This window comes from Dermacentor silvarum, chromosome 10 (assembly GCF_013339745.2).
Source record: "Dermacentor silvarum isolate Dsil-2018 chromosome 10, BIME_Dsil_1.4, whole genome shotgun sequence".
Classification (NCBI taxonomy): Eukaryota; Metazoa; Arthropoda; class Arachnida; order Ixodida; family Ixodidae; genus Dermacentor; species Dermacentor silvarum.
The window spans coordinates 153,972,278-154,116,456 of NC_051163.1; the positions used below are offsets into that span (position 1 = coordinate 153,972,278).

The window sequence follows — 144,179 nt, forward strand, 5'->3', positions numbered from 1 at the left end:
GAGAGTAGCGAAAGTCGCACTTAAGGTTGGTAATGGCTGTACTTAACTTTCCGGCACTCAAGTGTCGATAAAGTTTACCTAAGTACAAGATTTGCCTATGAAACGCGTTAAGCATCGACCAGCTGCTTAAGTCATAAGTTAAAGGTAAGTTCCGTTTGTGAATACGGGCCTATGTTGGCGGTGACCTTACGGTAACCTTGCAGTGACCGTGGCGAAACTGTGCGTGACGAAAAATGGCCGAAGCCGCAAAGAGTAATAACGCGTCTAAAAATGCTCGGAGTGACGTCGCATTTATCAGGGAGGTTCCTGTAAACAAAGTATAATATTGGCTTTGAAGAAATAAATTTTATTTAAAGAGCCGGCACATTGCTTTTCGGCCTGTGTGGGAATCGAACCAGCGCCTCCGCGGTGCGTGAAGAGCACGCTTCCCTGAAGCCACGGCTGTTCCACGGTTGTAGCTTACTAAGGATAGTTCCGTGCAGCAGAGCCAGGGCTACGTAACCATCGAGCGCAGATTCCTGCGAAGCGAGATGTAGTGCCAGTGTTCGGAACCCGTTGCTTGTTTTAATGGCCTTAACAAGTGGTCTAGTCGGAACATGTTTACTTGAAGGCTTCTCTGCATGTTAGAGCTGCGATTTTTTTAGATGATTTTGCTTCGTTTTAGAGCGATAGCTCTACTACGCCATGCCTTGCAAGGTCACTCATCGCGTCGCGATGGGCTTGAGCCGCCGAAGCGCGAGCCGCCGAGCGCGAGCCACCGGAGCGCAGGTGCGGCAAGTATGCGCACTGCGATTCTGTAAGCCCAGCGAGAACACGGCGTCCGTAACTTATAAAATAATAATAAAGGCTAATAATTTCACTTGGACGTGATGAGTCGCCAAATGCGACTAACGTAGCGTTGCACCACGTCGAGAGAGATTGATAAGGGGAACAGTCTTCGGAGATGCTTTCACGCTGCATGCGCTCGCTGCTAGCAGACGACAGGGAGCAGAAGAACAAGTTTAAGATGTGTTCGCGCTCCTGATTGGTCGAAGAGACCTGTACCTTCCCCAATGCTGCACGGAACTACTGAAACAAAGTATAGTGCGTGCCTGACTGCGCGTGTCACGTGGTCACAGAGACGTGCTCGTGCCACTGGTTCCGCATTCGTCGTCTTCTTCCGCAGCTGACAGGCTTTCGCCTTCACCTTTTACAAACGTGTAATACTTGCTTAATTTTTACAGTGCAGTGGTATGTAGCTACCCGGTTCGTCCTTCTGTCGCCTGTACCCCGAAAACTATCATCATCAGCAAAGGTTCGAGCGTCGTCGTCTTCTTCCACAGCTGGCTCGTTGGCGCCCCTCGGCGCAACGCGCAGACGCGCTCGTGCCACTGCTCCAGCGTTCGTCGCCGAGGTCGTCTTCCCCCACAGCTGACTCCGTTGCCGCTCATCATTCCACCGTAGAATTTCACTTCTCTTCTGTCGTCGTAATGGGGAGGCCGAGTTTACGGGGTTATGAGCCATTGCTCAAGCGGGTATGAGTCATTCATTGTCTTAAGTAACTGAGAGATTTAATTTTGAAGCAATTCAATTTAGAAGAATCGCTAGCGGCAATGGTGGGCGAATGCTGCTAACCACGCCACCGAACAAACTCGAGACCTTGAACGCAAGCGAAAACGGCGGACTGCGGGCATACCGTCAGTGACGTCGTTCTCTCCGTCGCAGCCGAACCTGCGTGTGTAACCTGATAATTAAGAAATACTGTAATGAACCCTAAGGATTAACCCAGTGATGAACACCGGGGCCGCGCGTTTCAGCTTCGCTGGTTAACCATCTTCACGCAGTGGGAGGGCCGACGAATTTTTTAGGTGCGAAGCACGTTATGCGCCTGGGCTGTCGGCGTCTCCTGTCGTATAGTCACGGTACAGTAGTCACGGTAAGCAAGCGGCTCGTGCTCGGCACGCGCTCGTGCCACGCTAACTCTTCTCATACTCCACTCCTCCGTTGACCTACTTTTTTCGTACACCGCCATTGGTTGGCGCGCCTCACGGTCTCCTCCTCCAACTCGAGTATTGGACTGCGCGACTTACGTCAACTCACCTCCCCATTCTCCTTTTCATCTGCACCCTCTCACATCATTCTCTCAGGGTTGAGCTCTCATTTTCCTCTCCTCTTCCGCTAGGTCACGTGGCTTTTCTACACGCGGACATGATCTCCTGGAACCTAGCCCTTAACAGCCGCGCTGTAAAAAGTCACAGGCCTGCGCGGCACACGCAGCACAGGCACAGCGGAAGCTGGTAGAGCGGCGGCTCAAGAATTGCTCCAGCGCCAGAAATAAAGAAGGCGAACTCATCGAACTCTTTGATAGCTTTGATTTTCGTTTTCATGCTATCATGACAACTGAAAGCTGGTATTTAGATAAAGGCGAAGTACTCAAACTTTCAGACTACACTTCCCATTTGTTAAACCGTTAAAAAAGAGAGGCAGCGATACCGTGATACTGCTTAGTAATGCTTTGACAAGCGAAAATGTTGATGCTTTTTCTGAGATAAACGACGATTATGAAATATTGACTATAAAAAGCGAATGCTGGATTTTCTGTTATGTGTACCGGCCACCTACCGGCCACGTGTCGGATTTTCTTTTGTTCTTAGGTACGTTTTTTTTTTGTATGGGTTACTGAAACCACCTACAAATTAATATTGGGCGATGATATTGTCACGAGCAATGGTAAAGACAAAGACATTGTAGTGGGGCTGGGTCTGAGGCTCTCTTGTCGGACTGAAACTTGCTGGAACCTGTGCGCTCTGTGCAGTCTTGACTAGGCAAGCGCTAGCCGTTCACGGTTAATTAAATACTCCCCGTAACAATATGAACATTGATTTATCGAGTCAGTCTCCTTACTGGGCCCACTTATATGAGAAACTTGAAGCACTTGCTCTGAAAAATGTGATAAAAGAACCAACCCGCACACAGCTTATTACATCAATGCTAATCGATATATTTATTGCTAACAATACGAATGAGCCGTAATAATCTGGTACTTTAGCGACGCATATAAGCGACGCCCTGCCTATACACGTAGCTATTGGAATACGCATCACAGTCACAGGCACACGCAGCACAGACACAGCGTAAGCTGGTAGGGCGGCTCAAGAATAGCTCCAATTTCGGCACCACGCACGTACACCAGGGTTTTCGCGACAAATTCTCTTCGCCTCGTTTTGACGAGAACGATCTGAACTGTCCGCCCGGCGTCGACGGCGAGCTGCGGCTTGTAATGCTCTCGGCACAGCAGTCTGCTGAGCCCGACCAAGCCTTACAACTGCAACTTACATGTCGGACCGCTGCTGCATCAACAAAAATATTACTGGCGGCAACTCTACTGGACTGTTAACACTGTGCACTTGGTTATCGTCGCGTAGAATGGCCTTTCTTTTTAAATAGCACGATGCATGATAGCTGAGACACCATGTATAATTAGACACAGACAGATAGACAGACAGACAGACAGACAGATGACAGATACTCGTAGATGGATAGATAGATTGAGATAGATAGATAGACAGACAGACGCTTTTCTCCGCTCTCCCTTCCCCTCTCTACCACGTGACCGGCTTCCCACACTTCACACACACTTTTTTCACTTTGACACTCCTAATGCTAACACATAAATAAAAATTATAACTAACTTATTATAACCACGAAAATATGTACGTAGCGACTCTAAAGACGTTATTTGGCCAAATAACTGTAATGGCTCACTTCCATGCGTGTTTTCTTCCGTTCTCGCTTCATCGTTTCATATGAGGCTGCACGTAAGCGGTGCCTTATCAGTACACTGTCTACTCTGGTAATCTGACGAGCATTTTATCAATGAGGCAGGAAACCTGGCCGCTGTCTTCACCTCCGGCTTTAAAACGGCTTCAGGTACAGTCGTCAGCTGACCACCCGCATCATTCCACACCTGTAGACGGTCCCCACCGGGTTTCTCTCAAGACCTCAGAACAAAAAAGGGACTGTTAAAGCGAGCAACAAATGCCAGGACATTTAGTGGCATTATATAGCAAAGCAGGTAGATTGGTTCCATAGCAGGAATCTGGAGTTCGGCTTGAACTGGCGGTTTCTGGATTCTAAATATAAATATGGAAGTCATAAGGCGTGCTTTGTCGTCTTCTTTTTCTGTCCGTACACCCTGTCACGCTAAGTATTACCGACTTACTTAATTGCACACTGAATATCAACCAACTTGGCCAACTCGCCATTCTGCCTAAATGGACACTAAATGAACTAGTCGAGCTAGATTGAAAGATTTGTCTTCCCTAAAAACAAATTCTTCCGTCGTAGCGAAAAAGGAGCTGTTGTCAGCTAGAAAAAGACGAAAATGGAAATCGATGTGGTGGCACCTGTTGTTGACTATGGTACTTCTCATGTGGCGTCACCACTGGCCGGTTCCCAGATAGCGGCTGCTATGTCCCGCCGCATCGCTTGCAGTGGCGAGCCGCATCAGATGATGCTTTAGCATGATGCTTTAGATGATGCTCTGATGTCGCATATTCAAATACATGTAAAACGCAGAAATGCATGCATTTTTGAGATAATCCCTAGGCCGATTTCAACGAAATATATTGCGTTTGAGAGAAACAGTTAAATTCTAGCGACAGTTGGAAGTGGAATTTTGATTTAGGACGGGACTTTGTTTTTATACAAATTGTCGAAAACCGGTAAGTATGAAAAAAAAAAAATAGAAGCGTGAAGCTTACAAATCCGTAACTCTGCGCCAAGAACAGATATCGTACTTCTGTAAACTGCATCCGTCAGAACATCCAAAGCCTGCAAGTTTGATTTATGCAATAATTCAAACCTTACGTGAATTTGTTACAATGTTAAAGGGTCTCGTAAAATTCCTACTCACATATTAGTGGTCTACTTAAGAGCCATGTATAATACATCAATTTTGTCTGTTTTAGATGCACTATTAGATGCAATTTACAGAGCTGTGATACCATTTTTCATTGCCGAGTTACAGAGTCGTCAACTTGATAGTTTCGTTTCTTGAAAATTTGCAGTTTTAAACAGCTCTTATTAAAAAAAGTTCGCGGCCTAAATAAAAAAAAGCCGCTTCCGAACAGTAACTAGATTTTAACTTTTAACAGCGAAGCTGTTTAAGGCAGCCGTAATTGTGCGTGTGCTACGAAATTATCATCATCAGCATTGGCTCGAGCATCGTCTTCTTCCGCAGTTTAAGCCAGCCGTAATTTGTGCGTGTGCCACGAAACTATCATCATCAGCATTGGCTCGAGCGTCGTCGTCTTCTTCCGCAGTTTAAGTAGTTTAAGCCAGCCGTAACTTGTGCGTGCGGCACGAAACTGCCGCGCCGTAGCCATGGCAACCAGTCGACGCCACACAGACACGGACACGCCGAGCTCCCGCCAGCTGCGCGCTACTGCGCATCCGCCGTGACGTCATCCTGGTGCGTCTGCGCTCGCCACCCGAGAGAAACAAATAAGAAAACAAAATGAACGTTCTTGGCAAGGCAGGATTCGAACTGGAGTACCCACGGTCTGAAGGCGAGTGTCATAACCACTGCGCCATACGCTTTTTTTTTTTTTCTTTATCGTCTCATGTGCAAAATTCACTCATTTATCGACAGCCCAGTTCAACGAAGTAGCACGTAAAATCATATGTAACATTTACCAACCAGCTTGATTGCAATCGCATCAAAATTCTCTTAATGTTGCCAAGGGTTCTAACCTCGACAACCACTCCGGGGCGCATTCATGCGCTTTCTGCACCTCCAGAAAGGCATTTATACTCTCTCGGAAGTACATACGCGCAGGTCGTGCGTCTGGGTCACAGTAATAGCCAGCCATTCTGGCGCGCCAGATGCTGTGAAGGCCAACGAGCATTACCAGATCAAAAGGAACCCCATCGTCGTTTCCAATCGCTAGATATCTGATACCGTGGGGATCTAGAGGGAATTCTTTTTTAACTGTCCTTTGTAAAACATCCCACAAGAACGCTCCCTCCCAACAATGTAGAAAAACGTGGTCAATTGTCTCGGGTTGATTACAGATTAAGCAATGTGTTCCCCACGGTACAAAAAAAAAAAAAAAAAAAAAAAAACCTTTTCTTTCAAAACTGTCTTGACTGAAAGCGTTCCTGTATGAACCCTGAAAAAAAAAAAGCTCTTTACCCCTGGTGGAATTTGCATACTCTTTACCCTCTTTAGTACAGTTTGGCCCTGGCTACCTCTGTAAAGGGATCTATATAAAGGAACCGGAAATTCAGTGTCGCACAGATCCCTGTACAGCTTTTTTCTTTGGACAGAACTCAGGTCCAAAACGTACTTTGAAAGTACTTTGAAAAACGTACGCTTAGGAAGCGCACAGTGGAGACAACCTCCTTAAAAAACCCCGTAAGCGTTCCGGGAATACTGCTTGTGGCAACAATAAAATCTGGTAGCGCTTTGCTTATTCTCATCTGACACACAGTGCGCAAGAAAGGGTCCCTGACGTCTCGAAAAAATATAAATCTGTTGTGGCACAGTGGTGACCTCTTGGTGCGTCACCACTGCGCCACACGCTCACTTTTTTTTTTTTTCTTTATTGACTGCGCATACACCCACGCTTGCAGAACGTGCATTTATCGGAGCCATATGGTTGCATTGTACTGACGATTGCAACACAACTTTCTTTGGAAGAGAGAAAGAGAAAATGAGAGCAAGAGAGAGAGTGAAAGAAAGAGAAAGGAAGGAGAGAGAGATAAAGAGAAAGAAAGAGAGAGATAACCTCAATCAATCGGCCAGCTTCGCTGTGTCTTGAGCTTTGCGCGGTCTAGTGCCAGATTTCGCGTTTTTTTTTTTTTTTTTTCTTAAATACAGCAAACCTCATCAAATTTGGTGCGGTGGTTGCCGAGCCCACTTGCGCTTACGGAGGTAGCACAGCATTTCGTGAGGCGTCTCCAAGGAGGTTTAAAAGAAAATTCTGGAGTGGCGGCGCCCGTTTACCAGCAGGGGTGCAGCCAGCGCTTGCCCCGACTTCACCTCCGAAAGAGCGCCACGCAGGCTGCAGTCCGCGCACACCTTAAGTGCTTTTGTTTTGCGAATGTAAACGCTAGGGTAATTGTGAAATAAAAAGTCGTTGTTTCAAGCCAAAATAATATATTTGGCGGAGTGTTGATATCAAGATCTTTCAAAAAATCTACCACGGCATTCAGGTTTCCTCCTAAAACCCGTGAAACAAAGGTGTACATTCAATAGGATCTTTACAGTGAAATTAGTTTTAGCCCTATCAGACGCTATTTTGTTCTCTTCGTAATCTGCCCTTTTGATTGTATGTACCAGTGTTGGTAGCATTTGAATGTTTTCTCGTACTTGAAGCGAAGTTCACATTTACTTTCACATGTCTTTGTCGAAATAGACTTCTCTGAAAACTTACTTTCACCACATTTCTTGCGTCTTCAGAATTATAGAAAGTCTGCAGCTGCAGAAAAGATTAAGAATTTTCAATTCTTTAGTGAGTTTTGTCGTTTACAGAATGTGGACTCCATGCTCAAATTACTACAGGAACATCAAATATGAGAACATCAACGATTTCGTGTATTGAAAAGCTTGAAAAGTACTTATCCAGCAGCTTGAAAATTATGGCTATTGCATGACATTGTGTAAAACAACGAAAAAAGTGAACCCGCTACATACAACAGCATGCTGACACCAAGCAAAAACACCCAACCGTCTACCTTCCCACTCATTTTACTCATTTTGCGCATGTTATCCAAAATTGCCGCACAATTCCAATCGTGTTTCAAGATATATATGCGACACATTTTAAATATCGTTACTTTCATCAGTGCTTTTGCTGTTGTTAAACTATCTTGGCTTACACATCTGTGTACGTACATAGCGTCTTAAAGGGTTAAACATGAAGGAGACGAAAAGAAGGCGTTTCCTATATTCCACTATTCCCTGATGTCTCTTCATGCCCTGAGTAAGATGGCGGTGGCCTGGCTTCACTTCCGAAGCAGCATTGCCGCTCCAGAAATTGGACGTCTCCCAAACGTGTGAGGGGCTGTGCGGTCATTATGGACACCTCCTAGACAAACTTAAAATTTGTGGCTAGCTGCTCGTTCTGTGGGAATATATACCTTATTTTGCAGGTTCGCCGTAAAGACCACAAAAATATTTTGCCAAAGACGTCCTTTATGTGTGTTTTTGTTTGTGTCGTTGTTTGGTGGCGCAATGTGCGTTCGGAGCAAATAAATTAAGCTTGTATATCTGATGTGGAATTCACTTCATAGTTCACCGCGCATTTATTCGCACTCTTACTTTTTTGCCTCTTATGAGGCTTTATGGCGAAACACTGCCTATAACCGCAAAAGTGTTCTAAATGTACTATCGACAAAAAAAGTTCACGGACCAAGGGATCTGACAAAAAGCTAAATATCTCCGCATCCTCAAAACGCAGCTTGGTATTCCCATTTCCAGCGAACAACATTGTGATGTACGGTTTTACTGGCTACTTTTAAAGGCTGCTCGAATATTGAGCGTTTTCTGAGATCCCGTGGTCCATAAAATTTTTTGGTCGATAGTACACATTACAAAAGCAATCTATTTCAATTTCAACTCTTATATCGGTGCAAACACTCATCACGAAGTGCAGCCACTCAGTGTGTCTAACGAAACCGAAACTGTTCTGTTGCACCTCACTAGATTGTTCTCATTTATAACTGCAATGATACGTGTTAATTAAATTTGAAGACATAATACGTTTGGTTGATTTATATTTTTTCACTAAACGCTTGTTGAACTTCTATACTTGCGGCAGTTTCGGTTTTCTGTTTGTAAACTCTAGCCACACGAGCGTTCTCTGTCGCTGTCATCGCAAAGATGTAAAGATGGCTGAGGGCACGTAAGTCTCTGCTGAATAAAAACCACGTTAAGCATATTTACAGCGTCTGTAACGCGTAATAACTATCATATTTCGTTGTTGCGACATCGTTTGTCCCGAATGCCGCTCCAGTTGATCTTGCACTGCGCGTTAACGTGTTGTCGACCACGATTTTTTCCGTGCGCAGGAACCCCGACGAAGGAACGCCGTGGTGGAATACTTGGTTGCAGACAGCGAAAGACAAGGTAAGATATCAGAAATACGACTCTTCGTAGCTTTGTCAGGCGTCTTAAACTGTTACACTGTAATAAACTTGCGTTCACAAATGGCGCTGTTCGATTAGCGTTGACGAAGTAGCCCTGCGCTCGGCGTGCACGCTGTTGAGGCGCGGCGCTTTGGCGTCCGGGTTGCATAACGTTTGACGACTGTTGTTAGTACTTCGCCTTTGCGTGTCTCCGTAGTTTTTCTTGTTCGTAGCCCGCATATTATATCTGGCGCCTTATCTCGTAATGACAGCCCGGCGATTCTTAGCAAGCATCGTACATAAAGGGTTCATTTAACCTCGCTTTGAGGAGTTTCGGCATGCTTATTGCTCGGGACGTCTTTTTGTAGCTTACGAAACGAACGAGCGTCGACGAGTGGTGTTCGAAGCTGGCGTCTTGTACGGCACCTCATGTTGACTACGTTTCATATTGCTCGTCCTGTGATCATTAACGCAGCAGCTGAAATTCCTACGCGAGCTCTCGTTGGCAACAAACCGCATCGCGACGGCATGTCTGGCTTGCACAGCTGCGCTCAGCGTTGCAGAAACGTGTGGCGGCGCGCAGTTTAGAAGCAGTCTCGATATAGTGCAAAATATTCTGTCCCGTTATCATAATGAAGTTGTGGCTGCGTCAGTGACCCTTGTCACTGCTTGGCCGTCATCGCGAAACAAGTTGGACAGGCTACATGGACGTGAAAGGTTAGCGGTGAGAAGTTGGGAGGCATAGTTTCGAGTCTGGTGTTTCGAATCGCTTGTGGCCTGCATCAACGCTTTCGATTTTATATGCAGCCGAAGCGGTGCGGTAAACAGCACGATTTCGTCACGCGTGATATCGACCTCACCTCCCTGTAAACTTCGTCTCTTTCCTAAAGAAAATATTTGTTGTTGTTGTGGAGCTGCGCAGCTATTGAATCGTGAGCCCCAGAACAATTTTGTGTCTAATGCATTGTTGTAGTGACCGCATAGTGATTGCTCATTCGAGTGTCTGGATAGCCTGGCACGGCGGCTGTGTAGCGAACCGTAAGCGCTTAGCCCGTGTCGCTTTTACGCGCCTAACCACCTGTGCCGACGGTCGGCTCGTTTTTTCTTTCTTTCTTTTTTTTTGGTGATTGGATTCTTCCTTTTTCTTTCACCGATCACATTGGTTCTTGGATATCGCACGAGTCGGGATCGTAAAGTTGCGCGACCGGATTATGGTGTTTGCGACTGAGTCTTGTAGATATGGTGTCTGCGTGCAAGGCTGCAATTCGTGTTTGCTGACTTTCCTTTGATACTCTAGCTTTGATAAGCAGGCCACAGTCGGGACTGGTACACGTCAAGTGCTCGACTGCAGGCTTCGCTATAGCAAGTGCTAGGTCTGCTTATCAATACTGTTGTACAAGGGCTTTGGACATTACATAGTCCGTAGAGAAAGTCGGCAATCTAGTGAATGCTCCCGTCTTCCAAGGATATGAGGAATGACGTGTTTTTGCTAAACTTCGGATAATTGGAAAAGGTACAACCTATTAGTATTCGTATATTGAGAACATTACATTTGTTTTGTATATACATACCGTTCAGATTCTTTAGTTTAAAGCAACGCATGCAAGTAAGTGCTTGTCGATTAGTATTTAATACTACGGCATAAACTGAAGGGTGCATGAAAGGTGCACTCATCTTGAAATCAGGAACAGATAGCCCCAACCGTAGCTGATGTGGGCTGAGGCATAATATTATCAGTGCAACAAAAAGTAAAAAACAACAAAAATAAAAAAAAGACAGCCAGAGAAGTTGTAAGTGCTGGCACTAAGAATGCTCGCTGATTATAGTCTTGAATGTATGGTCACTTAAGCCAACACTCGCACATCCAGCACTAGCTTAGAGCGGAGCATGTCATAGCTGCAGTTTATGAATTGGAAACAGTGGTGATGGGGGTGGTCCTGCCCTTTGCATCGGGTTGCCGTAGTTGGCCCTGTCCAAACCGGCGTGACCACATAAAAAAAGAAAAAAAAAATCACGGAAACATCCTTTCGTGAACTTCAGAAAACGAAAATATAAATTCGCACAGTTCGATCTACACATGGTTGTGTACTGTTGAGAGAGAAAGTCTAGAGACCACAGAAACGTTGACCAGACTGAATTACAGTACTCTGAAAATGGGCGCGGTTGTCTTTGAGACACCACGTGTATACTGCGCACATGCATCCTTTTTTATCTGCTGGCGAGGGCAGTTCAACTGCACGCACACGAGGAGAGCAAATGGTTAGAGCACAAGGCACTGGTTCAGCAATTGCTGTGCACACACGCTCAGTGCTATCAAGGACATAAAAAGACATCATTTGCATTTTAATTGTATTCTTTTGTTTTTCATTTCTTCCAACCAGCTTCCTTTTTGTCTTTCATGCATGTTTACGGATGTATGATGTTAGGAATGATAGTTGTGAGTTATCTTTTAACACTTATATTTGCATACTTAAAATGAACCACATTGGCTTGGTACATTACCAAAGTCATTGTAAGGGAGTTGGTACATTACCAAGGTCATTGTAAGGGAGTTGTAAGAAATGTAAAGCTATATCTTTGCATGCCGGCATTGTCTATCAAAAATTCATAAAAACAGCAGTGACTTTGAACTCCACATTTAGTCACAGCGACATCTCAAGCGGCACCTTTCACTTACGCCATAATTTTAGTGCACGTGCACTTGAATCATGCAAACGAGCACGTTGGCACGTGAAAAAGGATGCCCACGTGCACTGCACAGTTAGGAAGCGTGGTGATGAGCACGTTTGCCTTTTCTGTGGTCTATAGATTTTGCTCTCAACGGTGCACTTGCGCACAAAAGTATATGAACCAGAGATATTGCACAAAAACTGAAATGTATTTAAGAAAATGCTGTGTTATGCACTGAAGCACAATATTAACTGGAAAGCCAATGTATTACATTGGACACTTTGAAGATTAATATTTTGAAACAGGTGTAGTGCTGAGAATTCGTTCCAAGTAGATATGCCATGAATACTCACTAGCTACAATTCGTAGATTGAAGTATGTGTCATAAAGTAATTAATTAGGAAGTTAATTAGCATGATTATGTTAATTACCTGATTAAGCATTTCAATTTCTCGTAGAAGTCATGGCTGCCTCATTGAGTAATTAACATGAAGGGTTAAAATTCAGCTAGCTAAAAAAAATTCACACCGACAATTCCGATACTCTCTAATGTAAAATTTCAGTGCAGCTCTATACCCGTTTTCATTTCACAGTATAGTGGCTGGCGCGACTGCCTCGCTAAACTGTAGATCGTGAAAGCCGACGCATGGAGCCAGTGCGTGGGTGACGCATGGGCGCAATTCAGAGCAGCCACCGCCGAGACCTCCCAGACTAAGTTGAAGCCAGAAATGCTTTAATTGCAGAAAGTAGGCAAAATGAATGCAGGCAAAGACTGAGTTATGTTCAATATTGAGCGTAGGTGTTGGTAACTGCATGTTGTAATTTTTCTTAATTAAACTTGGAAAATCTTGGGTAAACATCTCAATCCAGACATGGACAAGAGCTAAGGAAGTGACAAGACCGGTGCCGACCCATCACTTCCTTAGCTCGTGTCCATGTCTGTGTTGCGCTGTTTACCCAAGAGGAAGCTTAACCAACTCCCCCAAATGTCAGTTTTGTTAAACATTGAAAAACTGAATTCCGAGACACATACCGTATAAGCTCGTGTAAGGGCCGCACGCAGCGAAAGTATGCAGCGGCGAATTTTCCCGTACTGCGTACTTTTGTGTGCCACTACTAAATGGTGAGAGCTGTGCGTTGACCTCTGATACAGTGGTACATCCGGGGTGTGCTCAAGTAAAAAAAGTAAGTGGCCCTTACAGAAGTCTATACGGTAATGCTAAGATTGAACTGTATGGGCATTTTCTAGGGTAACTAAAACACGATGCTGCTGCACAGTTGAAGTGGGTGCTTATTGACCTTCCTGCGTGCACGCTTTGACATTTGAGAAGCTGAATCTGCATTTTTCTGAAATCTGCTAGTAATTAATAATTACACTGCTGTCTTAGGCATTTCTTTTCATGATGCTATGGCCAACTGCTTTCAGGTCAAACGCCTAGCCATTCAAAAGAATGTGTGAGTTCAATATTGGCTTTCGTTCTCATAGCTTTCTGGCATTGGCTTTATTAAAAGCTTTAAAGAAACACAAAAGGCGCCACATCGACTCAGCCTACACTGCTATATTACCCGTTAAGAAACCTTGCAGTGTTTGTTTTGCACCAAAGGTTGTTTAATCATGGGAGAAATCATGGCTTGAGGTCACAGTAAGGAAAACAGAATGATAGAAGTAACTCAAAACATGAAATGCCACAACCAACATTTGTAGTCAGAGGTACGTGGGAATAGGGGTTGTTGCTAGGAAGGCTGGGTAGTGGCGTAAGGCGTGGACAGAAATGTGGTATGAGAATATTTGTCTGCAGAAGCCGTGGGGTGTCCATGAAGATGAAAGAAAACAGTTGAGCAGAGTCAGAACATGAATTTAAGGGTTGGAGAGGGGACGCAGTACTACCTCATTTTGATCATCAAACACTTGAATCGTTTGTGGTTATAAGAAAGCACATCTTGAAAAGCTTCTTGAGTTGCAATTTTTTTTTTCTCCATGGTACGTCATTTGACCAAACCAGCCTAATAGGCGTTATTGTTTTATTTAATGCGCTCTGATGCAGTCATCAACAGCGTACGAGTTCTTCAAGCGAGACCTGACAGAGTTCTCGAGCACAGTCCAGCAAGACACAGCGCAGGCAGTCTCGTCGACAGCAGCCTTCGTACGAGACAAGCTCAAGGTCAGGAAATGGAAGTCTTCTTCAGGTTGAGCGTAGCTGAAATGTTGCACTGCATAGATTTGCTAAATGCGCAACAATATAGCTGACATTCACATGTAATCGCTTCAAGCAGCTGATTTAAATTCTGAAGTTGGAATGGTTTATACATCTCTGCCATGGAAATGTTCATTTTTTAGTTGGAGACAACAGATACGCTTTAAGTGAAGTTATACTTCACAGTGTGCTCCACAGGAAAAAAAAAACAAAAAAACATTCGTTTGGAATACTAGTGGTGATATATCAAAGAATAAAACGCACGAAAAAAAGGACTCCCTCTGTATGCTAGTCCGTCATAGATTTTTTATTTTTTTTATTTTCATAAAGTGATGCTTTAGATTTTTACAGTAATCAGTGAAAACATTTAGGACCCTATTCTAGACAGGACTTCAACCAAGTACCGTATTTTCCTGTGTATAAGATGCGTTTCTTCTTCTGAATTTTTCGTCGGTGCGCGTTATAGAACGGCGTGACTTATGTACGTTTTTTTTTTTTTTTTACTGAGGAACTACTTTCAAAGATTCGATGCTATGGCCATGTGAAGCGTGCTGGCACCGTATACTGAAAAATGTCACTTTGGCCATAGTTCGCCTTCAACCGCGCTCTGATTGGCTGTTTTAGCAAAATTGGATAAGCTGATTGGCGGGTTGAGCCCACATCATTCAGTTTTGCTCGACCAGCCAATCAGCGTGTGCCTGAAGGCGAACTATCGCCCAAGTGGAACGTTTCAGAATATGGCACCTGGTTGACTTAATTGCTACACCTTCTGTGCGCGCTATTGAGGTGCCGGGTTCTTCTCGTGCTTGAGTTCCCGAGCGCCGTGCGAGAAGGATGGAGCAACAACTGGAGTGGCGGCAGGCTGACCGCGAGTCGACTGACCCCGAAGTCGTTGCTTATGCAGATTGTTGTCAAGAAGCAGCGCGCGCCGCTGCGCAAAGTACGCAGTAGCTACCAGAGTACAAGTCCGCCCCCTTTCACACGCTTTCACTCACACATGCAGCATGCGGCGCGCGGGGACGATGTTTATGAATATACTGCGGTCTAGTTAGACCATAGCAGAGTGGTACATTTTATAGGAAACATACATCTGGGCAAAAAAAGAACAGACAATAGCAAGTCAGTATTAGAAGGACACGGCACATTTAAAATAAACGCTCTTCAAAGGACACCAAAGATTTTTGGGTTACAGCTTCGTTGGAGAGGTTATCCCAATCGTTCATTGTACGAGGAAAAAAAGAATATTTGAAAGAATTGACTCTTTGTTTTAAAGGCATAATTGCTTGCGAATGTCGGTTTCTAGTTGGGTATCCTGTAGATGGAGTCAGTATATGTGATGTATTAATTCTGTAATAACCATTTACCAATTGATAAAGGAACTTGAGTCTACAGGCCCTGTTTCTGTCAGTAACTGGTGGGAAAATATCCTTTTTTAATAATTCACTACTAGAGCTGCGACCATATGAGTTGTAAAGGAATCTTAGAGCCTTTTTCTGTATTCTTTCTAATTTTTCAATGTTAGATTTAGTGAAAGGGTCCCAAATTACTACGGCATACTCTAACATAGGATGGATAATGGATTTGTAGGCAAGAATGCGCACTTGAGGGGTAGCTAACTTGAGCGTACGCCTTAAGAAGAACAATTTCCTTAAGGCATTGGCTGCAGCATTATCTATGTGTGTATTCCAGGAAAGTTTGTTAGTAACCAGCAATCCTAAGTATTTATATTGCTCAACCTCAGAAAGTACTTGATCAGAAGTAGAATAATTAAAGAGCAAGGGTCTCTTATTGTGAGTAATTCGCATGAAAACAGTTTTTTCAAAATTGATGGGCATTTGCCACTGCTCACACCACAAAATAATCTTTGCAAAATCGTCATTTAACTCCCCCTGATCACGCACAGAACTTACTAATTTATACAGAACGCAATCATCAGCGTACAACCTAATATTCGTAGAAATGTCTTTAACAATGTCATTTATGAATACAAGAAAAAGCAAAGGCCCGAGAACAGACCCCTGGGGAACGCCAGAATCGATTGTCACCCCCTCGGAGGAAACCCTATTGAATGCCACATATTGGCATCGATTTGAAAGATAAGCTCTGATCCAATTTAATATCTCGTTGTTTTTGATTATGTAGCTTAATTTGTACATTAATTTTTTATGCGACACTTTATCAAAAGCTTTTTTAAAATCCATGAAGATTACGTCCACCTGCTTCCCTTTATTTAAAGCCTCTGCAAAATCATGTATAATGCTAACTAATTGGGTAGTGGTAGAATGTCCCTGCCGAAAACCATGTTGAGCGTTTGTCAATAGGTTATGCTCATCAAAAAAATTGGCTATGTGTTTATGTACTATATGTTCTAGAATTTTGCAAGCTGTTGATGTTAAGGATATTGGACAGTAATTTGTAATACATTTTTTATCTCCAGATTTATGAATGGGCTTGATTCTGGCTGTTCTCCAGTCGTCCGGTATGACACCCTCCCTCAATGACCTCGTGTTACCGACCTTGCACTTTATACGAAACATGCGGCAACCATGACGGCAGAAATGTGCCTGGAGTGGAAATATATGGCACCTATACATTTGCGCGTGACCCACGTTCACAGAGTGAAATGCTACTGTAATTAATTTTTAATCGCTTACTAAACAAACAGGTGCATCTTATACGCCGGTGTGACTTATATACATTTTTTTTCCGGCAGAACGGCCATTTTGAGGGGGGCGTGTGTCCTATGCAAAGGTGTGACCTATAGACATGAAAATACGGTGAGCCAAAGGTTGTCGACAAACATGGGTGACATGGTGGACCAGAGTGAATGTGTGACGATGCTGTTTGTCGCTGGCTACCTAAAATGTGTAGTAGCTTTATATTCCACAAAATATACTGCTTAAATTAAAGTTGAACAATCATATTTTGTATGTTCTGTTGTTTTTTGTTGTTCCGGTGTATACACTTGTGCCTCAGCTGTGACTGTGTGCGCAGCACCACGAGTTTGCAGGCGCGGAAGCCAACATGGCGGGTGCAAGCAGTGCTTTTGTGTGCAAATATCATCAACTTTGGAATACGGTATACAATATTGCCCTATTAGATTTGGTCTTAAAACTGAATAGTCATTATTCGTAGATACGAATGTTCTTGTGGATCGTTTTAGACTACACTCGAACCTTGTTATCAACGAAACGGGATGTAACGAAATAATGGATATAACGAAGTAAATGAAATTCTCCTTGAAATCTCTATGAAGATTCATGTACTTAAGGGGAGATGCTCCTCAGAAACATTTCTTTTTAAATAATAATGCTGGGCGAATGAAAATTTTACCACTTATAGAGCTTGATCTCTTCATTCGAAATCTACTTTTAGTTTTAGGATATCTCGATGCTTTCATGTCCTAAGTACCATGCATAAGTGAGAAACAGTGCATGTTTGTGCATCTGCTGGACTTAGCAGTTAGCATGATAGAGCAGTGCAAAATTATTTTTCTTGTCCTTAACACTCCACTGAGTGCTAATAAGCAAGATAATGTGATTCCCTTTACAGGCAACATTTTAAGAGAATTTCGTATCTGGTGCTTCATATTCAGTGGCTGGTGCCCGAGTACATTAAAAATTTTCACCCTTAAAAAAATTACTTGATTGCATTAAATCCTAGATAAGTGCATTCTACATATCATAAAAATTATGCCCATCAAGTGTGGTCTTGATTGGACACCAATAAGTACATAAAATGTTGTGCACAAACGCCTTCTTTTGCCCAAAATATGAAGTTGAGAAAAATGCGATTGAAAGTTTTAAAAGTTGTTTACTTCTGTTAATTATCATTATTACTTCTCAGGGAGATTGTGATGTGGTAAAGCTAACCTTGGAGAGGAAAAGCTTTGGCCTACCACCTTGCACGACCCCAATGGCGTGTGAAACCGCGATTTGACGCATCGCGCGCTTAGAAATGTGTCTTATCTGTGCCTTTTCTTGCCACCTCGAGGGCTTTAATCGAGTTTGTTATACTTTTCCCGATCATTTCTGGCTCTGATTTCTTCATATGTGAAATAGGAGAGATAAATGTTGCTGAAAGAACTAAAAACACAAAACCTGTTTTTTTAATGAAAATCGCCGTTTTTTGACCCTCCTCTCCCCTTAAAACCTTGTTTTAATGAAGTAAAATTGTTCTGGCAATGGATATAAAGAACTAAATTCATCTCCGAAATCAAAAAAATAAATACCTGTTGTGCGCCGGGTACTTCATTTTCCGCGGGGTTCGGCACTCGTTCGCCATGGCAGTTCAAAACTCCAGCGTCCCCATGTCGAGCAACACTGGTCTTCCTCACCGCTGTGATGCGTAGCTGCGCACAAGCCGCAGCTTACTATTGCATTTCTCCACTGATCTCTCTCTCTCTCTCTTGATCGTGCTTGGCTGCGCGAGCCACGCCACGCTACGTAGCTTCGCGCGACAGTGCGAAAGATTAGTGTACATATTCATTTCTGCGCGGCACGCCTCGCAGGCAGCCGTGGCTGGGCGTGGCCTTCAAGATCTTCCTGGCGCAATCTCGGGGGGGGGGGGGGGGGGGTCACGGGCAAGCCTGCACAAGTCGCACCATGTTGTGTGGCTACACGCGGTGGTGTGAAGGATTAGTGCACTAACTTCTTTCTCTACAGTGTGCCACGCAAGACCTTCCCGGCGCAGTCTCGTGGGTCACACCCAGGCCGTGCATTTGCTTCGTCTCCCTGTGGTGCGCTGTGCTGGCTGGAAGCTGCGCGTGGCTTTTGAAACTGCATTTGCATCGGTGTGATCGGTTTCGAACAAGCCAGCTGAGCCAAGTCGGTGCGAAGAAGTTCACTTGCCTCCTCGACTACACAACGGAGCGCTGTGTTGTGTGCCACGTATTACTCGACTGCGACGAGCCAAGTGAAAAGTGGATGCAAAAGACCTTCACAGTGGAACAGAAGGCAGCTCTCTAAAGGCTGTCGCATCAGACGCCAAATCGCGTGTGGCACATGCTGAAGATGCTTCTGTTGTTTCATTCAAATTTAATCGCATGCATGGCCATGTAGTGGTTCTGCGGGCTGCAAAGCCGTCTTCTAGTTTACCTGTTTACAATTGTTCACCCCATTAGCCATATAATGCTGTAAATGGCAATAATGGATATAATGAAGTAACGGATATAACGAAGTAACTTGAGCATCCCCTTCAACTTTGTTATAACGAGGTTCGAGTGTATTTGAAATTGGCAGCTGTGCATATTTGTACATTTCAGAAAGCCATATATTGCATGCAGCAGGGACAAAGATGCAGATTTGTAACGCTTTCACTTGTCGCGATATCGGCGCTCTGCCTCGGGACAACTGACGCCGCGGTCCGCGCACGACTGCCCATACACCGCGATCCCCGCTACAAGCTCAAGAAAACTTTTTTGACCTTCTGGTAACGCTTTTTGTCGAATAAATTTGTAGCACAGCCGCATTAAATTTCCTTCCGGCAGCCATAAGAGACAACACGAGAAGCTATGTGGAGTGTGCTTTGTCACTCAAGGAGCCAGACGTTTCCGGGTAAACTACCATCGTTCAGACACGCCAATGAATTAGAAGTTTGAAAAATAAGCTGCTTGTTTTTAACCCACTTCTCCAAATGTGCTTTTAATAAACAACACTCTATAGTGTGCACTATAAGTACAGAAACTTGCTAACATAGTGAATGTACTAGAATGTGAAAGTCAATTTATATTAATGGTGAGAGTGGTTGTTCATTATTCGAAAACTAGTCAAAACATACTTGATTCAACTCTGCCGCTATTCGATTTGTTCGTCATTTGGTCTCCAGAATTAATATGCCCACACCCCAAGAAAAAAGTTTGGTGAAAGTGGTAGTCTTGGGACACATCACTAGTGAAGTAACGCCCACCTTCCGATCGGTGCATGTATCAAAGTTGTTTGTCCTCACAGTTGGATGGGGAGAACTCGGTGACAACCAAGGCAAAGGAGGGTCTGACCAGCCTGATCGGGAGCATCAGTGAGGCCCTGTCACCCACCTGGGACCCTGCCGATGACGAGCTGTCCGTCATCCACGACAATGAGGTGCATCCCGTCGATCGCTGGCAGGTGAGGGTGCAGAGACGATGTTGCCCGTGCAGTCATGGGACTGCATGCTGCTCCTACGCCAGTGCTTAACCGATACTAGGCTATGATTTTGCAGCAATGCCTTTTCAGTGCTATTCCTTTTTACGCTTCATCAGTGGTCAGAACGACTCCCCGCTTACGTCATCGATGAGATCAGCCGGCCATGATCAGCGGACGATAAAGAATGGTACAGAATCGAATAGGAGGCATCGCTACAAAATCGCACTCCATACATGTCTGAAAAGTGAACTCTTCAAAACATTTAGTGTATGATTGTGCCAGGCTAAATGTCTTTTTGCCTAAGCTCGTATGTGTTCCTCTTCTTGTCCCACTTCCATTCCTTACTTGAGGCACCACTTATGCATTCGTAATAAGAGGTGTCCTTGCAAGGTCATGAAAAATTTACACCTTCCTCTTCCCTTCAGAAAAGAGCTCCTCGGAAGGTACCAGGGCACATGCTACATCTTTTCTTGATGTTGCTTTGCTTGTGAAATGTTTACCACTTCTGCTTTATATTTATTTATCTCTACCATTAATACCTGTGACATCGTAAACAGAAATTACCATATAAATCATATGAACACCCCTTTCACATGGGCAATTTCAAGCATGGTGGAGTCTGGGAAGATCATCCTCGGTGCAGATTGAACTGTGCCAAACTTATTTTTGAAGCTTGCTTGACGTCGAACAAGCTCCACTTTCCTGTACTTTCTACTCCAAGTCTTAAAACGGTGATAGCCTTCAATGAGAATTGAAACTGCCCATGTAACAGGGCAATAAACGGTGAGGCCGTGCTATCAGCCAAAGTACACGTAGCATTCCACGAGTTGTACAATCTGTGCCATTGTGAAAGAGAACACCAGATTTTGTGTTCAAACGATGATTCTTACAAACGTGCGAGACAGAACCTCGCTCACTGGGATTTATAATCCTGCTTCTTCTTTCTGGGGTTTTACGTGCCAAAATCAGTTCTGATTATAAGGCACACCGTAGTGGAGGGCTCCGGATTAATTTGGACCACCTGGGGTTCTTTAACGTGCACTGCAACGCAAGCACACAGGCTTTTTTGCATTTCGCCACTGTATCTTGAAAGCGATCTGCGTTTGAGGCAGAGTCTAGGCAGTGTAGCTGCGTTGTCGGCTCGTAGCTTTGTGCATGCTGTGTGTTCTCGGCGCTCAGTTCGCGTTGAAGCGATAGACCGCATGAAGGTCACTTCGCTCGCTGCTGCCCCCACGCGTCCTCAGACCAGTGTTTTGACAGCGAGTGTCCGTGTTCATTGAGTGTGATGTGTTCATGTTTGCCTCTGTGCGCTGACACCATGCTTATTAATATAGTTAATAAGCGAATGTTTACAAGTTCATACGAATGATAAAACTACTGTCCTTACTTTGTTAGCTGTCTACTAATTTGCTATTGCAATTGATGCTTTGGCTTTTGGGTGAAACTTTGACTTTTTTTAAAACCTAAGAATTAAAATAAAATTGTGTGCAGTTCACTTCTCTCATCTCTAACTTTTTCCTGTTTCTCGGCTCTTGCGTTTCCCATCTCCTACGTTTTTTTTTTCGTTTTTTTTTACGGTCCTGTGAAAAATGTATCAGTGGGGTCCTACTGTGCTTTGTAGGGATAAGAGAATGCGAATGGTGCTACGCTCCGGCACACCACACCGCGGTTGGTGCACACTTGCCCGTAAACCACGGTCCAGTACAAGCTCAAGGAAACTATGGAAGGCAACCACATGTACACTCGGAGAGCACTTCTAACTAACACTTCAAGCAGGCCAGCTTGCTATAGTTAACATCACTAAGAGTTTCCTTGAAGAGAATAATTGGCGAGGTAAAGAAGGGCTTTTGAATTATCATTTGGGGATACGGGCGGCCGCGGCGACTGTCACAGCAAAAACGTGCTTGACTAACCACGTGCGGGAAAATGCGAGCGGTGCCAGTGCCTTCTGCGCTCGCTGCTTACTGGTGACCAAAGATGCTCGGGCAATGTCGGAGGGATCTCGCATGACACGCCCACTGGCGCTGATAGCGCTTGCTTTTCCCGTGCCCCGCATGAGAAAGGAAGGTTTTCCCCGTCTTCCCAAACCTGCTGGTGCTTGTGCCCGATGGAGCATTTTGTCATGCGTGTGATCGTTATGGGACGTGAGGGTTCCCACAACCTGCATGTTGCTGTTGAACCGTGCAAGATATGGACACCGACCCGGATACGGCGAAGTTACTGGAAGAAGCAAAGAATGCTTTGCGTTGAAAGGAAACGAGGTGCCTGTCCCGCAAATCCTTCACGGGGCTGTCACGCCAAAAGAATGCCTTTTAGTGTTATTTCCGCCACATTAGAACATTGCAGATGAGGTTACCGTAGTGACAAGCAAGCAAGAAACTGCAAAAACAAATTGTTTCAAAGTTGAAGTGGGGTTGCAGGCCGTTGATTTAAAGGGGAGGCTCCGATGTTCTCCGTTTGTGGCCCTTTTATAATTTATTTTGTTATCCACTTTTCTGATAGCGGGTTTAACTTAAGTTGTAAGTCAACAGCGTGCTTTGCTTGCGTGTGTTCCCTTGGTATTTTGAAATGTTCTGTCAATACAGCAGTTTTTATTGTAGGCGTGCATTGTTAGTTTCTCAGTCTGTGCACTCTCTTTTGCCATGCAGTGGCACACGCGTAAGGGAGGGTTGGTACTGCACATTGTCAGCCACTAACAGCTATCTCAATGTGCAGTACCAACCGTCCCTTACGCGTGTGCGCGAAAGAAAATCTTTCGCAGATGTTTGCTGGTCTGAGCAACAAACACATCAAAAACAGCAAAGCTGTGTCAGTTCTTATGCCCATCGTTGGAAGTGCTAGAGGTCTGTTTGCTGGCTGTTCTTAGTAATGGTTCATCACCGGAGCCATCTTCATTTTTTTCACCAATCCCCTGGTCATTACGGCCGCTTTGGAGCTCCCACGCCGGCTGCATTGCAGAACAGCGCTTCCAACTTTCACTGCTGCAGCTGTACATACTCTAGCTGACCTCCAAGGTGTAGCTGGTAAAGCGCGACCTGAGGAGTAAAAATTACGGGCTACTGGCTAAAAAAAATGCACAATGAAGAAGTTGTCTATTCGAGTGGGGTACACACAAGGTAACTTTTATTTTGTAATCATTGACAATTAAATTGCAAAGTGAGAGTTCGGGACTGTGACGCGGGTTATGTTGCTGGCTGTTTGATACCGAGGATGCCGCCGCAAGCCGGCCTTCAGCGCACGAAAATGACTGCGGAGGTCCCCTAGTTAGCGTTGCTGTAAACTAAGCGTATTGTCCGCTGTTATTTCAGGCGTGCCTACACTCCATCCTGGTGGACCGCAACACCTACTGTCACGAGCCGGACTCGCCACCAGAGGTGTATGAGACCTGGTTGGAGACCTTCAATATGAGCGACCACAAGGTGAGGGGGAGTGTTTGATGCATGCTTCAGTACCTGGTGGACGTGTGTTTCACTCCGCAAAGCTGGTATGTATACAGCCCGTTGACAATTCGTCATCACGAACCTGTTGGTGTCCTCTGCAGGATGAAAACGTCCTGCAGAGCTCCCAGTGATCTCTGCCTGCGCTAAGCATGCGTCAGATGACTTGATCTATCCCCGCTGAATTCCTGATTTCGTGTTTTCATGAATATCATGTTAGTTATCATCTGGCTCCTTGTGGCTGGTGCAGGTTGCGTTTGTGCCAATAAACTCTGTATTAAGTCAACCACGAGTACTACCTTCGGTGCAGAGAACTTTTGACTCTGAGTAAGCAATGCCTGAATTAGTCTGCAAGCACAAGTGAAGTCCATCTTGTTATTCACTGCCAAGAATGAGGGTGTAGCCCATGCTCAAATAATACCACCTTCTAATTTCCTGAAGGTTAGGTTATTGTCTCGTGCAGCTGAGTGGTTCAGGGAGGCATAAATTCAGATCGAGGACTTGAAATGTGTGAGCTTAGAAAACACTTGCCTTGCTTAAATTTTGCTTTTCTGCTAGGTGGACGCTGCTGGAATTGAGTAGTAGTTCTTGAACAGGCGTGCAGTGCTGTAGTTTTGAATGGACTTGCATATTCATTTTCTGTACGTGCTTTTTGATGATGCCATTAACCCGTTACTGCATGAAGCTTTATTTTCTTGTGAAAAAATTAGACAAGCCTTTGTTTAGGCCAGATATGCCTAAACCAATTAAAATAAACTTTACTGAACTAGAATCATTGGGTATAACTGGTCCACCTTTAACTTGTTTAAGAGTTACGTGATAGTGAACAATCAGTCTGCATAGATGGCGTTTATTCAAACTTTAAGGTGATTAATCAAGGGGTGTCCCAGGGCTCAATAATTGGGCCTTTATTGTTTTGTACAATAATGATTTACCTGATGATACCATCATTTCCATGTCACATAAATCGTTAACAATGTTAATCACTAAGCTGAACATTGAATTGACAGTTCAATGGTGTCGTTTAAGCAACCTAATTTTAAACCCTTTTAAAACTCAGTTCATGATTACTAAAACATCTCAAAAAGTTCTTCCTTATCTAGCGCAAGTATCCATAGACCATCATTTAATCCCAGCGGCTGAATATATATCTTTCCTTGGCATAAAATTAGACCCTAACTTCAAGTTTAAGGGGGGACGCAGCTTTCGCATCGCGAAAAATGGCTAAAAAATAGATTTTTTGAAAATCACATTTTCAGTTTCTGTAACTCTTATTCTATCTGATTCCGAAATATCATCACTGAAAACCAAGTAGAAGTGCTCTAAAAAAATTGTTGTATCAGACAAGGTGCCGAAAAATTCCGCGGAAATCGCGAAAAAACGGCGTTTTTCAAGCCATGATATCTTCGGAACGGCGCAGCCGAGCGCCGCCATCTTGGTCTCGTTGGAAAGCGCATTTCTCCTTCTTCAAATCTGCCGCTTCAGCTATCTCCTCCATACAGAAACAAGCACACAAAAAGCAAATGATTGAAGGTCGTGCCGGAGCCACCGATTGGCCGCGCCCGCCACGTGACTCCAGCGCGGTTCGCCATTGGTTCGGTGCTCTCTCCGTGATAGCGTCGTCTGCTCCGCTTGTTGCGGTGTCCTCACGAGCTCCGGACAGTTTCTGTAATTTCGACGAGTGTTAAAGCGGGCGCTACGTGGACATAGCAGTAGTGTGGCCGATCCCGCTTTTTGTGGACGTCTCAGACTCGCGGCTAAGCATTCCGAGCATCGGTGACGCGGACTTCACGACCGAGCTTCGGGCACGGAATGCTCGGACACGCGGCTAAGCCTCTCACGCGTAGGCGTCTCCGACTCGGCGATGAAGCACATTGCGCGCGGACTTCTCGGATCCTTGCCTAAGCATTTCGTGCGTTGGCGCCTCCGACTGCGCGACTAAGCAAATCGAGCGTCGACTTCTCGAGCCCGCGGCTACGCATTTCGCGCGTTGGCACATCGCTCAACAAGTGTCGACTCCTCGGACCCGCGGCTACTGCACTTCGCGCGTCGGCACCATGAGCGTCGACTCCTCGAGGCCGCGGCTAGGCATTTCGTGCGTCGGCACCTCGGACTGTGCGACTAAGCTAATCGAGGATCGACTCCTCGAGCCCGCGGCTAGGCATTTCGCGCGTCGGCACATCGCTTATCGAGTGTCGACTCGGACCCGCGACTAGGCACTTCGCGCGTCGGCACCTCGAGCGTCGACTCCTCGAGCCCGCGGCTAGGCAATTCGCGTGTCGGCACATCGCTCATGGAGTGTCGACACCTCGAGCGTCTATTCCTCGGACCCGCGGCTAGGCATTTCGCGCGTCGGCACCTCGGACTGCGCGATTGAGCTTACCGAGCGTTTGGACCCGCGACCAGGCATTTCGCGCATCGGCACCTCGGACTGCGCGACTAAGCTCGTCGAGCGTCTATTCCGCGGACCCGCGACCAGGCATTTCGCACATCGGCACCTCGGATCGACCCGCGACTTAGCACATCGCGCGCCGACTCTGTTATCGTAATGCCACGATATCTAGTAATAATACCTATCATACCACCCCTTGATAAAGAGAACCTCATCATGAGCTCTGTTCACTAGGCCACTTGGGCTGGCACAGACACCTGGCTGTAGAAGTGAGGCATGATACAAAAAGTACAGGCTGGAAAGCACCTAGCAGCTGCATTGCTGCCTATCTATCAGTGGCTCTCCTAACCTCCATAGCCATTGTCAATGGAAGATGATTCAGAAGGCTGCTGAGAGCCTTCATTCAGTAACATGGTCGATTCTACCGATAGAAAACCATGCCTCACTGACTGCACTATAGGCTGCTATCAATGAGGCAGTCTGCAGATACAACGCTAGAACTACTGTATATTTATGCCCACATAGTTCTGCACCTCACTTGGTTTGAAACCCAGGCACCATGCTCTTTGTAGAGCAGCAGTCAAGAATGCCATACAAACTTGACAAAGGCAGAACAAAGGCACAGCAGACCAGAGGCCACATGTCCAAGAAGCCCCACGTCACAAAACACATCAAAGATTACAACTTTGGTGCGTTTTAGAGAACTGAAGAGGAAGGTGCAACTTTGAGAGCCGTTTTCTCAACTGTTTTTTCGCCTTTCTGCTCAGTTTCTGGAGCTGATTTCTTCGTTACCGTTTAACCTATTTTGATTCTGTTTTTTTTGTCACGTTCCTTGGACTACAGTGCAGGTCGAGACAGTCTCGCATTTTTATCTTGACATTTTATAAATTTATGGCGTGGCTATTCGTTCACCCCGAAAGTGTGCTTGGTGTGAAGGTAACTTGAAAAATGACTATCTAAAAAATTTGTGTTGCGAAAAAAAAAAAGTAAGACTGTCACGACCTTCAGCACGCATTGAGCTATGCAGTCAATACTCAACGAGCCTTCCATCATGTTTTTTAAGCTCTCCAGGCCCTCCAGAAAGTTCAAGAGAGAAAAATTCTGCTCAATAAGATGTTCTCAAGGTATCACTCTGAAACTTTTATGGAAGTATCAGGGAGACATTCTAAACATTTGTGCCAATTTTCATCAAAATCCATGAAGAAATCAGGAAGTTGATTTTCAAAGCCACGTCCCCCTAATAATCATATTGCTTATGTTAAACAAAAAACTGCTTCTGGTTGAAGAGTTAAATTAAATCTCGTCCATTTTTTTTTCTTATTGTCTTTATACTTTGCCTTCATACATAGTCGCATCATATATGGCATTACTTCGTGGGGAAATACATATAACTGTCACCTTTCGTCCATACAGCACATTCAGAACCAGGCCATTCGCATTATTACCAACAGTTCCTTTTACTGTAATGCTTCTCTGCTCCTTCAGGCTAACTTCATTCTTCTTGTATCTGGCTTGTAAATAAGTAAATTTTATTTACTTATCATTCTGTGCAAATTACTTAACATTTTGCATTTTAATTAATAGACTCTAGGTTGTTCACAAATACAATAGCACTAGGTTTGCCCATAATCACAACTTTCTATTACCTATATGTAACGCGAACTATGGCAAAATGACATCCTACTTCTCAGCGATTAAATTTTGGAATGACTTACTCAATGCACTTAAATCATCGTGACCTTTGCATGCACTCAAATATTAACTTAAAAATTTCATTTTGTATAAATAGTGGTCCTGTTTAATTTACTTTGTATATAAAGTGTGTACTTCATTTGTTAAATAGGTTTGTACAATTTAGATTGATAATATGCGTAATTTTTTATTTACATGCATGACTCCTTGTATAGAATCGAATGTATTCCTTTCCACTACTACGTTCACTGTTTATTTGTAGATTGCATAATTTTATACTGCTCTATCAATTAATCATTTTGTGCCGATCTTGTTAACCGAGGGTCCCGCTGCAGTCGTTTGACTTTGGGACCCTCGCCTGTATACTACTAACAACCAACTATGTATCTTATATGAATAATAAACTGAAACTAAACTAAACCTCACTTTTCCAAAGAAATGCCCAGTTTCAACCTTATGGGCCAAAAATTGTTGTGTATCGTATGTGATACATCATCGAATTCCGAGTACGTTTTTTGACCATGCAAGAGTGCATTTGAATTGCAGTGAACTTGCAAAAATTACCAGAACCACTGAAAAAAATGAGAGACGACCCTAATCCTTGACTTAGGTGTCTGCTAGTGGCACTTGCACCTCGCTGTTGGCGTACCCTGGTACCCCTACCCGAGCGACCACGTAGACCAGTAAAGTCTCGGGCTCTCGCGGGAGAGGAAAAACCGACTTTCGATCTCTCAGCGTAGCATTTTTTGTCTCGAAACGCTAGCCTGTGCTGGTGCGTGCCAGCCACTCCTGCCTCATGTAACGCGCGAGGGTCTCGTAATTCTGATAGGACGCCGATGCTGCTGCCGCTACATGTTTAATTTTATTTAGTAATGCACGGGTTTAAGTGTGACATCACTGGTGACGTCACTTCTGGTCTTGGGAGTTTCACCGGAACCTGCACTGATGTGTTGGGTATCTAAAGTGTATGATTGTGTGCTCTGGTGAACGGCAATTAGACTTTCCTTAATTGTTTCTGATTATTCCTGACACTTATTTAGCGCTTCACTGTACTAAACCTGTGCTCTGATGGCATATCTATCGTCAACCATAAGTAGAACCATCGATATCCACCTGTTTTTATTTTTTGATGATTTATTTTTAATTTAATCCCACCTTTGTGACAAACCGGAAGTCGGTCCCTAACCGGAAGTTGCTGTGCAAGAAACAGAGTGTCACTCATTGCTCGTGCCACTAAAAAGCTCAACACACTAGTTTAATAAGAGATAAAGCCCCCCCCCCTCCCCCCTAGTTCCAGCTAGTGCAAGTTTCATCAAAATTTAACGGCATCATCCTTGATTGACTGATTCATCCTTCAGTATCTAGGTCAGATAATTTATAGACCTTTTTTTATGTTAATTTTTGCTTTGCATTGTCTCTATGAGTTTGGCACAAGCTGAAGGAAAACCTTCTTCCTTTTCTTTTGATAGTTATTTGTTGCTTCAATTGTGATTAGCTCCTGGAACGTGGCAGGCCCCAGGCTATCTTCATGTGATGATATTGAAGTTTACCGTGTAAGTGTTTGAGAATGTTAAACTCTCGGTGGCTGTTCTGTGGGGCAGGGACAGAACTGTTGTTGCATTGCCCCTTGTCCACAGACTCTTGTCGGTGACTGTACCATGCACATTCTCCCTGTTTCAGGATGAGATTGCGCATATTCTGCTCAACTATAGTGAAGTGCAGCGGTTCTACGATGAGCTGGTACCAGGGGCAGTGTCGCATGAGGAGTTCTGGCAACGCTACTTCTACCGCGCATTCCAGCTTTGGCAGGCTGAAGAAGAACTGGTCAACAGTGTCCAGGAGTCCAGCGAGCGTCTCTCCATCAGTGGTGGTCAGTGCTGTCCTTAACATTTAGGATACCTCATGTGCATTAGAATCTGTTCTCAAAAGTGTTCTCAACATGCGCGGTACAAGGTAGATATGCAGTCAAACCTCAATATGACAAACACTGATGTAACGAATTATCGGATATAACGAAGTAAAAAAAAATTAGCCAATATTAGTGTGTAGCGAATATATGCTTATAATGAATGTATTTTCGTGTCAGATACGACCACGGTGTAAGAAGGAAGGTGATCCGATGGCGGCGTGAGGCGCGGCCACTTATTGTGACTCTACGCACGCCGCTGCCGCAAGGGGCAGCACCTGTTCTGGGGGCCACTTTTTTGCTCGCTTTGCTGGCGCTTTTATAAGCACGCGCGGCAGAAGTGCTTTATTTCAATGAATATATGTCGTTAGCCTGCTTAAAATGACTCTACTTGGTTGGAGGAACGTCCCTTTATATTTCTGCCGACATTCCGATTGACTCCGACGCGGCGAGCAGTAAGCGCAGTGCGCCGTCTGCTCGAGCAGACGATGCGTCTATCGTGTTCGAAATGACGGTATTTTGACGGTAAGTGGCATGAAACCTTCTACCTGCTCAGGATTTGGCGTCCAAATAACGAAACATTGCATATCTTTGGGTATGGGTGTTTAAATGCTGACGGAGGTCGTAAATTATCCACTCTTGTGCCGCTGCTCCAAGGCTTCCTGAACGCGTGCTGCCCCTAGCAGCGGCGCTCACTTCCGGTCACACGAAGTGGCCGCTCTCTCGCCCCAGCACGGGCGCGCCGTCGGAGCACCTATCTTCTTACACCGTGGATATGACTTCCTTATAACGAGGTCCAACTGTAGAAGTTTTGAGGAAGAGAAAGAAGTTTAAGGAGATGTTTACAAAAATGCTAGAATGAAAAGCATGTATAGCATACCTGATTAATTAAAGCAGGCTAGGTGACTATTAGTCACTGCCCCATTTCAAAGGGGATGCCAATAAATCGGCAGCGGCAGGAGTCTGTTAATTACTGTGACAAGTTTATTTGGTTTGTTCTTGCTTAACAGGGTTTGATCAAGCTGAAGTGGTAATTCATTGTAAACTCTCTACTATAGTCGATTCTCGATAATTCGAACTCGGAGGGGCCCAAAAATTTGTTCGAATTAAAAGAAGTTCGAATTAAACGGAGGAGTTATTTTTGAAGTAATCATGCACCATAGCATGACGTACGAACAGTGCGAGTCGTGAAATATTGCGGCGCGCAAGCACATAGCTAGCGAGGGCCACGAAACTGCCCATGTCGGCCAACGTTCGCTTCCCGATAACAGCAGAAAACAAAACTTTAGCGAACAGGCGGCGCCGGCACGGCAACGGGCGCGTAAAGACCGTTGAAGGTGAGGGAGGAGGGCGGCAGGGAAACGGATTTGGCCTTGGCAACGCCGTCGCTTCGGTGGCTCCCCTCGCCCTCCTTCTCAACTCCCTCGTAGCTCTCCCACCTTCGGCTGTCTCCGTGCGCGCCCGCCAGCTTAGCCCGCTCCCTGAAGTTTCGTTTTGTTCCGTTACTGGGAAGTTGGCCGGACTGGGCCTCCGCAGATGCTTCCCTCTCCGCCGCAGCTGCAGCGACGTCAGCACGTACACGTGTGTTCTGGTGCGACGGTGAAACGGCGACCTTGCCATTTGAGGGTGGGAAATTTCCGCCACAGTGTTTCTTTTTTTTTTCTTTTTAAATATAGGCTGATGATGATGATGTGTGTTCAATGTATTCACTGTCCCTTAAGGTTTGCCGAGACAGACGCTGCCGCTAAAGGGCTTGCTCTTAAGCTCAGGCGCATGCATGCTGGTTGGTCAAGTTTGAATTATGCGGCGAAGGTAAATTTTAGGATGAAAATAAGAAAAGTTTGGGCCTATAGTAATGCATGGGTGCCGGCCGAGACCGTCAGTCAAGATCAAATTAACTGGAAATCGAATGAACTGGAGTTGAATTAACGGAAGTCTACTGTACTTTTAATAGATCCGTGACATCACACTGATGTACCAGCTCTAGAATCTGCGCATAATTCGAAAATTGAAACTTTGACTTTCATTTTCTTTTTTAACAATGAACTTGTTACCGCGAAATTAACAAAAATTTAATTTTGTAACAATGCTTTAGTTTTCTAACCTGATTTATTGTTTTTCTTTAGTGTCCCTCTAAGTACTCAACCAATCATTACAATTAATGGAGACGGGGTCAGGAATTTGTCACAACTACCGTAAAATTCCGAGCAAGTGCCCCCACCCGTGCAAGAGCGAAACATTGCTCTACCTAACTTCACTACTAATTTCAAACATCCGCGCCGTTCCGGGAAAGCGCCCCCCCCCCCCCCCCCCCCCCACTGCTCCGCACCAACACTGGCCTGCCACATCCAGTCCACGAAAATGATGGCAAATTTGGCAAATCGCACCAGTGCACGTCGGGCGCCCGGATGAGCCATTTCATCGAATCATGGTCGTACCCGGGCGCCCCAGTGGGCACGCGAGTGCATCAGGGCGAACTGCGGCTGGTGGTCTGTAGTTCACGGACCGCCGGCCGACGGCGAGATCTGCCTCTCTCACGGCACAAAGGAGTTCCCTGCGGCACAGTGACGTGACCACTCGGTGACTGAGGAGTGGTCGCGGCTACGCTCTGGCATCGCTGGCAGCTTCACCGCTGCTAATCACTCGCCACCGATATCGTCGCTAGGCCTTTTTCAGTTCACTTTGAATCTGTAGCAGACAGCGCTTCAGAACGAACCGCCGACGCTCCCAAGCAGCAATGTTTTTGTTACCGTCGTTGCCGCTTTACCCTCTCCTCGCAATAATTTCACACGATGAAGAAAACATGCTGATATTTGCGGCGCCACCAGCTGCGATGCGAGCATGGCCGAGCCGCGGTTCTCTGTCCGCCGTCGGTAGCCATGCACTGCAGCTGAGCTTCACTTGTATCGGAACTCTCATTAGTGCTAAACGTTTCACCGTGGACATGGTTTTTAATAAAGTGAACATTACGCGTCAATTTAATCTCGCGGACATAATTTTGCCTGGAATAGAAGCTGCATAACCAATGTTCGCGTCGCCGGTCGCGGCGACGCACCGGTGCAGCGTCGATGCGCTTTCTGTAGTTCTTTTGGTGGTTTTGAGTAACGGTGGTGGTTGAGAGTGATAAACACCACTAACAAATCTTTGGCTTAATAAAGTTCATGTTCAATAAAATTTTAATGCTATTCTAACTGCGCTTCTTTTTTTTTTTTTTTTTTTTTTTTGCTGAAAAATTTTGTCGTGGCCATCTTGAATTTTGGTGCCGTTCCGGGATAGCGCCCCCCCTAACTTTGCCGGTAATTTCGACTTGCTCGAGGGGGGGCGCTTGCTCGGAATTTTACGGTATTTCGTACATACTAATGAAGTTCTGTATTCTGTTCTTGGAAACGACAAGATGCTATTCATAAGTGTTGTTCCAAGGAAGCTGTGGGGTATTTTTGGTTTATGATACAGAAAGTCCTTGATTAACGAAATTTCTGATCTATTGAAATTTTGTTTTGCTGCAAGTATGGCTTCGTTATGTCAAGAATATACTGTATACGGTTTTCAGCTCAGCTATTACCCTTTGTTTTGAATGTGCACCAAGTGGCTCAAAATGATGTTCCTCCTGGGATGACTTTCACTGGCCGTGTCTTTCCTCGCTGCATGTCAACTTGTCCAGTGGATTCTGATCACCTGATGGAAACCCTGACGGGACCTGGCAGTCGGTTCCTGGGTTCTCGGCCCATGGTGGTGCCCCCCAACACACCCAACGCACCGTCGGCCGAGCAGAGTGGTTCCAACTCGCCCCAGCCTGTGAAGGCTGCCCCATCCCCCGCAGGCGACGCCGGCTGCGACATCATGGGAACGTTGACCCCGGAGGAGGAGGGGGAAGATGAGGACGACGAAAGGACGTTGCCCAGCTGTTCCTTGAAGGTATCGCCTGGGTGGCACTTGTCGACAGATTTACAGTGAACGGTCAGTTTTTCAGACATGCCTGATAAATTGGATGCCTTTGTGGCACCAACACATACATAAAGCCAATGTGTGTAAGGACGTCTGAAATTTCGGTTATAAAGCCTTCGCCGTCCGATTTTTGAGACATTTTGCCATGACCGCACGTCTGAAACAGCATTAATCGAAGCCACCACCACTGCGATTTTCATTATCTCGCAGCTTCAAACTATCGTACTCACAGGCCTATTCACTGGCAGCCGTAACTACCGTGGTCACCGTAGCCATTTGTATTTGACCGCGTGGTGTTTCGTGCGTGGTCTTGTGCTCGTTTTGTGCTGTCGTGTTCTCGTAACACTAGACCTAGCTGCTTCGACGTTCGCTACCAACCTTTCTGCTGTTCAGTACAATGTTTTTCATTTCAAGGATTCACCGCTGTCAGCTATGGAGTGAGCTCTGCATTCGTAATCTTCGCTGATAGCTTCAATGTGCGAAAGGCACGGCAAGAGTCTTAAGAAGTGTTGCATAATGCTGACTCCCAAAAGTCAACTTTGCCACTATACGGTAGTGTTAAGTAGTGAAACATATGAGGTGTATAGTGGTGAAGCATACAAAGAGTGAAAAGAAGTCGCTGCCACGGGACATAGGACATGTTCCTTAATTATACATGTTCGCACCTGCTGTCTCCTGTCATTATAATCACCAAGACACGTACTAACAGTACTGGCAGGCCTTCAGAGCTATTTTAGACGAGCTTGTAGGGATTTGAGCACTTGAGGGCAGTAAAAGGCATGTATATGTTTTCTTGTTTGTGTCTTTTTTCTGTATGTTTTCGCGGTCCCTAGGGAGTCCGAAAAATTGGATGTCGACTGTATTTAGTTTATTGATTGATGGATTCATTCATTCATTGTTTATACCGAGCGTGCAACGAGATGGTTCTTGCACTTTCCATAAATGCTGGAGTGGTACAGTAAAACCTCATTAATTTGGATTTCACGGGACCGAAACAAGTGTCCCGATTAAACCAATGTCTAATTATCAAGGATATAAGAAAATAATGAACAAATGCTTACTACATCAACACACTTTTATTAATAAATGAATCAGCCAATCCCATTTCTATTTTGCACGAAAGCAGTGCGGAAGCTGCAATTCTTGTCATCTCGTGACTGATTAGCGCACACAGCGCCAAAGGCCTCGTGACTTCCTTCACAGTGCGGACGCGGCGCACGTCTTCATTCGAGACACGCACTGTACTGCCGCGCGCACGTCTCGATTATTTTTTCACCAGTTTAGCTGGTTGCCAACAGATCGTCTGTCCATCGCAATCTAGCCAGCACTATTCATCCTTGACAGCTTCCGCCCTGTTTGTGACATTAACGTGCACAGCCATTGCACTGAGTCAAAATGAAACTACTGTTTGCTACAACCACCGCAAACTAAACCGTGGTTGGTATTTATTGACATGATCGTGAATGGTGCGACCACATATTTCTTAAGGCATGTGACCGACATATGCACCGAGTCAAAAATGAAACGAACATTCGCCGCAACCGTTGTGGATGAAAATGTGGTCGCTATCGACGCGATAATGAATGACTACTGCACAGTTATAAAGGCACACAGCCAATGTTGGGTTATGCGCGATGGCAAACGCAATAGAGGCTATGGCCCCAAAAATTTGGAGGACGCTGAAGCTTCGCCTTTAAGAGTGGAACGCGATAGCATTCAAAGATCCCTGAATGCTTGTCAGGCTTCCCGACAACTGCAGCTTTTTTTTTTCTCCACCTTCACCTCTGCCCTCCGCTGCTGTAGGGAGCCTACATGCAACGCTCAACCTGGACACGCCGCTGTTGGTATGGTAGAAATGCTGGAAAAGGGTTTGGTGTTTGGGAGTCTTGTAGCAGAATGATTTTTTCTTGTACATTCAAATTAGAATCCAACGCTGTCATGTGTTTAGGTTGTAGTGAAGTCGTACTTTACGATTTTTCTGACGGATTTTACCTTGAGAAATTCAATTTTGTTCTCTAACGCCTTGCGCCACACGGAGGGCCTGCGCGGTCGGGGTGCTTCGGGATGATTTTCTCGGCCACTGACGCCAGTGCGTTCATGTCGACACCGGATTTTCTGCGACACGGGACCCTTAACGCTATCGCGTTAAAAGCACTACGCATTCCTCCTACGATTTGGTCTGATGACTATGGTGATCCTGACTCTGCCGCTTAGTTTTGGTTAGATGTTAGCGCCTCTTTTAGGCGCACCTTTGGGGAGCTCTGCACTCGCCACACTCCGAGAGTTGTCCGAATTAACTGATGTGCAGCCTAATACATCTGAATTGACGAGACTTTGATTCTATTAAGTAATGCATACGCCTGCTGGCACCAGAAGACGAGTGCGAATTATCCTATTTTTCGAATAATGAGGGTTGAATTAACGAGGTTTTACTGTATTTTACTTTTACTTTTCGAGATCGTTTTGTTTTTGCGAGACTCTGCACTGGGCGCGTCGAAGTATACAGCCGACAGCATTCTGGGCACTGTACGAAGACAGTGAGCTTGGCACAGCGCCAAAAACACTGTCGGCTGTATACACGGAAGTGTCTGATGCCAAATCGTACGAAAGTGAAACCATATCTGAAAGAAAACGTGGAGGAATGTGGGCGTGCTGTCAACAACAACCAGAAAAGAAAATCCTAGAGAGAGGGAGAAAGCACAATGAGACAGCGACGAAGGGATGAAGGCGGGCGGTGGTCAAGCAACGTGAGGAGGGGGAAAGGATAAAAACGATAAGAGGGAAAAAGGAGGTTAAGAGGGAACCAGTCAGAGCTTTCTGCATGCAAAGGGGGCGCTCTCCCCTTCCTGACTAAGGGGACAGCGCTGCAAGGGAGCTTCCAGAGACTGGTGGCACTTGTGGATCTGCCATTGGGGTCACAGCTTTGCATGGGTACTCATATGAGACAGGTTGGGCTTAATCTCTTTTCCTATAAGTGAGGTGCTTAATGAATTGTCTCTATGATGGAGAGTGTTGAAGTACGGACAACACTAATTCGTTGTAAAAACCCGGGATGTCCCACTGTATATGAAACACTGTGGTGCAAAGGGTTAACACCTCGTAGCAGTGATCCAGAGCTAAGCGTGCCAAAATTCGTTTTCCTGTGAGCGCCGGGTGTACACCCATAGTGATGTATTTTTGTTCCTTGTGTCCTGTCCAGCAAGCACTTGAAGCCAGTGCGCTGGAACCACATCCTGTCCCGGCTCCTGAGGTTCTGGCAGCCAGGCTTTCATCACAAGTCGAGACGACAGAAGAGGTCAACAGTACGCCTGGGAAAGAAACTGCTGCAGTTGTAAACACCAGTCAGTCGGGATCGGTGGCCCCAGCTGTCGGGGCGAAAGAACAAGAAGCCAATGGGGTTCCAACAACTGCAGAAGCTACGAAACCGGCAGCGTCGCCTGCGGTACCAGCCGAGGCAAAAGCATCGGCACCTGGTCCTGGTTCTGAGTCATCGAGTGGGAAAGGTAACTGATACCTCGGTGTCCGCACCATTCTGCAGAGGGTTGTGTTCAGATGTCAGATGTTCAAACTGCTTTGCCAGAGTCTCAGACCAAAGTGGCTAAAGTTGTGGCTTGTTTTTTTTGCCGAGTGCGGGATATGGTGAAAATAAGTGACATTGGCAGCATCACAACTAGTGCTGTCTAGTATGGGCTTGCGGAAATTAACCAGCATGTGGATATGCGCACGAGAGCGAAACAATTTTTTTTCTTCATATTTTTGCACTCCAACAAAGTGGTGGTGCGGGCCTTACCTGAGGGTGTAAGGTCTGCACAATATGGTATTTGTAGCATTGTATATAGGATTGGAGAGATTGTATCTCCAGTCCTGTGACACAATGCTATTCACTGCATTCTTAGAAGTATTCAAGCTATTAGAATGGGAAGGCTTAGGAGGGAGGATCAACTGCGCACACCTCAACAACCTTTGGTTTGCACATTACATTGTCCTGTTGAGCAACACTGGGGATGAATTGCAACAAATTATTGAGGACCTTAACCGAGAAAGTGTAGGAGTAGGGTTGAAGATTAATATGCAGAAGCCAAAGGTAATGTTCAGTAGCCTGGCAAAGAAACAAGAATTCAGGATCGCCAGTCATCTTCTACAGTCTATGCAGGAGTTTGTTTATCTAGGTGAATTACTCACAGGGAACCCTTATCGTGAGAAGGAAATTACGGAACAAAAAAAGGGTCGGAGAGCATATGGCAGGCAATACCAAATCCTGACTTGCAGGTTATCACTGTCGTTCAAAAGAAAAGTGTATAATCATTGCATTCTAACTGTGCTAACATATGGGTGCTAACATCTGGGGCATAGACTTTGAGGTTAAGATATAAGCTCGAGAACAAGTAAAGGACCAGGCAAAGAGTGATGGTATGAAAAATGTTAGGCATAACGTTAAGAGACAGGAAGAGAGCAAACAGGGATAGCCGATATTCCAGTTGACATTAAGGAAAAAAATAGGGCTGGTCAGGCCATGTAATGCGTAGGGCAGGGTGGACCATTAGGGTTACGAATGGGTACCAAGGGAAGGGAAGGATAGTCAAGGATGGCAGAAAATTGGGTTTGCAGATTACATTAAGGGGGGACGTGGCTTTGAAAATCAACTTCCTGATTTCTTCATGGATTTTGATGAAAATTGGCACAAATGTTTAGAATGCCTCCCTGATACTTCCATAATAGTTTCAGAGTGATACCTTGAGAACATTTTATTGAGCAGAATTTTTCTCTCTTGAACTTTCTGGAGGGCCTGGGGAGCTTAAAAAACATGATGGAAGGCTCGTTGAGTATTGACTGCATAGCTCAATGCGTGCTGAAGGTCGTGACAGTCTTACTTTTTTTTTTTCGCAACACAAATTTTTTAGATAGTCATTTTTCAAGTTACCTTCGCACCAAGTACACTTTCAGGGTAAACGAATAGCCACGCCATAAATTTATAAAAAGTCAAGATAAAAATGCGAGACTGTCTCGACCTGCACTGTAGTCCAAGGAACGTGACAAAAAAAACAGAATCAAAATAGGCTAAACGGTAACGAAGAAATCAGCTCCAGAAACTGAGCAGAAAGGCGAAAAAACAGTTTTGAGAAAACGGCTCTCGAAGTTTCACCTTCTCTTCAGTTCTCTAAAACGCACCAAATTTGTAATCTTTGATGTGTTTTGTGATGTGGGGCTTCTTGGACATGTGGCCTCTGGTCTGCTGTGCCTTTGTTCTGCGTTTTTCATGTTTGTATGGCATTCTTTACTGCTGCTCTACAAAGAGCATGGTGCCTGGGTTTCAAACCAAGTGAGGTGCAGAACTATGTGGGCATAAATATACAGTAGTTCTAGCGTTGTATCTGCAGACTGCCTCATTGATAGCAGCCTCTAGTGCAGTCAGTGAGGCATTGTTTTCTTTTGGTAGAATCGACCATGTTACTGAATGAAGGCTCTCAGCAGCGTTCTGGATCATCTTCCATTGACAATAGCTATGGATGTTAGGAGAGTCACTGACAGATAGGCAGCAATGCAGCTGCTAGGTGCTTTCCAGCCTGTACATTTGTATCATGCCTCACTTCTGCAGCCAGGTGTCTGTGCCAGCCCAAGTGGCCCAGTGAATAGAGCTCATGATGAGGTTCTCTATGAATTAAAGGGGTGGTATGATAGGTATTGTTACGAGATATCGTAGCATTACGATAACAGAGTCGGCGCGCGATGTGATAAGTCGCGGGTCCGAGGTACCGATGTGCGAAATGCCTGGTCGCGGGTCCGCGGAATAGACGCTCGACGAGCGCGCAGTCCGAGGTGCCGATACGCGAAATGCCTGGTCGCGGGTCCAAACGCTCGGTAAGCTCAATCGCGCAGTCCAAGGTGCTGACGCGCGAAATGCCTAGCCGCGGGTTCGAGGAATAGACGCTCGAGGTGTCGAAACTCCATGAGCGATGTGCCGACACGCGAAATGCCTAGCCGCGGGCTCGAGGAGTCGACGCTCGAGGTGCCGACGCGCGAAGTGCCTAGGCCGCGGGTCCGAGGAGTCGACACTCGATGAGCGATGTACCGACGCGCGAAATGCCAAGCCGCGGGCTCGAGGAGTCGATGCTCGATTAGCTTAGTCGCACAGTCCGAGGTGCCGACGCGCGAAATGCCTAACCGCGAGCTCGAGGAGTCGACGCTTGCGGTGCCGACGCGCGAAGTGCGTAGCCGCGGGTCCGAGGAGTCGACCCTTGTTGAGCGATGTGCAGACGCGCGAAATGCGTAGCCGCGGGCTTGAGGAGTCAACGCTCGATTTGCTTAGTCGCGCAGTCGGAGGCGCCAACGCACGAAATGCTTAGGCAAGGATCCGAGAAGTCCGCGCGCTATGTGCTTCATCGCCGAGTCGGAGACGCCTACGCGCGAAAGGCTTAGCCGCGTGTCCGAGCATTCCGTGCCCGAAGCTCGGTCGCGAAGTCCGCGTCACCGATGCTCGGAATGCTTAGCCGCGTGTCTGAGACGTCCACAAAAAGCGGGATCGGCCACGCTACTGCGATGTCCACATAGCGCCCGCTTTAACACTCGTCGAGATTACGGAAACTGTCCGAAGCTCGCGAGGAGACCGCAACAAGCGGAGCAGACGACACCATCACGGAGCGAGCACCGGACCAATGGCGAACCGCGCTGGAGTCACGTGGCGGGCGCGGCCAATCGGTGGCTCCGGCACGACCTTCAATCATTTTGCTTTTTGTGTGCTTGTTTCTTTATGGAGGAGATAGCTGAAGCGGCAGATTTGAAGACGGAGAAATGCGCTTTCCAACGAGACCAAGATGGCGGCGCTCGGCTGCGCCGTTCCGGAGATATCGTGGCTTGAAAAACGCCGTTCTTTCGCGATTTCCGCGCAATTTTTCGGCACCTTGGCTGATACAACAAATTTTTTAGAGCACTTCTACTTGGTTTTCAGTGATGATATTTCGGAATCAGGTAGAATAAGAGTTACAGAAACTGAAAATGTGATTTTCAAAAAATCGATTTTTTAGCCATTTTTTGCGATGCGAAAGCCGCGTCCCCCCTTAAATTAGAAATTTTGTGGGTGCAAGTTGGAATCGGCTGGCGCAAGACAGGGATAATTGGAGATTGGGGGAGAGGCCTTTGTCCTGCAGTGTACACAAAGATAGGCTGGTGATGATGATATAGTATTGATTTTAGCCATCAGAAGAGTAACTGTGCTATCCACATTGAGAATTGTGTCATGGCTGTGCATTTGTGGATGTCACTTGTTCGCCCAGTATTCCTTTTAGGGTTAGTTATACCAACTACAGTCGCCGACTGTTTATTCGGACTCGACGGGAACCGCGAAAAAATCCGAATAATCGAGAGTCCGAAAAAAAGGATTCGCCAGAAAAAAGTACCTTTATGGTCCCAGTGGATGGAAGAAATTGTCAATGCGCGACTGTACAGATGCACGCTTGCACGCAATCAGGTCAGCTTTATTTCCGACAGTGTCTGGCTATCGCTATAGACAGAGTCTTGTAATTGCCACGTCTCGTCGGCGCAGATGGCACAACAGGCGTCGGAGCCATTTCGCACTACGCGACGACTGGACGAGATCGAACAAGCAAATCAGGCCTAACACACTAAGGCTTCCATGGGTTCTCAAAGTGGGTTCCGCGGAACCTACGGGTTCCGCAGGCCCCTGCTCGGGGTTTCGCGATCCACTGATAAATTTTCCCTGGTTCCGCTCTCGACAAGTGTCTAAAACGGCAAACACGAGGTGCGCTTGATCCAAAGAACCTCCATTACCCATGCCCGAGTGTCAAAAAGCACATCACAGTGCGTAACAGCAACGCACGAACTGCGCAATAAGTACGCAAGCAGCTTGTAGCCACCCAACTTCTCAGAACGGGCAGCGCGCCTAAGCTTTCGCACTTGAATCTCGGAGGCCGTAGCTTACCACTATGCGCCTTTCTCCTATTTGTAGATAGGGTAGGTGCCGAAAAAAAAAAATGCGGAGCACCGCAAATGCGCGCCGCAGAAGAGCAAGAACGGCGTCGCGTCCAACCGAAACAAAGCGGCGCAGTCCGCATCGCCATGGTCCTCAGCGGCAATCGTATGCGGCACGTGACTGACAGCAACGCCGAAGCGCCTTGTGCCTAATTGTGCCTTTAAAGCCTTTATTCTTGCGTTTATCGCCGCGAGTACCACCGCGTTGGCAGCCAGCCGCGTGCCTCTGTAAGTGCGTAGTCGCTATCTCTGATCGCGTCGATAACCACCGCAATTTCGTCCGCAGCGGTTGCGGCAAATAGTAGTTTCGTTTTCACTCGATGCGCGCATCGGCTGCCTGCCTTCACAACTGCATCGTCGCCTCCCATGGCAGCGTCGATAGCGACCGCAGTTTCGTCCGCACTTCTTGCAGCGAAAGGTAGTTTCGTTTTGACTTGGTGCGTGCGTCAGCCGCCTGCCTTCTGAACCGCAAGGCCGCCGTCCATGATCGCGTCGATAGCGGCCGCGGTTTCGCTTTGACTCAGTTCAAAGCTGTCGAAGATAAAAAGCACCGGCTATATCGCGATGGACGGACAATTCGTTAGCGAGCAGCTGAGTGACGAATAAATAATCGGGGTGTGCGCCCGTTGTTGCAAAGCGCGTCTCAGATGAACACGCGCGCCGCGAAGGATGTCACGAGGCCTTCGCCGCTGCTAGCGCTAATCAGTCATGAGATGAAGAGAATTTCAGCTTCCGCACTGGTCTTGTGCTAAATAGAAACAAGATTTGACGATTCATTGAGTAAATAAAATCGTGTTGACGTAGTGAAGCATTTGTTTGTTTTCTTGATACCCTCGATAATTCGACATTCGGTTATATCGGGGGGGGGGGGGGGGGGTTCCTTGGCACTTTATGGAGCTTAGCAGGATACCCTGGGATGAACGTACTTGAGAACCCCTGCACTAAGCAAAAGAGCGAGACTTGAAAGGTAGCTCTTGACAAGGCCTAGGTCACGTAACAACTGACAACGGAAAGGCCGAGCACCGACTTCCAAGCACACTGGCTTGGCCTGCTGTTTGGCCGCGGTATACAGTCAATGGATAGTGGACTGGCTAAATCCGAAACACGACAACCAATAGGTGCAGCCAACAAAAGTATAGCCTTCGAGATCGGCAACTGACACTCGTACGTGCTGCGTGGATTTAGACACCAGCAATCCAACCATAGCAAGCGCGCCCTTTCAGTGCTGGCAACCTAGCAAAATGTAAACATCGCGGCCAGCTTGTCGTGACCGTATCGTGGCGTTCGACGTCGCATCTGACCAGGCCGCCGGCCGAAGTCCGAAAAATCGAACGGCGCGCTGTAGAGCGTCCGAACTATCGGTCGTGGTTATACATTACTTCAATGGGACGAGTGGCGGTGCCGCGAAGGTGTCCGAATAAACGAGCATGTCCGAATTTTCAGCGTCCGAATAAACGGTCGGCGACTTAGAAGGTTCCTACTGTCAACTCGGGCTCCATGGTTAGATGTGCTTCAGATGTCATGATGTTTTGTGGTGTACCAGTGTTAAGTGGCAGCAATGAATGACACATTGGGATTTGGACAAGTAGCAGCAGCCATGCCTGCAAACCCGTGTTTTTGTCCATCTTCTCAGCACTGTTTCCCCGAACCTGATCTGCATGCTGCTTTCCCAGGCTGTGGTTTCTGCACCTCAGATTGCACCACCCCTATTGCAGCTGCATTGCTGAAATCCCCCTGGTTATTTGTCATCTTTTAATAGTACTGCAGTATAACCTCGGTGATACGAATCTTGCGGATTGCGTGAAATATTCGAATCGCCCAAAATTTGTATCGTCAAAACATACACAAAATCAAGAAAAATTGAGTTTATCTTGAGCAAAAAAGAAATGCCTAATAGTGGAACCTCGTTAAAACGTTCCTCACTGCTGCGTTTTTCCGGCTGCTACGTCGCGTTTTAGCAGTCCCGACCTAAATCCTACATTGACTTCCATGTATTAAGTTCCCCTTGCTACATCGCCAATCTGTAATTTTCCTGCATCTTACGTTGCATTTGAATGTTGCAGTCACATAAATTTAGCAGTGCAGCCAGTTTGCACATTGCAACAAGTCACCAGTGCATTGCAACAAGCGACCGAAACATTGCAACAAGCAATCTGGCATGTTGCCGATACAGAGCGGCTGCTGTATCTTAAAGGCGATCTGCAATGTGCGCAAAGTGCACGCCTGCGCGGGCCTCATCTTCAAAACGATCCGCGATGTTGACAAAGTGTGCCTAGTGCTGGATACCTTAGTATGCACTGTGCTTTTGAAGGTTAGTTCGCTTTGAAGCGAGAGACAGCGCAAAGGTCAATTCGCTCTCTGCTTCTGCCGCACTTCCTTACCCCAGCGTTTTGACACAGTTCTCGCGGTCATCGAGCGAGATGTGTTCGTGTTTACCTGTGCATGCGTGAAACCGTGCTTGTTAATTTAGTTGGTATGCAAATGCTTACAAGCTTATGTGGCCAATAAAACTAATATCCTTAATTCGTAGAGCTGTCTACTAATTTGCTATCGTAATCGTTGCTTCACCTTTCGGGCGAAACTGCCACTTTTTTTCGCGGTCCCTTGAAAAACAGGTCAGCGGGGTTCTATCCGTGTGCATTTTCTTCTTGCCCAAATCGTAAACGATCGCCTTCTCGAAGACATAAAAGTGCACGCATGTGATCTCACGAATGTTTTCACACTCCACTGAACGCCTCGGCATGTCGAGTGCAGGGAGTGTTTTAGCCATCGTGGCTGCTGCCGCGGTCGTCGTTGCTGCAGCGGTCCTCGTCTTCTTTCTCGCTGGTCAAAGCATCCGCTAGGCTGTGATGTGGTCCGGTCCGTTTGATGGGGGGACCAATGAGAGATTGCGCAGCCGCGTGACGTAGTCGGTTGCTTGGCGACTGTGGATTCCACCCAGATCCCACTGTGCTGGCTTGTCTGTGCCAGTTACTCTGCCGTCTCAGCCGCCGCCTCCGCTGCTGCTCACGCGTTAGTACGATCTGCACTTGCACGGCAACGTGTTCGTAACAGCCGATGTTTTTCATATTAATAGCAATGTATTTCGGCCGGGGAATCTTTCAGATTCGTGTCACACCGAAATTCTTACCAGCCGTGATCGTATCACCGGGGTTTTACTGTATCTGTTTTTGCACCCAAGAGAGTTTCGTGCAAAAATTACTAGAGAAAACTGTGAGGCTCTGAATATGCAGCTACACTCCAAGAAAAGTTTGCATCCTTTGTGGCTTATCTTGGTCTCGAAGCAGTAATGGTCATCTATCTTGCATGTCTTTCCTTTCTTTATAGGGACTGACAACCAAGTTTTATGCTACCCTCCTTTTTTTTTCTCCCATTTTCGCCAGGTTGCTTGTAGGTGGGCGGTGTTAGGGGAGGGCATCATGGCATTTAAGGTCTCTTGTTGCAGAAATGTTCTAAATTTACACATATTGTTACACGGTGGCATCTTTGTTAGTTGATTGTAGGTGGTAGAATTTTCACAAAGCTTTGACTTGTATTCAGGCAATCTTTCATTGGATAGTGGAACAATCTAAATCCTGTAATGACAGTGTCCGCTGTCCATCGTAGTAGCAGCATAACCAGTTATAGTGACGGGCTTGAATGTTTTTAAGCAATGCAGCCATCTCCATGACTGTGTACACAAGTAATGAACTTTTAATCAAAATGGGTGGATTGATCTTGGAAGCATGGGCATACTAACTAAATTACCAAGCAAGGTGTCACGTGCGCACAAGCAAACATGAACGCATCTCACCCGATGACCGCGGAATCTCGCTGTCGAAACGCTTTAAGCGTGGCAGCAGCAGCGAGCGAAATGACCTTCGTGCTGGCTCTCGCATCAATGCGAACTAAGCCGCGAAAACACAGCAGATTGCGGTCTCTGTCCCATTAAATATTGAGCTTGTTATTCGCTATTTTCAGACGAACCTTGTTGTTTATTTGGGCTGTGCTCACTCGATGGGCAGGATTTATCAGGAGGTTCACTGCGCTGTTAGCGAAGGGTCGCTGTTTCATATTTTATTGCTTTATTTACTTTGTACACATGTTTCCATTATTAAAGAGCACTGCAAATTTTTCGCTTTTTGCACGTTTCTTTTGCACTGGCTCACAAAATTCTGATCATTCGCAATGTTATCATGACCATTATGACATTCTCATTCTCTCGCCTCCTTTATGTTTAGTTCTTCCTTACAAGCTACTCATGCACATGCAAGCTTTAATATTTGTGGCACACTTGCTTTTGTCATGCTGGCACTGTCTTTTGTCTTCAGTACGTCGCTGCGGCTGCTTTTTCGTGCTAACTGCAGAGCTGCATGATTATCATCTCTCTTTGTATCCTGAAGGCAATGTTTGATATCTATTAATTGTTCATTGGTTGGTTGCTGCCTCTGTAAGCTACTCTTATGTTGTCAATTATCATTGGCCAATCATTGTGTCGCTATTTTTTAAATATTTGTCATGCTCAGCAAGACAAACATCACCCTACAGTTTGAACACAGTTTTCTTTCTTGTTGTCGAAAGCATTATTTTCACCCATTTTTTGCATCCAGGTGTCTTCTCTATCCGTGGTGTAATGCTTTTTATCACTGGTATCATTTGAAATCACCGATTTCGCTTGGTGTCTGCGTCGTGCCTATATGGCTTACTAATGAAAAGAACAAGTTGTTACTTGTATCTTGGCTTTATTGCAATGGACGTACACAGTGATGTTCTTGCCATACATCTCATGCTGTTTTGTTATTTGTTGTGCCACATTGTCGTTCTGTGAAGTTGTATTTATCATCCTAGTGCTTTCACTTTACATTTTGATTTCTTTCATTGGTCAGTTTGCTTCCGAGGCATTCTTTCACACTTTCAAGGTTTCCCTTTCCTGCTTTGTCTTTTGCTTCTCTTTTGTCTGTTACATTTGTTTTACTTCTGCATTAAGACAGGCTTGTTTGTACAGAGCAGGCCTGAAAACATTGCCAGTTGGTAATTAGTCACACCACAAACTTAAACAGATTGTTAAAAAAAGATGTGAACGTGGACCATATCTCCTTATTTTCTTATTTTCTTTACCCGCCGTGGTTGCTCAGTGGCTATGGTGTTGGGCTCTTAAGCACGAGGTCGTGGGATCGAATCCCCGGCCACGGCGCCGGCATTTCGATGGGGGCGAAATGCGAAAACACCCGTGTACTTAGATTTAGGTGCACCCAGGTGGTCCAAATTTCCAGAGTCCCCCACTACGGCATGCCTCATAATCAAATCGTGGTTTTGGCATGTTAACCCCATAATTTAATTTTAATTTCCTTATTTTCTTTTTTTTTCATTTCGTTGTCTGTTTCAGTTTGCGCTGTCTGTCATGAACGTGGTTGGTAGTCATACATGGCTAAGTTGCAGCATGTGCAAAGGTGATGGACACGGGCAAATTGATGCAGAATTGCACAACCCTTGCAGACGCCGCTTTATCCTGTTGATTGAAAACTTACTTTTGCCACATTTCTTGCATCTTAAGAATCATAGATAGTGTACAGCAACAGAAAAAATTAAGAATTTTCAATTCTTTAACGAGTTTTGTCAGTTTTACAGAATGTGGACTCCACACGAAAACTCACTACGGGAATATCAAATATGAGAAGATCAACTATTTCGTGTATTGAAAGCTTGAAAAGCACTTATCCAGCTGCTTGAATATTATGCCTGGTGCATGACATTGTGACAAACAATGAAAGGAGTGAACCCGCTACATACAACAACATACCGACACCAAGCAAAAACACCCAACCGTCTACCTTCCCCCTCATTTTACTAAAACTTTTGCGCATGTTATCCAAAATTGCTGCACAATTCCAGTCATAAGTGTTTCAAGATATATGCGGCACATTTTAAATATGATTACTGTCATCAGTGCTTTTGCTGTTGATGCACTATCTTGGTGTACACAAGCGTCTGAAAGGGTGAAGATGCAAAACTACAGAACCCTCTTGCATCGAAGATTGTGCACATAGATGTGTTACTCAGCAGTCCATGAAAGCAACATGACCGATTTCCTTTCTTTTTTGTTTTGCATGTGTATGTGCGCGTGTGTGTGCGTGCGTGCACATGTGTGTAAGCCTCATCTTGAATAATTGGCTTGCTTCAATTTAGCACGTGCTTGCCATTGTCATTCGGTTGCACATTGTAGTGATGGAGAAGTAGCAAGCACTGTGAAAAAAAATGTGTGTTCAGCACCTGAACCCTTTAATGGGTGAACTTAGGCCCAGAAAGTTGGGTTGAGTGAATATTCGAACTGCTTGAACAACAAATCAAATACAGTGGAACTCCGTTGATATGTTCCTTGTTGTTGCGTTCTTGCGGTCCTGACCCTAAATCCAATTAAGACTCCCTTTTGTACGTCGCCATCCCGTAATGTTGCCGCATCTTGTGCTGCGTTTGAACGCGGTGGTCATGTAAATGTAGTGGTGAAGCCACCCAGCACATTTCAACAAGCGACCGTAGTTGCACAATCCAGGCGCTGCACAGGCATATCGAGAGAAAACGTGCGCAGAGCAGTTGGCGAAGCACCCTGAAGAAAGGTGCATTGCATAAAACCTACCAGGAACCATGCACACTGGGTCAGATCTGCCGAGCGCAGGGCTACATTTATTTTGAGGTCGGCAAGGATCTTATATGTGTTGCCTAGTTGCCGATTATCTTTAGTCAGCTTCGCCGCAATACAGCCGTGTTATGCGGCAAGGCATATACAAAATATTGTGGTGAAACATATCAAGAGTTGAAAGGAGCCACTGCCACAGAACATGGTATGTGCCTCTTATTTTACACGTGCATACACACCATCCCTGGTCACAGTACGAGTGCCGAGATGCGTAATAACTGTACTGGCAGCCATTCAAAGCTGTTTCTAACGTTGCTGTGGCATTTTGCCGCCTTCCTCACGGTTACATGTTCCCGGCTGTTACGTTTTTTCCGCGGTCCCTTGAAAAATGTATCAACAGGGTTGTACTGTATTTTTCTATTCGAACTATTTGAATATTGACTATTCATAAATACAGGTATTTTTAAAACTATTTAAATTTCTGACTGTGCACATTCAAGCGTAAACTGGAGAAAAAGTAAGATAAATTTTATCTAGATAAATTTTTCTGAAATGAAATTTCATTTGTGAGTCGGTGCTTGTTTGCATGGCCTTTGCCCCTGTCCATCACCTTTCTGTGCACTGCAGTTTGGCCATGAATCATTACCAGCTCACCCAGTGTTTATCCTATTTCGCGGGGTGGGCTTCCATCTCTGTGTGATTGGCTGCACACATAGCCGGCAGTAGGAAGAACACGGGACAATGCCGACACTGGTGCTGTCTTCTGCCGGCTTCTGGTGGCATGCCAGAAGTACCTACGCTTGCTTGTGTCACTTGAGTTTCACTTCTTGCAACCGCTGCAGCTTGTCACTCCAGTCTTCCATGTCAAGCCTCTTGAGCTTCTCTGAGTTGTTATAAAGTGGCTCCTGTCCTTGTCAGTGCTGTCTGCTCTGTTGGCTGTGGTCTTTTTTTCCCATCCCAATCAGTGGAAGGGCAGCGAAGGAAAACGCCTTTTCAAACTAGACTGGTCAATTGCAATTTTGGAATAGCCGACGGATTGTTTTTACTATGGGGCAGAAGATTGGTGTACCAGGAAAGTGTTGATATGAATGCTTGAAGCAATATTCAGATCTATCCCGTTAAAGAGATCAGTTCAGTATTCCAAAATAATGGATGCACCAGTTTCACTGAGAACAGAGCTTCAACAATTGAGAAAATGAAGTAAGTTTGAGAGGGAGGTGGGCACCATCGCTTAGAAAATGCAAAACCGGCTGTTGCTGACTATGTATCAGTCTCAGAAGTTCTGAGGCCAAACTTGTCGTGAACAGTCTGGACACAGTCATGTGATGGTACCATATTCCCTAGCACCAACCTACTTGTTTGGTATAAAGGTCTCTGGAAGTCTAGTGACCTTTCTACATTGTTAGATTAGCCCAGCAATAGGACTGCTGCCATGTGGCTTTAAGTCTGCTCTGACTACGAGTGCTCTGGCCTGGAAACGTTTGTGACTGAGGGAACTTGCACTGGTTTCTCTGAAGTTTGGTAAATGATTAAAGGAAAGAGAAATTTTCATTGGGCTTAAAATTCGAAAAAAAGTGCTGCTTAGCCATGTTTAGCTGATTTTGCGACAGACTCGCTGCAGCACGACTGCTGTTATAGGGAGGTGTACTGTAAAGACTAATACAGCACTGTGCTCTCCTGTTGGTACCGTATTTGAGTACATGTGGCGCCCTCTGCGTGTTGTCTTTTGACTCCCTAGTGTAGCAGAGCATGGCTTCCAAGATAATTGACATGGAGCACTTCTCCTCCGGCTCTGGCAATCTTAAGGTTATAGATGAGGTGTATCCTCGTCTGTCCGTAGGAAATTGAAATTGAGCAAGGGCGCATGCTGCCTCTGGTTATCTCCTCCATCAGCCTTCTCTTGCCACAGATGGAGTGCCTGTAAATTTTTGGAGCGTAATCTATCGCTCTTGCGCAAATTGTGTATCTTTGGGAAGGCCAATTTTTGAAGTAGTAGCTTTGCCGATTGTTGCAGCATCTGGTTGGAGCGAGTTATTGAAACGAAGAAAAGAAAATAAGGTAACCCGCATTACATTTGCAAATAAAAGAAACCACTCATGGGGGGTTGGCTTTTCTTCCACAACGAATAAATAAAAGAAATAGCTGTTGAAACGTGGCAGCACGCAATGGCGGCATCACTTTCATGATTCCGGCCTGTCATTGCTGTAATCTTTCAGGTGTTTGGAACAGCCTTCAGATACAGTGTTCAAATAGGTGGTGTTCAAAACTTGGCAGTCGTGACATTCTTCTAGTACTTGCAGTGCACAGAAGCATGGCCTTCAGGATTGATGGTTGTTACTCAAGGGAGCCGTTGCTGGGAAGGGGTGCAATGTAGACACGACCTATTTTCAATCTTCTTCTGTCTCAAAAACACTTCAGGTGTCCCAAAAGAGCAGTGTACCAGTCTAGGATTGATGTAGAGTTTTTCCTTGCAACCCTGTGCCTTGTGCTCCTTGGATCTCCTTGGAGCCTTATCTTTGCCTCATGGAAGCAATCAGCAGACTGTCTTTCTGTGACATGCTTTGTACATAACCTTCTCTGCGCCCGACTCTTGACCTCATCTTAACTGCCCTGTTGCTCTGTTTTTGTTCTCTTCAATGGCCCCCTGACCCCTCCCGAATCTCCTCCTCTCTTCCAACTGCTGACCCCTCACCCCCTCCGTTCAGACCTTAGCGACTGGGAGGAGTTTGAGCTTGAGTTGGCGGACACGGACACTCCCACCACTGCTTCCGTTGCAAAACCGGCATCCCACTCTGCCTCTGAGGTAAAATAAGTGATGGGCTTGGCACGTTGACGGTGCCACCTTCAACCACTGTACGGTACTTCATAGTACCGCTGTGAATTGCCGCAGTGGCATTGCTAATTCTGGAGGAGCCAATTAGACGGTTATAGCTTTTTGCTGCTGCAAACTTGCAAGAACTGTGTGGATGTGGGCTTCATGTAGTGCTGAACTGTAGCTTTCAGTGCACCGACCCCGGATTTGCTTAATGGGAGGTCTAACACCCAAGGGCTATGCTTAGTCCTTTCAGTGTTTTGTTATACGCTCTGCCTCTTGTGCCTCTGGGCAGCTAACAGACATCTGAATGGTGATATTGCACCATGTGGTGCATGCAAGCCATTACTGGAGGCACTACTAAACAAGAGATGTAGAGTTGCATGCACGGGCTGAGCTATAACAGTCTTGCATCTCGTTTATCAGCAAGATGACATGGTGGCTACCACAGTCTGTGTGCTCCCATGTTGCATGTAATAAACTTGTGCTCTGTGCACTTGTTCAATTGTTCTAAGAATGCTTGTGGTGTGCAGTAAGCTGCAGTGCAGTTAAAGGTATGAAAAGTCCTTTCGGAGGGACATAGGAAAGCTGCAAAATAAAGCAATGTCAGGATCTAGCACACCATTGCTACATTCACATGATATTAATTCATAGTTCCCCTTGAAGTGGAACTCTTGGAGAGATTTATAGAACACAGCCAAGCTAGCAGCATGTCCCTTGCAGCAGCCACACAATGTTCTCAGGAACCACACCAGAAATCGTCATATGACTGAATGGCATTTTGCACCATTGAAATGACCAGTGACATGGTCGGCACTCAAGCAAGGGCACATGTTTTTCTTTTTCTAAAAACTTACTGCGATGCTACTGACTGATTTGGTTTTAACAGCACTAAAGTCTGGGCTACACGGAGCAAATCACCATGATGAACTTCGCACAGCAGAAACAGACGCGATGGCATGACGCTGATTTTCACTGGCTCGGGCTACATGAAGCACAAATGAGGCAAACGCTGCTGCGCATTCGCCGCCTTGCTGTAAATGTTGTCTGACTCAATTAATGTTTTTTGTAAAACAAAAAATTAATAATAAAAAGATTTTCATTCTATTTTGTTAATTGCCAAGCAATCTGAAACGCGTTTGCAAATGGAAAAAGGAAAACCTGCAGCGGCTCACAACTGGCCGCCGGTAGTCAGTTGGAGATCACTCCTTGCAACGCCTGGCAAGCGCGTCTCTCACATTTGCCCCTTTTGGCGGTGAAATTTGCCAGTGAAATTTTTTTTTTTTTGCCTGAGCCAGATCTGTTGCTGGTGCAACATTTTTTTGGTGCTGGGTGGTGGGAATTTACCGCTTTGACGCCGTTTTTTCGCTCCGTGTAGCCAAGTTCCTAAAGCCTTGCCTTGATACATAGGCCTATATGTTACAATCCCTATTTTGACATGTTCAGGACCACCAAAAGTACCCGGCAGCTGAGATGTGTAGGCCAGTGTATGTACTATAGCGGGAGCATACGAACAGGAACATGGGAGTGCATATCACGTAGCCTCTAACTGCAACTTGGGGTGACGCTCAGCAGCCGCCATAGAAAAGAAAGCAGGAAGGGAGGGGATGTTACTGTATTTACCTGGTTCTGATGCCCACTTCAGGGAAATTTATGTGTAGGACACGCATGTTAGAGGTGAGTATGAAAGCCAAAACTGCAGTAGGGGGTGTCCAAATCCCAGCCCCCTAATCTCAGTTCCCCCCTTCCAATCTCAAAGACCATCTGTTAGGGGTAAATAAATATGTTTATTAGAAAGTAGCCAGCCTCCTCGGCTGGTAGGTCAGTTACACACCCCCAAGTGGCTGTGCAGGTGCAGCGCCATCAACAATCACAGCACCATGCTTTGCTGTACTGTGGGTGCCAAGAGCCTCTGCGAGGGCCGGCAGTTTGTCATCATTGAACGCCACCTACAGCAGGTGTCAAAATTGCAGGCTGATTTCATGACATATTGCTATTTCACTCTCTTACCACAAAAACCTGGCCCAGGTACAATCAAGGTTATTGCATTTTAACTTTCTTTAAGTGGGGTGTGCATTGCAATTGGGGTGCAGTAGAATCTAGTATATACAGTAAGTTTACCAGTGGCACTCCCACCACTGTTTAATACTACAGTGCAAGTGGAATCTTATGTCAGCACACGTTGCTGGTTCGATCAACCCACCCTGATTTCCGTCCATGCTCATATTTATATTGTCACATTGTAGTAACAGTGAACAATAGAACTGCCAAAAACGCCCAATTTTAACTATCGGGCGAGCTTGTGATAAATGATGGATCCATGTCAGTATCGTCATTGACGTTGGGCATTGTCACAGCAGTGATTTCAATGCCTTACCACTTACCAACCATACCTAACGGCTTTATCACAGCCAGCTGCCTACGAGGTGCTCCTTACGTTTTAGAAACACTGGTAGAGTGGGAGCGCCACCAAATAACGTAACGGCCCTTCACTTTCCACTTTGCTTTCAACGGTTGCCACTGCCTATCACTTGAAGTTGGGTTTGAGGCTACCTCGCACGTGCTGCGTGTTTGCTTTCATAGTGTTCACGACAGCATGCCTGTTTCTGCATTCTCTGGCTGGGTGACTAGAGGAGCAACACTGCCTTGCACATTTCTGCTCTCTGGCTTCAAGTACCGCTGGATCCATTTTCGAGGCTACTGGTTCTTTACATGCGCTGCCATAAAAATGCGTAAAGTGGGAGTGTGCTGTGCAAGAGTATGTTTTTCAAGGCCAAGTAGTGGGCCCAGATCGCTGAAAGGAAATGTCCAGAACAGTAAATGTGGGTTGGGGTGTATGTGGCAGTTTCTCCCAAACCCTGGGTGGTAGCTTACTATTATTCTCGAGGAGAATAAAGTTGGCACATTCTACCAGTAGTCTAAGGGATCGTAACTTGGAGAATAAACTTAAGAAGCTAGGGGACCACACAAACAATATAATGCTAACTGAATAGAAACATCAGTTTGGAAAACTCATCATAGGTAATATAAGGGTTTTGATTCACACATCATTAGTGACAATTTTATATGGTTAAACAGGAATTGCACGAGGTGGTGGGATCAAATCTCGGCCGCCATGGCCACATGTTGCGATGGGGGCGAAATACAAGAACGCCCATGTCCCGTGCATTTGGGGCACGGTAAAAGATGACCAGGTGGTCAAAATTCATCCGGAGTCCCCCACTATGGCGTGCCTCATAATCAAATGGTGGTTTTGGCACATAAAACCCCAGAATTTGTAATTCAAAATGTGAATCACTTTTCGAAAGGTATTCACCAAACTCTTTGCAATCGACATGATCAGTTGTCATACATTTGCCTATCTTGTACTCGTGCCACTGCTACCGCAGTAATAATTGGTACTTGCAGGCCATACAGGTGGCTGCTTCTTTGCTTGATGTTCTTTCTCAAATTTTTCGAAGTACAGTGCCAGTAGATTCACTGAAATTTCTAGCAGATTTTAGCAGTTAGAGGAGATCTATACACAATGCCTTAGGTGCAAGGTGATTAACCCTTCAGAGGGTTAATCAATTGGTGCTTGCTGAAAGATTTAGTTTTACAATATGGTCCCTGATGCTGTCTTCGATGTGGGGATAATTCGGGGGCACTATTCTTAGGCAATCACTTTCGTGAGGTTTCGCACGACTTGGCACTGGACATGCTGAAGTAAACAGCTGACAGCGCCCTTTGCATTGTGTGAGGATAACAAGCTTGGCACTGCACCATAAATACTGTCGGCCGTATATGCTGATACATGCAGTGCTGAGTCACCCGAAATATCTCAAAAGTGAAAATATATCTGAAAGTGATTGCCCAAGGATACCACCCCAGTTTAGCCCCCCGTCCTGGGATCTTTTTGGGCGAAGAACTAATTGTGACATTAACTGTGCAATGTCGCCAATACAGTGTGAAGGAAATGTTGTTTCTGCTGGTGTCTGTTTCTTATCTTTTGCAGGCTGATGATGACTGGGAGAAGTGGGAATGACTGAGAGTGCATTGTGTCCATAACAAGACTCAGAAGATGAAATGCAAATACCCAGGGATGTACACATACACATGTTTGCACGAGAGGCTTGGTTATTTAAAGCGAAGCTGACGAAGAGTGCAAGGCGAACGGGCTGTTGCAAGAGCGGACGGGAGGGCAGAAAAAAAAAATTGTACCATATCTTCGCCGATTGTGTGCCAGCCAGTATTGTTTGCTAGTGGCATGGCTTTTTTCTTCTTGTTTTCTTTTACCAGTATAAAAGGAAGGAAGGAAGGGGGGAGTGAGGGTTACAGGGCGTGATTTGTGTTTCCTTTTTTTTCTTTTTTTTTCTTTTTGCTCTGTGACTCCAGCAACTGGAGTGGGCGGGAGTAAAAAAAAAAATCTTTGGAAATGTTTAAATAAAGTTTAACTTCGACATATGATTCTGTTTTGACTTCATTCATTCGTGTGCTCATGTTGCTAGCACACTTTTTAAAAACCCTCTAAGTGTTTTGGACGAGCTCAGCTCGTCAATGCAATCCTGGTTAATCTTGGTTTGGACGAGCTCTGCTCGTCAATGGCAATAATCCCGTTTTCAAAGAGATTTCGACAAGTCAGCCCGTCGACTTTGTTTTTATTATACTACATAGACGGCTGTAGGGCGAGTATTTGAAATCGGTGGTTATTTCGGTCTTTATTTTGTTTTACTACATTACAACACTTTTTTTCAGCACCTCGAAAGCCACGTTAATTCATTCTTGGTGTTCTACAACATAGATGGCAGCCATTTCATCGGTGCTGTAGGGGCATGTTTATTTCGGTCTTTGCTTTGTACTACCTAGATGGCAGCATTTGTCAGAACTCAAAGCCCGCGTTTTTGGAATGGCAAGCTTTTTGTGCATTATCTCTTCTTTCTTACAAAAGTAATCCAGCACTACTTTTTCAAGATGACGACAAAGACATGACAGGATGGGCGCTCGTCCCGTCAGGTCTTTCTGTGTCATCTTGAAAAAGGAGCGCTGGATTACTTTCCTAAGAAAGAAGAAATAATGCGTCACCAACTATAGCCCCGCAACGTGGCTCATTAAGCTTTCTGTGCTTTTCGTTGGATTTGGAACGATGGCGTCTACCACTGACACAGCTTGCACATGAGTTGTCAGTGCAAAAGGAACCTGCTGTTCAGCTCTGGCCTGTCTTAGAAGAGCAAGAATGCTCGAAAAATTTCTTTGGTGAAGAACTTTGCTTTGCAGAATAGTTTATTTTGAAACGAGTACAATAAAGCATTTTTTTCTAGTTTCTAATACTGTTTGTGGCAATGACAAGTACATCTACTATATTGCAAAGGGATGAAGTAAAATGAGGTTTTGACGCTTAAAATATCAAGCAAATTGGGGTTGAAAAAGCTTTAGAATGCTTTTTGATAGAGTGAAGTTTGAAAATAAGTCATAAAATGAAAGCAACATAAGGCCACTTCAGGAGGGGTATTCTGTAGAGTCCACTTAGTGGACTGTCCATTTCGGCTGTCGCGATTGGCTCCAGCAGCATGAGCGAGAAGGAGCCAGCCAGTCTCCTTCTCGCTTGTGCAGCTGGAGCCAATCGGAGACAGCCAAAATGGACAGTCCACTAAGTGGACTCTTGCAGAATACCCCCCCTAGTCGAAATAAAACACAAGAGGAACTGCATTCACCACGGAGGTAAGCGAGTCAAACGTCATGAAGTTGCATCCCAGATGAAAATACCGTCATATATCTAATGTTCTTTATAAGCGTAAACTCGTTGCATGCTGGTATCAATCAGAAACACTTGAGGCTCACTTTGTTATATCCAATGATTTGTTACATCCGTGTTCGCTATATTGAAGTTTCACTCGACCATATAGCTTCCTGTGCTTTTATAGAAAACTGACTAATTGGAACGATGTTCAGTTACTGCAAAAGGTACAACAATATGTAGTGAGTGGAGCTATATATGTATCTGTTAAACTATTAAAGAAGGTATATACAGGGTGTTTCATTTTAGCTGCATCAAATTAAAAAAAATTGCCTGTGGCAGATAGCACAATTATAATCCTTGATCTAAACTACTCGATGAGGCGGCCATTACTTCCACTAGAAATCAAAACGCCTAATTGAATAATTAACATAAGTACACTAACTTTTTAATTATTTTACGGCACATCCTTCAATCTACGAATTATAGCCGCCGAGTTCGCAAGGCGTATCCGCTTGGAACAAATGGAAAACGGATAAACGCTGTTTTATGCATTGAAGCACAAAGTTAACTGGAACGCCCTTGCATTTCGTCGGACACATTGAAAATTATTACCTCAAAACTGGTTCAGTCCTGTAAATTCGTTTCAAGTCCTGTTTCAAGTCCATTCAAGTTTATAGCCTTGCGAACTCAGCGGCTATAATTCTTAGATTGAAAGATGTGCCGTAAAATTAATTCATTAAAAAGTTAATGAGCATAAATATGTTAATTATTCAATCGGGCGATTTGATTTCTCGTGGAAGTAATGGCCGCCTCATTGAGTAATTTAGATCAAGGATTATAATTGTGCTATCTGCCACAGGCAATTTTTTTAAATTTGGTGTAGCTAAAATGAAACACCTTGTATTATGGACAGGTCTTTTTGATAGGCTACTTCCGTTTTGCAGATTAAAAAAAAATAGCTCTATGTCTTGATTTGTTTTTGTTTTGCATTGGTGTGGTGCATTCTTCATGACGACCAATTCGAAGATGTCCTTATTTTTTGTGGGTGCTTCACTACACTTTGTTTTCTGCTTTCTAACTGCAGGTGGACGGAAGCCCTGGTGGGCTGTGTCGGCCTTCGTCACTGGAGGCACTAACTTTGAAGAAAATAAAACAGTATGCTTAGCCGTGGGAATGAGCCACAACAGACGATGTCTGTACGGTTGACTTCCGTTAATTGGACTTAGACGGGACCAACAAAATTGATTGAATCATCCGGTAGGTCGAGTTAAACAAGATGTATAAGATATGCCAGAACATCACCGATTCATTTGGCGATTCTAACAGATCTAACACGTCTAACACACAGAAGATTCTAACACATCTCCGAATGAAACGCGCCCACTTTCTATGTGTATAAGGCATAAAACTAACGTATAAAATAGATTAAAGTTCCTAAACAAATTAGAAATCTAATGCGCACCCAATTGTTTAGCAAGGAAGATATGTGTTGCACAATGGCGCCCGGTTGTTTAAAGTCGGCTTTGATGCATGGTTTTTAAATGCAGTTTTTTGGCAGTACACGTTATGCGGTAAAGCATACAAACGCCGTGGAGGCGGTTTTGGTTTCGTATCCGAGTGGCGCCGCGGAGGCCATTTCCGGCCCAATTCGGAAAAATAACGCCGCGGGTTAGAAGGGGGTAAATACCGTAATAAAACATTGTGAGCTACGGTTATCGCCTGGAAATCTCTCTAGGGCTGGCCAAAAACAATGCATTTTCAATGTGTTTTCAACTTCCAGTGCATCGCAAGCTCAGACCTTGCGCACCAACTCCGGCGGTCCAGGGAGCCTGTGAAGTAATCGGGAATCTTTGGTTCCCGACCGCTTCGTGGGCGATGCCCTCGGCGGGTTCCTAGGAACCCTCTTCCCAGGACGCAAATAAAGTTCATCTGTCTGTCTGTTTTGTCTGTCTGCCAGGGCCTTCAGTCGATCGGAATCGAATGAACCGAAAAATCAAATAAACCGGAGTCGAATTAGCGGGAGTCTGCTGTATATGTGCATTGTCTTCAGTTAACCTGCAGAGTTGCTTTAATTTGTCAATCTATAAATAGTAAAGGCATATTTGAATATCAAAATATATTCCAATCAAACATGAATATTGAAAAATGGCCTTTGTTGAATCGAATGCTGAATTTTTCCAATTTGTAAACAGTGAAATATATAGGTTACGTGGAGCCCTGTGGCATATGAGGTTTATTTGTGTTATTTGACAATTACTGTCAGCTGGATGTCGGGTCAACTTAAAAGCTTCTAAATGAGAAGCAATGGAGGGGTTATGGTATGTGCTATGACAATGACAGTAATAAGGAACAGCCCGCCGACACATGCTGTGTGGGCGTGTTGTGCAGGTCCAATATTATAGCACCATTAATTGTTTAAAGCAAGGGTCTCCTAACTACGTCTCGCAGCCGGTGGGCGGCGATCCTTCAGATGACATTTTACTGCATTGTAGGCCTATCCTTTTTTTTACGCCAAAACCAATTTTCGCATATCTGTTTATTCAGCGCGTTAATTGGTGCGAGCTCGTGTGTTAGCATGGGGAGTGAGGGATGCGACGAACCAGCACTTTCCAGAGAAGTGATTGAACCTGACTGCGCCGACATTGTAATGGGCTATGCCATACCTTTTGAGCATGAAATGATTTTAGCTCCCATTCTCCGCGACCTTCAAGTGACCTTGAGCCAAAAGCTAGAGCCGTTATCCGAGCTCTGAAACGAGAACATCGGGGCATCGCTGCTAGAACAAAATGAGATCATCTGGGCAACCAGTCAAAAGTTTAAAAAAATGCAATCTCTGGCCCCCAACCCTTTGTACAGGATCGCATTACATACGCTAGTTACTGCCCAAACAAGTTAGAAAAAATATTGCTTAGTTCTTAATGTTTGTTCAGAATATCACTCAAGCTGTAACTTCTAATACGCTGAAGTTTTATTTGTCATTTCCAATAGCGATGTTCAAAGGCACCATACATTTGATTCTCATCTTTTGGCGCTGAGACAGGGCTGCCTGTGCTCTTTTTAACGCCAGCGGTCCACCAGTTCCGCGGCGCGGGTTTTGCGTTGCCTCGAGAGATGGCGCCACGCTGCATGGTGCCTTAAATGGAGCCTCCATCAGGCACGTGTATTAGCATGGGGACTGACGTATGCGCTGAACCAGCGCTTTCCAGAGGAATGATTGGACCTGGGGCGCCGGTATTGTAACGGGCTTAGGCTTATCTTTTTTGCTGCGAAAACCAATTAACGCATATTCGTTTATTAATCGCGTAAACTGGCATGTACACATGCATTAGCATGGCGAATGATGTATGCGCTGAATCGGCACTTTCCAGAGGATTGATTGGACCTGGCTGCACCGCAATTGTATTGGGCAATAGGCTTATCTCTCTTCTTTTTTTGCACAAAAGCCAATTTGCGCTTGTTTGTTTATGCATTGCGTAAAATTGCATGTGTACGTGCATTAGCATGGAGAGTGACGTATGTGCCGAATCAGCACTTTCTGGAGGATTGATTGAACCTGGCTGCGCCGCCATTGTATTGAGCAATAGGCTTGTTTTTTGTTTAGCATGAAAGCCAATTTGCGCTTGTTTGTTTATTCATCGCATAAAATGGCATGTGCACGTGCATTAGCATGGGGAGTGATGTATGCGCCGAACTAGCGCTTTCCTGAGAAGCTTCGATTGGACCTGACTTAGCCGACATTTGGTGGACTATACGCTTACCTTTTTTTCCGTGATAGCCAATTTGCGCACATCTGTGTATTCATCATGTAAATTAGCGTGAGCATGTGTATTAGTATGGGGAGTGACGTATGCGCCGAACCAGCCCCTGAAACAATGTTTCGCCTGCCAAACACAACTAGCATGGCCAAGTTCACAAGTGCAAGCATCTCTACTGAGTTGGCCGTATAGTTACCAGCACGCACTAATCCACGTTCTGGCACATGAGTCGTAATGATGTTCCCGTGGGGTGCGCCTACTCAAAAGTAAAATTTCGAAGAATTACTTATGTACTGAGTACTTGTTTGCACCCTATATGCTGAACCATTTTGTGCCGAACCAGTTACCATTATTTTTTTCAGTTCACATATTGTTTGAGTTCAGGCATGTTCTAAGAATATCGGTTTGGGTTCAATTCCGGTTCGGTTCAACACCCCGATAAATGCTCATTGCTTTCATTTCCCATATGTATTTTTTACTCTTGAGCACCTTTTGATAAAGTTGTTCCTACTAAACCTTTACAAAATATAATTTTTCATTTATATTCAACCGTCAAACACCTACCTTTTCTGGCTTCGTTTTCTAGGAAAACTAAGCCTACTGGATTGATGCCTGCTTCACGATTATTTTGTTTTTGTCACTTCTAGATTTTGGAAAAACCGGCAGCCCAACTCCTACTTCCTGTCCACTCACTACCGCAACTACCCCCGCAACCCAAATAGTTTGACTTTTGTTACGCTACTTTATGCACCTACTTGTTCTCCTCTAATGGTGAGCTCTATCCCTTTCAGACGCTGTGTACACCATTGTGTTCACCAAGAGAGTGCATCAACAGCAAAAGCATTAATGAAAGTAATAATATTTAAAATGTGTCACATGTATCCTAAACACTTATAATTGGAATTGTGCCATAATTTAGGATAACATGTGCAAAATATTTTAGTAAAATGGGTGGAAAGGTAGACTGTTGGTTGTTTTGCTTGGTGTCAGTATGTTGTATGTAGCGGGTTCACTTCTTTCATTGTTTTTCACAATGTCATGCAGTAGGCATAATTTTGAAGTGGCTGGATAAGTGCTTTTCAAGATTTTCAATGCACGAAATATTTGTTCTCATATTTAATGTTCCTGTAGTGAGTTTTCGCGTGGAGTCCACATTCTGTAAACTTGACAAAACTCACTAAAGAATTGAAAATTCTTAATCTTTTTGTGCAGCTGTACACTTTCTATGATTCAGACGATGCAAGAAATTTGGTGAAAGAAAGTTTTCAATCCACCGTATAAAGTGGCGTCTGAAAGGGATATAAACACTGTCCAGAAAAACAGTTGTCCTTACAAAAGGTCCTCTGACAGCTGTTGCTGCATATTTGAGTAATTTGTGATGTTGGCATGTAGTTACACTGCATTCTTAGATGCTAGTTGTCAAATCTCGCTATTGTGCAGCTCTCAAAACTACAAGCTGAAATTTCAGGTTTGGGCATTGATCAGATGATGGGCCTTGTAAGTGCAAAATAAGACAAATCATTAATGCAATTTCTGTAAATATTCTACCCAGTTGGCTCCTTAGGCTTGCGCGCGCACACGCACACACACAAAACTTATTCGTGATTCCCTAGAAGCTAATCCCATGACAGTTGACATTAATGTGCTTCTTAAACAAAAGAAGTGACACTTGTCTACAGGCTTCATGAATAATATGAAGTTTATTGTCAGACGATATACACATCACAAAAAATATATAGAACAGCAATACAGCAGCTCGTACAATGAAACAACAAGCGGGCAGTTGTCAATGCAGGCAAAACAATATGCATCGCACTTAGGAAAGCTTTAAGCCTGGTGTTAAATGCACTGCTGAAGCATGTCTAATCTATGCATATATACAGCTATTTACAGGTGCTTGATATAAAACATTGGTGCAACAGAGCCGGACAACCGGCAGCTGAGATTAACACAGCATATATATTATAAATAATTGTGTAAAAAGTGCACTATTATGGACAAACGAAACAAGAACAGGACAGTCCATACATAAAGCTAAAGAAATTTACGGAAGTTTATGTGACCCTAGTTAAATTTTGACCACGAAGGTGGGTATGACTAATGTCGAACTTCTAATCAATCCCGATAGGTCTCCTACTTGAAGGTCTTTTGATTTTGCTCTTCTGTTTGGTATTGTCCCATTTGTGTGTCACGCATCTACCTTTGTACACAACGGCAACAAAGCAATGATAACAAGACTTCTTGCTCTGCTAGTTAAGATCTGTGTGACATATGCATAATAGCCTAGACTAATGGCAAGACTGAAAGAATGCATCTGTCCCTTCTGCGAGTCTTGTATTCAAGTGAGCATCATATGCGAGGCAGTCAAACTAACAGCAGATTTCAAATTTTTCTGCGTTGGGTTGGGTGGGAAGAATTGTTTGGGTGACCAAGGCAATGACGAAATGAAGTTTAATACTCGGCACACTCTATGTACCATAATCTGTAGTGGGTGTCAACATTTCCAAGCTCGCGGCTCCTCAAACCCTCTTCCGAGAAGGCTAACCCGAGGGGCACAAGTTTCAAAGCAGAATATGCCACGACAGACATCATTGCTTTATAAAGATGTTGATGGCAATGCAAAGACACCGAGTGCCCGCAATCACCTCCACAAGTGAAATGCTATGCATTCACGAGGGAGGCGACAATAAATGTGCATCACGTCATGTAGGAATGCAAGGCACTGAAGACTTTCTAGGACAAATACCAGCCTAATTAAGGTAGTGACATCATTTGAGCACTGCGTCTGCCCATGGGCTAACGATAGAGACATCTAGTGCCTTGCTATGGAGCTTAGCATGCGAGTCTTCCATGGTGAGCCATACTTAGCACCATCTTCCTTCCTCTTACCCACTTTCCCAAATCAGCTTTGAGTGATCATTTGAATATATGTATTATTCTCTCTCTGCCCAAACTGTCTTCATTCGAAAGTAGCATTTGTTTCAAAGGTAACAAATGATATCTTATTACATTGGCCGTGCAGCTAGTAGCAGCATAGTAGATCGCTGAGTTGAAGTGACTGTTAAAACATCTCAATATTATGCTCCCATGCGACCACCTTCTTTGTGGCGACGCCACGACATGTAAGTCTCCCGAGAAATGAAACCGAAACGGGCCCATAGAAAAGCTATTGCAGTAAATTATTTAGGGTGTTCCAAGGCTTGCCAGTATTCTTTTCTGGTTTTTCAAGGTTGAGAACTTCCGTTAATTTAATTTACATTTTTGGAAATGCCATGCTAGCACTCTTTACATTAGCACACAGGGTTAGGTTGCACCTAAGAGGTTGAAACACTGCATTAGGTGTTTCAAGCTGAACGGATGGACGTATATTTGTCCATCCAGTTATGCTGTGATATGCGGAGATGTTGCCATTGTCACTGCACTGTTGCCTGCGGTTGAGGAAGCTTGCATGAAAATTAAATTTAAAAATTAAATTATGGGGTTTTACGTGCCAAAACCACGATCTGATTATGAGGCACGCCGTAGTGGGGGGACTCCGGAAATTTGGACCACCTGGGGTTCTTTAACGTGCACCTAAATCTAAGTACACGGGTGTTTTCACATTTTGCCCCCACCGAAATGCGGCCGCCATGGCCAGGATTCGATCCCGCGACCTCGTGCTCAGCAGCCCAACTTGCATGAAAATTGCAGGAGCCTCGCACAAAGTTGTGTACACTGGTGAGGAGGGTAAGTTGAGGAAGTGAGTGCTGTGGTACAAACTAGTTCGTAGCTGAAGGAACTGCCCAAAGCATGCTGAATTTCACTTTTCCTTTCTTCAAGCTGCCATTTTCTGCCATGTATGAATAGTAGGGGTACGTGAATAGCTATTTTTGAAACTGAATTGAATAGTACCATAAACGAATCGAATATTGAATACTTTTCGAACAGTTTTCTAATAATGAACAGCCGTTATTGCAAATAATATAAAACGATGCTCACATCCCAGTATTCATAAAGTTATCACGTTTCTGTCATTACAAAGTTTGTTACAAAGCGCTCTTAATTAAAAGCACAAATGGAGCATTAGGAGCAAACATACTCTTTTTTCACATGCACAGGGCTCTCCAGAAATGCGAATGATCGCTGTACAGCCTGTAAAGTATGGCTACTTAAGTGACGTAGCCTGCTCCACTGTGCAAGTTCTCATGTTTTAAGTCTAGACTATGCCTGAGGGAGTGGACATTTACCGTACTTTTACTCCAATTTTATGTTTACTTGGGCGCAGTTGACGTTTTGCAGTATTAAAATATATTTGCATTTACACATAGTGACTTTTCGATTCGAAGACCAAATTGAATAGTACACTATTCGATTCATTATTCGAAAGTTTCCAATGAATAGTGCTGTATGATCACGAGAAGTTGCACTTGGCAATGGTAATCCCAGCAAGGGGAAACTGAACATTATCAGTATTGCCAAAGAGGTTGTAAATGGCAGTTGGTCTAAGGTCTTTATAAGGTCTAAGCTTATATCCTGGGATTTTCTACGAAATTTAGAGTTTGATGAAAACTGGTCTGGGATGATCATGGCACAGTTGTGTGAAAGCATGGACACTGACCACATACAATACTTGAAGTTTAAAACAACAAGAGATGTTATGGCTCTGATATGGAAGCTTGTTTACTATTTTCTCACAAACAACTTTTGTTCGTTTAAACTTCTGTTATTTCATGAGGTCGGTGTTGGTGTTTCTTACACAACTGCGTGCCGTGGCTCTGTCTACAGCTTCAGGACTGGTATCCTGACCGTGAAATACAGCTTGCGAGGAAAGGAAATTGAGATAATGCTGAACAAACGGAACAAGCTTGCAACGTATTGTAGCTCGCAGGCAGCCTTCAAAACAGCAAGTGGTTAGTTGCCTTTTCAGATATACAAAGTGTGCACCATAGATGAAATATGATGTAATGATTTCAAGCCAACATGTAAAGTGATGTGCAGATTGGGTGCAGCCCTGCTTTATAGTAGTTAGATTGTTTACATAACGAGAAGGGATACGAATAAGAAACACTAGAGGGCAACGCTAAGTTGGTTCAGTATAGTAAAGTGTTTTTCCAAGCCCTGATCCACGTTAATATGGCTGTAAGCAGGAACTTATTGATGGAGAAAAGAAGGGCAAAGTTTTCCTTTCTGAATTTCGTACTCTAACCACGGCATCGGTACATTACTACGACGTTATGGATTTCAAAGTATGTACTTCTAAATGTCATGGACATTTTCGTTTAGAGTAAGTTTTCAAAACTAAGTTGAATGACTGATTCCTTCTGAAAGGAATATAAATACTCGTTTATCTATCAATCATTAACCAATTCCAGGCAGGTGCTCTCTGAATATCATGGCATTGCAAGGAGCTAGAGTGGGAAACTATAATAATAATAATGATAATAATAATCAGGGCATTGAACCAAAAATATACTGGTTTGGTTCGGGTTCAGCGTGGTCCTATTTCTTTCCGGTTCAGATAAATAAAAATTAGAAATGGTTCGCAACACTGAACCGGTTTGTGAACAGTCCTCCCTCTTCCCTGCATTTCCTGTTATTATTGTCTGCACTGAGTGCGGGCGGAACAATACATATTCACAGGGGTGTTCGAATAGCAAAATTTTCTAATTCAATCACGAATATGAGTATTTGAGAAAGACAACCATCCAATATCGAATCGAATATAAAGTATTTCCAATTTCTGAAAAAAGTGAAATAAAAAACATTGCAGGGCATGTTCGGCAACAAACTGCTTGTTTACATTATTTGATACATGGATGGTTGTATGATATAGTACGATCCTATCTGGTGCACGATGACATTGAAAGTAATAAAAAACAAAAATGGAACAGGACATCCCAAATGCATGTAGTAGAGTGTATAATGGTCACTGAAAGAGCAAAGGACAATACTACAGTGCAACACATCATTTTGATGGAATCTAAACACAATGAGATTGGTCAACTAATAAACTAACGTATCTAAATTGAAACAGCTATTTAGGCTAAGACGAGGCACGCTTACTCAATGGCTGGTAACTATTGTGCATAAATTACCTTCTCCGTGTGTCTGTTTAGTAACTCGATCATCTGCGTAAATGAATATTCAACAACTTCGAACAGTAAATTCTCGAATCAAGACTATTTGATTCGTACTCAAAATTTTTAATATTTGCACACAGCTAGTAAAAAGTACTATTCATCCAAAATGTATTAGCGCATGGATTTGTAAACGCAACTTTTCATGGTCACAACCGAATTATCATAACGTTTCTTCATAAATGTCATACTGCATTGGCCTTGAGGCTGCAGTGTAGATCCGGACATTGAGATGCCAACAACACAAACAGTGGCCGCGCGGTTCCACTCTGGGACTTATTTGACTGAAGCCAACAAACCACAAACACAGAATTAAAGCCTGTATTACATTTCTGCGTCTTTTCTTGCATACCAAGGCTTTGCTCACAGTAAGACTGACACAGTTGGTATTCCAGAAAGGTAATTTGCCATTCCAGCTTAACCTAGCATTTCTTGGTATCCCCTTTATAAATATTAAATGAAGTGAACTAGACAATGACACCACAGAGTTTTCATGACATTGCCTGAGTTACAACTCGGCGATGATGTGAATGCAACCAGCATAGTGTCTGTAACTTCTTTCACTGTTATTATTAATCACCATGATGAAAGACAGTATGACTGCTACACTGCCGATGATGCATCAAAGACAAGTATGCGTTGTCACCTGTGGTTACTGTACACTCAAACGATTCTCAGGATTCTTCATTTGAACATACAGGACCGTGATCCTGCCAGGATCCTTTTATTTCCTCTCTTATTCCGATTTCATCAGCTGAAATTCCACCGCACTGCTATTATTGCTTTGATTATGAAAAGAACTGAAAGAAAATCTTTAAAAAACACAGCGGCAGGACTACTTTATGGACGATCTCGCACCACTTTTTTCGGCTGCTTGCACGGCTTGTACGTGCGGGTTAAAACGAAATTTCTGACAGCCATAGCTGCAGTTACGAGTTAGTACGGGCAAAAGAGTGGTGTAAGAAGCCATGTTTGAAATCTGTCACTATTATTTAGAGCTGACAAGGTTCACATATGTCTATGTACATGAGTGCTAAGCGAGCGACCAACAGTGTAAATGCAATCTCGATTTGGTAGCAAGAAACACTCACGAAATGTGTAGATGTCTGTCAAACTTGATAGCCCCACCTGTAACTTGTGCAGAAGAGCCTCTAGCACTTGAGAGTTGGTCACTTGACACACTTTTGTCATGAGTAAAAACTGTGCAAATGTAGCTGATGGTTTTGCTTAGAGGAACACCTCAGTGCCAAGTAGTGACCATGTACACATTGGCCAAATTCGACATTGGCCTAAAACAATACAGCTGCTGGAGCTTTTAGTTGAAAGCGGGCAAGTCATACGAGAACCGTTGTTGACCCACTGGTTGGACTCTCCGAGAAGCCCACAACACTTTGATCCGCTGCGAGAAAGTTGTGCATTGACCAAGACGCAGCTGAATCGCTGCAGCTTTCTTCGTTCGAATGCTGGAGTCTCACGTTTGGCGTCGACATCACATTCAGCAATGCTTTCTTTGTTGATCCTTTGCCGTCTGTTGACAGAAGCAAAGAGAGGTCTGGCAGGCACTCGAAGAGCACCAGGCAAGAGCAGTGCCTTCTAAACGGATGCCCATGAGCACCTTCGCCAACAAATGGGCGAAAATTGTAGTTCACGACATGGTGATGGCTGGCTAAGCGATCCTTTGTAATACTGAGGGTTTCAACATTGTTCGAGTCGGACCTGATGTCGGCAAAGCTGCAGTCCTCTGATCGCCATCGATGGCTCTCATCAAGTGAGCAGTCCTTCAAGTCAAACCTCACTCGACGAGATGGCACTGGACTCACGGCAGCCCCCGAGAGACTCACGGTGGTCCTGATGTGGTACAGATCACCAGCGTCCATTTTGCCCGTTTGGCTCTCTTCAGTTGTTGCTTTATCGAAGAACCTCGCACTTTTCGGTGTGTCCTCACTGCATGGTGAAATTGTGCTGTCATCACTAAGAGACGCCCTTTCGGGATCCATCTGACGAGGTGTAGATGTCATCTGGTGAGCACAGTTCGCATACTTGAGGGTTCGAAACGAGTGTGATGCACTGACCGCAGCTGACGATGGTTTTGACTTGCTTGGTGGCGTAGACACATCACCAGACGGGTTGCCGTGTTCCTAGAGGAAACGGCAAGCAGGGTTACAGCTTAGAATCACTTGCATGAGCTGCTCTTGTGTGCACATTACCACCAGTGCAACCTTTCTCAATAATGCCGCAAAGCCTCCATGCTATTCATCATGTCAACAGTGAATTTTCCAATAAGCATAGGCTTTTTTTTGTTACAATGTAAGTCACAGGAGTTATGAATAGTTACACTATAAGTGAAACACCCACTGCTAGCAGCTTAATGACAAATACATCTGGAAATTAATGAAAAACGTTGAAGCTGTATTGTGAGAATAAGCGTGCCTAGTAAGTGATGATCTGATGATGAAACAGTGAAATTACCAAAAAGGTGTAGAGCACTTTTACTTTAATAATGTATTTAATCCATTCGCTTCTGCGGCGCTGAGCTGGCAAGACCAGAAGAGGCCAAAGTGTGGGTGGCCAGCACTGTGCCACCTGCCAAATCTTGCGAGTCAAGCCAAATATCGCGAACCGTTCGCTTGCGCTAGCGTGATGTCAGAACCAACTGCTTATCTTTGACATGATAAACTTACCTCTGGCATGACAGTCATTATCGCTGGAATCTGCCACACGGCACCGAGTGGCCGATCTTTGGCGATAACGGCAGTGACGCAGCTTGCCAGTCATGTCGGGCAGCGTGCTAGGCACAGTGCCAGGCGGATGCTGTCACCCGTCGACACTGACGAGACAGTAGCTAGTATGGCAAAATGTTGCCCAGGCGATTTTATTTCCAAAAGTGAATGATCGAAAAAACTGCCCTTGCTGTGTGGCTTGCATTGCCGACAATACTGCGAGGCAATGGAATCTCGTTGATATGATTATGCATAATACGTTTTGCGGGATGATACGCTTTTTTTCATTCTTTTCCTGCTAATATGATTTGGTTGGATCATACGTTAGATGACATGATTTTCGCGTGATACGCCTTATTTTCCGGTTTCTGTGACGATCGTATCAACGAGATTTCACTTTATATGTCGCGACTTCTACATCTTGAAATAAAGCATTAAAAAATAATTGCATCAAAACTGAACACATTTCTAGCAGTAAGGAGTGTTTAAGAGTGTCTACCCCCTTAAATTTCTTGTGGTAATTTGTTTGCCTTTCTATAATATATAAAGACATTGAGGGAAAACAAAACACAGCTTAATGGAAAAAACGTTTGTCAGACATGCAACAACTTTGTTTATGTGCAGTCACTGAGCCTCACCTGCATTTCCACATTCTCTCCATGGGCACTTTTACTGGTGCAAAGGTAGATAGGCCCACTCGGATGAAAGAACCGGTAGTACAGCGCCATGCAGTACATGCCTGTCAAAAAGGGAGGAGAAGAAAAGTGTGACAATGAGTCCAGACATTGTTTTTACAACAGAAAACTAAGATAAAGAAACATAGAAACCAAGTAAACAAGAAATAACTACCAAAGTTTATTTTTTTAAGCTATTTGAAATGCTTTTTGCGGCACTAGCCAAATTTTACCTGCACCCTCTTTATCAATGTTTGGGTGTAATTTTACTGCTGCCAATGATCATCATCAACCCTCCATGTACTAGTACTTTCTGAAACAATGCGTACTCCACACTCACTTGCCAGGATTCCTCTTTGAATAGGGTTATAAAATGTTCCTGATCTGCTGACAATGCTGCCGTGTTCATGCGAGCCAAATGTTATTCTACATCATGGAGTGTGGAACGTACCTAGAGTCCTTCGTTTTCGGGTTTCATATTTTCAGAAATTTGGGGGGGGGGTAAAAATTGGGTGTTATTTTTAAAGTGGTAATTGGGCAGGAATTGGCGGTTTTGCTGTGAGGCTGGCCAAAGTTTGGGATTTTCCCGGCAACTTTTACAAATGATTAACACAAGCAATAATATCTCTTTGGACAGAAACATGTTTTTAAAGAAGCGAAATTACTCACACGACCATGTAATGGCAAAGAGTGCTGCTTGCATATCACGTGACGAACTCGCATCTACAAATCCTCGTTGTCAGACATTAATAGTACATTCAACACAATCAATAGCACATTTAACAAACACAACAAATAACAGACCGGCTCGGCGATCCTTTCTTTACTTTGTTCTGTGCACATTTTTAACAAAGGGAAAGTACAAAAAGTAGTGCACACGGGCGTGCTTCGCATGAGGTGTGATGCTTTTCTTCATCTTACAAGCTATTGTCTACATACACTATTTCATATGCATTGGGAGTATGTGTGTCCATCCTAGACCTGCGAAGCCTTTCATCCTTGTTTAGTGTCATCCTGTGTTACTGGTTCTCAGTACTGTTGCAACAAATATAATGGAATACTACCTAACTAGACGAATCAGCCATCCTTCTTTGAACACAACGTAGTTGGGCAAACATCCTTTCAACATCACGGCTACCATGTGCAATGCACAGCAACGTCAGCGTTGCGTTAATGCCCTTACCAAATGCAATGCAATATGCCCTTTTGAAATTCATGTAAACGCAAGTACTGAAAAGGCAACAAGCTTTTGCTCACTCAAGGCTGGCAAGCGCTGAATATATTTTACGCTTATACATGCTGATTTTCGCTTCAGTGTTAAGCGAAAACAGGGCATATACCATGTGCACATATTAATACTATAGTAATAATAGGATAAATCTTGACCACTCGCTCAGAAAGGTTTGCAGCGTTGATTAGTTTTGTTACACCTGCATTTATAATTATCTTTTAGGATAAGGCAAACTTGGGGAAAAATCAGGTGTAACCCGATTCCTCCCCAAGTTCACTTCTCGTTGCATCTGTCGCACACCGTGTACTGCGAACATATTAGCTAGATATTATAGGAGACACTGCGCAAAAGGCCCGGGCATGTGTCCATGAATTGTATGCAGCATGCCCCCTTAACACGGACATGCAAGGGATGTTCACAAAAAAAAAAAAAAAAAGAAAGGGAAGTGTGAGGGATGTCCACAGGACATATTCAACAATCCCGAGGATATCCCATCGCTTCCTTAACTGCATTATTTCCAGCAATGTCAGCAATGACACTACACAAATCACAAATGGCACATAAATATCTGCCAGCCTGCTAATTTGAAAATTTGTACGAGCACCGATGGACATGGCAAAGGGAGGGGGGTGAGGGCGGAGGGGAAGGAAGCAGCACGCATTTTTGTTTATGTTTGCCCTTAGCACACATCTTTTGTGGGATACGCGTGCAGTTTATATAGGATTACCTATGTTTAGGCGCAGCACAAAGGAGCAGCAATTTAGGCCCAGTAGAGGCTTAGAAGCAATACAGTGTTTGCACATCACAGTGACTTTCTCAGTTGCTTCTTGCAAACTTATTCTGCTCTAAGAAGTTGGCTGAATAAACTTGCTCAAAGCAAGTAGTCGTCTGTTTAGCGCCTTGCATTGCCACTAAAGGTCGGTGCAGGTACCATCGAAACTCCTTTCTTGCGTGCATTTTTTTCTGCTATCTTGCTTGCCCCATCCTGGAACGCCTTTACAACATTTCTTGTGAACAGAGCCTATTTTTCACAAAACTTGACGGAACATTCATAAAATCGTAGAATGAGCCTAAATTTGTAAACTTTACAACAACTTTGGGAGAGTTGGCAGGTATGCACATATATGCCAACCATTGGACGCATGCATGCACGCACACCTTTACAGATTTTCTAGGAAGCAGGAAAGTGGCGTTTATTAGCGTGCCTTCCTCCTCGTTCTGTCGCCATTCCTTTGTCATTCTTGGGCAGCTATGTCACTGGCCAACCTTTTCAATGGGCTACCCTAAGCGAACTGTTACAAAGAAATTAAATTCTAGGATTTTACGTGCTAAAACCATGATTTAATAATGAGGCACACCGTAGTGAGGGACTCCGGATTAATATTGGCCACCTGGGGTTCTTTAACGTGCACCCAATACATGGTATACGGACTTTTTTGCATTACACTCCCATTGAAATGCGGCTGCCGCGGTTGGGATTCGATCCCGTGCCCACACGTTTAGTAGCGAAGCGCCACAACCACTATGCCACCACGGTGGGTAATAAGTGAACTGTACAATGGGAAAAAAAAAATTATGAGCTTAGAGGAATCAATGAGTTGATAGAGGAACAGGGAAAGTAAACATTGCCCCAATTATATCTCCTCTCATATTAGGCCCTTTTCCAAGTTTATTCAGGAATATTAGATTCATTGAAAGGCATCGCACCTGTAATAACATATTGCTCAGTTTTTGAAAAAAGATGTCTCAAGGCTTTACTAAGTGTCTTACAGCATTTGAAACAAGAAAGTATTGGGCACCAAGGATTATTGAAAAGGGAGAAAAGAAACAAAAAGCTAAAGAAATTCAAGGGAAAGCACAGCACATTGATGATGATGATTACTGTTGCCTGACAATAGATGTACAACAGTCAAAATGCCATGACAGCGACCATACTGTGTACGACTGTGATTGTTGTTGTGTCCATAGCTTTTAACACTTCCAGCTCAAGCAGTGTGTTGCGTAGTCTCGCCATGCACTCTGCTCCTCTAGTTATCATATTAGAAAAGGAAAGAAGAGAAACAGAAAGATTTAAGGCACCTCTCTCATGTTATTAAAGCTGCAAAACACTTAAAGAGGCCAGATTTTTAAGAATTCTTTTTTCCATCCAATGATATTATTCTCCTGAAGTTTGTTTTCTAAAGGTTCATGTCATTTTCATTTTCTTATAGTTCCTCACTGGCTCGTCCAAACTGCGTCCGAGCCAATGACAAAGGGCAAAATAAAATTGAATAAATGGATAATTCGAAAATACGCCCTTAGTAGTGATTCCATGTCCGCATCTTGGCTCCACAGGTTGATGATCCAAAGATGCACCTACCAATGCCGAAGCTTCCCAGCACTACAGCTGTTGAAGTGATGACACGCAGGTCGTCGGCGTCGCCCTTTGCGACACAGTAGACAGTGAGGAATGCGACATTCTGCAGGCCGATGAGAGCATAAAATGCGACGACACGGCTACGTGACCGGCCCTCGCGCACATTGAAGAAGCAGAAGGTGTAGATGGCACCCACGACGGCATTGTACACCAGTTCTTCCCAGCGTGATGGGCAAAAGTCGGTCTTCTGCCACACCAACCAACCGGTCATGAGCATCCAGTGGGTGCCTGTAAAGAAAAAGAGCGCAGTGACGTAACGATTTTCTTTTTCACGTTGACGCTCCTGAAGTGACTATAGACAGGGATTCTAGTACTACAACTGGGTAATGCAGTCAGTGGCACAGTGAAAAGCACTAAGAAACAACAAATCTGATGCAAGATCCACCAGTCGAAATGCAGCAGCTTTCTGTTACTTTGTGTATACACATGCAGATCATTAATTAGTGTGGAAAACTTTTGATGGTGTACCTGAAGTTTTAAGATCCATATAATCAGTGCAAGCTCAAATTCCACAAGAAAAGAAAACGCAGACACCAGAAACATCGAAAGAGCCATTGCGTTTGTGGCATCTGTTTATTCACTTTGCGTCTCATTAGATTTTATGCAGGTAGCATGCATCACAAGTACAGCAACCAACTAGCCCATTTAACAGCATTAATATATGAAGCTAGTTACTTTAAGCCCCACCAGCGAGTCCTATTGCAATACAGTTAAACCACAACATAATGAGCTCAGAAAAATAGGCAGTTTACTTTGTTATATCGAAATTTTATTACATATATTGGAATTCGTGGAATTCGATCTTTTATGCGAATACGTAAGTACAGTTCCCTGATGGAGTTTTCTTCCATGTAAGGAGCCACAAAATTTTTCAAATTATCAGGAAATTAGAAAAAAAATTTGAGTGCAAAAAAAATTTAATTTTCGTTCAATTTTAGAGACGGTGATCACAGGTACTGTGTCATGCCATGTCGACGATATCTTCACATCGGCGGTACAAAAAGATAAAGATGGGTTGCTCAGGAGCGAGCCGGATCTTGTGAGCGGCTCTTTTTAAAGAGCGAGTGAGTGGTGGTTCAGTAAAAATGAGCGGCGGTTCTTTTGGACAAAGGGTGCTGGTTCTCTCGCATTCAGAGAGCCGTGCCGATGCGTTCCGTCAGAGCCGTGTCTTCTGCTGGGTGCGACTTCCGCGCCATCTATTAGCGGTACGAGAAAGCAACTGCCCTCCCACCCTTCCTCGCAAGAGTCGCCTTCACCCCCTCGCCTTCGGCTGAAGAACGAAAAGAACCGCCGCTCACTTACTGAACCACGGCTCCCTCGCTCTTCAAAAGATCCGGCTCTCAGGAGCAAGCCGCTCTTTTCGCCACGGCTCCCTCGCTCTTCAAGAGATCCGGCTCGCTCCTGAGTGCTCAGGAGCGCGCCGCTCTTTTGAAGAGCGATTGAGCTGTGGTTCAGTAAGTGAGCGGCGGTTTTTCGGAGTGAGGAAGCCGGTTCGTTCTCCTTGAATGAGCCGTGCCGAACCGTTCCGTCAGAGCTGGGTCTTCTGCTGGGTTTCGAGGTTTCGATTTCTGACCGACAAATGGTAGCCACTGTGGGCAGACTCGCGCTACTGGTACTCGCTCGCAGTGTGTGGTGTGAGCAGCAGTCCCTTTGGTTTTTTGTGCGTCCTATGGTGTGGCACCCGATGCCACCGAGGGAAGAAGTAAAGAAGTCTTAATTGGCAAAGTATGGTACCGTTCGTTGCCTGCTGCTGTTCGAACAATGTCTCACGACTCTCACCGATTGCACATCGTCCGCTGGTCCAATAACACTTCGAAGATGGTCTTCTGTGTCTTTAAAGACAACAGGTGAACTTACAGTTTACGTCCTGGTCTTCATTTGTGCTAATTAGTGTAGTCATGAAAATGTCGCCTATGACATTCACTTCAGTGCATTTTCTGAGCGTGTATCATTAGCACGTCATTAAAACGAGGCCAATGATCTGTTGAGCTGTAATAGAACTTCATTTCTTTTTTTTCTTTTTTTTTGTCCTGGCGTACGATGGCATGATCGCCAGTATCGCGCGTGCACTCAAGAGAAAAAAAAACCAAAAGGTACGTGCGGCAGTTTTGTGGATCTTTTGTATGATTTTTGTATATTACTTGAAGAAATGATTTCAACATTCATTTTGCATGGCGTTACAGCTTACTCAAATTATAGTGAACGTACGTATGTGAATAAATGAATAAAGTTGAAAAATACTGTACAATCATTTAGCGTTTTTTATTTTTACAACAGTTACCACAAAAACAGACAAGCTTCTGTAATGACGATGAAGTTACATATATTTTTTTTCTGAAAGAAGTATGTCGCATTCTGCCTGTCACAGTATCACAAGCATTTCATCCCCAATATCAGAAAAGAAAGTTTGAATGCAACTAAAAATTCACGCTTTTAATATATGTGAAAATATTCTCTAAACATAGTGAAAATACCAATAACACGGTTATTAAATTATGCATATATCGTTTTTTTTCAAAGCCACATAACTATAGAATATGCATAACACAGGTTACACGTTTAAGTGAACCGGTGAGCCGTTCAAATGAACCGGTTCATTTCAGTGAGCTCAGCCGTTCCGAGCCACTCACTGAAGTGAGCCGTTTTGCCCATCTCTACAAAAAGAAGCTTGCAACACTTTTGGGTCCACTCCGCCCTTGTGACTGATTGTGTCGTTCACAGTGGGATGTCGCCATCATGAAAAGCGCAGGCAGAGGGCAGCAAATACTGTGGCTGCCTCTCGCTTCAACGCATCTCCGAAACTCCAGAACTTCCAGTGCTAAACACGCGAGAAGACAATGCACGTAAAGCCACGGCCATCTCGGCTCGCCGAATCTTGGCATCCACCACAGATTACGCGCTGGTGGCGTAATTGTTCGGCTACGCTGACAGCCATGTGCAGCCTGGCCAGGTCAGAACAGGAGACACGCGCTCACCTGTGTCCCACTCACCATCCCCCCCCCCCCCTTTAGCACATGCTTCATCCAGTTACCGCACGCTCGCACCCATCCCCTTGCTTGTGTTGAAGGACGGCCTGCATCAAGCCACCCTCCTTCTCGGCTCATGCTCGCATGCTTTCCCTCTCACCCACAGCATAGAGTGCATGGCGTGCATTAGGATCTTATCGCATTGGCACTTCACACAGAACATGATGGTGAGAGGGCCTTTCTGCTATGCTCCACTGCTTCAATGGCCGCTCTTGTTGCGTGGCGCACAATTTATCAGGTGCATTTGCAAGCAGCTGCATGTAATTCAACCATTCGATCCTCTGTGTCCACAGCCGTTTGCATTCATTGCGTCAGTATTCTTTTGCAACAGGAGTGAAATTTCTTTATAATGAAATTGTGCATAAACACACCTGGTTATATTGAGGCTCAAAATATATGGTGTCCTATGGACAAGAAGTTATAAAAAGATATAAATTATAAACGTGACTAGCGGTACTTATACTAAACGCAAGACGCTCTCACCGTCATGTTCCGTGGAAAGTCCAAGTGCGACAAGATGCTATCGTGCCCTGCGTGACGTGTACTGTAGGTGTGCACGGAAAGTGTACGTGGATAAGTTGAGAAGGATGATGGCTGAATGCGCCGCCTACCCGCGCACGAAAGCGGGAGCGTGCCCCAACTGGGCTGTTGCTGCGCATGGTGCAGCTGTGTGCCTTTGTTGGAGGCACATCTTCCCGTGCATTTAGTGCTGGAGGTCATAATCTTGGGTTTCGGAGGCATGTTGATGCGAAAGGCAGACAAAGCTTTAGCTCCCCTCTGCCTGCATCATGCCAGTGTTGTGAAGCGAGTGTCCGCGGTCATTAACTGGGATCTGTTCACGTTTGCCTGTGGGTGCGTGCCACCATGCCTGTTAATTCAATTATTGAGCGAACTGTTTACCGCAATTTATATGGTCAATAAGACTACGAAGTGCGTTAGTTGTCTAATACTTTGCTATCGTTATCAATGCTTTGCCTTTCAGGCGAGACTGACTATTTTACTCATAAAAGCCAATATCAGAAACAATGTATTACGACTACCAAAATTTCAAATGCCATATTAGACCTTGCTTGATTTCTCGGACATGACATGCAGATGGAACGTCGCAAATTCACAACAAACATTGTGGCCGTGAACAATGTGTCACCTGTCACCTCAAGTTTGATGCCTCAAGTATGAAAATCATGTAGTTGCGTGTTCCTGTCTAGAGCAGAAAAAAAAAAAGCCACACCTTGTGTCGTGTTGCCGCGCATACCGCCACCAATGAGAGCATAGCGTGAGTATCCCAGCACGTAAATTTTGGTTCCCTCAACGCCACCAGATGATGGTGGTCTTCGCACATTTCGGCGGAACCGCCGTAGGTGGAACACCACAGGCAGTCCGGACGGTGGCCGCCATGTGTTTTGTGGTTTGGGCACACTTGCATTGTGCAAATTGGTTTTTTCCGCTGTCGCGATCCAACATACGTCATGGACAAAGTCACCTTTAATGAGACCCTCAACCCTGAACCCGAGCAGCGTTGTGTACTCTTATTGGTGCACGATGGCAACCATAAAAACAATACAAAGCGTACGTGCACGGTGGGTCTGCGCTGTGGTGCAGGCTTTTGCCGTGCAGTTCCAACTTTTTGCACCGAGCGAAGCTCTTCGTGCCGGGTGAACAAGTGACTCTCTCTGTTGCCAGCTACGCCGTCGCAGTGCTCGTGCATCTTTTTCCTCCCCACTACGCCTGCACGTTGTCAGCGGCAATATAACATTATCACGTTATATTGATGCCCGAGACGTCTCTGACCATAAACCTATCACTTTAGCGTTAGTTAATATTTGCCTTTAGTGTTCCTTTAAAGGCAGTTTAGAAAAGAAATAAAAATTTAACGATCATTGAAGCAGAACCCAGGTGTCACTGTTACTATGAGAAACTGTTCTTCCTGCCTGGTTTAAAGTTATGCATATAAGGCTACCACAGAAATACGGCTACCAAGCATCCAAGTGCAATAAAGAAAAATAAGGAAATCTAGCCATAAAAACATGTTGGTTGAAAATCCAAGTAAAATCCAATCCACTGTTAAATGTGATGCTTAATTTTTTTTGTTAAATAATTTTGTTGCTTTGCGTTTTTGTCTGATCGTTCAGTTCTCTGCCCAAATGTTTACATATAGATGAATAAGGCACACTTTGTGTGAAAAAATATTTTTAGGAGAATAGGAAAAAAACAAGGACAAGCACAAGAAGGCCATCACCTGTGCTACCTTCTTGAACTTGCGTGTGTTTCTTTCTTTTCCTGCGCTAAAATATTTATCACGGAATACCAACCGCCCAAAGATACATCATATTAGGCACACGTTCCATTGGTTAAGAGCTTCTTTCCTTGTCTCCGTTTAATGGCACTCACCGATGATGACTAGAGTCCATGCGCCACAGACGCATGCAAGCAGAACCATGGAGGTCACACGTGAGGTCATAGTGCCGAACCTCCACAATGTCTGCAGAATCAGACCGGTCCAGGAGAGCTGCTGTTTTTCAGCGCGATACAGCCGCATGGCTTTGCCATAGGCTGCAATGCCCCAGCCGAGGGACAGCAGAGACAGCAGTGCAGAGATGCCTGCAATACATCATATATTGATCTTTGTTTTCCAGGCGCTTCACACTAAAATTCATTCACTTTTCATGACTAACACGTTTTTTTAAAGTGACCCTATATAGAAGCACTACGTCAGTTTACAATAATGTATTTAGATAAAGCATTCTTTCAAAACTCTATTTTCGTCAATTGTGCGGTACTGATAGCATGTCAGCTATCAGAAGAGGAAATTAAGTACCACTTTCAAAATCTTGCGCCGAGACTTTAGTGCAGGTACATCAGTGTGATGTCACGAATTTCAATGTGTTGTTTTCATATTTGGGTTGTTGTGGCTAAATAAATATTCTTGAAGTCAAGCATTTGGTTCCTTTAGAATACACTGCTTTCTATCTTCACCAATAAAGAAAATTAACCAGGCCCGAGCAGATGCTGTCAAAATCCATGACATCATGGCATGCTGGTGTGGAACCTTCGAGGTAGCGTTGCCACCAGACTTCCATTTTCGTGTCTCATCTTGCTCATCACTCGTCAACTCAGGGTAGGAGTGACTTTTTTGGTATAGTAGAAGGGCTAATACGGCTAACCTTACCTTTTCACCTTGAGGGTATTTTAAACAAATGAATAAAATTTAAATTTATTAAATTCAGGGGTTTTATGTGCAAAAACCAGAACTTCATTATGAGGCACACCATAGTCAGGGACTCTCGATTAATTTTGACCACCTGGGGTTCATTATTGTGCACCCAATGCACGGTACATGGGCATTTTTGCATTTAACCACGACGTGTAAATACATAATTCTTCTACTTACTGTCCCTTCAAAAGCAATATTAAACTAAATAATTTTTGTGAGGTCCAGGGTACATTTTGTGTTGTCAATTCTCGCAACACATTAAAATATGCAAATTTTTACTATTTAATTGTTTCATCTTGCAAATTCGAGGCCCAAACAGGGTTCTCCTTGCTTCTGCAGAGGAGGCTGGCAATCAAATATGAGTTGCTGTGTGTTTGTTCTCTGCAATGTTCTGAACGGTCAGAATGCTTTAATGCAAGTGAGGATACATATGACAATGTGAGCAAATCCAGTCACTTTAATGACTGGCGCTACAGTGTGTGTGAACATTACCATTCTGAGAGGTGCTGGTGCGGTGAAAACTATGGGACTTTGACCGTCCTCACTACATGGTAGGATCGGGCCTAGTGATAGCCCAAAAATGGCTTTCTATGGGGTGAAGTCAGTCTGCTTGCATAACCCTTGCTGCATAAATTATATTGCGCAATATCAGAGGCAAATTGTCCGTTGCCGAGCTTTAGGCAGACATACATGGCTCGCATCCCTTCGTAACAGCTTCTGCTAAATTGTATTTCATGAATTGTGCGAGTAAGAAAAGGAATAATACTAGTAATAGATTCACATCTCGCCAACGGCAGTCAAGTGCAACAGAGCAATGAGCCACTTATGACATCAAGTTTGGACAACCAAGCCATCGCTTTCAATTCTTTTGTCAAAAAGACAAAAAGAGCATTTTATAAAAGTTTCAGCGACTTGCCCATGCATGAAAAAGGCATGTGTTGGTTGTTTTAGAGATAGAATAACATGATGTCCTCTGAATCGAAGTGCTCACGGTATTATCTGAGCTTGTACCACTGTGAGCTGACAGGCAATGAATATGGCCACTCGCTGGTTAGCACAACAGGCCTTGGTACCGACCAGTCCAAGGATTCCAGTCCTCGTGGTTGACCATGATGTAGAGCTGCAGCACCAGCTGAGGTGCCGACTCCAGGAACGAGTCGAACAGGCGGAGCATGCAGAGGTCACTCTGGTGCTGGTACAGCTCGCGGAAATCGTCTGCATCTCGGGTCCGTTCAGCCCTGAGCCCAGCACGCAAACACAGCCAGTACCTGGTGGTGGGAAGTGCACGGAAGGTTTATGGTATACCTTTCACTCTGAACGAAATGAAAAAAGCCAAAAAAGAAAGCTGCAAGACACTGTCACTTCATTATTTTACGACCATAGTGTTTTTAGTAATGGAGGCGTCACTCGGCAATGAGGTGATTAGCAGTGGCAGGGCGTGCGTCCTGGCGTGTTGCACCTCGGCCGAGGTGCACGGACACCTGGTGCAGTGGCGCATGACTATGTGCACTGAGTACCAGTTGCACCGCCTCTCCTAGGGTTGTTGGGCAGGGTAGTGCCTCGACTTTCCTGGTCAGAGCTAGCTCCCCTAACTGTTCCCTAGATTGGCCAGCACTTTCTTTCTGAAGGGTTTCTCTTCGGGGACAATTGTATGCAAAGAACACAAGGGGCGGTCGGGGAGGAGGCCAATGCTCCTCACCACCATTTGCGTTGATGATGACGATCGTCGCACATGCCACTAGCGCCATCTTTTGAGAGTCTGAGCAGTTATTTATTTCGTCGCATAACAACATTGCAAACACAAGATTAATTAGACCAGATGAATGCTAACTTGCATGAGAGTTCTAGTATGAATATCTATTGAAGCTCAGAGCATCTACAATAAAGAGAGAGAGAGAAAAAAGAAAAGAAACAGAATGGAAGATTATCAGAGTTTTTTTACCTGGCAGGGCTATTAATTAAGAACCTAATGTCTTCAACCCAACGTCTCAGGGCCAACTCACTTCCTTCCTCACGAATCAAAAATTTATTTTCTATCCGTTTAGTTACAGATAGAGGAGCTGCAGAAGAAAACAAAGCTGATATACAGATCATACACTTCTTACAAACAACTTGTGTAAGACAAAAACTGTAATAGAACAAGAGTAGTGACAAATAGTATGACATACTATGTTTATTGAAATATAGTTAAACCTTTTTATTTAAATAAATGTTACTGGAAAATTAGGTATCGACCTCTATTCGTTACCGAAGAATCTCAACCTATACTCGTGAGCAAAGCCAGCATAAGTACAAAGGTAACAGTTCTTTGTTGCACCTGCTATAAACCTAGTCTGGAGATTACTCACACAGGCTTTAGGGAACATTGCATATCTAGGGTTGTTCGTTTTCGGGTAAAACCCGATTTTACCCGATTCTTGCACCCCGAACAAGTTTCAGGAGAATCGGGTTAAACCCGATTTCTCCCCGAATAAACCTCCCTGTAGCGATCTGCACAATCGTGAGTTGCTGCTAACTCGTGTTGATGCTCTTCCCCTTCTCTTCTCACCACTACCTGTCTCCTTTGTCACCCCTTTCTCCTCTCTAATCTTTACATCCCCTCCTCCCCCCCACCCCCGCACTGGGTTGTATGCAGGTGAGCCCACATTTGGGCTCAATAATATCCCCAGTGCACTTCCTTTCCTTTTCACCCGAACCACTTTCTCTCTCTTGACGGTCTGCCGTTCTCTCCTGGCGCCCCGCTCACAAACAAACGGGTGCATTTCACCCTGCTGCTTGGAGAGTAGCGCTGCAGTTTTTATCCACGCTTTCTAGACAGGTCGCCGTGAGAGCGTACATGCACCCCCCCCCCCCTAAAAAAATGCTTGCAGAAGAAAGTGGGAAACACGTTTGAGGCCGGCCACGCTTCGAGTACATTGTGAACAAATTTAGGGTGAAAGAAAAGCAAAGAAATCTGCCCCTTTGCCCACTGCAGATTAGTCTCGGGTATGTGCACCTGCTTCCAAGAATTTCACGCGGAAGGGACGGGTGACCAGTCGGTGGGGGAGAGATTGAGCGACGAAGAAGCCAGCCATACCCTCCCCCAGCGTCCAACCCCGCGCGAACGCCCCTCACTCTCTCGCGCGACACCCTCCTCTCACCGCCAAGCCCCCGCCGCCGCCGAGCCGACGCAGCGGGCAGCCAAGCCCCATACTCCCCCACCCCCTCCCCGGGCCTGATAAGGTGTCGGCACCTCACGCCAGACAGTTTCGGGCCCTTTTCTCTCCTTCTTCCCCCCCCCCCCCAAAAACCTCGAAAGAAAGAAGAAAGAAAGAAGCCACTGCACTCAAAATCCTGTTTTGACAGGAGCAGCAAAATTCTGGAAATTGTGGTATTGCTCTTTTTCGAAGAACTTCTAAAAAGGGTCACGTTTTTTAGTGGGTGGGGATAAAGACGAACGAGAAGAGAATGTGAACAAAACGCGATCCAAGGTTGGTCTCTTAGGTTTTCTTCCAGTTTTTCTGTGACGAAGTGAATCAGGCTTCTGATTGGTGCGAACTCTAACCAACGAGACGCATATCGCCATCCTCACTTAGCATTACCAGGCGCGTCTTGTGAGCGCAAAGCCACCGTCGCGGACATAAGGCGGCACCGGAAACTTCAGCGTGGAGATGGGAAGAAAACGAAAGACACTGGATGACTGGTGTAAAGAACATGAAGATCTCCAGATCGCAACGAAAGACAGTGAAGGCACCCGCACGTTAGTGTGCAAATATTGCAACACCGAGATGGTCACCGATCCAGCGAAGAAGCCCTACGACCGAATTCGTGAGCATCTAATGTCATCTCGTCATAAGAAGTTCAAGACGGCTTCCAAGGAAGCTGAGACTGCGGGAACGTCTCAGCAGACGCTTTTTGATATGTCCTGTAGACAGCGTGCGAAAGAAACTGAAGCGGACGGCGTTATCCATGACTTTGTTCGTGCCCTAGCGTACAGCGGAATAAGCATGCACCAGGCGGACGGACCGCTGGGAGACTTCGCACGCAAATACTGCAAGGCCGCGAAGACCATGCCAACAGGACAAAGACTTCGGCTGAAATACCTGAAAGAAGCTTTTGACAAGGACATGGAGAAAATCCGCGATGATATGCGAGATGTGAAAGTGAGCGTCATCGTCGATGAATCCCCAGACATCACTGGTGTGCCTACCATCAACACTCTCCTGTGCTACTATAGCCAGAAAAACGTGAAGAAGCACGTTGTTCTGGTCGACGTCGACAGGGTAAATGCATCGAACAGTTACACGGTGGCCAGCGCAGTTAGCAAGGCACTCCTGACGGTTGGCAAGACGTGGAAAGACGTTGTGGCAGTAGCCACAGACTCAGCGGAGTACATGCGAAAGATGGTTCGAGAAATCTGTCAGGCTGAAGGGATCCAAATCTTGCATGTGAAAGATATAGCACACCTTATTCATGTGAGTGTTGACCATGCCATTTCTTTACCATGCATGTCTGATGTTCGATCCGTAGTGATCAAGTTTGGAGCGTTATTTAAGCACGCTAACAAGCTTTACCAAAAGTACACTGAAATTTGTTCTTCTAATGGCCTCTTTGGACCTGACATTAAGAAGCCACCTTCTGTTGTCCCGAATCGATGGCAAAGCTTCTACAAGGCACTTGTGGTAGTCGTAGAAATGTGGAGCTCGTTAACAGAACTTGCTGAAAGCTCGCATGATAGCAGCAAAGCGGAAGCTATTCGAGGGATACTTTCTGAAAAAGAAGTTGTTTATGCGAAGGCAATCTTGATGAGAGATGCACTCGGCCCACTTTTGGAAGCCCAGAAAACGCTTGAAAGTGGGAAGCTTTTGATGCCCAGCTTTGATCACCTGGTAAACGTGAAGCTGCAGCAGATTGTCGGGGAGCTTTCGGCGATGATCGGTAAAAGCGATCAGGCCAAAGCTGTTTTGTCTATGTTACCCAAGCGCAGCGCTAATTTAGTAAAAACATGTTCTGAAGAGTTCTGCACGAAACTCGCCACAAAATGGCGCTGCACTCTTGGACGGAACGTCTCAGAAAAAGAGGAAAACCAGCTAACTTTGTGGAAGTTGGGAGCCGTCCTTGATCCGTTTCAGAAGCGTCTGCTGGGGCAGTCATTTGAGGACTACCGACCTCTGTTCATGTCCGTAACCGACAATGTAGATTCCCTTAATGACGAGTTCAACCAGTATTTGCTGGAAGCGAGCCCCACAAACCCAGCTGTCGAACTAATCGAGTATTGGCATGACTCTACTTCTCGCTACCCAAGGCTTGCAAAAGCTGCACTGACATTGTTGTGCCTAGCTAATGGTAGCTGTGATGTGGAGAGAACTTTCTCCCAGCTGAGATATGTTCAACGACCGGACAGATCTCGAATGGAGACTGACATGTTGCGCATGCAGATGATAATGTATGTCAACAAGGACGTGTAAAAAATCGATGACCAGATTTTCGAGAATAAAATGTATAATTTCTAAGAGTCAATGTTTACTGATTCATTCATTTTCAAACACCACTGATTCATTTTCAAACAAACACAAAATTTCGGGTAGTATACTGTATTTGCTATAATACTCTGGTGTCTGTCCCAATTACCAGCTTGAAACACCAAATTTAACGTGTTATACTTAAAAAGCCCGTGATACGTTTTGATAAGCTCAGTGTAAGTTCTGATAAGTACAACCGTATATTTAACCCGAAAAAACCCGAAGTAAGGAATGGTTTCGCAAAAAAACCGATTTTTCCCCGAATATCAGTTTGAAAAATACCGCCCGATTTTTACCCCCCGAATTTGAAAAAATATAAAACCCGAAAACGAACAACCCTATGCATATCCAATGCACTTCACAGCACCAAGGGCAACTTTGTTTATGGTGCCAAGCTTATGGTAAAGAAAGGCATGTCATGTTCAAAGTTTCTAGTTAAAAAAAAAAAGATATGGGTCAACCTATATTCGAATTATATTTTGTCCTTAGCAAGTCCAACATATAGGGGTCAATGGTCGACCTATCTTCGAATAAATATGGTAGTAGTGGAATGCAGCTTTGTAGAGGATCTTGATAACCTCTATTATCAATATCTATAAAGTGGTGCTCCGCCTCCATCAGTGGTTTAACCTCTAAGACACCCCCTTTTCTTTCTTTGTGATACCAACAGTGGTGATGATAACGCAGTTATCAGCATTATGTTCACCTAATAAAGAGAGGGAACATGTGGCTCAATAGGGTATTTAGCATGAAATTAACATTCTACTGCTAGTGATGCTTGTCTGGCCATTACATGGCCATGGGCAGGCCATGTAATGCGTAGGATGGATAACCGGTGGAACATTAGGGTTACAGAATGGATACCAAGAGAAGGGAAGCGCAGTCGAGGTCGGCAGAAAACCAGATGGGATGATGAAGTTAGGAAATTTGCAGGCGCAAGTTGGAATACGCTAGCGCAAGACAGGGGTAGTTGGAGATTGCAGGGAGAGGCCTTCGTCCTGCAGTGGACATAAAATATAGGCTGATGATGATGATGGTGCTTGTCTGCTGCTGACTGCGCATGCGCTTTAAACACTGCATACGCACAGCTGGTAGCACATGAGCTTAATTGGAAATGGGTAATGCTATGCTAAGACACTAATGTGATCACATGCAACAACACAAACATTCGGTCACAGCACTACCACGAAGTCACGCAATGCGCGTTGTTGATCCAACGACGACGCTAACGTGGATTATGGAACTGGACACTGGATACAAAGGACAAACGAAGCGCGACTTACGAAGTCACAGGAGCATGCAAACAAAATTTCAGGATATAGAAAGCGGAGGCGAAACGGTGCTACTACAGTTGTCACAGATCCTCTGGTAGAAACTGTTACATAACAGCCTCTGGCTTGTGCTGTCAACACTACTCCTGGTTGCTGGGTACAACCAGAGTCAAATCCTTGGGCGACAAAAAAGCCAAATAACGCACAAAATTGTTGAAGAATAGGGAATTCATAGGAGGGGCCTCACCTGCATCAGCGCTCGGTCTAATTGGCAGAGTTAAACAGCGAGGAGCACGGAGCCCAGAGCACTGGCTGCCCACTGCTAGGTGACGTTAGCAGACCATCACCTCCAGGGGGGCGGTTTCATGCTTGCTGTAGCCTCCCAGTTTTGATTTTGTGCGCTCTGATAGCTGAATTTTGTCGTGCCACAGTTCCACTGGTAGCCACATTATTATACAACAAAAAGTTGATATGGCTTGTACCAAAAGCTCGCTTCAATTTCCCAATTACGATGAGTCTGCTGAAACTAAAAGTTAATTAAATGATTGTTTTTAATTAGCACCTAATTAACATGCATCACCTGTCACCTCACGGTCGCCACCACTGACCAAAGAAACTGTCCTTTTATTTCAAAACGGCTATTTCTAAATATTACTTAAAAGTCTTCGTAGAAACACCCTGTATGCATGACAAGACCGTCGGAATGTATATGATGCGGGTTCGATTCCATCAACACTGGCGAAATTTTAAACGATTTTTTTTGTCACTGCAGAGCGGCATTACCCAATGGCACACACCCAGTGACCCAAGTTGGCGTGAAAGAGGTTACATACGGGACGACAGACAGACCTACTGCAAGCTGAGTGAAACCCCCACAGAATGCTAATCGCATTAAAGCTGGCTCTGACCACGCCAGTTCTTGCCACGATGGTGATACATGCGCCTTATAAATTGTGGTAGTTCTTGACGTGCCAGAATATTGACCGCTATTCAAGGCATGACTTGCTGGCAAACTAAAAGGCATGTCTCTCCTAGAAAGACCTCCTAAGAGAGCTAACGAGGTTTCTCGCTTCATGATGTTGACTGGCATAAAGTTTGCCCTCAAAGCTTTTGCTGATACAAAGGTTAAAAGCTCGGAACAAGGTCCTGTTGCGCCTGTCCTTTCCATTACCCTGTTGTCATGGGGCTGCGTTTTGTTGTCATCCTTTCAGCACATGACGTAGAAAAAAATTCTGCAGAAACTATTGAAAATGATTGACAGTGTAAGTGAATAGCCGAACGCTTCAAGAAAGCTTTTCGCTGTATTAATGAAATGGTGATCTTGACAACATATATTTGTTGCAGTGCGGATATTTTAGGTAGGCTTTGAACAGAGCCATTAGGGGGGGGGGTGGGGGGGGGCAAATGAGGAGCAGCAGCGGGACCTTTGGCGACAATTTTTTACACAACAAATCAATGTATTGACATGCAGGAAACGATGACAGGAAACCAGGAAACTCAGTTCCATTTTGGAACGCGTACAAGATCGCGCCCCAGCACGTCTGTAGGTGTAGTATAGGTGGACATTCTTTATTATAAGGTCAATAACAGCATGTGTATTTAATAGAGCTAGGACACCCCACAAAGCGCGCGCGTGCCCTTTGTGTTGGCATTTTCGTTCTAACCTCTGACAAGAAACCTCCAGCCACCAACCACCGACTGCCAACCACATAAATGGTCAAATGAGCCAAAGTTTCGAGAGCTATTCACATTAAAACAAAACTCCGAAAGCCAGTGCAGCTGGAGATCAAACTTATGCCCCTGTGGCAATATGCAGTTGTGAAGTAGGTGCACTAAGTACTGAGCAGGCCCATAGCCAGGAATTTTTTTCGGTGGGGGGGGGGGCACTTGCTGAAGGCTTTGACTATTTGAGGAAATCATCTATTTTTTAGTAATTATTTTCGGGAAGGATAAAAATTCCAGGGGGGAGGGGGGCCTAGGGCCCCCCCTGGCTACGGGCGTGGTACTGAGCTATTGCATAACATTTGCACTTGGAAATTTATGCAGGTGTTCTTGCACCAGGCTGACTCTGAGAATGTGTCTGTGCATGCACTTTGGAGGCTGCAGTAGGCAACACTGTAGCGGACAAAGATGACGCTGTGTGCATCTAAAAAAAGTCGTTCTTGAGAAGGCAACGTGTCGGTTATCAGAGCCTGCAGCTTTTGCTGTATATGATCACTTAGTCAGGCAAATTGCTAAGTTGGCTTTTATTGTTTGTATTTTTTTTGTAACAATGTCACTTTTATTTTAGATGCTCGAAGCAAGGTGACACTAATAATAAGCCCACACTGCCACCATGTCTAGATTCCCGGACCACAGTCTTGCGAGAACCAAAGGTGGAATCAGATAATCATGGGATTAGCTTGCACATGGTACGCTTGACAGAAGTGTTTGTTGCCAGCCAGCACCCATGAACTCACTAACCAAGTTACTCCTGAACATCTTTATGCGTAAGCAGGTTCAAAATTCCATGATTTGTTTACCTGACGTAAAAACTCGCTTTTTTTTGGCCCTCTCTCACACTTGGTTTCTCTTTTCTGTTTCTTTTACGTGTTTTTACGACCTAGGAGCAAACACGGTTTATCTTATCAACTGAGAGTGCCCCAGCAACGTTGCCTCGCGGGGCATCTACCCCATACAGCGATAAGAAGCGGGACGCGTTTTACGTTCCGGAGTAGCATTCACGCAATGCGTGTTGTTGATCCAACGACGACGCTAACGTGTATTATGGAATTGGACATTGGATACAAAGGACCAACGGAGCGCGACTTACCTGTGGAGAACTCCGAGCTGCAACACGTTGGCGACCCAGATAACCTTCGAGACACGCTTGTCGTGAATATGCCACCTGAAGCTGCAGACGTTCACCACCAGGGAAGGCATCAGCACGAAAAACAGGGTCATGCCGGCGTACACCCATAGCTGGTAAAGGGCATACTGAGCGACCACGATCACATCTGACATACGGAAAGAGCGGGAAGAGAAATGCTGTGAAGACACTCCCTACACACATGACATCATAAAGGGCACATGAGCGCACTAACGTAATTTGCTTCGCGCAAAACGCTACGTTCTGAGATGGTTTAGCTAAACCGTTGTCACGGTTGCTGGTTTTCCCAGCGATGATTGGGCACTCAATGTCTGAGCAGTAGCGAAGTGTTTACATAATGCAGACAGGGTAAACTACCTGTACTCGCATTTCGACACGCACGTATGGCAACAAACTTCCCCTTTAAAGAAAGCCGAGTCGGTTGAGTTTCCTGGGTCTACTCGTTCAGTACGTCAGGTACCGAAAACGGCCGGCCGTTCACAAGCGACAGTCGACAAAAGAAATGCACAACACGGCCACACACATACGGTACTCATATATTTAAATCACGCCGATAAAGCAAAGATCGTTTCTGTGGCGGGCACGTTTCTAACTAAAGTAGTAGTCTTGAAAAGTTTCGCGAAGGTTTCATAACGATCCCTTTGGGCGGAGCGGGTCACTTACGTACCGGTAGCGATGTCTGAGAAAAACGTTATGATCGACAGGAAAGTGAAGAAGATGTCCAGTTTCGTGAACCTGGGTCCTTTCTTGTCTTCTGGAGTCGACACAGAACACACGTAAACGAAATTTTTGAAAAAGATTTCGTTCAAAACACGCGCGGTCATTGTCAAGACTCAAAACTTTTCGTACGCGCGAAGACCGCGCTCACGACTGTTGCGGCGCGGTGCGGACGAGATGGAAAAGACGCGCAAGGCGAAACCAAAGAAATTATATAAAAATTTAGAGGAAGCTTAAGCTTCGCCTTTAACAGTGGATCGCAATAACATTCAAGGATCCCTGACTGTTTCTAACACCTTCCGGCAACGGCAGCTTATGGAAAGGCAATATTTACACGGAAACGCTGGGCGGCGAACGCTATGCACGAAGGCCAGCTTTCTGGTAGTAACGCGGCCGCTTGCGTGGGCCGATCCCGGAGGTGGTAAGAGCCGGGTCAAATAAATGACGTAATTTTCAGGTTTCTGTTATTGTTTCGCACTTTTATTATTTCAGTCTGAGAAGATTCAATATGAAATGCATGCGCTGTTCGTGTTTTGTTTCATATGAGAGAGAGAGAGAGAGAGAGCACAACTTTATTTAAATTTTGTTTGTAGGCAGGCAAGGTATGAGCAACTCCTTAGTAACAGAACTTGTTGCTGGGCAAGTTGGTTATGGTTGAATTAACAGAAAAAACAACTAATGGCGTTCCTCCCTCCACCGAAGCCCAGGCAAATACTGCTGTTGTTTCTCAGCCCTTTCCTCAACCTCATCCTTACCGCGTTGCCAATTTTTCCCTCGTTGACGAATCGCTGCATCCGCTCCGCACGATGCCCTATCGGCTGCTTTGTTGGTGGTGTCCTGCTCGGCGGTCAGCTTTAGAACTAATCTCTTGAGTAGCAATGGACGCCATATTCCTTTGGGCCGCTAAGATTCCTCGAGGTCCCGGAACTTCTCGAATGCTACGGAGAGAATGAAATTGGTTTCATTCGTCCTGCTAGATCAGCCACAACTTTTACTCAACTCAACGACACTGCAATAACAAGACCAGAAAGAGCACTCTTGACCGCACAAGAAGCGCGGTGGAATGAGGTGCTGGGTGGGTAACTCAGGAAATGGAAAAATTTTCGTGCTTGTCTTCCCCCTTTTCAATGAATTCTTTTTATGCCCTCTCCCAGGAAGAAACACAATGGAAACAGGAAATGGGGAATGACAATGAATGTTGAAGCACTTGTCAAATAAAGGGCGGGCTCACAATGAGGGAGGTAGAAAATGAAATGGCAGTGAGGTTAACCAAGTTGCACGTGGTTTTCCCCCCTGCATTGTGTTATACGAACAGAGAACACAATGGAAACAAAAACGTGGGATGCAGCAGCTCAAACGTAGAAGCTTTCACCGCGAAATCAAGCGTTCTCAGAGGTCCGTGAGCTCTGATGTCACGTGAGTGGTTCTCAAAAACGTGCTACAGGGCATGTGTTTTTATGAGTTTGTACATTTTCATAGGTCCATTACTTGTCGTCCACATTCCCTTCAAAGCTGTCGCCTGAAGAAAACAGAACCCAACGGGTTGAGTGGTTGGTATTACCAGCCACTTTTTCGTCATTATTTTTTAGAACTTCTGGCACTCACGGCTACTCATGTCATTTCTCACTTTTTTACCTGCTTATACCAACAGGAAATTTTTATCAACGTTTTTGAACTGCTTGTACTAACAGCAACTGATTTTGCTTGTAATTTTGTGCTGGTGATACGAAATCAATATTTTTTTCAGTTGGTGGCATTAAATCCACTTATTTCGTATGTAATTTGTGTGATCTGCAGCAACAAACAGGCAGTCGTTTCTTTCTCAAAATTTTTGAGGCGCTAGTGCGACCCAAACAGTTCATTTCTAATTTTGAAGGTGCTGGTACGAACAGCCACTCGTATGTGAATTTGTTTTGTGCAAGTGACACTAACAACCCCTTTATTTCTGTTTTCACAATTTTTAAATCTTGCTGCTATCTTGCAGCAATCTTTATGTTTTTATTTTGTTGATAGCACCGTGTCAATCACGTTGTTCTGTGCAGAATGTGTTACAATGTAGCATTAACAGGATTGAAGATGAATTCACTGTTCCTGCCAAGCATTTTTTTTTATTTTGAAGGCCAGCATAAAAATATTTGTTGTAGTTTTTTCTTATGGTAACTTTAAAGCAACAATTGCACAAGTATAGACACCTCATATTCGCAGTGAGTACATAGCGTGATTAGAACTGTTACTCCATTACAATCAACTACACAAAGTTCGCTGGAGTGGCGGTCACATAAATGGGTGGAGGGATTTCTGTACATTTTCTCGCCACAAATACCACTGATGTGCCAGTGTAGCAATAAATATTGAAAACGAAGTCCTTATTCATAAGAAGACAGTTAAAGACAATACCTCGACAGTATTATACAAATGGAAATCAAACGCCAAAAATAACAGCATGTGGCAGACTGCTCGGCAAATACAAGTATGGCTTTAAGCTACAGTACCAAAAAAAATTTGTGGGAAGTTGCTTCGTTCACGCCTGTCTGATTACAAAAAGGATAAATATAGCCTAATTGAAGAATCCCGTGTATAATTCATAGAAACGGGCAATCCATGCTTCTATGGGTGAGCATTTGTTCCGACTACCAACGTACTACAGGAAAAAGGTGCATCATAATTTCGTCATATCTGCATTACGCGCAATACCTACATGCAAAAACGACAGTCTATGAAACAATTCGACAAACACACAATACATATCAGGCATTATTATCACGGAGAATATAAAAAGAACCATTGGTAAAGCACCAATATATCAGCTTTAGTCGTCGAGGAACTCGATATCAGGTTCCGGGCCGAGCTCTTCGTCCAGCGCTTTCATGTCGATTCTGCTGGGCTCAAGTGCGGCTATAAACTCACGTGCTCGTTCCTCCCTCCACCGAAGCCCATGCGAATGCACCTGTTGCTTCTCAGCCATTTTCTCAACCTCGTCCTCAGCACGTTGCCGCTTTAGCCCTCGTTGACGAATCCTTGCATCCGCTCCGCACGCTGCCCTATCGGCTTCTTTGCTGGTGGTGTCCTGCTCGGCGGTCAGCTTTATAACTAGTCTCTTGAGTAGCAATGGACGCCATATTCCTTTGGGCCGCTTAGATTTCTCGAGGTCCCGGATCTTCTCGAACGCTACGGAGAGAATGAAATTGGTAGCACTCATCGTTCTCGATCAGGCACAACTTTTACTCAACTCAACGACACTGCAATAACAAGACCAGAAAGAGCACTCTTGACCGCACAAGAAACGCGGTTGGAATGAGGTACTGTGTGGGTAACTCAGGAAATGGAAAAATTTTCCTGCTTGTCTTCCCCCTTTTCAATGAATTCTTTTTATGCCCTCTCCCAGGAAGAAACACAATGGAAATAGGAAATGGGGAATGACAATGAATGTTGAAGCACTTGTCAAATAAAGGGCGGACTCACAATGAGGGAGATAGAGAAAGAAATGGCAGTGAGGTTAACCAAGTTGCACGTGGTTTTCCCCCCTGCATTGTGTTATACGAACAGAGAACACAATGGAAACAAAAACGTGGGATGCAGCAGCTCAAACGTAGAAGCTTTCACCGCGAAATCAAGCGTTCTCAGAGGTCCGTGAGCTCTGATGTCACGTGAGTGGTTCTCAAAAACGTGCTACAGGGCATGTGTTTTTATGAGTTTGTACATTTTCATAGGTCCATTACTTGTCGTCCACATTCCCTTCAAAGCTGTCGCCTGAAGAAAACAGAACCCAACGGGTTGAGTGGTTGGTATTACCAGCCACTTTTTCGTCATTATTTTTTAGAACTTCTGGCACTCACGGCTACTCATGTCATTTCTCACTTTTTTTACCTGCTAATACCAACAGGAAATTTTTATCAACGTTTTTGAACTGCTTGTACTAACAGCAACTGATTTTGCTTGTAATTTTGTGCTGGTGATACGAAATCAATATTTTTTTCAGTTGGTGGCATTAAAGCCACTTATTTCGTATGTAATTTGTGTGATCTGCAGCAACAAACAGGCAGTCGTTTCTTTCTCAAAATTTTTGAGGCGCTAGTGCGACCCAAACAGTTCATTTCTAATTTTGAAGGTGCTGGTACGAACAGCCACTCGTATGTGAATTTGTTTTGTGCAAGTGACACTAACAACCCCTTTATTTCTGTTTTCATAATTTTTAAATCTTGCTGCTATCTTGCAGCAATCTTTATGTTTTTATTTTGTTGATAGCACCGTGTCAATCACGTTGTTCTGTGCAGAATGTGTTACAATGTAGCATTAACAGGATTGAAGATGAATTCACTGTTCCTGCCAAGCATTTTTTTTATTTTGAAGGCCAGCATAAAAATATTTGTTGTAGTTTTTTCTTATGGTAACTTTAAAGCAACAATTGCACAAGTATAGACACCTCATATTCGCAGTGAGTACATAGCGTGATTAGAACTGTTACTCCATTACAATCAACTACACAAAGTTCGCTGGAGTGGCGGTCACATAAATGGGTGGAGGGATTTCTGTACATTTTCTCGCCACAAATACAACTGATGTGCCAGTGTAGCAATAAATATTGAAAATGAAGTCCTTATTCATAAGAAGACAGTTAAAGACAATACCTCGACAGTATTATACAAATGGAAATCAAACGCCAAAAATAACAGCATGTGGCAGACTGCTCGGCAAATACAAGTATGGCTTTAAGCTACAGTACCAAAAAAAATTTGTGGGAAGTTGCTTCGTTCACGCCTGTCTGATTACAAAAAGGATAAATATAGCCTAATTGAAGAATCCCGTGTATAATTCATAGAAACGGGCAATCCATGCTTCTATGGGTGAGCATTTGTTCCGACTACCAACGTACTACAGGAAAAAGGTGCATCATAATTTCGTCATATCTGCATTACGCGCAATACCTACATGCAAAAACGACAGTCTATGAAACAATTCGACAAACACACAATACATATCAGGCAATATTATCACGGAGAATATAAAAAGAACCATTGGTAAAGCACCAATATATCAGCTTTAGTCGTCCAGGAACTCGATATCAGGTTCCGGGCCGAGCTCTTCGTCCAGCGCTTTCATGTCGATTCTGCTGGGCTCAAGTGCGGCTATAAACTCACGTGCTCGTTCCTCCCTCCACCGAAGCCCATGCGAATGCACCTGTTGCTTCTCAGCCATTTTCTCAACCTCGTCCTCAGCACGTTGCCGCTTTAGCCCTCGTTGACGAATCCTTGCATCCGCTCCGCACGCTGCCCTATCGGCTTCTTTGCTGGTGGTGTCCTGCTCGGCGGTCAGCTTTATAACTAGTCTCTTGAGTAGCAATGGACGCCATATTCCTTTGGGCCGCTTAGATTTCTCGAGGTCCCGGATCTTCTCGAACGCTACGGAGAGAATGAAATTGGTAGCACTCATCGTTCTCGATCAGGCACAACTTTTACTCAACTCAACGACACTGCAATAACAAGACCAGAAAGAGCACTCTTGACCGCACAAGAACGCGGTTGGAATGAGGTGCTGGGTGGGTAACTCAGGAAATGGAAAAATTTTCGTGCTTGTCTTCCCCCTTTTCAATGAATTCTTTTTATGCCCTCTCCCAGGAAGAAACACAATGGAAACAGGAAATGGGGAATGACAATGAATGTTGAAGCACTTGTCAAATAAAGGGCGGACTCACAATGAGGGAGATAGAGAAAGAAATGGCAGTGAGGTTAACCAAGTTGCACGTGGTTTTCCCCCCTGCACTGTGTTATACGAACAGAGAACACAATGGAAACAAAAACGTGGGATGCAGCAGCTCAAACGTAGAAGCTTTCACCGCGAAATCAAGCGTTCTCAGAGGTCCGTGAGCTCTGATGTCACGTGAGTGGTTCTCAAAAACGTGCTACAGGGCATGTGTTTTTATGAGTTTGTACATTTTCATAGGTCCATTACTTGTCGTCCACATTCCCTTCAAAGCTGTCGCCTGAAGAAAACAGAACCCAACGGGTTGAGTGGTTGGTATTACCAGCCACTTTTTCGTCATTATTTTTTAGAACTTCTGGCACTCACGGCTACTCATGTCATTTCTCACTTTTTTTACCTGCTTATACCAACAGGAAATTTTTATCAACGTTTTTGAACTGCTTGTACTAACAGCAACTGATTTTGCTTGTAATTTTGTGCTGGTGATACGAAATCAATATTTTTTCAGTTGGTGGCATTAAAGTCACATATTTCGTATGTAATTTGTGTGATCTGCAGCAACAAACAGGCAGTCGTTTCTTTCTCAAAATTTTTGAGGCGCTAGTGCGACCCAAACAGTTCATTTCTAATTTTGAAGGTGCTGGTACGAACAGCCACTCGTATGTGAATTTGTTTTGTGCAAGTGACACTAACAACCCCTTTATTTCTGTTTTCACAATTTTTAAATCTTGCTGCTATCTTGCAGCAATCTTTATGTTTTTATTTTGTTGATAGCACCGTGTCAATCACGTTGTTCTGTGCAGAATGTGTTACAATGTAGCATTAACAGGATTGAAGATGAATTCACTGTTCCTGCCAAGCATTTTTTTTTATTTTGAAGGCCAGCATAAAAAATATTTGTTGTAGTTTTTTCTTATGGTAACTTTAAAGCAACAATTGCACAAGTATAGACACCTCATATTCGCAGTGAGTACATAGCGTGATTAGAACTGTTACTCCATTACAATCAACTACACAAAGTTCGCTGGAGTGGCGGTCACATAAATGGGTGGAGGGATTTCTGTACATTTTCTCGCCACAAATACCACTGATGTGCCAGTGTAGCAATAAATATTGAAAATGAAGTCCTTATTCATAAGAAGACAGTTAAAGACAATACCTCGACAGTATTATACAAATGGAAATCAAACGCCAAAAATAACAGCATGTGGCAGACTGCTCGGCAAATACAAGTATGGCTTTAAGCTACAGTACCAAAAAAATTTGTGGGAAGTTGCTTCGTTCACGCCTGTCTGATTACAAAAAGGATAAATATAGCCTAATTGAAGAATCCCGTGTATAATTCATAGAAACGGGCAATCCATGCTTCTATGGGTGAGCATTTGTTCCGACTACCAACGTACTACAGGAAAAAGGTGCATCATAATTTCGTCATATCTGCATTACGCGCAATACCTACATGCAAAAACGACAGTCTATGAAACAATTCGACAAACACACAATACATATCAGGCATTATTATCACGGAGAATATAAAAAGAACCATTGGTAAAGCACCAATATATCAGCTTTAGTCGTCGAGGAACTCGATATCAGGTTCCGGGCCGAGCTCTTCGTCCAGCGCTTTCATGTCGATTCTGCTGGGCTCAAGTGCGGCTATAAACTCACGTGCTCGTTCCTCCCTCCACCGAAGCCCATGCGAATGCACCTGTTGCTTCTCAGCCATTTTCTCAACCTCGTCCTCAGCACGTTGCCGCTTTAGCCCTCGTTGACGAATCCTTGCATCCGCTCCGCACGCTGCCCTATCGGCTTCTTTGCTGGTGGTGTCCTGCTCGGCGGTCAGCTTTATAACTAGTCTCTTGAGTAGCAATGGACGCCATATTCCTTTGGGCCGCTTAGATTTCTCGAGGTCCCGGATCTTCTCGAACGCTACGGAGAGAATGAAATTGGTAGCACTCATCGTTCTCGATCAGGCACAACTTTTACTCAACTCAACGACACTGCAATTACAAGACCAGAAAGAGCACTCTTGACCACACAAGACGCGCGGTTGGAATGAGGTGCTGGGTGGGTAACTCAGGAAATGGAAAAATTTTCGTGCTTGTCTTCCCCCTTTTCAATGAATTCTTTTTATGCCCTCTCCCAGGAAGAAACACAATGGAAACAGGAAATGGGGAATGACAATGAATGTTGAAGCACTTGTCAAATAAAGGGCGGACTCACAATGAGGGAGATAGAGAAAGAAATGGCAGTGAGGTTAACCAAGTTGCACGTGGTTTTCCCCCCTGCATTGTGTTATACGAACAGAGAACACAATGGAAACAAAAACGTGGGATGCAGCAGCTCAAACGTAGAAGCTTTCACCGCGAAATCAAGCGTTCTCAGAGGTCCGTGAGCTCTGATGTCACGTGAGTGGTTCTCAAAAACGTGCTACAGGGCATGTGTTTTTATGAGTTTGTACATTTTCATAGGTCCATTACTTGTCGTCCACATTCCCTTCAAAGCTGTCGCCTGAAGAAAACAGAACCCAACGGGTTGAGTGGTTGGTATTACCAGCCACTTTTTCGTCATTATTTTTTAGAACTTCTGGCACTCACGGCTACTCATGTCATTTCTCACTTTTTTTACCTGCTTATACCAACAGGAAATTTTTATCAACGTTTTTGAACTGCTTGTACTAACAGCAACTGATTTTGCTTGTAATTTTGTGCTGGTGATACGAAATCAATATTTTTTTCAGTTGGTGGCATTAAATCCACTTATTTCGTATGTAATTTGTGTGATCTGCAGCAACAAACAGGCAGTCGTTTCTTTCTCAAAATTTTTGAGGCGCTAGTGCGACCCAAACAGTTCATTTCTAATTTTGAAGGTGCTGGTACGAACAGCCACTCGTATGTGAATTTGTTTTGTGCAAGTGACACTAACAACCCCTTTATTTCTGTTTTCACAATTTTTAAATCTTGCTGCTATCTTGCAGCAATTGTTCATCATTGACACGGCGCTCAGCATGAGAAACTCGGTATGGACGCTGGCGCAGGGGTGCATGGGTGCCAGTGTCAATGCGGTGAACGATGGCGGATGTGCGGCCCAAGGAAGACTGCTTATGATCGAACGACGTCCAAAAGCGGGCGAGTAGCTCCAAGAGTTGGGTACGCTGTGCAGGCGGGAGTGTGGAATCAATTGACGGGAGGAATGCCTCTAAGGAGGACAAATCGGCGGAGGTAGCAGGAGTAATGCTGTCGACGAGAAGGCCTATCGTGTCATCAGGCAGTTGAGTAGAGTATGCGGAATCAATATCCTCAAGCCGGCCTATACATTCACCACGGTATAACGTGGCTGTGGAAGACAACCAATTCGTGACGTAAATGGCCCTGCAAGTGTTTTCGACCGTGAGAACTGCAAAAGGGAGGAGGATGTTTTTGCGAGAGGTGAATGCTTCGGAGGGCGCAAACAGGGCGGTGTAATCGGAAGCAGAGTCGCAAGAAAGTGGCACAAAAACAGAAGACAAAGGAGGGATGTCAGTGTCCGCTGCGACGACCACTCGAGAAGGTGGCTTGTCAGAAGCGGCAGCACACATCGGCGACAACTCAAGTTCCGCACGCGCACAGTCAACAACGGCATGGTTAGTAGCGAGATAGTCCCAACCCAAAATAACGTCGTGAGAACATGGCGAAAAAACGACAAATTCGACTGCGCACAAAATGTCCTGTATGACAAGACGAGCTGTGCATGTCACTGAAGGTTGAATGTGGTGTGCGGTCGCGGTATGCAGAGAGACATCGGAAAGCGTTATCGTTATCTTTTTAAACTTGCGGCACAGTTCTCCACTAAGCACAGACACAGCAGCACCAGTATCGACGAGTGCTTGCACAGAAACACCTTCGATATTCACGGTTATTTCGTTCGCAGGTAGAAATCTAGGCCTTGAAGTTGCCGACACAAGCGCAGTTCTTGCCTCCGGAACTGCGAGGGCTAGTTTTCCGCTTGGACTGGTGGGGGGCGACGAACCATTGGGGAAAGTGAACGGCGACGTGGTGAGGACGACCGACGTGTGTGGTAGCCACGGCGATTCGGAGAGCAGGTGTCCATCGTTGAATGGGAGGACATCGGGCGCGGTGGCTCAGAACGAAAGTGGTCCCGATTGTCTTCGCCCGCACTAGGACGGAAGTCACGACGACGGCAGAAACGCGCGACATGGCCAGGCAGACAAAAGAAGTAGCAAATAGGCCTGTTGTCCGGGGTGCGCCAAGGATTAGTGGACGGCGGCGAGGGACGGCGAAAAGGTGGCGGGTTCGGGTGGACAGGCGCACGCGCAGCGAAAAAGGCATTTGCTGGTCGACCAGGATCCGGGCTGAGCGGCATTGCTGGTGACTGTCTGCGTGCGACTTCAGCGTAGGTCAGAGGAGTGGAAACAGGCGGGTGCTGGAAGGTGGTAGGTAGCGTCTCAGAAATTTGCTCCTCTATGGCCTGTCGTAGCATCGGAGCAAGCCCCTGCGCCGAGGCCGGGACGCAGGGAACAAGAGACAATTGCCGTGCCACTTCCTCTCGGATGAACTGCTGGATCTGCTGCCATAACATTGTGGTGTCAGTAGAAACGGCGCCTACAGTGAATGATGACATGTCGGCCGGGTCAGAGCTCGGGAGTCGTGTAGAAATGCGCTGTTTCCGCAACTCGTCATAGCTCTGACAGTACTGAACCACGTCTGCGACAGTTTGGGGATTCTTGGCAATCAGCATTTGGAAGGCGTCGTCCCCAATCCCGTTCATGATGTGTCTGATTTTATCAGCTTCGGACATAGAAGGGTTGATGCGACGGCAGAGGTCCACAATATCCTCAATGTAGGACGTGAAGGTCTCGCCGGATTGCTGGGCGCGACCACGTAAGCGTTGTTCCGCGCGGAGCTTCCGAACAGCGGGACGGCCGAAGACTTCCGCGAAGCTCGTTTTAAAGGATGCCCATATCAGCTTCGTGGTTGCGGAACCATAGCTGTGCAACGCCCGCCAGGTTGCTGAGCTTGTCACCGTCATCCCACTTATTGTGGGCGCTTATCCGCTCATACGAAGTTAGCCAGTCCTCGACGCCGTGATCGTCGGTGCCATTGCAAATTACAGGGTCTCGCTGTCGGGGTACGCCTGAGCAGGCGACCACCGGTGGTACGGGAGCACCTCTTGTTGGGGCACGTCGTCAGGCATTGCCGAGGCTGCGGGTAGAGTCCGGGTACGAAGTTCCAGGATGAAATGGGAACCAGCATGCTCCACCAATTGATAGTACGCGTTTAATAGTCGATACACTCGGTGTTTCTATGAATGTGCCGAAACAGGCAACGGCCAAACGGAGCGAGCGCGAGCACCAATAACAAACGTCTTATTCTTCGTCTTCTGCTGGCGCCCGTATTTCTCACTACAGCTAATACATTTTTGTGGAGAAGTCGAATGTGAACTTTGATTTTTCAGGCGAGTAATCTCCGCATGTTCGAGTAATGCAGCTCAATGAGTAGAGTTACGCTATCGGTCACAGCCGATTTCTCTTGTAAAAATTTGTAAGGGTAAAAAGCAACAAGCAACGGTAGATTTAAATGTAACATTAGAGCCTGGTTACGGTACCAAACCGTAGCCAAGTAATTTGTCTGACTGCGGCAAGTGGGAGGCGGTGAGGTCCAGTTACCTCCACTGCCGATGGGCATTGTGGTCCATGTTGGCCTGGTTACCCGCGAGGAAACGGCCTGGGATGCGATCACTCGAGCGGAAGGATGTGGTGGCGATGTAAACAGGCGGGATCTTTCGCGGGGTCTGAGCGAGGTGTTCGCCGCGAATCTCGGCCGCTGCGAGTCGTGGTTACTTGAACTGGCGGTAAATAGCAAGCTGCCTGTACCCCGAAACGTAGCAGATTTCAAGGCTGGTATAAACCGACAACTACAGTATAATATTGTTACGCGAAGAACGAGTCGGTAAGACGGGCAACTATTTACGGGATGTATTTACAAAGCGGTTGCAGCGCTGACCGGTTAGGTTCACAGCGCGAGCCCAGCTCGTTCTTCCTCTTCTTTTCTCGAGTGATGGCGCCCGCGCGCCTCGGTCAAACAATCAAATACCACACGCGTGTAGCATAATCCCCCGGCGGCAGAAGCGACGTCCCGGAGCGTCTAAATGTCATCACTGGGAGGGTGATACTGCTTCAGTCGTGTAACGTGCACGACATCGCTGAACTGGGAAGCAGATGGGGCGTCAGGGGTGATCTCGTATGTGACGGGAGTCACGGCACGAAGCACTCGGTAAGGGCCTGTGTAACGCGACAGCAGTTTTTCTGACAGGCCGACCTGACGCGACGGTGACTATAGAAGCACCAAAGAACCAGGCGGGAAGTGCACGTCTCGGTGTCGCTGGTCGTACAAACGCCTTTGACTCTCTTGGGAGTTCAAAAGGCGGTCACGGGCAATTTCCCTTGCGTGAGCAGCGCGGGCGACTGGCATCAAGTGCATATTCACTGGTGGGTGCCGCGTGAACAGGAAGAGTTGTGTCGAGGGGCAGTGCTGGTTCTCGGCCGAACAGGAGGAAAAATGGGGGATAGCCGGCTGTGTCGTGGCGCGAGGAATTATAGGCAAAGGCGACAAACGGCAGAGTGACAAACGGCAGAGAAAGAAAATCGGCAACATCAGTGGCGCAGCTTGTAGGGAGCGCTCGGGTGATGGCGTAGCGCGTGGCGTAATCTGTGACCGGCTCAGGGAACAGGCAAGAAATCTAATTAACAAGGAGAGAAGTCATCTTGTCGACCACTGCATGAACTTCCCGAATTGTGAACCACGTTTCCGATGTGCAAGAATTGTAGGCAGAAGCAGACAAAAAACGGCGCGTGAAGTTGGAAGCATTTTTAATCAGAAAGGCAGGTGAAGAGTGTGTCAGCGACACTTCTATTGCGTTGTATAAAGCTGAAATTGATTTTCTTTCGCGATATGTTTGATGTTTCCGGGGGGTTGTTGTGACGATGCGCCTGCGCAGCCTGTTGGTATATATAGCTGGAGATCGGCCTTACAATAAATCAGTTGTCAGTTTGCGCCTGTGCTCGTCTGGTCTTATCTTGTGTTGTGTGGTTCTGCGCTTTTAACAATGGTTCCTATGTCTAAACACCAACTAGCCCAACAGTCAACTCTTTTTTAGCGGTCATTTGGTGTCATATGTAAGAGGCCGCCTGCGGCGCGAAAAAGAAAAAGAGCACGTGAAGCACAGTGTTCGGAACGGCACGAGCTCTCGAGGCGCGTGAGCCGAGGCGTGATCGGGGGATTATCGGCGTGGCTCCGGGCCAGGAAGGTCGCATCGCCAGCTACGCTCTGGCGACGGGAGACTTGGGGGTCTGGCTGAGCCCGTGACGTTGGCCGTCCAAGGTGTGGCCGTCGACCTCGGCAAGTTCGAGCGAGGCTCCCGGACTGGCTGCAGCCTCTCACGGCAGGACCGGGCACCCCAGAGAGGATCCCCCTTCTGCGGCAGACCGGCACGTTCGATTCTCCGCGGGACGCCACGTCGGCACTCATAAAGAAGTTGCGACGCATCCCGACGCTAGGCCTATCCAGGTGGGCCTAAGCAACGCCGAGCGCCGTCATGGAAGTATTACTGACGAGCTCATCACCGACGAAGTACCGGCGAGCTCACCACCGATAAAGAGACGACGTGACGACTACAAGGCGACTAACTACACCATCAACGAGAGCACCGACCGTTGGGGAAAAAGAGCCGACAAGCCGGAACACACGTTGAACGACGGGTGCAGCAAGGTGACTTTTTGTAGCGTTTCAGGCGTGCGTCTCAGCGATAAGACAGGGTTGCCTGACTTTGAAGGATAGACGCTACAGACATGCGTAGGCGCAAATGAGAACTTGTGTTTAATATATTAGACTTAGGTTGTATCTTTGTTAGTATTGTTCCCGCAGTATGTTTTAGTGTGCTTGATTTTTAGTTTTGGTTTTGAGGTTGCGTGTTATTAAAAATCTGTTTGCTGTGTCGCCATCCCGTCTTCCTTCTCCATCTCTTCTAACACCCGCACGCCCCCGAGATCGGTGACAAAAACATCACATTTGGCAATGAGAAAAACTGCGGCAAGACCTATCTCTCGGTGAACGTTGACTAAATCATTAGCATTGAAACAGTATAGTGACACAACACATTTCCACCATCGAAACCACGTATGGACGATGTGTGTACTGTATAGGAACTCCTCGTTCGCACTTCCCTAAGAACACTCAGTGCTAGCTTGTGCCACAGCCGCGAAGCATGCCGACAGAAGCCACGTACCCAGTGGATTCGTGGCGCTGCTAGCTAATGCGCTAGTTTGCTATCCTTAATTGAGGATCGCCTGTGACGTGGGTTCAATTTTACTCAGCATCGAAGAAGTTTAAAGGATCTTTTCCGTCACTCTAAAGAGGCACATTCTTTGTGGAACATACCTAGTTACGCAGGTTGATTTTCTGATGTGTCGAATGGACTCCAACCATCTGCCTTAAGATCCTCTGTTCATTTTTCTGGAACGGGCAACCTTTTGAAGTCGCATCGTTCGCGCCCTTGCAGTTGGAGCACTTGAAGTCCGTCGCACGGCAACTGTCAGAGCTATGTGATTCGGAACAACGTGGGCATACGCCTTTTTACAGACAGCACTCACGTGTCCAATTCTCTGATAATTCTGGCACTGTAGGGGTTGGGCGCGAAAGGTCGTACAGCATGGCGAAAATGGCTGACTTTCACGTGCGATGGTAGGCAATCACCTTTGAAGAGGAGCTTCACGCAAGTTAGTTTGCCAATACGACAAGCTTGTACTATGGCAATGCTGTCTGCCGTTGTTTTGATCAAAATAGGCAGATAACTGTCACTGATTGAAACGTCGGTGTTGTAAACCACGCCTACAGGGGTTTCCACGCCGACGTTCCCGGCACCGCAAGTGAAGAAAACACACTGGTATTTCTAAGGAAGTGCACAATCTGGCGAAGACTGGTGGTCAACCGCTGATGTCACGCATTACCAGCGCAGTTGAGAGTGGGACACCCGCCATCACTGATTCAAGTGAAGTATGGCCACCTCGGCCGAAGCCACGCCATGTCGAAGAACCACGAGACACGACTCGTCCACCAACTACGAATGGCCCTCGCAGCAGTCCCCGCAGAAGGCCAGGACTTGCACGTGTTCGCCATGCTGAGGTCGCTCATGAATTTTATGCGTACATTACTGACGAACTTAAACACCCCGAATGCTCGCAGCGCAGTGCAGGTACTGGACGCGATGAATCTAGTACTTGCAAGTCTTGAAAAACATCATGGCTTTTTAACCGTTGTCGTTCCGTAAAGATGTCATGGAAGCATCCGTTTTTCAGTGGAATTCTTGAGGCTTCAGATCAACAATGTCGAATTTTCACCTGTTCATTTTTTCGAACAAATTTCATATCAATGTGAGGCAAACCTTCAATCTACAATCCTACTATCGGGCTACGAAGGTTTCTCATGCGCGACGTATAGTGTCCTCATCAAGGTTGTCGTCTATGTTCGGTGTGAACTCACTTACTTGCTACATTCAGTTTTGCCTGACGACAACAGCCAATACCATGTACTTAACTGCTGAAAACAAAGAAACTTACATTAACTCTCGTTACACTTACACTTACACACTTACACACTTACACTTACACTTACACACTTACACTTACACTTAAACTTACATTACATTAACCAGTTGTTTTAACACTCAACGACTGGGTGCTTTGTTACCTTCAACACCTGGCCCGTGGAGTTTTCGTTGAATTTTAACGTACAGCATCCGTTCTGGGGAAGGTTGAAGATGGACGCCAAGGGCAGAAAACTAGTCGCATTTGCGTCGGACCACGAAATTTGTTGTCTCAATGACTACAGCGCGACATATCTACGGGGCATGACCTGCAACAGCTGTCTCCAATTGACTTTGGTCTCGCGATGTCTACGAAGCAGTGTAAAGTGGTTCTCAGACATAGAAACCCATGGAAATGATCACGTTCCGACCTATTTGAAGATCGAAGGAGTGGCCAATTCTTTATCTACTGCCCTCCGGAGAACAGACTGGACGAAGTTCAGGTCACTTATAGAATACGAAAGTCAAGAAGGCCACCCGTCATTTCTGGACGTTCAGGTCGCTTGTTGAATACGAATGTCAAAAAGGCCACCTGTCATTTCTGGACGATCAGATTCGAAATGCTCTGCGAGAGGCTATGTTCACTTTTAGGCCTTCTCAAAAGTGTACAGAATACGAAGGTGAATTGGAAGGCTTCGAGCGATTTGCCGACGGCCAGAAAGAACAGAGGCGCACCAAATGTATTCACGATCTGAGGGAGGTGAGGCGGATAAAAAAAATCCAGCGCTGCATCGATACGTTACAATCTCAGAAGTGGAAATTCTTTTGCGAGTCCTTGGATCGACGTTGATGATGAATTCTTCACAAGATTTGCTGGATGGCCGTCACTACCTGTATCAACATCACGTGATGTTGCGGCATCCCAGGACTCTCGCATTGATCTTATGTTCTCTATGGAGGAGCTACAAGCTGCGCTGGCGACTTGTAGGAAGTCATCATCGCCTGGCCCTGACGGAATCACACATAAGGCACTAGGAAACCTTGGCCATAAAGGCCGCAGTGTACTTTTCGAGAGATACAATGGTTCCTGGGGCCAAGGATTGATTCCCTGTGAGTGGAAGGCCAGCCGCCTAGTACCTTTACTTAAGAGTTATAAATCTCCGGTTAGACTTGGCATCGTACCGCACCATCGCTCTTGCCAGTTGCGTCGAGAAACTAATGGAAAGAATGGCGTTGACGCGCCCTGAATGATACATAGAACATAATCAGGTATATCCGAATGCAATGACGGGCTTCTGGGGCGGTTGGTCATCGATCGAAACCGTGCTTGATTTGGTAACATCTATTCAGCATCAAAAGAGCATGAAACGAATAACGGTGGTGATGTTTCTTGATGTCAAAGGCGCATATGATAATGTAACACACGAAGCAATCCTCGATGCTTTGAACGATGTGGGCATTGGTGACCATGCACTGCTCTAGATTCATAGCTATTTGGAGGATAGATCATTCTTCGTGCTTACAGAGGATGGAATGACATCCCACCATTTAACCAGAAAAGGTGTACCGCAAGGCGGAGTGCTAGGCCTCACGCTCTTCAACAAAGCACTGTTAGGCCTTCTTCGATCATTCCCAAGGATGGTCAAGATATTCATCTATGCGGATGACATCTGCATCTGGGCTTCCGGTGTGACACGTCTGCAGATACGAGCGATACTACAGAAGGCGGTCACACAAATGTAGTCTTACCTGCATATGAAAGGCCTTGAACTATCCTCAGAAAACAGCCAATTAGTTAAATTTACACGCAAAACAATGACTCCGTATGTTATACGCATAAATGGACAAGCAATTGCTCACAAAACAAAGAACCGTCATCATCGACCGTGATTTGACTTGGACGCCACACATTTCATATATGAAAAAGAGGTTGACTGCAATAACCCATGTATTCAAGTTTGTCGGCGGAAAGTCTTGGTGCGCATCTGTAAAATCTGTGCTACAGCTGTACCATGCATTATTAATGGGTTTCCTAAGATACAGCCTGCCCGTGCCTGGGTAACACTAGTAAAACCAAACTTTGCCTTTCACCTTTTGTTTTCCTCCTCGTCCTACACAGGTTGTTGTCAAATACGTTCATCGACGAGCGGTGCACAATTATTGGCACATACCCAATAACCGTATCAGTAAGAATCAAATCAGTAAGAAGAAAACTAGGCATAGGACAAGGCAAGATGTACGCACTGAAAGATAAGCATGGTAATATCATCAGCAATTTCGATGACATAGTAAAAGCAGCAGAAGAATTCTATACTGACCTGTACAGTAGCCAAAACAGCCAAGCTTCTTCCATTCGAAATAGTCATGAACCGGATACAGAAGCTCCTTCTATAACTAGCGATGAAGTTAAAAGGGCCTTGAAAGACATGACCAGGGGAAAAGCGCCTGGAGAAGATGGAATAACAGTAGATTTAATCAAAGATGGAGGAGATATCATGCTTGAAAAGCTTGCGGCCCTTTATACGCAATGCCTCACAACTTCAAGTGTACCAGAGAGCTGGAAGAACGCCAACATTATACTTATCCATAAGAAGGGAGACGTTAAAGAATTGAAGAATTACAGACCCATTAGCTTGCTTTCAGTATTGTATAAAATATTCACCAAGATAATTTCCAATAGAATCAGGACAACACTTGACTTCAGTCAACCAAGAGAACAGGCTGGCTTCAGGAAGGGATATTCTACGATGGACCATATCCATGCCATCAATCAGGTAATCGAGAAATCTGCGGAGTACAATCAACCTCTCTATATGGCTTTCATAGATTATGAAAAGGCATTCGATTCGGTAGAGATATCAGCAGTCATAGAGGCATTGCGTAATCAAGGAGTGGAGGAGGCATACGTGAATATCTTGGCAAATATCTACAAGGATTCCACAGCTACCTTGGTTCTCCACAAGAAAAGTAGAAAGATACCTATCAAGAAAGGGGTCAGGCAAGGAGACACAATCTCTCCAATGCTATTCACTGCATGCTTGGAAGAAGTATTCAAGCTCTTAGAATGGGAAGGATTAGGAGTGAGGATCGATGGCGAATATCTCAGCAACCTTCGGTTTGCAGATGACATTGTCCTATTGAGCAACAAGGGAGAGGAATTACAACAAATGATTGAGGACCTTCATCGAGAAAGTGCAAGAATTGGGTTGAAGATGAATATGCAGAAGACAAAGATAATGTTCAATAGCCTGGCAAGGGAACAAGAATTCAGGATCGCCAGTCAGCCTCTAGAATCTGTAAAGGAATATGTTTATCTCGGTCAATTACTCACAGGGGACCCTGATCATGAGAAAGAAATTTACAGAAGAATAAAATTAGGTTGGAGTGCATACGGCAGGCATTGCCAAATCCTGACTGGGAGCTTACCACTGTCGTTGAAAAGAAAAGTGTACAATCATTGCATTCTACCGGTGCTAACATACGGGGCAGAAACTTGGAGGTTAACAAAGAAGCTCGAGAACAAGTTAAGGACCGCACAAAGAGCAATGGAACGAAAAATCTTAGGAGTAACGTTAAGAGACAGGAAGAGAGCGGTGTGGATCAGAGAACAAACGGGGGTAGACGATATTCTAGTTGACATTAAGCGGAAGAAATGGAGCTGGGCAGGCCATGTAATGCGTAGGATGGATAACCGGTGGACCATTAGGGTTACAGAATGGATACCAAGAGAAGGGAAGCGCAGTCGAGGACGGCAGAAAGTCAGGTGGGATGATGAGGTTAGGAAATTCGCAGGCGCAAGTTGGAATACGCTAGCGCAAGACAGGGGTAATTGGAGATCGCAGGGAGAGGCCTTCGTCCTGCAGTGGACATAAATATAGGCTGATGATGATGATGATGATGATGACCCAATAACCCAGGTTCACATCAAATAGGCTCATTGAGAACAAGCCCTGACCAAGTGGCAGATACCGAATACTCCAAGTCGGCATCAAAAAGTTGCTTGGAAGAGCGCTGCATACCAAGTCCCGCATCTACAGTCACCCAAGTCGGCGTGAAAGTAGCTCGTTGAAAAATGACACGTATGTAGACTTTCCACATACTGAGAGAGAGAGAGAGATAAAACTTTATTGTGTCCATGATGGGGTCTGAGGGTGGCGGGGGTTGGGAGACTAACCCCCAGGCCTCCCCTTCTTCAGACGGCGGTCAGCCCTTGCTTTCTGGCGGCGTCTTCGGCCATCCGGATGGCCCAGAGCTGCTCTTCTGGGTCCAAGCTGAGCAGCAAAGTCTCCCACTGCTCGGCCGTAGTTATGATGCGTGCATTGTTAGTGCGGTGGGTGTTGGCGGGTGTAGCTTTCGGGCATGCCCAGATGATATGATCGAGGTCAGCGCTGGCCTCGCAGGCTTTGCAGAGTGGGGAGTATGCATCGGGGTAAATTCGGTGGTATAGCACGGGGTTTGGGAAAGTTCGCGTCTGAAGTAGTCGCCAAGCGGTGGATTGTGATTTATTCACTGTTTTGTGTGCTGGTGGGTAGCGTAATCGCTCTCTGCTGTAGTGGAGGAGGATTTCTCTGAATGTTACCATGCGGTCGCGCGCGTGACTGCGTGACTAAGGGCTCGTCAGGATCGGAAGACACAGGAGACGGATGATGCGCCTGGTGTGCGAGAGCTCGGGCGGCATCGTGGGCGGCTTCGTTTCCAGCCAGGACCGAATGACCAGGGGCCCAGATGATCTATACGCGGCGTTGCCTTGAGGCGGGAGTGCCGGAGAGTATTTTTTGTGCTTGGGGTGCTATGAGTCCTCTTGTGTAGTTGCGAATGGCCGTTTTTGAATCGCTGATGATGTAGTGTGCATTGGTAGAGGCATAGGCCAAGGCGATGGCCGTTTCCTCTCCTTCTTCGGGTTGAATGGTGAGTATTGATACGGCCGCGGCGAGGCGGTACTGCGAGCCCGCGACTACGGTGACCGCCACGGCGTTCTCGTCGGGGTATTCCGCAGTGTCCACGTAGGCTACATCTGCGGCTTGGTCGTAGCGCTTTTGTAGATGTTTAGCTCTGTCTGCACGTCGCTCCTGATTGTTTTCTGGGTGCATATTACGAGGTATGGGCGATATAACTAACTGAGCGCGAATTCTTGGAGGGACGGGTACTTTTGGTCTGAATTGGGTGGTGTAAGTTATGCGTAGGGTGCGCAGAATGTGCTTGCCCAGGGTGGAGTTGGCGAGTTGTTCGTATTGGTTTTTACGCTGAGCTTGAATAAGCTCGTCTATGGTATTGTGAAGGCCGAAGGCATCCAGTTTCTCGTTAGATCTGGAAATTGGAAGCTGTAGGGCTTGCTGATAGGCCCTCTTAATCATGGTGTTGAGTTTGAGCTTGTCAGTCGCATTGAGGTGAAGGTACGGGGCGACATAGGTGATCCTGCTCAGGGCGTAGGTGGTTACCAGACGAATCAGGTTGTTTTCTTTCATGCCGTGATGTCGATTAGCGATGCGTGCAATGAGGCGAGTGGCTTGGTGTACATGACTATATAACTGCTTGAGCATCTCCGTGTTTCTGCCGTTTTGTTGGATGCGTAAGCCAAGGATACGAATGCCAGGCACTGTAGGTATGAGTTGCTGATGCACGTGGAGTTGTATCTCGGGGGGAGGAGGGTCTGGGCTTCGACCTCCCCACGTAGGCTTGTATAGAAGGAGCTCCGATTTCTGTGGGGAGCAACCAAGGCCGCGTGGTTCTACGTATGCAACAACCTCGTTGATGGCTTGCTCCAGCGTGTCTTGGATGTCCCCGTCGCGGCCCCCGGTGACCCACAGGGTGATGTCGTCCACGTAGAGGCTATGCTTGAGGTTGGGGATGCTAGCTAATGCAGGCGGTAATCTGATCAAGGCCACGTTAAACAGAAAATGGGACAGAACCAATCCTTGCGGCGTACCTTTGCTGCCTTTGCTGCTATTGGCGACTGCAGCCGTCCGATGGTGATGGTGGCAGTGCGGCCTGTAAGGAAATCCTTGACGTAATCCTTATATGTTCGCTGTCCAACCAGTGTTGCCAGGTCCGACGAGGCGGCGTAGCCAAAAGCTAGAGAACTTGTAGCCCAAATGTAGCCAAACACGAAAAAAGTGCAAAATATTTCGTAGCCAAATATAGCCATTTTTATTTGCAGTTTTATTTGTGCGTACATCTTCAAATTCGACTACGGCAATTGTTTTTTTGCACAATCCGTCGTAACAAAATGTCCGTGCCGCCGTGACGGTCGGCCTTTGACATCAACAACAGCGACATCGTGCTTGCACAGAACCCTTTTTGGTTGGGCCCGGAAGCTCTTAAGTTCCAACGAATCGCTGCAGAGGGCGAGATCAGTGCTTTTATTTTATGACAGATAGTACTAAGTTATTATATTTAGTTATTTACAATAATATTACCTACGAACTCTGCTTTTTAGCTGTCGTGAACGCAAAATAATGTTTAGCATCGTCGAAATCTCACGCCATATATCTGCCTACGGCGTAAAAGTTCAGCTGTACAGCAATCTGCGAGCTGCTCACGGCTTCTTTTTTTATGAGCTAAAACAAGTCTTTCGTGCTATGATATCTCGTGTTATTTCTCTCATCGTCCTATCTTGTTTTCTCGTTTTTCTTTCAGTTAGCTTGGCCCGGGTTAGTTGGTACATGCTCTATATACTGTCCATTTACATCAACCTGGCCGCTATCTTAAGTCTCTAGCACGGCAAGAACATGCGTTAAAATAAAGTGTCAGACAAGAGATGCCACTCGCTGTCTGAAGCGGTGTAAGCGAAGCTTTAAGAGATTATTGCGCAAACGGCACACCAGCATAAGAAGCGCGCAGTCGTTTTCGGCGACGAGCACGTTCCGAACGTAATTCGCTCGAAATGGTAAAAGCCGCGACGGCGCACAACGAGCAAATGTAAACAACACATTGACAACTTGTTGCGCTTAGTTTTGAGTAACTAACTTTACGTACCTTCAACCAGCGAAGTCAATCCGTGTTAGGCCAACGAGCCATGAAATCGACAATTGAATTCGGAATGAGCGGCGTCTAATGAATCAGTCTTCATTACACATGTTAGTGAGGGAAATTGATAACCGTAAAACACTTCTCTAGCTTTCGAAATTCCCGCGTTACCACGAACCGAGGCCAGTGGGGTGCTAGGTTAGAGCCGTCGCTTCGATGGGCGCCGCCATGTTTGTTGACGAAAGCTCTTGGGGCAGCTTTTGGGGCTCCCGCTAAATCGATAAAATAGCGTGCCCGACGCAAAACCCAAACACAGTTTGCATCTTGCGCATGCGCAGTGGCTTCTACGCTATTTCTTTGGGACCCCAAAACGTTTGAGGGCCCTATTCTAAAACTCTAATAATTGCTGGGGTTTTACGTGCCAAAATCACCCTATGATTGGGAGGCATGACGTAGTGGGGGACTCCGGATTAATTTTGGCCACCTTGGGTTCTCTAACGTACACCTAAGTCTAAGTACACAGGTGTTCCTGTATTTCACCTTGATCGAAATGCGACCGCCATGGCCGGGAATCAAACCCGCGTCCTCGAGCCAGCAGCGCGACGCCTCACAAGCTAAGCTAACACGGCAGGTGAAGTTCATGTGACGTGGTGCACTGATGTCATCGTGGCAAACATGTTTCGATAATAGCAGAATGAGTATCTTTATCCGTGGCATTACGGGCAAACCATGCATCTAGAAGTAAGAGCACCAGAACCCACATTTGGCTAGGGGTCTTGCTCCCATTCTTTTTTATACGTTCTCGCATACTTGGCTCACTTTCCCCATGTTTGGATTCTCCTCTCGGAGGGGGATCCGATCTTACGTCCAACCTATCGAAATGAAGCTCGAATGTAAGCACGGACAAAAAATCATCTAGCAGGAGAAGGAAAATGGCAGGAAAGCTTCGCGCGAGATACGTGGAGTAGGTCGAAAGCTGTGCCCGGCCCGATACTTCACCCAGAATTAAGACATGGCCATGAACATACTGGGGCGTGTCATCCACCCGTGCTTCCTCTCTTTCATGTTGGCGCCACGACCGCCCGACGGCCCTGACCCTACGTTACTGCTCTCCGTTCCTGAGCATAGCCATGTTAGTACAGTGTACTGTGAATAACCCACTACTCCCAGGTTCATCCCGATGCCCTGCGATCGGGTGCATAATGGTCAAGCCGGGTGTAAGTTTATGTGCATCAAGGATCAAAGCCACTGGCTCAGACAATGGTGCAGAGAGGGATGGGAAGGGGAGGGGAGGGGGTCATTTCGCGCACGCACACACGCACAGCCACACGGCCGGCTCAGCCAGCTAAAACATAGCTTTCGAGATTTACTTCTACCCGATCAGAGCCACCTCTGGAGCGTTGATTAGGGCGCCACTTATAGCCCAAACAAAGCCAAGTCGTAGACTTTCAGTAGCCCAAATATAGACACGTAGCCAACTCGTCCATGTCGACGCCAAAAATTTTTTCCTGTAGCCCAATTTGGCTATATATAGCCAAACCTGGCAACACTGTCCAACCTGGAGTTGTGCCAGTTGGGTCAGTATGGCCTCATGCGTGACGTTATCGAAAGCCTTAGTTAGGTCTAGCCCCAAGATGGGTCTGGTGTCCAGCCTCGAGCTTTTATCGCCATCGATAATTTGGTGCTTGAGCTGAATCATGATGTCTTGAGTAGAAAGTTTAGCGCGGAAGCCAACCATGGTATTGGGGAAGAAATCGTTGTCATCCATATGTTTGTGTAAGCGTGTGAGGATGACGTGTTCCCGGACATTTCCGACGCATGAAGTGAGATGGGGTGGAGGTTTTCGAGATGGAGGCGCTTCCCGGGTTTGGGAATCATAATGATTTTGGCTTCATTTTATTGTGGCGGGAGTTGTCCAGTTTGCCAGTACGCGTTAAAATAAGCCGTGAGGGCTGTTAGAGAATCCTAATCTAGGTTGCGAAGCATTTTATTAGTAATGCCATCAGGTCCCGGGGCCGAGCTAGGGCGGAGAGCGAGGATGGTTGGACTGCTGATTGTATGGGCGCGTGCAGATGGTCGTTAGCGGTGCCAGTGTATGCTGGAGCGGGTGTGGTAGGTTGAGGTGCTACGTAGCGGTCTATCAGTTCTTGAAGAATCTGTGCGTCCGTGCCCGGATGGGTGTGAATAATCTTTTGCAAGTTGTGCTGTTGTGTGTTCTTGCCGTTGGCCGGATCGAGGAGGCAACGAAGGATATTCCACGTTTTGGGTAGGTTTGGTTGCCGCTCCATGCTGTCGCATGTGCTGTGCCAATTTTGACGAGTAAGTTGTTGTGCATAGTCTTCGATATGAAGGGCGAGCGTGGCAATGTGTTTTCTGAGCGTTCGGTTGAGCTTGTTGCGTGTGTATCTGCGCTGCAGACTGGAGAGGGCTTCCCACATTAGCAGTAACATGCTATCTGCCTCCTGCAGATTGGCTTCCTCTGGCACCAATTTAGTTGCTTCGCTCACGTCTTGCAGCGAGGATGCGACCCAATCTTCCAAAGGGTGTTGGGTACCGGAGAGGGAGGTGATGGCTCTGGCCTACCGGAAAGCCCCCAGTCTGTGAGGCGGAGTTGACGGCCCTTGGGCTTTCGCGGGCCCGCTCGAACTGTGGTTTGCATTATATAGTGGTCGCTGCCCAAGTTGTTTTGTGTGTTGATCCAGTCTGCCTGTTGTATTCGTTTTGCGAATGTCAGGTCCGGAGTAGTGTCTCTGCTAACGCTGTTTCCCACACGAGTTGGACAGGTTGGATCCGTGACAAGAGTAAGACCTAGGTTCCGTCCGTCAAGCCATAGTTGTCTTTCCTTTCGGCGGTCCACCGGGTATCCCCATGCCACCGCAGGGGCGTTTAGGTCCCCTACAATGAGCAGAGGGGCTCCTCTGGCTACTTGATCTGCTTTGGTGAAGAGTCGTAGAAATCTATGTTGTTGTTTGGGGCTGCTGTATACATTGAGGATGAAGAGGCTCTGTTGCGTGCGCCTTGCAGACGGGATGATCTCCAGGAGAATGTGGGCTGCTGTATCAATGCCTGTGTGATGTTGCATAACCGGAATGTTTCGCTTAACTAGTGTGGTTACTTGGGGCCTGCGTCCATCATCGGAAACTGCGGTGTACGCCGCGTATCCCGACAGCTTAGCCGGTTCTCCGGTCTCTTGTAATGCGATAATATCGGGGAGATACGCAGTGCGAGAGAGGTAATATATTGCTGTAAGTGTGCTCGTTTTCGCTGGAAGCCCCGGCAGTTCCACTGCCAAATGCAGTAGGTGGCTCGTTCGCGATTACTCGCAGCCATATTTGTCGGGACGGGAGTACGGCTTCTTTAGGTTACCTGCTCTGGGACGGAGTAGGGAGTTTTCCAACTCTGTCAAACGGGTATTATGATGTTGAGCCAGGGTCGCGCCCATGTCTTCAAAGGCTTTGTGCGTGTCGTCCATTTTTTTCTTGCTGCTGTTTTTTTTTGCCGCAAAGGCCTGCTCAACTCTGGGTAGTAGTAGCGTTTCGAGTTTCGCAGTAAGGAGGGTGTCCATTGCGCGTTAGAGAGCCTTTGTAATGGAGGCGTTGAGCAATTCGGTGAACTTGCAGTCTAATGCTTTGATGAGTTTACGTTCTATCCGCTGTTGCAGCTGAGTGAGAGCCTCAGAGTTGACACTCCCTTCTGGAGTATATTGTCACCTGTAGTAGTGGGAATAGGGCAAACGCAGAGGCGCAAGAAGAAAGAAGTGCGCGTGCTAACCGCCCCGCTCGATAGTTCGCTCTCGCCGCCGTGTTTTCTCCAGAGCCCAGCTGCTCTCAATAAACGTCGTCAGCCCCTTATTGAAGGCGCGTGGCAAAGTGGTGGAGGTGCGGGGTACGTCTCACTCATGCCGCAGACTCCTCCTGGGAGCAGAAGCACCAGCCCTGTGTTAGTACATACTCCCGTCCGTCGGACCAGCCGCAGGATCCGGGGACTGCCTTCTGAAGACACCACAGCGCTTCAGACAAACCCAACCGGTATGGAACGTGCAATGACGAATCGGTATACACTTCAGAATCCACTGGTGCCGAAGTCGTTCCATGGCGACGTCTTCGAAGACGTCGAAGAGTAGGTGACCGACTTCGAGCGCGTCGCCTAATACAATGAATGGGACGACGCCACTAAACGTAGAAATGTCTACTTTTGCTTAGAGGACGGCGCGCGTACATGGTTTCAAAACCGTGAGGAGCAACTGACGTCGTGGCGCGCATTCCGCCGTCATCTACTGGACACCTACGCCAGTCCTGATCGCCGCGAACGAGCCGAACGAGCAATTCAGGTCCGCGTCCAGCTTACCAACGAAAGCGTTACCGCGTTCGTCGAAGATATGACGCGCCTCTTCAGACGAGCAGACCCTGGAATGACCGAGGACAAGAAGTTGCGTCACCTGATGCGGGGGGTGAAGGAGCAGCTCTTCGCTGGTCTGGTGCGCAATATGCTGATGATGTCGCTTGTGTGATGGGTTCGAGGGCTTTGCGTTTGTGCGGGGTTGATTCTTGGATGCCATCCACATACTGAGTGACCCAAGTTGCTCTAATAGTTGGTTGCTAACCCTGTTGCTTCAGCACAGCAAGCTGATGTGCTACGCATTCCACCCCTGACCACCCAGTGACCTTGGTAGCTAGGTGCGAAAACGCTTAGATAGAAACATGCACACACAGGTGCAAACAGACAGGTAGCTCACGTAAAGTATCTGAAGTACCCTAAAAATGCCAGCGCATTAAATAACAGTCACCACTACATTTATAGCATGCCGAGTACGTTTAAACGAATGGGCAGCCAGCAATGTTTTCAGACAACAAACCAACTTCCCCTCATTGAACATGCGCTATTAGTTTGGTTATAACATGAACTTTTTTCAAACATAAACGCCATGTGTGCTAAATTGATCACGTGTACGTGTACAAATTATTGATCGTCAAATACCAGCGCATAAAGAAAACAAGGGCGGAACGCAGAAGAGAGATACGCAGCACTGACTTTAAAATTATCTTTATTTCATAAAAACCGCATATTTATAGTCGACAAAGAAAAAAAAAAAGAAACGGTTCACACCTTGCGGAGAAACCGCTTTTCTTTTTCGAGGAGAAAGATTGAAGGGGTGGTAACACATGATTAACCAAGTTTGTGAATCTTAACTGCTTCAATAATTTCTCGTGCCGTCTGCTCTCTTGCTTTATTTCACGACATATAATTTCTCCAAAATTGGGGAACACCGCCACCGCTCACAAGCTGCGGACCAGATTGCCTTGCTAGTTTTTTTCTACGTTGGACCTTTGCTGTGGTAATCTAGAATCCATACATTTGACCGAAATACACTTTTCCGCAGGATAACGGCACGCGATACACAGCGTTCACGATACACCGGATAAACAATTTTTTGTGCTGATTAGTACATTCTGTCAATTTTTTTGCGGTTCGGATTAGTGAATTTACACATTTTAGACAGCTTTTCAGATGTAGAAGTTAACAGCACGTAGAATAGAACGGTGAGCAATCTTCTTCATATTGTGTCATAACATGTGCTAAACAGGAAGCAGAGCCAGTCATTTATTCGAAAATTTGTGAGTGGCTAATATGACCCACTAAGTTCCTTTTAAATTTTTTAGCTGGTGTTACTACGATTCCATCCCTTTTTCCAAATATTTGAGCTGCTGGTATGAACAGCCACTCATGTCTGTGACATTTTTTTTTGCGCAGCTAACACTAACAAACACTTTTGTTACTGTTCTTACTGCTTTGAGCTGCCGGTAAAACAGGCACCAATTTTGCTGTTTTTATATTGGGGATAGCGCAGAAAATGTATCAATGACCTGTTTCTGGAAGGAGTGTCTTAAAATATAGCATTAAGAGGGTTCGAGATGAATTCATTGTTCCAGCGAAACAAAATGTTTGATGATAAAGGCCAGCATAAATAATATTTATCGTAGATACCTAGTAATGGTAAATTTCTAGCGATAATCGCACAAGTATAGACACCTCACATTCGCAGTGAGTACATAGCGTGATTAGAACTGTCACTTCAGTGTGATTACCTGCATATAATTTGCTGCCTTTGCGCGACATACATAAAACGTTTTTGGGAAGTTGCTTTGTTCACGCCTGTCTGCTTACAAAAAAAATTAATATAGCCTAAGTTTGAGCATTCTGTGTACAATGCGTAGAAATGCGCAATGTGTGCTGCTACTGAGGAGCAGTTGTTTTCACTACAAACGAACTAGAACAAAAAGGTGCAATCACTACATGCACAAAAGTAAACATCCTACAAAGTAATTTCACAAACACACAGTATATATAAGGCCTTATTTTCACGAAGAAAATAAAAATTCGCGGAATCTACGCGCTGCGGGAATCGATGTTTAGACTGACGATGTATTCTGTGTAGACTGACGATAATTAGCGGTGACGTTGGCGGTGAATATGCAAGTTCTGCAGTGTTTAGTCCAATATGAGAGCGGTGATTTGACGTAAAACGTTACCTTGCGTGCTCCACTCAAAAATCGGCCACGAAGCAACGGGCACGTGAGTTTATAGACGTTTTCCGGAGGGCGCTTCCGACAATCTGGCGGGGAGAGTATGTGTCAGTGTTGCCTGTTCGGTCTGGACTGTGAGCTTGCCTTGCGCTTGCATTGCGGAGTGGTAGTTTTCTTTCGATGTTTCCGTTTATTTTTTGTCACAAATGACTTACGCTCGTAAATAATGGCATATATACTCATCAAAAGGGTACAGGCCAGCACTGTGCAGTTTATGGGTGCACAAACAACCAGGGGAAAATAACGATTTTGAGGACTAAGTGTGTGCACAACACAGCACTCCGCGAGGCCACTGCCGCGATGTGGTATGTTCACGCTTCGCCGGTTCCCTGCATCAACTGAGGACTTGGCATTTCAGTCTAATGGGAACCAATGCACATATCAGTAAAATAACGCATTTTGGTAAATTCTTTTCGGCACATTTCCCAATAGGTTGCGAGAATTGTCAGCTCTTCGATGCAATATTTTCTCGTATGTAGTGGCAGAGGCTACATTTGTTATTCTTTCAAACACGACTTCATTCCAGTGCCTAATACGGGGGTCGCACGGCGCACTTTTGATCGTGATCGAGCCCGATCTGGATCTAATTTCTCGGGCGCGATTGGCTTCTTTGCTCAATCTGCGGAAGGGGCATATTGTGGTCGGACATTCCGATCCAGATTGGGCTCGATCGCGATCAAAAGTGGCCGGGTGACACCGGTATGAGACAAATTGAAGCATTCTGCAAGAGAACTAGTGGGTAAATACACTTCGCAACGATCTGGAAAAATCGTGTCCTATGGAGGATGTATGCAGACCCTGTGTCCAACAAAACATTGTCTCTGCGTTCACACGCACCCTGCGCGGCCCTGCCCATAAAGGTAATTAACTTCAACAGTGTTGTGCTGCATCGAGCTCACCCATCTTTGAGCGTTGTCTATGTGCTTGGCCAGCAAGAGAATGCAAAAACGAACGTGTCAACCTCATTAGCGCGGCCTAACGCCAGTGCTAGAGTTCGGGAATGGTACTGCGCAAAATGTGCATGGCGTAGAAACGTGCTAAATGAGCCCGCGCAAGTAAGAACGTAAAAAACGGTATTCGCACGGGTAAGCGGACAATAGCATCATGCTTGCAAGAATAACAATAGCGAAAAAAATAAATTATTCGCACAGTCGATCAAGTGAAATAATTACGTGCGTGGAGTGACCGCTTCGCTGACCACTAAGCGCTTTTCATTCACGGTCAGTAGTGGTTTACAGTCATATGCATATGTATTTATTCGACAATTGTGGAGACTCGACATTACTTTATTAGGAACATAGCACAGTGAGACGGTGTAAGGGAAACAAGAGAAAGAGCAGAGAGGGCCATAACGCTGCAATATTATGGGCTTATTTCGCTTCAGAGATAGCGCACACGAACAATGCTTGCCGTACGCGATATCTTCAATACAAACTTCGCGCATGATCTACGTTGAGGTTCACCGTGAGCGAAGCTTGTTCCAAATTCAGACATTCGAAAGAAAAGCAATTTCAGGTAAAGAAACGTAAAAAATAGGTAAACACATATATCTTTGTAACAAGTCCTGTTATAATTCCTATTGGGATGTATGTATACAGTATGTATAAATAAATAAATACTAAATACTAAAAATAAAAATCTAGCACCTGGGCTGTACCAGTTGCGCTGGCATCTGTGAGCACTGTCGCGCGTCGGTTCACTACAGGTACCGCGCTGCTCGATCGTTAGGCTTATGCTTTGACATTTGGTTATAAGCAGCCTGCACCGCACCAGATCCAATACATTTTGCATGATTGAGCTGTTCAATTGCGTCGGAAGCGTGTGGAGTAACCACCGCATATCTACAAACCACTGACAGGCGTCGTCGGGCCGCCGGCGCCCTGTTCTAAGCATTGCCCGACAGCTACGTACGCACCTGCTTTCGCTAAATGAGGCAACCCTCAACCGCGAAACGTAATGGTGATCAGATTCAATCGACAATGCGGTCACATGTGCCCAGCAATAATAATGAAATATACCACTGATTAGCACGCCAGGTCGCGACGAAGCAGACGCGGCTGCCGCCGCTACCGACGACGAAATACCACATCCACTGGCTGGGCTTGCTGTTGCCATGGCACACTACTACACTGAGCGCTCACGTGAGCACTTGAAACATGTAAGAAGTCAAGCGGCACAAGACAAGCGAAGTGGAAGAAAACAATCTAAATAATGCGCGGCGAAGTGCGAAGTGCGGCCAGCCTGCTCTCGCAAGGCTCACAGTCCAAAATGGCGGCATAACATGTTCTGACGCTAGACGTCGCCCGTGTCGGCCAATGGCGCTGCTCAAACGTCGGTTTGTGAAAAGGTCTATAGCCGCACTTGAGCCCAGCAGAATCGACATGAACGGCCTGGATGAAGAGCTCGGCCCGGAACCTGATATCGAGTTCCTGGACGACTAAAGCTGATTGATTGGTACTTTAGCAATGGTTCTTTTTATATTATCCATGATAATAATGCCTGATATGTATTGTGTGTTTGTGAGTTATCTTATAGGCTGTATTTTCTTGCATGTAGGTATTGCGCGTAATGCAGATATGACGAATTTATGATGCCCCTTTTTCCTGTACGTAGTTGGTAGTCGGAACAAATGCTACGCCGTAGCAGCATGGATTGCCCAGTTCTATGAATTATACACTGGATTCCCCAATTTAGGCTATATTTATTCTTTTTGTAAGCAGACAGGCGTAAACAAAGCAACTCTCCACAAATTTCTTTTTAGTACTGTTGCTTCAAGGCATACTTTTATTTGCCGAGCAGTCTGCCACATGCAGTTAATTTTTGTCGTTTAATTTCCATTTGTATAATACTGTCGAGGTATTGTTTTTAACTGTCTTCTTATAAATAAGGACTTCATTTTCAATATTTATTCCTACACTGGCACAGCAGTTGTATTTGTGGCGAGAAAATCTACTGAAAATCATCCACCCATTTATGCGGCGACCATTCCAGCGAACTTTACGCAGTAATTGTAATGGAGTAGCAGTTCTAATCCCGCTATGTACTCACTGCGAATATGAGGTCTCGATACTTGTGCAGTTGTTGCTTAAAAATTAGCATAAGTAAAAAAACTATAACAAATATTTGTATGCTGGCCTTCTGCATCAAAAATCTTGTTTGTCAGAACAATGAATTCATCTCGAATCCTCTTAATGCTACATTGTAAGAAATTCTTCGCAGAACAACGTGATTGACAAGTTGTTTGTGCTATCAAGAAAATAAAAAAAAACAAGATTGCGGCCAGAGAGTACTAACATCTAATAATTATGAAAACAAAAATAAAAGTGGTTGTTAGTGTTGCCTTCACAAAACAAATTGAGAAACGAGTGACTGTTCGTACCAGCACCCTAAAAATTGGAAATGAACAAAGTGTTTCGCAATGGCCACTCAAAAAATTTGAAAATAAAGACTGGCTGTTTGTACCTGCAGATCACAAAAATTAGATACGAATGAGTGACTTTTAGTGCCACCAACTATAAAAATATTGATTTCGCATCGCCAGCGCAAAAAAATTTTGAAAACAAATGAGTTGCTGGTAGAACCAGCAGCTCAAAAACGTTCACAAAAATTGGCTGTTAGTACTAGCAGGTGAAAAAATTAGAAACGACTTGAGTGGTTGTGAGTACCAGTAGTTAAAAAAATAATACGGAAAAAGTGACTGGTATTACCAGCCAGTCAACCTGTTGGGCTATGTTTTATACAGACGACAGCTTTGAAGGGAATATGGACGACAAGTAGTGGACCTATAAAAATGTACAAACTCGGGAAAAAAAGTGCCGTGGAGCATGCTCTTCAGAACCACTCATGTGACATCAGAACTCACTGACCTCCGAGACCACCTGATTTCGCAGTGAAAACTTCTATGTGTGAGTGGCTGCATCGCTTGTTTTTGTTTCCATTGTGTTCTCTGCTCCTATACCGCAGTGCAGGGTGGAAAACCACGTGCAACCTGGTTAACCTAACTGCATTTTCTTTCCCTACACGCGCAAGTCCTGGCCATCTGCGCGGACTGCTGTGGAGCCATTCGTATTTGGTGGACGAGTCGTGTCTCGTGGTTTTGCGAGTTGGCGTGGCTTCGGTAGAGGTGGCCATACTTCACTTGAATCAGCGATGGTGGCTGTCTTTCTCTCAACTGCACTGGTAATGCGTGACCGTCGACATTCACCGAGAGATAGGTGTCCGGCCACAATTTTTGTCGTTAAAGGATGTCCTCTCACGAACACTCGTATTGTAGAAACCCTACCATAGGTTTCTTCTACAAATAGGTATGACAAACCTAAGCATGAAGGGTGGGAACCACCTAAATTGATGCTACAGGTAATCTCGAGATATTCACATTGAATCATGGACATTTTCGCTACATCATGACACAGGCAAAAAAGTGACATTTGCGCCCGAAATGCGAAGCACTGATTGAGATAGCAAATTAGTGGACAGCAATACAAAGTAAGGATAGTAATTTTATCGGCCATGTAAACTTGTAAACATAGCCTTGCTAACCTAATGAACAAGTATGGTGTCACGCGCGCTCAAACAAACATGAATGCATCTCACTCGATGACCGCGGAAACTTCGCTGTCAAAATGCTGGAGTGAGTCAGCGCAGCAGCAGCAGCAGCAGCAAGCGAATTGAGCTTCGTGCCGGCGCTCGCATCAACGCGATCTTGGCCGCGAGAACACAGGGAGGGCGGATTCTGCCCTCAATTTCGAGAAACAGCCGCGCGGGCGGGAGCGAACTACGCTTTACACAAAAGTTACAAGAAAAGGATTATGTCTGTGCTTATTTAAGCACCAAGCTGCAACAAGAGAGAGAGAGAGAAAAAATGATTTAATGAAAGGCAGTGACGTTAACCAGGAGTGAGCCCGGTTGGCTACCCTACACTGGGGGAAGGAAAAAGGGGAGAGAGAGATTAAGAGAAGAATAGAAAGTCCACTGCTGATATCGCCGACGTACCAACAGATCTCTGTTCTATCACTGATTATCAATCAGTCCGGGTCATAGACGGTCACATCAAGCTGCAAAGTGCGTCAATGTTAATGGGCCTGTGTTGCGGACGGCTTCAAGGCCGGCAATTTTTCTAAACACCGCATTCCCGTCGTTGGACACCACCGCTACAAATGAAGTGAGAGCTCTCAGTCGACCGACGCGGTCATTACGGGGACGAGAATGATATACTGTAGTTGTCGGTTCATACCAGCCTAGAAAACTGCTACGTTTCGGGGTACAGGCAGCTTGCTGTTTATCGCCCGTGCAAGTAACCACGAATCGCAGCGGCGGAGATTAGCGGCGAACACTGCTATCTCAGACCCCGCGAAAGATCCCGCATGTTTACATCGCCACCACATCCTTCCGCTCGAGTGATCGCATCCCAGGCCGTTTCCTCGCGGGTTACCAGGCCAACACAGACCAGTCTGCTGCTTTGGACGCATCCATTTTACGGAAGCTCTTCCTACAGCGACTGCCACAGGAGGTGCGGATGATCTTGAGCGTGTCCTCCACAGAAACCCTCGAGTCACTGGCCCAAATGGCCGACAAAATTATGGATGTCGGCACCCCGGCCATATCTGGAATCGAGAGACAACGTGACTCTTCCCTCTTTGCGCCGGTCCGCGACGACCGCTTGGACCGTCTCCTTCAAGCTAACGAGGAGCTCAACCGCAAAGTAGACCAGCTGGCCGCTGAACTCAGCTCGCTCAAAGCATACCACCGAGGCAGTACGTCATGACAGCGACAACAAAGCCGCGACAGATCACCAAGTCTGCCTCGCAGCGTCTGCTGGTACCACCGCCGATATGGAGTTCGCGCTCGTCAGTGCAATCAGCCATGCCAGTTTGCGGGAAACGCACGGGCCACGCACTGACGGCGGTCAGTATTTCAGGCCCCACATACAGCCGCCTATTCCACGTCACTGATCGCGTCACGAAAGTCCGGTACCTCATCGACACAGGTGCCGAAGTGTGTGTCGTTCCTTCTACGCTTGAGGACCGCCGACGACGTCAGACCACGCCGCCTGTCACTGCTGTCAATGGTTCAACCATAAGGACCTTCGGACACAGGTCCGTTACGCTTGACATCGGCTTGAAATGCACGTTTCGATGGGTTTTCTTAGTCGCTGACGTGCGTGTACCAATCATCGGTGCAGATTTTCTTTGACATTTTAAGCTTGTGGTAGACCTACGACATAGCCGTCTCCTGGATTCTGAGACCCACCTAACAGTTCAAGGCGTGACATAAGGTTTACCACCTTTGCGTCTCGTGCAAGCTCATGCCAAAGTCTCTCCACCGTGGTCGACACTTCTGGAACAATTTTCCGATCTCTTCCGTGCTCCATCTCTTGAAGACCCGGTACGCCACCATGTCACTCACCACATTGTGACAATAGGAGCGCCGGTGTTTGCACGTGCTCGTCGTCTCGCTCCTGACCGTTACAAGATCGCAAGGCAAGAATTCGAGCATATGCTTGAGCTCGGATACGTTCGCCCCTCTTCTGGTGCCTGGTCATCACCGCTACACATGGTTCCCAAGTCATCAGGCGACTGGAGACCGTGCGGTGACTATCGCGCCCTCAACAAAGTGACGGTACCGGACCGCTACGCGATACCACACATCCAGGACTTCACGGCATTGCTGCACGGTTGCACCGTATTCAGCAAGATCGACTTAGTGAAGGCATACCACCAAATACCTGTCGAGCCTTCCAACGTACCGAAGACTGCCATAATAACACCTTTTGGCGTGTTTGAATACATACCTATGCCGTTTGGTCTACGAAACGCCGCACAAACCTTTCATCTGTTCGTGGACCAGGTTCTTCGTGGTTTGACGTGCTGGTTCGCGTACATCGACGACATCCTCGTCTTTAGCACCTCATAAGCGGATCACGAACTTCACCTGCGTCAGGTTTTCACGCGGCTCTGCAAGTACGGTATAGTCGTCAACGGACCGAAGAGCGAGTTCGGAGTTTCTTCACTGGACTTCCTTGCCCATCGCGTGGATTCCTGTGGTATCTCTCCACCAGCCGCGCGCAGTGGAAGCTATATTACAGTTTCCACGACCTACAACTACGAAGAAACTGCGTGAATTCCTCGGGCTTGTCAACTATTACCGGCGGTTTATTCTCCACTGCGCTGCTATCTTGCAACCGCTCCATGCACTTCTGTCCGGTCAAATGAAGCCGAACGCTTCCATCTCCTGGACAGGCGACGCCGAGACAGCTTTCAGTTTCATCAAGGAAGCACTCGCCAACGCAACACTCCTCGCGCACCCAACGTGCCACGCCAGCACGTCACTCACCGTGGATGCTTCGGACGTCGCCATTGGAGCAGTCCTGCAGCAGTTGGTCGATGGAGTTTGGCAGCCGATCACTTTCTTCTCCCGGATGCTCTCACAGACCGAGCGCCGTTACAGCACATTCGGTCGCGAACTGCTGGCGGCCTATTTGGCTGTCAAGCATTTTCGCCACTTCCTTGCAAGGTCGGCAATTCCATATTCTCACCGACCACAAGCCGCTCACGTGTCTTTCGACCGCTACCAACTCTTCCCACACTCCACGTGAGATCCGCCAAATGGCCTATATATCAGAGTTTATCAGCGATATCTGACACATCAGCGGCAAAGACAATGTTGCTGACGCACTATCCCGAATAGAAATCAATGCAACGGTGGATGAGCGCCCGCCAGTCGATTTTGCAGCCATGGCTACTGCACAATGAGAGGACAGCGAACTTCAAGTTCTACGACTCCAAGAGAACTCCCTCCAAGCTCGAAGATGTCCAACTTCCAGGCTGCGCAATTCCACTCATTTGTGACACCTCTACCGGACGTCCTCGCCCGTATCTTCCAACGCCATTTCGCCACAGCATCTTCAACACCTTGCATGCCTTGTCGCACCCCGGCATACGTGCGACTCAACGCATCGTCACAGAGCGATATCTATGGCCACGAATGAACATCGACGTCCGCCGCTGGACACATGCTTGCCTCAAATGCCAGCAAACCAAAGTCCAGCGCAGCATAGTGAGCCCCCTGGGTACCTTTACGCCTCCAGACTTGCCGTCCAGTCACGCGCACCTGGACCTCGTAGGCCCTTTGCCTCCATCGAACAGCAGCCGGTATATGCTAACGTGCGTTGACCGGTTCACGCGGTGGCCTGAGGCACTACCGCTCACCGACACCACGGCAGAGTCAGTTGCCCGCGGACTCATCACCGTGTGGATAAGCCATTACGGAGTTCCCAAGACAACCACAACAGATAGAGGTCGTCAATTTGACTCCGCGCTCTTCCGCACTTTGTCCCGGATGCTTGGTGTCAACCACATCAAGACGATGGCCTACCACTCGATGTCGAACGGCATGGTTGAGCGATTTCACCGCCAACTCAAAGCCTCGCTCATGGCCTCACGATCACTGATACCCTGGACAGAGCGACTACCACTCGTCCTCCTCGCCCTTCGCAGCACGATACGTATGGACGCGTCCTGTTCCTCAGCTGAGCTAGTTTTTGGCACGACCTTAAGGCTTCCTGGCCAGTTTTTCAAGGCGTCACCGATACCACCACTGGACGTTGCCGATTATGCCAGCCGCCTCGGGAATGCCATGAGAGACATGTCTCCTATTCCTCCGCGTCAACACTCACGCCCATCTTTCACCAGTCGTGCTCTCCGCGATTGTACACACGTATTCGTACGGCACGATGCAGTCAGACCACCAGTGCAGCCGCCTTACGACGGGCCCTTTAAAGTCGTCAAGCGTTGCCCGAAGCATTTCGTCCTCCTTCTTAATGGACGCGAAGACATTGTCTCCGTTGACCGCAGAAAGCCGGCCTTCCTCGACACCGACGCCGTTCCTGAAGACGAAAGGCCATCCACAAACACCAGAGGAACGCGCTTCGCAACAGCAGAACCTACCAGCTGCTCATAGAGATCGCTGCTTCGCCCACTGAGTACCTCGCTAGAGGGGGGGGGGGGGGGGGGGGGGCTTATGGCGAGCCGTCAGCGTCTCGACGACGACGATGATGTTGCCCCTCGGCTGCTCTGCACGGTCGAGCTGAGCGCGAGAGTAGAACGGCGACAAGACGGCAAGAACAGCGGCAAGAGCAACAGCGTCTGTGATAGTGCATAAATAAATGTGGGCAACCAAACGCCATCGCGCACGGCTGCTCCTTTCAATGATATATAGATAGACATACAGATAGGTAGATATAGTCGGGTACAACTTAAGAAGACAGGAGAGGACCCGCCCAGATGTCCTAAGTGCGGCAGCCGATTGCCTCCGCGATTAAAGAAATAGTCCCGCTGACGCGACTCGGCCCAGCTCGAAGCGCGTGTTGTATGCTCTCCGTCGGCGGGGTCACCGGCCGTCTAGCTCGTGACATCAGTCTTGAGTGTGCGCCTATTGGTGGAGGCTCGTGTGCATCCGCCTTTGAGGAACAATTGCTGCTGCCTTCTAAAGTTGTACCCGACTGTAGATAGATAGATACCACCCGGAAAGTATCCGAGGTGCCCTAGGGACCCTCAGCGCCATCTAGTGCAGCTGCTGTGAAGCCTGCACGTATGCTCCGATATGGACGGCGCACCGATGCGTGCGAACACTCAAAATTCTTGTTCCGCGGCAACTGGGCTCCTCTCTCGCGTTTCTGTCCGGATACGCTGCGCCATCTAGAAGCGCTGCCGAGTAGTCCTCGCGTGGCCTCTGAGATGAGAAGCGTGGCGAACCAGTGTGTGCGAACGCTTAGAATTGCTCCCTCGCAGTTAGCGCACGGTTCGCAGTGTTACTAGTTTCATTACAGAATCACACGTAGCAGAGAGAGAATGACGGACACAGACACTACGAAATCAGTACAGGCCTTCGTCATAAGCAGAATCACCTGCGATCTTCCTTTCCATGCCCATAAGCAGAATCACCTGCGATCTTCTTTTCCATGCCGCCCGACAAACAGACATCGACCAAGCAAATTTACTGATTCGGATTGCCTGCAAGGCGGCACTCGGCCTGCCCGAGAACACGAGCAGTGACCGTCTCAGCGAGCTGGGCATGACGAACACATATGATGAACTCGCCGCGACCACACTCATGGTCCAGCGCGGAAGACTCAACGCACCCTCTCAGGGGCGCTCCGTGCTAACACGACTACGATACCCCCTAACGCCACAGTTCTGTGGAGACGAGACCACACTTATGCCGTCTGATCTACGAGCAAGAATTCATGTGAACACCATCTCTCGTCATATGAACCCTCACTTCCACATGAAACGGCGACAAGTCCGAGCAGCCATCCTGCGCAAAAGGCAGGAGGACGCAGACACCTACTTTACTGACGCGGGATTATTACCCGCGACGTGTGACAGCAACTCCTACTTATGCGGTTGTCGCGACAAACCGGGAGAGACCAATCGTAGGAGCGTCCGTACGCACGACTTCAAGCGCCACGGCGGAATCTGCGGCCATAGCCCTGGCCATCCGAGACGCTGAGGCCAAGAGTCAGTCGGCTTATATACTTACAGACTCGCAAGACGCCTGCCGGCTTTTCCTTTGGTGAGTTCGACTAGCTGGGGTCCTTCGCATACTAGGACAAAGCTTCAACTGGACCACTGGATAACCTGGTATCCCGCTCACACCGGAGTGGAAGGCAACGATCGGGCAGATCACCTGGCTCGGGGTATAAGAGGCTGAGCCGCGATACATACCGCTCGAACGGACGCCTCTCCGACACCCGGCAGCACACCGAGAGACATACTTGAGGCACAAGGACTAGGAAGACGAACCAAAGCTCCACCTCACCCGAAGCTCAACAGGCGACAGGCGAGGGACTGGCACCGAATACAGATAAGCACCTACACACACTTACATAGACTCCACGAAATGTTTCCCGACAAACAGAGCGACAGATGTCCGTGGTGCGACTCCACCCCGACACTAGAACACATCACTTATCAATGCACGCAGCGTCCGGCAGACGCCGTCTCGCCGCTACTTAACGACACACTCAGGTCGTGGGAGGCGCGACTCTCCAAACTGGGCTTGGGAAGCCAATTGGCGACCCTCGACCAGGCCCGGCGCGCCGCAATAGCCAGTGGGGCCCTGGAAGAGGGGCTCCACCCACAGTAACCAAGCACAATCTTTATTTCAATAAAGTTGTTTTTCTCTCTCTCGCATTCCGAGTGGCTCACATACAGGGACCTAAGTTGGCAAAAGCTTGATAAAACAGGCGGCACGTCCTAATGTCCTAGACAAGTCCTAATGCTTGCGCATCAAATCACGTAAGGGTACTTTAGTGACTCTCTTTTGTTGAAAGCGGTGCATACACAGTCCCGCATCTACAGTGACACATGTCGGCGGTAAAGAGGTTATTTACATGTACATTGCTACATACTCCGTGACTCAAGTTAGACCAACGGTTGGTTTTTAACCCTCTTCCTTCAACACAGCCACCCGATGCTCTAACCATTCGACCCGGAAATACAGTGACGCAGGTTGGCGGGAAAACAGTTAGGTAGATAGATAGATAAACCCCGGAAAGTTCGTGGAGTGCCCTATGAATGGTAAGGCAGTAAAAGCTAATACGTTTTTGTGGAGTGCTCGAATCTGAACTTCGATTTTTCAGGCGCGGAATCTCCACATGTTCTTGTGATGCAACTCAATGACTGGAGTTATGCTATCGGCCACAGCCAATTCTTGAAGGAAATTTTGCATGGGTAATAAATTATGCAGATCTCACGTACTGTGGGTATCGATGTAAGCGAAGCTTTCTGTGCTGTTCGCTTTGATTGACGATAATTGGCGGTGATGTTGACGACGAATGTTTAATTTCTTCAATGTTTATAGTCCAACACGAGAGTGGCGAGATGATGGTAAACGTTATCTTGTGTGCCCCACTGCTGTTTGTCTGTGTAGTACAGAGAACACGCAGAGGGAGGTGTTCGCTTCAAGAGTTGTATTGCGCCATACTTCATAACCTGTGAAAGGGCTGAGCATATTCATTGCCTCACATGACACATCGCATCGTGGCAGAATTGAATTACGGGGCTGTACGTGCCAAAGCCACAATCGTATTATCAGGAACGCCATTTAATTTCGTCACCGGCGTGTTCGTTAACGTGTCCGTAAGTGCACGAGCATTTTTTTTTCGCCCCCGTCGAAATGCATCTGCCGCGGTTAGGGATCGAACCCGCGACCTCGAGCAATGCCATAGCCGCAAAGCTACCGCGGCGGTCACCAAAGTTTTCATCTGACGTGTGACCGTTCCCGTAGTGTCGCCCTGACCCTAGGGTGCGCTTCAATGTGGCTGTGCTTGTGGACGCCCGGCTTAAGTTGTCCGCTTGAGAAATTTGCATGGTGTCTATTTTTCAGAAATAGCAAAAACGTACCGTACCGTACCGTGAACTTAAATTTGCCCCGTTTGTCCTCAACCGCTGTTGTGTTTTTAGTAGTAGCGTTTGACTGCCTCCTCACGTCACCTTTTATACCCCCCCCTCCCCCCTCCTTTTATGGGAAGTGCGAGCGAAGAGTGGCAAGGCTGTTATTTATTTGTTTTGCGACTGCGTCGGTTTTACCCATTCTATGCCTTCTATACCCTCCTAGCCTACCATTCTATCTAGCTTCCCTCTGGATTTACACACTAGTAGAAAGGTAAGCGCTGTATTTTCTGAAATGCTTTTTCAGAAATCACGCATAATGACAGCTGTCAAGAGGCTCATGTGGCGACGCCCAGGGAGCTCCAGAGGGCATTACGCACATTCGTGTTCAAAGGTCCAACCAGTTTGTCGCGTCGCCTTTCGTCTACGCCGCGCCCCTGTCATGTATACACACGCTCTGAACCACCGCCACCACCACCAGCGGCGACGGCGGTGGGAAAGTCGAAGGAGGAAGCGAAGAAAGTGTCCATAGATATAGACGCTTTGTGTAAAAAATACACAGACACTGTATTTTTTAGCCTTCAAAATTACGTGCCGACCAAGACGATAAAGGCACAGAAAACAAATTCACGAATAACACGCGAAAAAACCCGAACAGAAAAGTAAACAGGCTGCGTTAAACCCTCAAACTAAAGCTGAGGGTTTTAAGCGCACGTCGTTAAGCGCACGTCGTAAACAGACGTGCGCTTAACGCATCCCTTACGAATATGAAATCGAAAATTGAGGCAGCTAAGAATAACTATTTTTCTAAAACTATTCCAAATTTTTTGAAAAGAGTGCCACAGGAATTTAGGAATTATCTTGACTCTAAACGCCGTGGCAGCCCCGCCGCTTCCAGTGTTGATAATAGAAACTCCACAAATTCCTTTAACAGTTATTTTCAGTCAGTATTTGACATCCACGATGGAAAAATCCCGCGCGTAGCACCACGCGGCCGAAAGCATATCGAGCCGCTCACCATCAAGGAACCGGGCCTGTTAAACCTTTTCTGAAATATTGACACGAAGAAAGCGACTGGACCCGATAACATACCTAATATATTTCTTCAGAGATATGCTGATGCTATGCTAAATATCTATGCCATATCTTTAATACATCACTAAGGACGCGCTCACTTCCTGCACAGTGGAAAACTGTTAAAATCATCCCCGTGCGTAAACCTGGCAGCCACATCACAGGTATCTAATTTCAGGCCCATTTCCTCGACCATATGTTAACTTCTCGAACTTGTGCTTTATCACAGAAACACATACCCCGAACAGGAATCTTGTTTCTTCCCATCAGCACGGCTTCCGTCGCAGTCTCTCAACAGTCACACAGCTACTAGAACTAACAAACGACATATCACAAAGTCTAGATAATAGAAAACAAACAGACTTAATTTTATTCGACTACTCCAAGGCTTTTGATCGTGTACCACACAAAAAGCTAATTAGGAAGCTTCAGTGCACACTAGGAGAAGGCCCTATTTTTAAATGGATAGAAAGCTATCTGAGTGACCGCTCGCAGTCCGTGCATATTCATAACGAAGGTTCTCCACTTTAGCACCTGTTACATCGGTAGTGCCCCAGGGCAATGTATTAGGTCCTGTTTTGTTTCTAATATACATAAACGATTTGGCTTACAGATTCCACGTTGACACCTGTCTATTAGCTGACGATTGTATATTGTTGCGTGAAATCAAATCCGATGATGACCACCATGTACTAAAAATGCCCCGGATTCTGTCATTGCTTGCTGTCAGGAGTGGCAGATGACTAAATCCTCAAAAATCTGTAACGCTTACAGTAACTAGACAGAAACAAATATCGTCTAGTTACTGTAAGCGTTACAGATTTTTCCGCCGTGGTTGCTCAGTGGTTATGGTGTTGGGCTGCTGAGCACGAGGTCGCGGGATCGAATCCCGGCCACGGCGGCCGCATTTCGATGGGGACGAAATGCGAATACACCCGTGTGCTTAGATTTAGGTGCACGTTAAAGAACCCCAGGCGGTCCAAATTTCTGGAGTCCCCCACTACGGCGTGCTTCATAATCAGATCGTGGTTTTGGCACGTAAAACCCCATAATTTAAATTTTTTAGAAACATCAGATTTTACTTACAATATTAAGTACACACCCTGCACTCATGTATTTGCGCATAAATGTTGGGGCCTCATTTTAACGCATAATATGGGATATCCATGTTAACAATATAACTTGAAGTACACTAAAGCGACTTTTCTTTTTTGAGAAGACGCCTTCGTCTCGCGCCCCCAGATACCAAGCTGCTGGCCTACAAAATGCTTGTTAGGCCAGTGCTAAAGTATGCCATTACTGTTTGGTTCCCGTACACAAATGAACTTATTTCAAGAATGGTGGGGGTGCAGAGGAAAGCAGTAAGGTTCATTCATAATAAATACAAGAAAGCGCATTCTCAGACTCAATTACTAAATAGAGTTGGGTTATTAGCACTGCAAAGTCGGGCAGAACTAGCAAGGCTAAAGTTTTTGTTTCTAATTCATGGTAATAAACTTTTACACGTCTTGACTAATTTCATACAATAGTTCTAGATCAACACGCTAAAGGCACTCTGAAACACTTATTGAATAGACTTTCAACTCAAATTCTTTCATAAATTCATAATTCCTTCAAACCATAAGAGAATGAAACCAACTTAGTCCTATTGCTACTAACGCTTCAAATTTGAATATCTGCTTAACTAAAGTGGAAGTGGATGCACAGGCTGAGCTGTTTCTGTGAAAATGTTTCATGTGTTTTGTGTTTCTTCCGTTTCAATAACCTGATTGCATCATTGCGCACCCTACCATTGTAAGTGTCATTTGTAGTCTTGTGATTTGCCGCATTGTTACTATTGATCTTCAAGTATTGATTACTTCAGCGTTAACATTGTATATATGAATTGATTGTACTTTTGAATTTATATGTATGACCTCCATGCTATGATCTCTTGTGAGATCGGCAGTATTAAATAAAAATGTCACAGTTTCGCCCTAAGGGCGAAGCAATGAATGCGATAGCAACACAGCAATGTCATACGATGTAAGGTGAGCGGCTTTGGTAGCAATATGAATTGTAGTAAACATGAGCTGATTAAGTAAGCAGGTGTGCTGCGGCGTAAGTAGACCGACATGAAGAGAGACTCGATGACCACGAGAAGGCGCGTGTGAAACGGTGGTGTTGATGAGAAGCGCTTCCTGTGGGCAGCGCGTGCGAAGGGACACACCTGTAGCGCTGCAGTGCCGATCCGGGCAGCATTACACGTGTAGCGTACGTTGGAAAATGTGACCCGACTATTACTAACTGAATGAACAAGCGTGGTGTGAGCGCGCACAAACAAACATGAATAGATCACACTGAATGACTGCAGACGACTGTCAAAACGCTGGCAGCAAGCGCATATATACGCCGCAGCGGCGAAGGTACGTGCGGTCTATCGCTTCAACGGAAACTGAGCGGCGAATGCACGGCGCATAAAGGTCAGAGCCGTGGGGAGATAAGAGACGGTGTGGGTGAGACGAGCGCAGTTGTTGGCAGTAAAAGTGCCCCCCCCCCCCCCCCCCCCTGCTGCCTCCGGCGCTGGCTTTCCGCTTCCTTGCTTGCGCGTGGCAGAGATAAGAGACTGTGCGGACGAGCGACGAGCGCGGTTGTTGGCAGAGCAGTGCCCCCCTCCCCCCCCCCCCCCCCCTGCTGCCTCCGGCGCTGGCTTTCCGCTTCCTTGCTTGCGCGTGGGAGATTGAGTGGGTTCGCTTTCCGTGATAGCGCGCATCCCCGCACGCTTCCGCTGGGGCATACGGCGCGCGGTGAAGATTTTATCTATACGGAACCTCACGGCGACGGCGACGACGACGGCAACGACGACGGCGACGCCGACGGCAGAAATCCGGTTGAAGTGTGCATATAATTGCTATCGCAATAAAAAAAATTAAATAAAGCTTCGCTTTAAAGTAAATAACAGTACATCTAAATGTAACATTAGAGCCCCGTTAGGCTACCAAACCGTGGTCGAGTAATTTGACTGAATGACTGCGGCAATTGGGAGGTGGTCAGTTTCAGGTACCTGCACTGCCGATGGGCATTGTGGTCCGTGTTGGCCAGGTTACCCGTGAGGAAAAGGTCTTGGATGCGATCAGTTGAGCGGAAGGATGCGGGTGCGATGTAAGCGGGAGTTTTCACGGGGACTGAGATAGCGGCGTTCGCCAAACATCACCGTCGTTGCGATTCATGTTCACTTGCACTGGCGGTAAACGTCAAGCTGCCTGTGAACCGAAACGTAGCGGATTTCTAAGCTGGTATGAAACGACAACTACACTCTTACCATTCTCGTCCCCATAATGGCTGCGTCGGTCGACTGAGAGCTCTCACGTCATTTGTAGTGGCGGTGTCCAATGGCGGGATTGGTGGTGTTTAGAAAATTGCCGGCCCTGAAGCCGTCCGCAACACAGGCCCATTAACAGGCCATTCTACTTTCCAGTAGAAGCTTGGCCACTTTACTGCGACCGGCATTTAGATAAACACCTACATGACATATTTTACTTGTAACTCTTACGTAAAGCGAAGTTCCGAAATCAACCAATCAAGGGTAGAAGAAAAACTGGCGAATGTTACAGCACCCTATATAATTTTATGTAGCACTTGTGTTTGGTAACTAGTTCCCGATTACGCCATGAAACAATGGCTCGCTGAGTTCCTTGGAGAGATGCGGCGGCGACAGGACGTGGATTCGCATAGAAATAACGTCAACATGGTTGAGGATCATTACAATTTTTTTCTCTGGGCAATGATGTAGCGAAAATGTCCATGACGCAATGTCAATATCTCAATGCGACAGGCTAACCGGGCTCAGCCGTCAAGCTACATTTGTGTTGCTCGAGCCCCTTGTTCCGGGTCAGATCAAATATGCGTTGCCAAGGCTACGGCGCAACTGCGGTCAAATGAAGGTCAAATTGCTGGCGACGGTGAAACTCGGCTCGGCTAGCTTAGTAAAGCTTTCACTTTAAAATGAGATAAATGTATTGAGGCAAATTATCAGGGATGGTTCGTCGCATAGGGAGGCTGCCGCTAAGGTGCGACGGCGGAGTCAACATCGCCGGAGACCTTTTCAGAAATCCACTGATAATGCTAAGGACGCGCCGCGTCCACTGACAGTCCACACACTTACAAGGACAACTAGCAATACTAGCAGCGAGGATCCTAAGCAGAAAGTCTCTAATGTCATTGCCTCATGTGAGAAGTGCCCACCGTTTCCAAGGCTTGACCAACAAGTGGAGCCGCAACATGTAGCATGCTCGCCGAAACATGCTTCACCTTCCGACAGCAGCCAAGACGACGACGACAAACCAGTTGTCACCATGATAAGGGCCCTTATGAACACACGCTTCGAGTTCTACTGACTGCCATACGCACTTCGGCGCTTCGAGGTGGACTTCAAGTAAAGGATGCCCTTAATCCCCGTGCTGTACAGTCTTGAGAAGCACCACAGCTGCTCCTCTGCACTCGTTCCTTAAGGAAGTCAAGGAAGCCTCTATCTTCCAGTGGAATGCCCGTGGCCTTAAATTCCACATTTCGGACTTTCATCCCTTTGCTTTTAAGAACCAATTTCCACTCATCGTCATTTGTGAGCCAAACATTGAGAGTGTCATCCGCCTATTAGGATATGAAGCTTTCATGTGTGGTATCTGTAGCGACAGCAGCAAAGTCGTTGTTTATGTCAGATGCAATTTCACTTATGTTTTACACCCAGGGACACCTGATGACAATCAGTACGCATGCTTGACTGTGATATATGCAAGAACATCGCACTTACGCTCATAAGTGCCAACATTTCACCTTCGAGCCTATTTAACAACGCAAGACTAAGTGCAATTTTCACAGCGACACCTGGGCCATGGATTATTACCGGCGATATCAATACGCATCATTCGCTATAGGGAAGTATAAAGATGGATTGCCGAGGCAGACGTGTCCTTCGCGTCGGACCATGAACTCTGCTGCCTAAATGATGGCAGTTCCATTTTTCTGCGGGGATTGACATACAGCAGCTGCTTGGACTTTACTTTTGTTTCAAGATGCCTCAGTGCCAGTGTGAAATGGTTTCCGGACAACAAAACGCGTGGCAGTGACCATGTTCCAGCATTGTTAAAATGGAAGGTATAGGCAAGTCACACCCTACCAGAGTTCTTCAACGCATCGACTGGCCAAAATACACGCAGAAAATGTGTCAAAAGATTCAGCTCTGTCTACCTGGAAACATCGAGGAGCTAATTAACGATGCTTCAGTTGCTTCAATTCAGATCATGCTGAAGGGGTTGATAGAAGCGAAAATTCCGTGGTGAGGAAAAAGGCCAACCGTTGCAGCAGTGCCGAGATATGTGGCCAGCGCGTTCGCAGGAAAAGCAGATAGGCATCTCAACGGACGTGTCATTCATTCGGATTCCAGTAATGAGACGGGAAGTTCCGGCATTGCGTAACGGGAGCAACAATTTGAGAGACAGATAGATATAGATAATTTATTAAAAAAGCAGAGAGGTCAGCCTGATCGAGCATGCTCTGGCCTGCTACTCTGCACAGGGGAAAAAGGAAAGGGGACAAAAAAGAGTCATGAAAGATGATGATGAGGACAGGAAGAAGGGGTGCCATATATACACTAATACAGTGGTTTCCTTAAAGTCTTGCGTCTAGTCCGGTGATCTTCAGGTAGTTCAATAGCAGCCCTTGTAGCTATTGATGCTACTGTACGGTCACACATTAGGGACAAAATATTACTTTCGGGCAATCTTCGCCTGCCAATGCCTGCTAGCGTCGAACCCAGCGTCTTCCGCTGTGATGCCTAGAGAGAGCTGTCGCCAAACAGATGTTCGAGTCTCAGACATGTGCACTTGACACTCTTCACAGTTCGGGCTGTCTGTACGGCGAATAAGATGTGCATAGCATCGAGTGAAGGCGACACCCAGGTGAATTCGGTGAAGCATGCTTGCTTGGCATCGTTTGACTTTAGCTGGGAGGCGAAAAGTCCTGTCACAGTCTATTTCCCGCAGGCGCCTGCACCTATGATCTGGTTGAGCCCAGTAATGTGCAGCGCAATCTCGCATGAACGTAGTGAACGAAGAGTTTACATCGCTTCGCGAGTAAGGAATCTTTACTTCGACGGCTGTGGGAATAGCGTTTCTTGCTTCTGCATCAGCTAGCTCGTTGCCGGCCAAGCCGCAGTGACCACCATGTTGACACATACCCATTGGAAGGTAATTGAGTGACCGTTACTCTGAGCAAAATCAAATATTTGTAGCATGTCTATCGCCAACATGTAATACTGGCCTCTCGTCGAGAGAGAATCGATAGCTTGCAGCGCTGATCTTGCGTCAGAAAGAATAGTCGATGTACGTGGTGTCCGGCAGAAGACAAAACGGAGAGTTTCCCGTATTGCGACAAGCTCTGCAGCTGTTGAGGACGGTTTGTGGTCCAATTTGTATTGGCGGGATGTGCCCAGCTGAGGGATCACAATAGCCGCGGTAGAGCAGCATAAAGCAAACGATCCGTCTGTGATATGTGCACTGAGCCGTCGTATAGCCCAGCCAAATGGGCCAAGGTGAGTTGTTTAAGGCCAGTGGAAGGGATACGCGACTTCTTCGAAATCCCAGGTATGTGAAGGCGCACCTTTGGCCTACGCAGTGTCCACGATGGGTGGCACTTCAAAGATGCTGGTAGGTGCGAAGTCTGAGGGTATGATATGCCTGTGAGTAGTGAGACATCTTGAGTAGGTGCAGTTTGGGCGGTTTTCTTGAATTGAAGGCAAGGGATGGTGCATGTTTCGAGTCAGCAGTCGGAGGTGAACTCGAAGTGGCTCGCAGGACATGCGACCTTCAGTTGGAAAGGCCCATGATTCATCTATAGAGCTGGAAGTTGATGTACAACGTGGCAAGCCTAGGCATGTTCATAGAGCTTGGTCCTGAAGGCTTTCCAATGAGCGGAGACAAGTTATACGTATATTGGAAAGCACAGGCATGCTGTATCGTAGGTAGTCCACAAACAACGCCCGACATAGCTGCCGAAGGATTTTTTGAGAGGGGCCCCACCTATGTCCAGCTACAAGACGAAGAACGTGTATAAAACTGGATAGTTTGGTCCGCAGTGCACTGACATGCTTCGACCAAGATAGTCTGCGGTCAGTGACGACACCTAATTATCTATAATGCGTGACAGCAGGGATCACTGCTCCGTCACCGAATATCAGATACCGTGTCATCGATTTCCTTGAAAATGCCATTGCAGAACATTTTGCCGTGGAAAGTTGCAGGCCTTGACGGCGCAAGTATTTTGATGTTATGGTTGTGTACCCGTTGTAGTCTTGCACATATTTGCGGGCGCGTTGCTCAGAGGCCCATATCCAGATATCGTCCGCGTATGCGCTGATGGTAACATTGTCAGGACGCTCAGGATTGTGCTTCACGAAGAATAAGGGCAGTGTTTGGGCGACGATGTTTCCCTGCACCCGCAACCTCCGGCAGGCGTCACACCAGTCGACAGGATAATAACCTGGCAGCCAATTCATCGGCCGCACATTATCATGAAAGTATTCAGCACAGCAACATGAACCACAAGTGCAGAGATCAATCACCAACACCGACCGGCTTCATGACCACATCATCGAAAGCCTGGTACATACCCAAGTTCACAAGATCATTGGACGATGGGCCTGTGGAAGACAGGTTCCGCCTCTTAGAACGCCTTTCATCCGCTGCATCATGGTCGGAACGCGATATGCTCTTCAAGTTCAATGAATCCGTCACTGGAGAGGCACCTTGCTTCTACCCCACGCACATATTTGTAAACAACAAATCGTGGGTGAAAATCAAAGAAGAGGTCATCTTGATGGTCAAAGACCACCAGGAATGAGACTATTCGTGTGCCAACGGTGCATCACACGTGATCGCAGCATCGAAAAGAAAACTCGCAACGTGCATCCCTTCGTCCACACTAGCTTGAAGAGCAACCACTTACTCCTGCTACTTCAAGTCGTGTTAACTGTATTCAGTTGTGTCAAGAGTTGAACGTGTACTACGATCAGTGTTGACGAACTACGGCAGCCAAACGCCATAACCACTGAGAAATCACGGCGCGTATACATGCATACATACATACATACATACATACATACATACATACATACATACATACATACATACATACATACATACATACATACGTGCATACATACATACGTGCATACACACATACACAAACACACAAGCTCTTCTAAGCTCTCCTATCCCCTCTCTACGTCTACTACGGGACGGGCTGAGAAAGAGAGGAGGCAATCAGAGGAGGCAAGAAAAAGTGTTCAGCCACAGACAACCTTACGCACGTATCACTTATTTCGGGATAAGAATTAATTTTCCTTCTTTGACAATAACAGCGATGCGACGCCTACGCACTTGTCGCCCCTTTCGAAAATCTCTTGGGCTTCGATAATATCAGCGTAAATCTCTTTCTTTTGCCATTACATAGGATTTATCAAACTGGCGCCGGCAGTCACAATCGCGCCAATGCACCCCAAAGTGCCCACTGATAACCCCTTCAGCATTATATCGGCGTTCACGAAAAAGTTCATTTAGGCACAGCCATGTTTGCCCGACTTACTCACTACTGCACGAAAACGGAATACAGTAGGCAACGCCATCAAGACCCGGCACGAACGTGTCCCTTTGCTTAGTGATGCCCCTTTGTCTAGGACTAGGACGGACATTGACCTGACGGGAGATTTTTTAAATGTTATCAGGTGCCGAAAACGCGACCTGCATTCCGACTCTTTTGCCAGTGTGATTAATGTTGTGGCTGATCTGATGCAACTAAGGAATGACCACAACTCTTGCGCTTGGGTAGTGCCACGTACGTTAAAGTGGGGCAAACGAAAGAGTAGAATGCGTAGTGTCACAGGCGTTTGCATTAGCGCTACCGGCTTTCTTGATTGACCTTCAGCCTTTTCTCTCCAATAGATCTTAGGACAGCGTGGGGATACCACGCAGATGCTAAACGTTCAGTTTGGCTAGTGAAACTGGTCGGAATTCTATGAGAACAGTACTTGGTGAGGGCGTTCTAAAAGCACAAACCAGCCTTGCTTCGTTTTACTAGCTTAGAATCAACCGAATGATACAGCAAAAGTGCATTCTTCCCTCGCGACACATAATACCAACAAACAAACACGTGAAGGGAAGGACTGAAAATAGAGATCTAAAAAAATCTTTGGTGGTCATCCCACGGCTTTTCTACACTTACAACAAGAGGGAACAGGCATTCTGTGAACACTGTCACAACATCCGCAACAGTGTGGTCAAGGGTACCTCTGGAACAGTCTAAAATAAGCAAATAATCGTTGACATACTGAAGTATTTTGGGAATTTCTGAGTTTTCGCTACATACTTAAATATTTGGCTATGTTGCGCCAAAAATAGATCGCTCAATAATGCAACTGTCTAAAATAAACAAATAATCGTCGACATACCAAAATATTTTGCTAATTTCTGAGTCTTCGCAACATACTTCAAAAACTCGGCTATGTTGCGCCAGAAACAGATTGCTTAATATTGTAGCAATGCACAATCCGATACCAGCACCGATTTTTTTTTTGGGGGGGGCAGGTGACGTCATATAGCGAAACAAATTTTGATTTCAGGTAAGGGCTTAACAGCTCCGGGAACCCGCGGGCTGTCATCTCGGGCGCATTTTGAAGAGCTACGACAGCATGTCGCTTAAAACAGTTCTCAATGCACATAAGCAAGTCATCCTGGGGTGGTGAATAATAGGGATATTTGACATCAATATGACGCAGGCAAGGTACCCTTTGTCCTGACTGACTGTTAAGACTGAGAGTCAGTGACAATGACTTCTGTCGAGTTTTTTTTACCATAGGAGGGTCGTCAATGTTGCCAAGGAGACTGGGCAACAATTTTTTTTTGCCATGTACCATTCTTGGAGACTGTCACCCGCTGCGCATGGCGCACCTTGTGTGTTTTGATGCCAAAGAAGGCCTCCAAGAAAAGCTTCTCAACTTTTTAAATGGACTCAGCCAGTTTGTCCAGCTTCAGCTCTTTGCAAGGTTGGCGTACATTCTCTTTTTACCTCTGCTAAAAAAGCGGCATCTTTATCCAGGAACCAGTGACTTCCTCGCATCGGACACTTTTGACTCTCTTAGGCAAGGCAACAAAACCGCCCTCTTTGGCGAAAAGTAAAGATACAGAGCTGTCTTTAAGATGGCCTATGTTACCTTTAACACTCTACTTATAGTAGCTGTATGATTGTCGCGCATAAGAAGGTCTACATCATCGGCAACACACCTGTATTTTTCAGATTCCGGGGCGTAGTTCGAGACATGTCTCACCAGTGAGAGGAGTCACTCGCGGTTCAAGGGCCCAGGTTCAGGAGGCGGTTGACACATTCCGGGAGGTGTACATCGCCAAAAACTTGAACCATTGCCTTGCCTTCAACCACTTTTTTGGGAAGGAAGGCCCTTAGGTGGAGGCAGCATACGTTTACTACAGGAACACTGTCGTGTGGTTCACCACGCTGATGTACACCTTTGCAATTTTTCAACGATACCACGTGGGCCAGCGTCGACCATATGGCGTGTCAGCGGCCTCGTAGCGGCGAGGGCCGGTGGGATTGGAACTTTATCTGCAGTTATGCAAGGCGAATTCTATTTCTAATGTATTCTGCTGCGCCATTCGCTTCAGGAGCGCCCCTCACCGCTACAAGCCCACTGACACGCCGTGCAGTTGACGCTCACATGATATTGATAAAAAATTGCAGGCTCCACTGATTAGTGCCCCATGATATTGCTAAAATATGTCCCATATGCCCCATGATATTGCTCACATGATATTGCTAAAAAATTGCAGGCTCCACTGATAGGTGCCCCCAAAATGTCGGCATTTGAGTGAAGTGAAATGAACACATACTTCCTGAAAAGACGTGCCTGCCGCTCCCATTGGGACCGCAGGATTTCGAAGATCCGTGAACCGTGGCTCCTGGAAGGTATCGCACCAGTGAAGAGCGCGATTATTTCCGAGAGAAGAATTTTAAGAGGGTTGCAGAAAGGAAAAGTTCTTGCACGGCAGGTCGCTACGGCGATTAGGGGCACGAGATGGCAGGGTTCTGCTTGACCACATTGAAAGGACCCCGATCTACCAGCTCTTAGGGTTTCTTTTCCTGAACACTGCGATGAGTGCGCATGACCAGGAATAAAAAAAGCAGAAAAAACAGACAGGAGAGGTGAGACAAGGTGAACAGCTGCAGACAACCCAACGCACGTGTCACTTATTACGGGATAAGGGTTGTAAGTGGGCAGCTTTGGCTGCATTGTCGCGATTGTGGCTGTCGGCCATAGTTTGATAAATCCCGTGTAATCGCAATAGAAAAAGACAGACATACGGGAGAAATTATCGAGGCACATGATATTTTGAAAAGGGGGCTACAAGTGCGTAAGGGTTCCATCGCTGTCCTTGTCAAAGAAGGAAAGTGAATTCGTATCCCGAAATAACTGACACGTGTGTACCTTGCCTGGGGCTGATCACCTTGTCTTGCTTCCCCTGTATGTTTTTTTTCTGCTTTTTCCAGGTAGTAATCATTGATAGTGGTGATAGTGGAATCAAGTGGTGGCGTGGAGTAGAGGTAGAACACCCGGCTTCAAATCTGAAGGTCGTAAGTTCGAATCCTACTCCAATCCACCACATTTTCAGGCATGGAGTGGTGCCTGACACCGGCAAGAAAAAAAAATATATCGCCGAGAGCTAGTGGGGCTA

At 46.0% G+C, this 144,179-nt stretch overlaps 2 protein-coding genes across 3 annotated transcripts; one reads left to right on the top strand and one right to left on the bottom strand.

Annotated features, from left to right (window-relative positions):
- Positions 1–8,815: 8,815 nt before the first annotated feature.
- LOC119431092 (BSD domain-containing protein 1-like) lies at positions 8,816–55,327 on the top strand. 2 transcript variants are annotated; one of them, XM_037698568.2, is made up of 10 exons: positions 8,816–8,888; positions 9,055–9,112; positions 13,827–13,943; positions 19,925–20,080; positions 23,407–23,517; positions 29,300–29,489; positions 33,187–33,440; positions 36,670–36,973; positions 50,775–50,872; positions 54,876–55,327. In XM_037698568.2, the coding sequence occupies exons 1-10, from the start codon at positions 8,875–8,877 to the stop codon at positions 54,903–54,905; spliced, it is 1,332 nt and encodes a 443-aa protein (XP_037554496.1). In that variant the 5' UTR covers positions 8,816–8,874; the 3' UTR covers positions 54,906–55,327. The 2 variants fall into 2 exon arrangements, with proteins under 2 accessions (XP_037554496.1, XP_037554497.1); XM_037698569.2 differs by lacking the exon at positions 50,775–50,872.
- A 10,575-nt stretch (positions 55,328–65,902) lies between these two features.
- On the bottom strand, positions 65,903–90,218 carry LOC119431938 (XK-related protein 7-like). The gene is made up of 7 exons (XM_049656957.1): positions 90,058–90,218; positions 89,334–89,517; positions 80,827–81,017; positions 78,927–79,136; positions 73,453–73,737; positions 69,827–69,927; positions 65,903–68,606 (listed from the first exon to the last, which is right to left on the bottom strand). The coding sequence occupies exons 1-7, from the start codon at positions 90,212–90,214 to the stop codon at positions 67,803–67,805; spliced, it is 1,932 nt and encodes a 643-aa protein (XP_049512914.1). The 5' UTR covers positions 90,215–90,218; the 3' UTR covers positions 65,903–67,802.
- Positions 90,219–144,179: the final 53,961 nt, after the last annotated feature.

Excerpts from the sequence above, each read along its gene's own strand:
- LOC119431092 (XM_037698568.2), top strand. Across the intron at positions 9,113-13,826 it reads TGCAGACAGCGAAAGACAAG|TCATCAACAGCGTACGAGTT; the intron begins GTAAGATATCAG and ends GCTCTGATGCAG. Across the intron at positions 13,944-19,924 it reads TCGTACGAGACAAGCTCAAG|TTGGATGGGGAGAACTCGGT; the intron begins GTCAGGAAATGG and ends TTGTCCTCACAG.
- LOC119431938 (XM_049656957.1), bottom strand. The coding sequence starts at position 90,214 with ATGACCGCGCGTGTTTTGAACGAAATCTTTTTCAAAAATTTCGTTTAC. Across the intron at positions 73,738-78,926 it reads ATGGACTCTAGTCATCATCG|GCACCCACTGGATGCTCATG; the intron begins GTGAGTGCCATT and ends TTTTCTTTACAG. Across the intron at positions 68,607-69,826 it reads GAGAGAATGTGGAAATGCAG|GAACACGGCAACCCGTCTGG; the intron begins GTGAGGCTCAGT and ends CGTTTCCTCTAG.